This window comes from Antechinus flavipes, chromosome 4 (assembly GCF_016432865.1).
Source record: "Antechinus flavipes isolate AdamAnt ecotype Samford, QLD, Australia chromosome 4, AdamAnt_v2, whole genome shotgun sequence".
In the NCBI taxonomy this organism is placed as follows: Eukaryota; Metazoa; Chordata; class Mammalia; order Dasyuromorphia; family Dasyuridae; genus Antechinus; species Antechinus flavipes.
This window is the reverse complement of record NC_067401.1, coordinates 484,356,089-484,500,267: the sequence shown is the minus strand read 5'-3', so window position 1 is coordinate 484,500,267 and position 144,179 is coordinate 484,356,089. Positions and strand designations below refer to the sequence as shown.

The 144,179-nt window shown below is 36.3% G+C and overlaps 1 long non-coding RNA gene across 5 annotated transcripts; it reads right to left on the bottom strand.

The window, feature by feature from the left end:
* Positions 1-56,530: 56,530 nt before the first annotated feature.
* LOC127563497 (uncharacterized) lies at positions 56,531-141,632 on the bottom strand. 5 transcript variants are annotated; one of them, XR_007953977.1, is made up of 6 exons: positions 141,408-141,632; positions 137,560-137,662; positions 135,869-136,363; positions 133,957-134,075; positions 76,147-76,546; positions 75,305-75,494 (listed from the first exon to the last, which is right to left on the bottom strand). It is a non-coding gene; the product is annotated as an uncharacterized LOC127563497 (long non-coding RNA). The 5 variants fall into 5 exon arrangements; XR_007953976.1 differs by lacking the exon at positions 137,560-137,662; XR_007953980.1 differs by lacking the exons at positions 75,305-75,494; positions 76,147-76,546; positions 137,560-137,662 and adding an exon at positions 56,531-56,660.
* Positions 141,633-144,179: the final 2,547 nt, after the last annotated feature.

The following is a 144,179-nucleotide window of genomic DNA, read 5'->3' as shown; positions in this document are numbered from 1 at the left end:
CAAGTTTCAAAAGCTAGATTTCAACACGAATCTTTTGGAAATCAGGTTTAAAACTTTATTCCCTGGCCTACACTATTCTACTATGTCTCTGGGTATGGCCCAATGTATCCAATCCATCCTGAAGCACTCAGAGTGCCTCACACTTTATAGCAATCCATAAGAAGAACCTATCATATGTATATCTGGATTGCAATATCATTGATGAAAGCTGGATTAAGTCTAAACAGGGGATTTGGCGTCTGAGTTTGTCCCAAGGTCAAGAGAAGAACCTATTGAATTGGATATGTGTGGCAGAGTCATATGAAGCAGATGGTTCAATCTGTACCATCGACATCCATTCTTGTTCTCTGGGAAAAGGGGATCTAGGGTGGAACATTCCACTGCAAGGCACATAAAGGATTGTGTGATAATTGCTATCACAAATACTTGCAGTGGAGTGTGTATAACCTTCACTTTTTCAGTGTGGTACTGTAGAAAGATTTGGAATCAGGAGAAATCTGGTTTTACTACCTCAAATACTTACTAGCTAGATGATCTCTAGTGGTTTCAAAGGAAGGTGAAAAGGTAGAATAGAATGGAAGAAAAAACCTATGATTCTATGTCCTTAGAAATACAGTTTTACAGATGAGAAAACTGAAACACAGATAAATGTCTTAGTTTCATGAGAGCTGGACCTTAGAAACCATTTAATACAAGCTCCATTTTACAGATGAGGAAACTGAGGTCTCATCTCACTATAGGTACAAGGAATATCAAGCACCTCTCTCTTATGTTCAAGGCATTTTCATCAAGAAAAACTAAGGCACCTGATGGCTTATTCTTACTTTTTTTTTTTTTTGCAGGTATGGGATGTGAATATTCATAGTGATTATTACAAGTGACAATGTTTGCCTCAGTTCATAAAATTAGGAGAGTCCTGGAAAAGACAGGATTCAAGGTAAAGGAGAAGACTATTCTGGGAAATATTGATTGAAAGCTAGAAGGGTCCTCAGAGCCTATTATATAATCCCCTCATTTTACAGATGAGAAAACTGAGGCCATGAGAAGGTACTCAAGTAATACAGAGAGTGACTCCCAAAGTCACCAGGGTAAATACAGAGATTTGACCCCAGGTTCTCTTATTTCAGCATTGTTTATATTCTTCCATGCTGCAGTTTTGAAAGAAACTCTCCAGGTAATCTAGTCCAGCCATATCATTTTATTGATAGGCAAATGTAGTTTCAGAGATAATAAATGATTTGCTCATGATGTCATAGCTATAATTACAAATGATGTCCCAGGGACTTGAACTCAGGTTTCACGGTTTCTTATTTAAGGCGCTAGGCTATTTAAATTCAATGAATAGCATTACTTTGATTTGGCCTACTTGAAGGTGAAGCTTCTTGTTCCTTTGCCAGAAAAAAATATTAACTCTGAGCATTAGCCCATGCTACTGATGCTGCTGTTGCTTCTCCTCCTTCCTCCTCCTTCTCCTCCTTCTCTTTCTCTTCTTCTTCTTCCTCTTCCTCCTCCTCCTCTTCCTGCTTCCTCCCCTTCCACCCCTTCTTCCTGCTTCCTCCCCCTCCTTTTCCTCCTCCTTTTCCTTTTCCTCCTCCTCTTTCTTATCTTCTTCTTCCTTTTTTCTTTTTTCATTGCTTTTTATTTTCCTTTTAATTTCTTCTTTCTTTCTTTCTCTGTCTCTTTCTTTTTCTGTCTCTGTCTGGATCTCTCTGTCACTGTTTCTTTCTCCATCACATGTAAGTTAAGCTTTAAAACTAATTTTTCCTGTGCTTCAAATGTTTTTTTCTATACAATATCCCCAAAGAGTCAGATGCATGTCTTTGAAAGGAATAACCTACTCATTTTTTCCCCTTTTCATTACCATCAAGGGTGAATTCCTAAAACTACCTACTTATAGTAGGCAAATTAGAATGCCTTTAAAATAAATCTGTGGAGTAAAGGGAAATCATGTTTTTTTTTCAAGGGAGAGGATAGCCAAATTCCTTACAGAAGCTGAGAATTATAAGGGACCTCAGTGGCCACTGAGTCCAGCACAAACATGAAACAAATCCTCAGTACAACATATTCAATAAGTGGTCGTTCAACCTCTGCTTGGGATGGAATTCATGCCCTCCCTAGGCAATCCTTTTTACTTCAGGGCAGCTCCTGCTTCCCAGCATCTTAAGCCATGATGGACCCTCTTTATCTCATTTTTTCCTATCTATAGAAAATATGAAGATAATAAAACTCATATTTTCTTTTCCAAACATGAGATAATAATATAACAGGTGTGAGCAGGGAATTTGCCAGCTGGGTGTGTTCACTATGACAAATCTTTGTGTCTATCTCAACAATATCCCTTGCATTCAATTACTATATACTACAGAGAAGTATAGTGAGGTTTAGAGAAATTAAAAGTCTTGTTCAAGGTTGCATAACTAGTAAGAAGAGAAACTGGGACTCAGACTCTCTTATTTCCAATTATGTGTTTTTCCTACTTTGTCCCCATCATTGTCCCCATCATCATGTATGTGAGTCAAAAAGTGATAGCATTAGAACTTTAGAAGGAACTTTAGAGATCATTATTCATTTCCTTCACTTCATAGGTGAAAAAAGTAGTGCTCAAGGAGGGAGAAAGACAGAGAACTAGTTGGGAAATAGGATAATAAATAAGGAAATAAGTAATAACAATAAATAAAAACATAATACGTAGTATTTCTATAGTGCTTACTATGTGCCTGGCTCTATAGAAATGTTACTTATTATTCCTTTATTTATTATTATTACTTATTTCAACCTTACTATGAAGCACCTAGGTGGTCCTGGAGTTAAGACCTGAGTCCAAATTCAACTTCAGATACTTCCTAGCTGTGTGATCCTGGGTGAGCCATTTTTTTTATTATAGCTTTTTATTTACAAGTTATATGCATGGGTAATTTTACAGCATTGACAATTGCCAAACCTTTTGTTCCAATTTTTCCCCTCCTTCCCCCCATCCCCTCTCCCAGATGGCAGGTTGACCAATACATGTTAAATATGTTAAAGTACAAATTAAATACAATATTAGTATACACGTCCAAACAGTTATTTTGCTGTATAAAAAGAGTTGGACTTTGAAATAGTGTACCATTAGTCTGTGAAGGAAATAAAAAATGCAGGCGGACAAAAATAGAGGAATCGGGAATTCTGTGTAGTGGTTCATAGTCATTTCCCAGAGTTCCTTCGCTGGATGTGGCTGGTTCGGTTCATTACTGCTCTATTGGAATTGATTTGGTTCATCTCATTGCTGAAGAAAGCCACATCCATCAGAATTGATCATCATATAGTATTGTTGTTGAAGTATATAATGATCTCCTGGTCCTGAGCATTTCACTCAGCATCAGTTCATGTAAGTCTCTCCAGGCCTTTCCAAAATCATCTTGCTGGTTATTTCTTACAGAACAATAATATTCCATAATATTCATATTTATTCAGTCATTCTACAATTGATGGGCATCTATTCAATTTCCAGTTTCCGGCCACTACAAAGAGGGCTGCCACAAACATTTTTGTACATACAGGTCTTTTTCCCTTCTTTAAAATCTCTTTGGAATATAAGCCCAATAGTAACACTGCTGGATCAAAGGGTATGCACAGTTTGATAACTTTTTGAGCATAGTTCCAAATTGCTCTCTGGGTGAGCCATTTAACCCCTTAATGCACTGGAGCAGGAAATGGCAGACCACTCCATCATATTTGCCAAGAAAATCCTGTGGAGAGTATTGGTGTGCCATAGTCCATGGGGACATAGTCAGACACGACTGAATGACTGAACAAGAATGTACGTCAGGCACTGTAATAAGTACTTTTGATATAGAGCAAGTCTTTTCTTCTTTCTGAAGTATAAGCTCCATGTGAGAAAGAATCACCCTGTATTTAAATTTTTGATCTTCCTCAGCATCTTATTTAATTGAAATGAAAAGTTGTACTGGAACCCAAGTCTCTTGACAAACAAGCCAATTCTTTTTTTTTTTTCCTTTGCCCCCACTTATGGAGACATAGTGATGCTAATGCTTAAAAAATAAATACTGTGTGGTTGACTGATTAACCGCCGTGATGTCTTGAATTCATTTCCCCCTAGGAAGCCAAGAAGAAAATGGCAGAAGAGAGTCAACACTCTCAAGCCTCTAACATTTATATGTTTCAGTGAAATTGATTGGAGTTAGGCTACAATGAAGCCTGCTTCTTGTTCTTGTTTCTGGGCCCTCCAAAAGGTTGACATGAATAAACATGGCATCCTGGGATCCTGCAGTTGAATGGGACCACAGAGGTCAGCCAATCTGTCTCTTACCAAGCCATAAATCCCCTTATCAGCATCCCTGACCAGTTGCCACCCAATCTCCTTGAACACTCTCAGAGAAGGGATGGGACTCACTATGTCAGGATAGAGTCCAGAAAACACTGGTAAAGACAGTGTGGTTGAAGGAAGGTCATTTAAAGGTATCAATTCAGAGTAGCCTTAAACTACAAAGGCAGTCCCATAGTCTTACTTTTTTCCTTTTTTTGTGTGTTTTTGGTTTTGTTTTCAAATAAACAATTTTTATTTGAAAAGGATATGATTTAATTTTAAAACTCTAAACATTCAACAAAATAATTAAATGAAATCATTAAATGAATCAGTAAAGTTGCAAGATATAAAATAAACCCACAGAAATTATTAGCATTATTTGTAAATTGCTAAAATAATCCAAAAGGAAAGATAAAAAAATTTCAGTCAAAATAACTTTAACATGCATAAAATATTCATGTATTAAACCATTTTGACACACATGGACATATAAATAGAATTACAAAAATGCCTCTACAGAAATAAAAGACAAATAATTAAAGACACATTCCTTGTTGATGGTTGGACTATACTAATGTAATAAAAATGAAGATACTACCTAAATGAATCTATCAATATAATGCTATAACAAACTGTTACCAAGTGACTTTATAAACTAGTAAGATTGTAACAAAATTCATTTAAAGGAACAAAGATCAAGAATCTCAAGAGGAAACAATGAAAGTTAAATGTAGGAATGAAGGTGGCCAGCAATAATGATTCTATATTTTTTATTAAAGTTTTTTATTTACAAAGTATATGCATGGGTAATTTTTCAACATTGCCCCTTGCATAACTTTTTGTTCCAAAATTTCCCCTCCTTCCCTACAACCTCTCCCCTAGCTAGCAGGTAGCACAATACATGTTAAATATGTTAAAATACATGTTAGATCCAATGTATGTATACATATTTATACAGTTATCTTGTTGCACAAGAAAATTCATATCAAGAAAAAAGAAAAAGAAAAACTGAGAAAGAAAACAAAATGCAAACAAATAACAACAGAAAGAGTGAGAATGCTATGTTGTATTCCACACTCTGTTCCCATGGTTCTCTCTCTAGGTGTAGATGGCTCTCTTCATCACTGCACAAGTGAAATTCCATTTAAAATAACTGTTGATAATATAAAATACGTGGGAATTTATCAGCCAAGGGAAAGTCAGGAACTATATAAGTAAAACTGCAAAACACTTTCCACACAAATAAAGTCAGATCTAAGCAATTGGAAAAATATCAAGTACTCATGGATATGTCGAGCAAATATAATAAAGATGACAATATTCCCTAAAGTAATCTATTTATTTAGTGCTATGCCAATCAAACTCCCAAGAAACTTTTACTGAACTAGAAAAAATAACAACAAATTTCATATGGAAGAACAAAAGGTCAAGAATTTCAAAAGAATTACGAGAAAATCAAATGAAGGTGGCCTAGCTATACCAAATCTAAAACTATATTATAAAGCAGTGGTCATCAAAACCATTGGTACTGGTTAAGAAATAGACTAGTTGATCAGTGGAATAGGTTAAGCTCATAGAACAAAATAGCCAATGACTATAACAATCTAGTATTTGACAAACCCAAAGGCCCCACTTTTTGGGATAAGAATTCACTATTTGACAAAAACTGCTGGGAAAATTTGAAATTAGTATGAAAGAAATTAGGTATTGACCCACACCTGATACCACATACCAAGATAAGGTCAAAATGGGTTCATGATCTAGATATAAAGAATGATACTATAAACATATTAGAAAAAATATAGGATAGTTTACATCTCAGATTTGTGGAGGAGAAAGGAATTTGTGACCAAAGAAGAACTAGAGAGCATTATTGATCATAAAATAGATAATTTTGATTATATTAAGTTAAAAAGTTTTTGTACAAACAAAAGTAATGTGGGCAAAATTAGAAGGGAAGCAATAAACTGGGAAAACATTTTTACATCCAAAGGATCTGATAAAGGCCTCGTTTCTAAAATATATAGAGAATTGACTCTAATTTACAATAGTTCAAGTCATTCTCCAATTGATAAGTGGTCACAAGATATGAACAGACAATTTTCAGATAAAGAAATTGAAGCTACTTGTAGCCACATTAAAAGGTGCACCAAATCACTATTGATCAGAGAAATGCAAATTAAGACAACTCTGGGATACCACTACACACCTGTCAGATTGGCTATGACAGAAAAAGATAATGATGAATGTTGGAGGGAATATGGGAAAACTGGGACACTGATGCATTGTTGGTAGAACTGTGAATGGATCCAACCCTTCTGGGAGAACAGTTTGGAACTATGCTCAAAAAGTTATCAAACTGTGCATACTCTTTGATCCAGCAGTGTGGGTGAGATTATATCCTAAAGAGATCTTAAAGGAGGGAAAGAGACCCACATGTGCAAAAATGTTTGTGGCAGCCCTCTTTGTAGTGGCAAGAAACTGGAAACTGAATGAATGCCCATCAGTTGGAGAATGGCTAAATAAATTATGGTATATGAATGCTATGGAATACTATTGTTCTGTAAGAACTGACCAGCAGGATGATTTCAGAAAGGCCTGGAGAGACTTACAGGAACTGGTGCTAAATGAAATGAGCAGAACCAGGAGATCATTGTACATGGCAACAACAAGATTATATGACAATCAATTCTGATACATGGCTCTCTTCAACTTTGAGATGATTCAAACCAGTTCTACTTTTTCCCATTTTGGCATAGGGATGCTTTCTTTAGGTTTTTTCAGGGGCTTAGAAAAAAACTAGCAAAATTATGGACCAGATGGGAAGGGGGCTTCAGGTTTATTGAATTATTGAAAATACTTCCATGGTGAAATGAAAGAGACCAGAGAAAGAAGAGACCAGAGTGATAGAAATTTCTAGAAAAAAATAATCACATTACTTTTTATTTTGTGATGGCAGCTAAGTGGCATAGTGAATAGAGTACCAGCCCTGGAGTCAGGAAAATTCATCTTCCCAAGTTCCAATATAGCCTCAGACACTTATTAGCTATGTGACTCTGGGCAAGTCACTTAACCTTGTGGCAAACCACTCCAGTGTCTTTAATGAGAAAACCCAAATGGGATTATGAAGAGTCTGAAATGAAATAACAATAACAATCCATTTTGTGTCTACAATTTATACATGTGCTTATTTATTCATACTGACCTCCATTCCATTATCTTCCATTCAATTTGGAAACATTTGTTTTTGTAGATATTAAGCAAAACCCTTTACTGGGTGTGGAGAATCAGGGAAAATGCTACAAAGATGATTTAAAAATGCTTTCTTTCCTGAAGGACCTTACAATCTAGTAAGAAAAATAAGATACTCAGAACTAAAAAATAAAGCATAATATAGTGACTTTCTTTAATCAATCAATAAGTATTTATGCTATTATGTGCTGGGCAATAGATGAGGCACTAGGGATACAAAAGCAAAAAAAGGAAATAGTCTCTGTTCTCAAAAAACTGACACTTTATCAAGGGAAACAAATATTCCCTAAGATAGAGCCAATATATATAAAATAAGTACAAACAATTTTAAATTGATTTTACTTGAGTCTCAGCCAGCAGGTTACAACACAATTTATGTTTGCTTATATTGATAGGTGACACAGTGAGTCAGGAAGACCTTAGCTAAAATCTGGCTTAGACACTTCCTGGCTGTGTGATCTTGGGCAATTCACTCAACCTAGGTTACCTCAGTTTCTTTTTCTGTAAAATGAGCTGGAGAATCAAATGGCAAATTACTCCAGCATTTTTGCCAAGAAAACCTCAATTAGCGTCATGAAAAGTAGGGAAGGATTGAAACACTTGAACAACAACAATTTGTTGCTAATTTCATCCAATGGGAGCCTAGGTTGACCATGGATAACTATAGCCTTCTAGGATCCTACTGTTGTAAGAGAAGTTGTGGTATAGCCAGTCTGCCTTTTGACTCAAAAGTAGTTCTTTCTTCAACATATCTAATAAGAATAAGTTTAGAACTATTTAACAATCAGCTCTCTATGGCCAATATACTTTTAGATTTTATTCAAGTTGTTAATATTTTCTCTATAACTTTACCAAATCTGGATAATCAACAAAACAGTAAACCAAGTGCTAATTTGTACAATTTGCTAATGTTTGAGGTATAAATGCTCACAGATTGTTGTTTGCCCTTCGTTATGAAAGAGGGCCAATGCAAATGTTCACACTGAAAATTTAACAATGGGTTTAAGATTGCTCCAGCACACTTTTGTTTAAGTGAACACTCAATCTACTTGAACTCATCCAATGAATGGGAGAACAGAGAAGCCTTTGAAGGGCCTTGATAATTACCCATGAATACTTCCAGAACTACCATTGGAAGAAGTTTGAAGGTACTTCTACTTGGCCCCCAAAGGGTGACAGTGATACTAAGAACAGAAGTTGCAAAGAGGTAAACTTAATCATGAAATTGGGAAAAACTTGCTAACAATTATTGCAAACCCAAAGTGGAATCGACTATCTATTACTAGTTGTGGATCCTTCCTGCTTGAAAGCCTTTACACAGACATTAGAGAAGCATTTGTTTGGTGTTTCTATAGTGATCATTTCTCCTTTACAATTCATCTATTGAGGTTGTACCATCCTGTGATTCTTATAGGTCAGGAGCAATTGGGGGAGGTTTAGGTAAAGATCTCATCTGGGAAATTATACTTGAACTGAGCTTTGAAGAAAGCCAGAGTTTCTGAGAGAGAAAGCTAAGGAAAAAGGGAGAAAAATGAGCATATTTCAGGAATGGGAGACAGTCTATGCAAAAACTCATTTGGAAGTAAGAAATGGAATGTCATGTATCAGGACCATTTTGGTTGGAACATAGGATGCAGGAAGCTGTTATTTCAATCATGTCCTACTCTTTGGATTCTATCTGGGGTTTTCTTTGCAGAGATACTGGAGTGGTTTGCCATTTCTTTCTCCAGTTCAGATGAAGATCACAGTCATACAGTGGGTTACTGAGGCTGTATTTGAACTCATCAAGATGAATCTTCTTTTTTTTTAATTTTTAAATTTTAATTTATTTAAAAATTTAAGTAACAGTGTTTTATTTTTCAAAATACATGCAAAGATATTTTTCAACATTTACCCTTGCAAAACCCTGTGTTCCAACTTTTTCTCCCTCTCTTCCCATTTCCCTAATCTCCTAGGACAGCAAGTAATCCAATATAGGTTAAACATATTCAGCCTTTCTAAACCTATTTCTACACTAATCATTTTGCACAAGAAATCAGATCAAAAAAGAAAAAAATGAAAGAAAAAACCAAATAAGCAAAACACAATAACAACAAAAAAGCTAAAATACTTTTTTATTATCCACATTCAATCTTCATAATCCTTTTTCTGGATGCAGATCTCCATCACAAGTCTATTGGAATTGGCCCAAATCACCTCACTGTTGAAAAGAGTCAAGTCCATCAGAATTGATCGTCATATAATCTTCTTGTTGCTGTGTACAATGTTCTCTTGGTTCATCTTTACTTAGCATCAGTTTGTGTGAGTCTCAGTCCTTTCAGTAATCATCCTGCTGATCATTTCTAATAAAACAATGATATTTCATAACATTCATATACCATTCTTATTCACCATTCATATACCAACTCATTCAGCTCTTCCCCAACTGATGGGGGCATCCACTCAGTTTCCAGTTCCTTGCCACTACAAAAAGGGATGCTACAAATATTTTCCCCCTTTTTATGATCTCTTTGGGATAGAGATCTAGTAGAGAGACCACTGGATCAAAGGATATCTATAGTTTTATAGTCCTTTGGACATAGTTCCAAATCGTTCTCCAGAATAGTTGGATCAGTTCACAACTCAACCAACAGTGTATTAATGTCTCAGTTTTCCCACATCCCTTCCAATATTTATCAATGTCATCTTAGCTAATCTGACAGGTATGGTACCTCTGAGTTGTCTTAATTTGCATTCTACTAAGTGCTTTACAAATATCTCATGTGATTCTCAAAACAACCCTGGAAAGAAGATGCTATTATTAGTTCCATTTTACAGATGGGGAAACTGAGGCAGACTTAAGTAAAGTGATTTGCCCAGGGTCATTCAGTGTCTGAAGATGGATTTGACTCCAGGCCCAGAACTCTATCCCCTGTGCCATCTAGCTGCCTACTCCAAGACAGTGGCATACTTTTGTTTGCTGAATGTCACAGACACATTCTTTGAACACATCGCTGAGCTCCCTCTCAATTGTTAAGGACTTCACAAATTTCACTCATCATTGACCACCTCTCAGACAATAATTGTTAACTGATAAACAGAAGAAATGTCAGGTGTGGAATCCATGGTGAGAGAAAGATATTTTCTTGTTGCAGTTATGAAAGATCGCTGATGAGACCTCTGATCCCATTAAGGATATAAACTCTTCAGATGGAGCTGATGACAAGCGTGCTAGTCTGGATAAGCAAATCCCCCCCACCAGCTTTTCTGTCTTCCAGCTCATGTTCAGGCAGAGGAAGTTGAAATAAATTCAAGAATCTCATGGCCTCCAAGAAAATTACTGTTGGGAGATGACCTAGTTCTTTGATTAGTGTCACCAGGAGACAGGTCTCTTTGAGAAAAGAACATAATGACATCCACTGGCTGCTTAAAGCCTCCCCATTATACACAATGGTTTTTGAACAGCTTTATCGGTTTTATATAAATAGTATTCCCAGCTATCATCTAAGAATCAGGGTCTTAGCATTATCTTAGGTAGGAGTCAAACATGGTACATTCCCTCATAGCTCAAAGGCATTACCTAGCATAGGCCATTTCCCTGGTGAGGCAGAAAAAGTCATGCTCATTCCAAACAAGTTCTCATCATGTTTGGAATCTTTCCTTCCCCGATTGCATTCTGGTTTACCTTGACCCTAACCATTGGTAGAACTTGAGACTCTAGGTGCTCAAGCTAAAGTTGACAACAGGTTCTTGTTAGCTCCCCATCCTCTGAGGAACCCTCCATGAAATGAGTCTCCAGACACTTCTGAGGATGCTTGGCCAGTAGTCATGTCTATGCCTAATGGGTCCAGCTATGGTAAAGATATCAAACCAGTTTGGTTTTTGTCTCCATTTTTCTAAAGGGCTAATGAGCTAAGAAACAACACTGGCCATAGGGTCAGAAGACCCGGCTTCAGATTCTGTCTCTGCTGTTGACTATCTTGAGCAAGTGATCCAACTTACTGGACAGATCTCCATAAAATGAGGGAATGGCACTCCCTGACTCTTTCACCCAATTGCAGATCTATGGCCATTTAACCAAAGGAGGAGATAAACCCAGAAAAAACCTTAAGTATCATTGCATCTAATCCTCCAACTGCCTCATTGTGTCCATGAGAAAACTGCTTAATAGGGCAGACAGGTGGCACTGTGGATAGAGCATCAAACAGGAGGTGCTCTCAGGAGGACCTGAGTTCAAATCTGTTCTCAGACTCTTAACACTTCCTAACTGGATGCTGTGTGATCCTGGGCAAGTTACTTAACCCCAATTGCCTCAGCTAAAAAAAAAAGAAAAGAAAAGAAAAGAAAAATGTTTAATAAATTCTAGTCTACTGACTTGACTGAGGCTGCAGGGATGGGAAGGAGGAGTGACTTGTAAATGGCAGAGCTAGGATTCCACCCCCATCCTCAAGCACCAATCATATAATCAGTAAATCAATGGACATTTATTAAATACCTGTTATGTCAGCCCCTCTGCTTGTATCTGTACATATAGTATCTAGATATGCACGTACATGTTCATGTGTATCTATGAGTATACACACATATGTACATACATATATGTATATATTTATAAACACATAAACATTACATGTTAAATTTACTCATATGTGGGGCAGCTAAGTGACGCAGTGGACAGAGCACCAACCCTGAAGTCAAGAGGATCTAAGTTCAAATCTGGCCTCAGACACTTAACACTTACTAGCTATGTGACCCTAGGCAAATCATTTAACCCCAATTGCTTTAGCAAAAAAAAAAAAAAAATATATATATATATATATTCGTATGTGTAAATACTGTTTTCCATGATAGAATGTAAGTTTCTTGAGGTCAGAGACTATTTCATGTTTATATTATCCGATGCAAGGTCTGGCACATAGTAAATACTTAATAAAATGCCTGTTGATTTGTTGATCATATAATTGATGCTTGAGGATGTGGATGAAATCCTGGCTCTATTACTTATGAATCATTCCCTACTCCCTATCCTTCATCCTTTGACAATACATCCACATACATCCACATATACAGTGTGTATATTGTATATGTACACACATATACATGTGGTTATATCTATATGTATATAGAGATATACACACATGCATACAAACACACACATCAACTATCAAATCTGTTTAATGACTTTACTGGAAGGAGCCATTGCACATAGAAGTAGCTGTTTTCTGGACATCCTCAGAACTTTCTGGAGAGCCATATGTATAAGTATACATATATATGGGTAGATGCATATACATTATTGTAGACATGCATGGAGGGCAATTGATGAGTCTCAAATCCATCACCCATTGATGAGTTAGGCGAATGTTTACCCCAAGGAGATAAAGCCTTCCCCTTGTAAAATAGGACTGGGCAGATGAAAAGGATTTGTTCTAATGGTCATGAAGATAGATGAAATAGACTTGGTGGAGCACTTAAGTCTTGGTCAGATGGCAAAGATACCAAGGTCATCCATTGCATCCTGAACAGTAGACAGTTGTCCTGAATTTTGTCTTGTTCTGGACTTAATGACTGTGAAAGAGAGGGTGAGATTGATGACCTTGTGAAACTCTGCCTTACTTAAATCCACCTCACATTCAAGTGGATGTATCACACCATGATGCCATTGGTCCTCTCTGGAAATGAAGGACAAAAAACAACATATACATATATACAAGCAACCCCAGAGATATTGTGGGTTTGGTTCCAGACCACTAAAATAAAGGGAGTCATAGTAATATTTCATTTTCCTATGCATATAAAAGTTATGTTTCCATTTATACTGTAGTCCATTAAGTATCCAATAATATTATATATTTAAAAAAGACAATGTAGGTACCTTAATTTAAAAATAATTTATTGCTAAAAAGTGCTAACCATAATCTTAGCCTTCAGCAAGTTATAATCTTTTTGCTGGAGAAAGGTCTTGCCTCAGTGTTGAGGGCAGCTGACTGATAAGGGTGGTGGTTGCTGAAAGTTGAAGGTTGTTGTGGCAATTTTTAAAAATAAAAAAGCCATGAAGAATTAGATGCTGTTATATCTTCACTGTATGGTTGAGAAAACTGAGGCAAGCTAAAGTTAAGTAACATGTTCAGAGTCACACAGCTAGTAATCATTTGAATCTGAATAAGAACTTGAGCTTCTGACTTCAAGCCCAGGACTGTATCCATATAGAGTATCATGCCCTTACCTGTGGATGTTCTGGGCAAAGAAATGTAATTTATTTATTTTTTGATCTTTGAAACCTCCCCAGATATCTTGGGGTTTACCTGATAGATTTCTTTCTTAAGGACAATGTCTTAAACCCAAATTACTGTGGCTCTTATTGATTAGCCAACAATAGGTTCCAGGCCAAGCCTCTGTTGGCCCCTGGAAGCTGATTGACTCAGAGTGACTATCTAGAGCAATTGTTTCTCTTTTGGCCAGAAACCCTGAGAGTTTTCCCATCCCAGATTGACTTTTTTTTTTTTTTTGATTAGGTAAAAGATGCCATTCTTTGTCTTAATTCTTAATCTAGTCTTAATCACTGAATGGATGTATCCTCCATTAAACTGGGACCTATTAAGGAGGCCAAGGTCTCCCATTACACCCTGTGCCATCTCCAGTTGTTCTGATCTATATCTTGCTACTAGACTCAGATGACTCTGAAGGGGAAAGTGAGGCAGGTGACACAGCCCTCCCTCACTTAAATCTAATTCATTTATTTTTAATGACATCATCTTTCCCATGTCACGATTTTCTTTGGAAGGGCAAACAGCAATCACAACAAATGGAAAAATTTAAATTGGGGAGTATTAGAAGAGGGAGAAAGTGTACTCTATGTCCTTAGTAAGGCAGACTAAGCCAAGAAGGAGCTTTTCTTTCTTGCTAGGTGGAACCTCCCCTTAGGGAAATAGAAGGCCTGGGGCCATTCTTTTTGGGGATGTAGGCCTGGAGCAAAGCAGACTGCAAAGCTCTCCTCCAGCCTCTAACCTTTTAATCTAGTTGAAACCAGGTTAAAGCAAACATCAAGAGTCTCCTTGAAGGAGAAAAAAAACTATGGAAAACAACAGACAGCCTGAGGGGTGAGTCTAAGGGTTGAATGTATATATGTGTCCATTTATATAGATCTGCATGGATACACATGACATTTGACTGTGCTTATGATTTAGTGTTAAGAAATTCCCTCCACAAATATAGAATGATTCTTACTCTATAATTTCTCCTCTTGAGTGCTAACTTGGGGCATCAAATGGTTAACTGATTTACCCAGGATTCCACTTTCAGTATATATCAGAAAAAGTCTTAAATTCAGTGCTTTCTGAATCTGAGACCAGTTTTTTGTTTGTTTATCCATTCAGTAGTATGTCTTTCATATGTGTGTGTCTGTGTGTGTGCACACACACATATGTAGATAACTATAATGAGTCTGTAATAGGATTTGAGATCTTTCTTTTAACACCATTTAATGGAACTTCCTCCTTTCCCTCTCCAATCATTTCACCTTAGATCTTCCTGGTTACTGGAACAGGAGTGAGTGGGACAGAAGAGAAAGATGGGTCCCTGGTGTTGTGGAGAGAGGCTTTGAATCTCCATAAATCTGTACCTCCTCCTCTTTCTCTACTCATCAATTATCTCTCTACTTTGGACTACAGAATTTGGCTGAAAGATAATTTTCTTGTTACTTGCTAATTAATTTTCTAAGATGCCATCGGTTGCCATGTGGCTAGTGATCTGCATGGGTGGAGGGAGATTCTTTCAAAGGAAAATAATATATATATATAGTGTTGTATGAACCTTAAAACACAACATAAATTCTAGGAATTATCATCATCCCCATTATAATTTTATTGTTTATAAATCTCATTGTAACTGTGATCCCTGAGGATTTCCTTCTCTTTGCTTGCCTTCTCCTGGGATTCTGAGGCATCCTCTCCTGGGAATAGGTGGTCCCCTGGCCAACTAGCAGAACATACCAGATTCTGACCAGCAAGCTCACATGTGTACTGCATACATTGGATGGAAGCCCAACCTGCCTCATAAAGCCTCCCCAATCATCACAAGGGCAGCTCTCTCAAAAACGTACTGGCCTGGACTGAAAGCTTAACTCTGATGGATGGGAGGTTTGGGACTCTATCCAGGTAAGAATCCATGCGGCAAAAAGCCCAGATAAGGAAGTGACCCAGAGCAAGGCCAAACTGTTTACCGGCAGATATGTTTTTGAAAATCTTCCCTAACTGGTCACGGCAGCGGAAAATACCCTGCTGTTAAACGTATCTGCAATCCACTATTCTCCCAATCCACCTACAAAAGTTTTGACCTTTAAAGAAATGATGGAGAAACTGGTGGTTTTTTTTTTCCTTGTGGCTGTTTTTAGTTCCAAGGAAATTGTGATCCTCTTTGTTTCTCCCATTCCTCAGCTCTTTGAAATCTCATTGTGGCCACTCTGAAATCACCGGCACTTCTCTCTGGGCAATCACCTGAGTTCAGATCCATGATTTGTGATTTGCAGATAACATGCATGTTTTGTGGCTGCTGATGCCCTGTGAAGATGTTTTCAGACCTACAAGAGTCCATTGTGGATGGGAGAGATGGCAGATGCCCTACAATGCCCCATTGCACAGACTTAACAATTTTCTTTCTGTACTGATTTATCCCCAGAAGATAGCAGAGGGCCTGGTATAGGGTAAGATTACGGTAAATGCTTATTGAATCGACATAATAATAACACCAGCAACAACAACCTTATTTTTTATTTAATAGCACCTTATTTAAAATGGCACCTAAAATTTTGCAAAGCACTTTACATATCTTATCTAACTTTATCTTCATTGTCCCAGTGAGGTGGATGCTATTTTAATTCTATTTTACAGATGAGAAAACTAAGAATGAGAGAGTTTAAGAAAGACCCATCCAAAGTCACATAACTAATGAGAATCTGTCATGTCTTCTTGATTCCAAGTGCAGCCATCTGTAGCAACACTGTCCCATATGGCTAAAAAAGAACATAGCTCTATATACTTAAAACTCTGAATGACCACATTCATCTTTTCAATGACCAATTAATTAATTTCTATTACTTACATTTACTAGTAGGTACAAGTAGTGAAAGAGAGGATAATATAGTATGGTGGAAAGAATACACTGGCTTTAGGATCAAGGGGTTGTTGTTATTGAGTTGTTTCAGTCATGGTCGACTCTTTGTGATCTCATTTGAGGTTTCCTTGGCAAAGATCCTGGAATGGTTTGACATTTTCTTCTCTAATTCATTTTACAGGTGAGGAAATTGAGGCAAACAGGATTAAATGACTTGCCCAGAATTAAATGTGAGGTTGAATTTGAATTCAGTTCTTCCTGATTCTTTCTTTATCCATTGTTCTACCCAACTGGGTGGATAGAGACTTGGCTTTAAATCTTTCCTCCACCTTTTATTAACTATGTGACTTTAGTCATGTTTTTAACTATCTTAAACTTCAGTTTCCTCATCTTTAAATAAATGAGTTGGAATCTATGGTCCTGAGACCCCTGGAATCTAAGATTCTTTGATCCTGCCCCTGACTTAATGAGATCATGAGCAAGTTAGCAATTGCCTCAGACAATTCTCTAAGGCTACAGCTACTAAGAAGCTGCTGTGCCAAATCAATAGAATTTCCACACTGGAAATTCTACCAATGATATCATAATTTTATACTATCTTACCTCCTTTCCCCCCAAAAAAGTAAATGCTATGCTATAGCATTTAGGAGTAGGAGTAGGAGTAAGGATAGGAGTAGCAATAGCAGCAGCATTGTTAGTAGTAGGAGTAGTAGAAGTAGGGCTAGCTCTATCTAATCAAAGGATTTTTAAGATAGGGTCTTTGGATTTGGATGGGGAGAAAGCTCTCTTTTTCAATGTAAATTGTTTCCTTTGTGATCCTAGGTATTTTATTTCATCCATTTAGAAATATTAGACTTCACTACATTTCTAGAGAAATCCATGATAGAAAAGGAGCTTAAGGATCCCTCATCAAATCTATCCCAACTTCTTCACTTTCTCCTACCAATTCTACTATCCCTTAAATAACAGTTTAAGATCTGTTTAGTATAAAATAGTTGATCACAAACAGTAATAAACAGTAGCTTCACTCCCTGTCATGTTCTAGTGGAGAGAGAGATTGATTTAGTGTCAAAAAGCCCTTGTTCCAATCTGGCCTCAGACAACTATTAGTCTGTCACCAAAATGCAAGTTACTTTGTCTTATAACAATACTTCATATTCCTTCCTTGTATGGAGCCTGGTGAGTCTCATATAAGATAATGGATATAAAGTGCAGCTCAAACAAATGAAGTAATATAGAAATGTCAGTGTTTTTCATCTGGATTTGTGATTTCACTGGGAGTAGGGCTTTCTAGTGTGGAAAGAATCTCAACTGATAGAGATTGATAATTAACCAATTTGGCTTGAAGAGCTGTATGGGACATTAAAAGTTAAGTGATTTCCCCATAGTTCCACAGCTAGTACAGTTATTCCTCCCACATCACAGGATTAGGGGCATGGAGCCCCACAAGCTGGAAAATCCATGTAAAATTTTTTGGTTCTCCCTTTATATCAGAGAAGATGTATGAATTATTATGGTATTAAAAGATAAAATATGTAGATATTTTAAAATAATAATTATATATATGTAATTTTTGCTGGCCTTTTTGTGTTGTCTGTGATTTCCAAAAACTCTCACCAAATTCCCATTTAATTTTTTATACCAACCCACCTTAGATTGAAACCACAATGGGGAAAGTCATGATGTGGAACAGATAAATGTAGGCAAGTCTTGAACTAGGTCTCCTTAATCTCAAAGCTGGATCTTTATCCTCTAGGCAATACTGTGTCTCTAAAGCAAATCATTATTATGTAATTATATTATGTTAATATTATACTCTTTATAACAATTCCTATATTAGTAAACTTAAATAATATATATGATATATCACATCAATTGTATTATCAATAATAATAATGTTAACAATGCAATGATCATTAATTCCTAGTCCTCTTTTGTAAAATTATCTTTTAAAAATACATCAAATATCATATATTTGAGGAAAGGCAGTTGTCTGTGTCATTGCTTAGACTATTATTCATTTTAAAAGATATGAGCCAAGAAGATAGCAATGCTGATTTTGTTTTCTTAGGAGATAGCAGATGTGTACAAATGCAATATAATCATAGGGCTGGCTTCCTAAGACGGCTAGTAAAATGATTCCTGAGATTCCATTTCTAGACACCAAGAATCATCAAATAGGTACATCAAGGACCCATTCTTGTCATTAAAAGCAAATTTATTGAAGCATCTCATATCCTAACATCTACATATGGGGCTAGATTCCTAATCCTGTTATTCGGCAGGGCTGGAGATTAAGGGAATGTATAATAAATGCCTCTGTCATTACCTATAAATAGGAAGCTGCTAACTCAAGTGTATCCCTCTGTAATAGGAAAAAACCTTAACCTACCCATCACCACTCAACTGAAGCACATTTGCATTGTACACTGTTCTACTCCTGAAGGAAAAGATTAAAAAAAAAAAGGCAATTGATTATAATTGTCCTCCATTGCTCTGATTAAAAAACACAGATACATATTTATTCAGAAGCCACTGGATACATGCCTTATTAATAAATTAGTTGATATTTGTAGATTGCTGGAAATTTGATTTAAAAAGATGAATATGAAACAATTTAAAGTTTGCCAAAACTTTGTGTATATTGTCATCTTTGAATTTCACAGTAAATCTGAGAAGTAGATTCTATTATTATTTTCACTGTACAAGTGAGGAAACTGAGGCCCAATGAGATTGACTTGCTCTAGGAAGAGTGAGAAGTAGGCTCTACTCCCAGATCTGTCCCTTTTCCTAATCCAGAATGCTTTGTACTACAACTTACTGCCTCTAATTTTAATTATCACTGATTACTTTTAATTATCAATAATTAAATTAGATCAATGGGAGTTGCACTGCTGATGAGCAGCATGTTGTTGAGTAGTATGAGAAAACTGGATTTGGAATCCCAAGACCTGGCCTGAGTCCTGGCTTTGCCAATTGCTAGGATATGATACTTGTTTTTGTGCTGTCTTCCCCAATTCGATTGTGATCTTGAGGGCAGGGACTATCATTAGCCTTTCTTTGTATTCCCCAACACTTACCACTTCATTACTTTGTTTTTGTTTGTTTGTTTGTTTGTTTTGGAGGCAATTAAGTGACTGATATAAGATCACTTCGCTAGTACATGTCTGAGGCCAGATTTGAACTCAGTTCTCTTGACTTCATGACTTGTACTCTACTGGCTGCCTCACCTAGCTTCTCCTTCCCTTTTGGGGCCTCAGTTTTCTCATCTGTACTGAAGACTCTGGATTGTCAAAAAGTTCTTAATCTAGAATGCATGAACATGCTTTTTGCATGACCATGCAAATATTTTGCAGACCAATATTAGTGCTTTTCTTGTAATACAAAGGTTTTTTTTTTTTAATGTATTTAAAAGCACAGTTCTGAAAAGGGAACCATGGTTTTCCTCAGACTACCTAAGAAGCAAAACATATAAGTTAAGAACCCAGTGGATTTGATGTTGTTTAAAAGACTGCAAAATCCAAGTTATTGGAGTGACCATGCCCTGTTGAGTCTTTTCCTTTCACTGATATATACCTTCAATTTTTATCACCACTGATAAAGATGGATGTCTCCAAACTAGAAGAAATCAGGATGTTGAAGGTAATGTAATATAGCCATGATTTTGAGGTCTCCTGATCTTAGGGAAGCTTCTGTTCTAACAATAAGTCAGTAATCCTAAATCTTCTGGTTCTATAGTCTGCCTCAGGGACACTCCCAATATAAAAACCACTATCTGTCGGATTATGAATAGACCACTCCTCAGTAGTCCTTTGTGCAACCAAATTTTGGAGACTACTCCCTGGCCCAATCTCTGGGCTACAGAATTAGCAGGTCAATGATAGAAAACTGGATAAAGGTATCTTCTCTCTTATAGCACTTTTCTAGTTTCTTTTGGAACTTGTTACAATTACAATAAAACTTTGCCCCTTGACCAGGAAATGGATTCAAGCCTCCAAATTCTTTTGAGAAACCTGGCAACACTGGTTTATGACTCCAAACTTTGGGGTCCCTTTCCCAACATCAACAAAGGGACTCAAATCCATGAGTCCCTTGTGATCTTACCATGTGATATTAGTATTTTAAAATAATCATGGTGATATTTAGTCTAAATAAGAGAAGACTAAGGCTAAGTAGGGTAGAATGAAGAATAGTAAGATAGCCATATTCAAATATTTTGAAGAGTGATCATATGGAAAAAACAGTAAATTTCTTTTAATTGGCCCCAAATGGTTGGACTAGAAACAATGCAAGATTGATGATTAGCTCAGTCTAAAAATGACTTCTAATAATCAGAGTTAGGCAAGAGGTAATGGGCTTTCCATTACTTGAGGTGTTCAAGGAAAGACAATATGATAACTTTTATGAAATGTCATAGAAGGGCTTCATGATTTACTATTATATTGGATAATCTGTAAGACCTTTCATAATTTTGTGATTTTACAGTTCTATGAAATATCAATAGAGCTGAGATTAGCAATTTTTTCAGCTGGGGCAAGTGGCAGAGACCTGAGGGAGAATGATTTGTGCTTGCTCTGGGATATGAGGGAGTTTTGAAGCAGCTGAATGGAAGGAAATGTATTTAAATGGATCTGGTGGTATTGCCAAAGACAAAGTTGGTTAGGGAAGGAAGTATCATGGGATGGTACTGTCAATGCCTTATAAATTTTTTGTACTATGGGAAGATGCCAGGAAGGAAGGAAGAAAGGAAGGGAGAGAGGGAGGGAAGAAGGGAGCAAAGGGAGGGAAGGAAGGAAAGGAGGAAGAAAATAAAGAAAGAAAAGAAGGAAAGAAAGAAAGAAATATATAAGAAGGAAAAGAGAAAGAGAGAAAAAAGAAAGGATGAAAGGGAGAAAAGAAGAAAGGAAAGAAGGAAGGAATGAAAAAAGGAGAAAAAAAGGAACCAGGCACCATGTTAAGGGTTGGGGTTACAAAGAAAGGCAAATGATGACACCTACCTTCAAGGAGCTCATAATCTAATGGGGAAAGAGAGTACAAAAACAAACTAAAATATCTGTTTTTTAAGGGGCAATGTGAGTTTACATGGCAGGTATTTTTAACATTAGGAAATTTGGAAAAATGCAGCTGGGGAGATGGGGAAGATGATGAGATGGCTGCCCTTGGTTCAACATCAGAAACTGATGTGATTTTTATCAGTGGAAATGATACTAAAGAAGATACTTTACTATCTGCTTTGCTATTGCACCCTAAGGACCAAGAACCATTTTCAACATCTGACTTGAAACTGTCACCCATTAGAATGTAAGCTCCCTGAGAACAGGAACCATCCTACTTTTCTATTTATATTCCTGGACCTTGAACTAGTGCTTTGCATTTAAAGGCTTAATAAATACTTTATCATTCCTTCATTCAAATTTTTCTTCATTTACAGTATGTAGATAATAAAACCTGGAATGGCTACCTCATAGATTGGTTACGGGTTTAAAGGAATTGGAACAGAAACAGGTATTCTCTGCCTGGTTTCATTTCTTTGAGCATGCAGAAATGTTCAAAAATGCTGTTTTGCTCCAAGGAGTAACCCCCATTGGCCTGATGCCCATTACATATGTAAAGCATTTCACAAATTTAAAGTGCTACATAAATATCTCATGTTATAATTGTGCTGGTGATTATCCCAACTCTTCATCCAAACTGTGGGAAACTGTCCATTAAGATTTAATAGCATGCATAGAATAGAGTGTGAAACCTATGTATGTTTCTTTTCTTAAACTATTTTTAATTAATATTTATTTTCTCTCCCTTTTATCTCCCCCAAGAACAATTAAAAAGGGAAATGTAACTCTCATAACATGCATAAAGCAAAATAGACTCCCGTATTGGCAATTTCTAATTATGTCTCATTCTTTAGTTTGTCTCCAGCTCTCTAGCAGGAGATGGGTAACATGCTTTAAATTCTGTCACATAACCAAAGTTACTACCTTCACCTATCTACTTTAATCCCTTCCTCTGTTACCCGGACTGATAATACCTTGTTATTCCTTTTCTTGAATTTCTAAGCTCGTAACTAACAAGTGTTGGCTTGGAGAAGGCTGAGTTAAGAAATAAGGGTCAGGGGAGTCAGAAGAGCAGAAATATCTTGGGAGCAGGAATACCTAGTCCTGACCCTGAATTTCCTGAACTTAGCTAGCTGTTGAGCTAGATTCTCCCTTTCTAGGAACCCAACAACAACAGCATTAACTAGATTCCAAGACAGTTAAATGCAGCATCCAGGGGGTGTCCAAACTACTTTAGTAGAGTAACTGGGGCTTTGGGGAATTGAAGAAGAAAATTCTCTTTTGCTGTGTTCTGATGTGTATATCACTTGCTGTAAAAGTCAGAGATCAAGAAGGTCAGTCTTGCAAGAATTATTGCAAATGTCCTCCCATATTCCTCCATTTCCCATCTCATGCCCCAAGAGGGACAGAGAGAAATGCAGAGAAATAAACTGACTTACTCTTGAGAAGATAGGACTAGTGAGAGGCAGCATATACCAAGGGAATCCTCTGGTTCCCTGAGCTGGGCTGGCTGGGCTGATAGACATCAAGGATATGGCTGGTTTCCAGAAAAGGGTCCCCTATTGTAAATACTGCCTCGTCTCTTGCTTTGTAAACTTGTGCTTCCTTAGTTTTCTTATTGTAACTTTTCTTTTAAAACTTTTGAAATATTTTATTTATTTTTATTATTAAAGCTTTTTAACTTTCAAAACATTAACCCTTGCAAAACCTTGTGTTTCAATTTTTCCCCACTTCCCCTCCATCCACTCCCCCAGATGGCAAGGAATCTAATATATGTTAAATATGGTAAAAACATATGTTAAATCCAATATAAGCATACATATTTATACAATTATCTTGTTGCACAAAGGAAATCAAATCAAAAAGGAAAATAATGAGAAAAAATAAAATGCAAGCAAACATCAACAAAAAGAGTTAAAATGCTATGTTGTGATCCACACTCAGTTCTCACAGTTCTCTCTGTGGATGTAGATGACTCTTTTCATCAAAAGATCATGGGAATTGGCCTGGATCATCTCGTTGTGGAAAAGAGCCATGTCTATCAGAATTGATCATTGTATAATCTTGTTGTTGCTGTATACAATGATCTCCTGGTTCTGCTCACTTTCCTCAGCATCAGTTCATGTAAGTCTCTCCAGGCCTCTCTGAAATCCTCCTGCCGGTCGTTTCTTACAGAACAATAATATTCCATACATTCATATACCATGACTTATTTAGCTATTCTCCAATTGATGGGCATGCATTCACTCTCCAGTTTCTGGCCAACAAAAAGGGCTGCCACAAACATTTTTTCACATGTGGGTTCCTTTGTCTCCTTCAAGATCTGTTTGGGATATAGGCCCAGAAGAAACACTGCTGGATCAAAAATGTACCCCTTCCTTTTGTAAATCTCAGGGAACAAAGAGAAGGGGGAAAAGTCTAATTAATTCCTGACATCAAAAAAGACTTTGGAAAGGGAGGCAGAACTAAAACCTGATTTTATTTGGGAGCTACCTATTTGATTTTCTTTGGGCCTCAATTATATATAATTATACATGCTCATTTTCATACTGGTTTAATTGATCTGTCCAAATTCAATAAGGAATTATACATCTAAGGAGCAATCAGATTGCAAGTTCTCCTGCCTCAAATCTTCAGATATCCCCTTTCTGAAAATAAAAAAGAACATCAAAGAGTTCACATATAGAGGCATGTAAGGGGTGCAATGAGTAGTGTGTAAGTTTGGATTCAGGAAAACATGAATTCCAATTCCAATTCAGAACTTGTTAGTTGTGTAACCCTAGATAAGTCATTTGATCTCCATCAGTTTGAGATTCCTCACCTATAAGATGATAATATCATCTACCTTCCAAGGACATTGTGAGGATAAATTGGGAGAATACTTTAAAGTGCTTTGAAAACCTTAAAGTTCCACATAAATGTCAGTTATTCTTTTATGGTAGTATCAGGTTGAATGTACGGCATTGAATTCACTCAAGTCACACATAATGTAAGGACATGGAAGTGACAACCGCATCATCTATTTCCATGTAATGATCTGAAATTATTTTGATGGTAAATATTCAGGGTGGCTATGTGCTGCTATGAATAGAATGCTGGGCCTGGAATGAGCAAGACTCATCTTCCTGAATTCAAATGTGGCCCCAGTCACTTAGCCCTGTTTGCCTCATTTCCCTCATCTGTAAAATGAGCTGGAGAAGGGAAAGACAAACTATTTTAGTATCTTTGCCAAGCAATCTCAAATGTAGTCATAAAGAGTCAGGCATACTGAAAAACAACTGAATAACAACAACAAAATAGGTTTTCCCTTTGGTGAGCTTGATTCCTTATCTTTGAGGAGTGACATTTGTCTTGAAAGGGATGAGATTAAATCTCATTTGTTTACCTAAAACATTTTCATTAAAAATTAAGGACACACGCTTCAGGGAAAATGAGGCAGTTGAGTACTCTGGATATAGTATGTCATGTATTACCTGGGCTCAGAGTAACTGTAGGCTATAGGAAAATGAATTTATTTCAGTTGTGGAAAATCCTAGTGAGCCAAGTCCTAAGGAGCAGTGTCAGGAGAGCATGTACTGCTTGTGAAAAAGGCAAAAATTTTTGTTCTTCACTAGTGTGCTCATCAGATTTCTGAGGGAGTTACTCAACTTTAGTTTCTTTCAAATCTTAAAATGTAGACATGAGAACAGTCAGTCAAATGAATTGATCGAAGCAATAGAAAGGTAATGTGATAACCACACACTCAGACTTCCTTCATGAGCCACATTTTGGATTAGAAAGTATTTTGAAGGGATCCAAGGTATACTTTTAAATCCATGGTTTTATTTTTATTATAAAACAAATACAAAATTTTGTTAATCTTACAATAAATACTGATAATGGTTGTTATTGGAGACAGAATGTAGATAGTATATGGGACTTGAAGTTGGGAAGATTTGTTTGTCTTGGTGCTAGGGATCAAGTGAGGTCAAATAAAGATGCAATTTCTCTCTTAGAAATAGAAAAAATATCCTAGTAGTTTGCACTATTCTAAAATGGAATGGGCAGCTTTGACAGGTAGAGAATTCCCTGTCATTGGGAGTATTCTAGCAAAGGATGGAGGGTGACTTCTTGGATTGTTTGTGAAAGGCAATCTTTCACAATTTCACCAAAAAAATTGTTAAAATTATGGGCTGATCTAGATGGTTTCTTAGGTTCCTTTCAATGCAGAGATTCTGTAACACTGAAATCCCATTGCTGACGCTGACTAGCTGCATGGCTATAAATAATGTTAACTTCTCTGTGATTCAGTCAACTCTCTCAGACTAATTATTAACTTGTAGATGAGTAGCCATCTGCATTGGTGGAGTGAATTCCCACACTGAAGAAATCACACATCCTTTAGTGCAAATACTATTCAAGGAGGATTTTTCATTTAATTAAGTGACAGGTTTCTTAAAGGACTAAAATGGTAAACTGGGATTCCTTATAACTTTCTATTAGTTTTTCACCCCACTTCCCATTCTTAAAAAAAATTATTTATGAAAAAAATGAGATTTTCAATAATGGACATTGCTATAGAACAGGGACTCCGAACCTTTTTTTGAATTGTGGGCTTTTGGGACAACAGTCTGTGAAGCTTATGGCCCATTTGTCAGAATCATTTTTAAATGAATAAAATTAATAATAGGATTACAAAGAAAATCAATGACACTGAAACAGTTATTAAATATTAAAAGAAAAGAAATTCATAGATACCAAGTCAAGAACTCCTATTTTGGGTAGCCTGAGGAGGTGGCTTCACCTCCCACACAATTTAATATTCCTGTTACTTTAGACTTTTCCACCTTGCCAGCCACATGGACAAAGTACTTTGCAAACCTTAGAGCTCTACAGATCAAGGTATATAGCTACCTCCCTCCCCCATTCCCTTCTAGATTTTTAGCTCCCTTTTACGTGTTGTTTTCTCTCTTCAGAATGTAAGCTCTTTGAAGGCAGGGACTGTCTTTTTCAAGCTATTTATATTTTCAGAGCTTAGCACATAGTAATCACTTAGAAAATGCATGTTCTCTCTCTCTCTCTCTCTCTCTCTCTCTCTCTCTCTCTCTCTCTCTCTCTCTCTCTCTCCCTCCCTCCCTCTCTCTTTCCGTGTCTCTCTCTGTCTCTGTCTCTCTGTTTCTGCATCACTTTGTAACAAAATATGAATTTGGAATTTAGAACCTCCTAGGATATTGACTTAATTTAATACTAAGGAGTAAATAATTAATGCCATATTCTTTAAAATCTATTTTTCATGAGAGGAAGGTGGGAACAGAACAAAGAGAGAACTGCATATCTCACCCAGGGTGAGAATAGGTATGAATAGGGGAAGTTGGGGGCTCTGACTCTTCTTTGCCTGGGACTGGCTCCATTTCTCTCCTAAACAGCCCTTGTCCCAGGCACAATCCTTTCCTCTAATTTCTGAGAATATCAGAAAAATGGCTTTCTTTGCTATTTAGAAGTTAACTTTCCACACTCCAGAGACCCGGCTTCTTTTTGCCTCTTCCAATGCTGGTCTATTTAATCTCCTGTAGTGTGGGAAATTGCGTTCCAAATCTCTGTGATCCTCTGTCCATGGTAAGTTATGCATGTAGTGACAAGTACATGCCATAAGGTCTTGAGATTATATCTTCAATGTGTGGCAGCAGGCTGTTGATCAAGATAGGCTGGAAGAAAAACATTATTTTCAGGTGTGAAAAACCGTCACCTTTATCAAATAATTTTTCTTGCATTTTTCCCAAGACGTTGTAGCCTATTTAAACTTGGGAGGTTAAGTTTGTAGCATTCATTACGACTGAAAATTTAGTTCACACAATCATGATGCTCTCTTTATTCAGTGTGACTGTTAAACAACATTAAAATAAACACAACTGACTGGCCTTTTGTGAGCGTGGTGCCATGTTGATTTCTTTGGTTGAGTTCTTAATTGCATAGATTTGTATTTCTGGATCTGAAGGTGCAACCGACCCTCCCTGCTTTGTGGGTTACCTGTCATGGATTGTGAATATGTGTATATTTCTGGCTTATATTTTTTTCATCATTGACATGTATGCTTGGTGTTCAAGCATGCAATGGGGCATGGTGTTTTTCAAGTGGTTTAGAACTAAGCTGTGACTTGAATTCTTGTCTGGAGCTTGCCCCAGATCTCTGTGGGAATGGAGGCTATAGGATGGAAAAGGTGTTTGTTAGGAAATTTCAGAAAGAGAAAATCCAATGCAATTCAGTTCAACCAAACGTTTGTTATTACATTGTGCAGGGTAGAAAGGCAGTGTGGGATAGTAGATAGAAAACTGGTTTTGATGATCAGAAAGAGCTCTGTTCAGGTCCTGACTCTGATAAATCTCTTCTGTGGGACCATGGCAAATCATTGTCTTTTGGTGCCTTTAGACAATGCTCTAAGATGATAAATTACAAATCACTTGTCAACCCATGCCAGTGAAAGAAGTTCATCCAGCAGGCTTGTTCGACACTGATGAAATTACAGATCTGCCCCACTTTTTCTGATCCTCACAATGTGCAGGACATTGTGCTTGGTGTTGGAGCTACAAGCAAGGCAGTCTCAATCCCTGAGAAGCTTATGTTCTACTTGGGGAAAGGAAAGAATTAGTTTTATGGAGTAGAGGTGAAGGATGGTTATATCAAATCTAAGTAATATTCTGCTGACGGGATTTTTTTTTTTTGATCTCTTTAGCGGATTCAGGAACTCCTGCTTCTCAGAATTATGTTTTTAACTGCATAAAATAAAATACAGAGAATTACAAAGGAAACTAACTAAATTGAAATATAATTACAAATTAAAAAAAAATTGAAGGACCATGGTTAAGAACCCACGGTCTAAAGAACAGACATTCTATCTCCCTACTTTGTACATATTCCTAGGCTGTTCTCATGCCTAGAATGCTTTCTCTCCTCATCTCTGTTTCATGGCATCCTTCAGCTCCCAGCTACAATCCCCAAATCTACAGGATGTCTTTTCCAACAATTCCCTCAATTTTAGCACCTTCCCTACATCGCTTATTTCCAATCTATCCCGTATATACTTGTTTGTACACAATTGTTTATATGTTGTTTCCTCCATTAGACTGTGAATTTCTCAAGACCAGGGACTGTTTTTTGCCTTTCTTTGTAGCCTCAGCTTTTAGAACAGAGCTTGGCACATAGTAAATGCTCAATAAATGTTTATGGACTGATTGACTCAGTCAGTCCAGTGAGAAAAACTCCAGTGACTCTATGAAGAGTCAGCTCATTTTCCTTTTGGATAGCTCTAATTGTAGGACACAACGTAGGGAATACACAAACTAATATTTGAGGAGGGGGAGATCTATGATTCACTATAAATATGAACATCTCTATGGGAAATGGAAATGACAGTCATGGCTTATCTTATGATATACAAGAGGTTAGAAAGATCGGGCTGGAATTGGCCAAACTGTTCTCTGGAAATCTTAAGCGATATGAGAAGGGGATCCTGGCATTTCTGAGACCCAAACCAAATTTGCTTTCTTTCTTAGGTCTACGACTTGATCAATATCCTGAGCATCCCTGTTTGAGCTTAGGGAAACATGTTGTTCTGCAGTGTCTCATTTTGCCACTTTTTTTGAGAGTAGCCCCCTGGGGCATGTTCTGGGCAGGGACAGAGCACACAGGTGTGACTTTAGGCCTCTGCTCTGCTGGCAGGCCCAGTCCTGTCAGTGTCAGGGAAGAACATGGGTAGCCGGAGACCTAACGGTGAATGGAAATTGAATTATCTTTACTTCCAGGACTTGTCTATTGAGAAACAGCAGTTCCAGCAACCATTTACTACCAACAAGAGGCAGTTCCAAGAAAAGAATATAAAACATGTTCGGCTCACCCCCACGAAACACAGAGTGTCTCACGATGGCCAATTTATTATTTTTACCCTGTCCAGTGACATGGAAAGATGCATCAGGGAGCTGCTAGCCTCTGCACTGAATAACTTAAGTCAGGCTTCAACATGGGGCATAATTCAGCTGACCAGGATTTACAGTAGGAGCTGGGTTTGCTGCTTTCTTTTGGGTTCACAAGCCACAGTACTCCAAAGTATTACAGGAGTCCTGTGATGGAGTTACATATCCATTTCTCTTCCTTATTTTTATTTTTATTTTTTGGTATTTTCATATTATTTTATTGCCTAGTTCAGATGTCTTTCTAAGCAGGATCCAGTCTTCCTCAGGGACCTTGTCTCTTCTGATTTAGAAAATTAGAGCCACAGATGGATCATTCTCTTAAAAGACTTTTTTTACTTCTGTTTTTCCAGTGATTCCCACATGGTTTTTGACTGGTGTTGTCTTGGACAGTACAGAACTTGCGGGATAGCAGTTTCTTTTGCTCTGTTATTTATGTGCCCATTATGGAGATGAGCTGAGCTTGTCAAAATAAGAGGAGAGGCAATGGAACTTTGCCATCCATTTGGGACCTTCTCATTTCCTGACTAACCCACAGAACAGTAGGTTAGATAGTAGAAGGGCTTCTGATTTCAATTCAGTTACATTTATTCCCTTTATCCAATTCAGTTGCATTCAATTTAACAGATATTTACTGAGTGCCTTTTTTTTAACCAGGCATTGTGGTAGGTATTGGACAAATAAGACAAAAATGAAAGAGCCCTCCCCTCAAGGAGCTTCCATTCAACTGGGGGTAAAGGAATGATACTTACTTAAATAAATAAAACTTGGCCTTGGCCCAGTTCATTTCTTCCAGAAATCCATTCAAAGTCAAAATTAGGAGAATGAAAATGACAGGAACTCTGAATAGTCTACTTGGCTCGCTGTGAATAATTCTCTCCTACTTTCCCATAGCTATGTCTCTGAAGTTGGGACAAGGCTGGGTTACCCAAGTGAGGAGAAAGTATAGTGAATGCAAGTAGGTGGTATAGTGGAAGGCAAGGGAAAAGAGGCTTATGCCCTTGACTTCTGCTGTTTTATTACATTCTGTTAAAATATATTTGCTAGATTTAAGATCATTTTCTCTAAACATCTGTGGTTGACCCTGATGATGAAGACATAAAGGAATTCATAGGATAGAGAAGGATCTTTTCTAGAACCAAGTTGGGAGTTCAAACTCCAGACCATTGTTAGAATTATGTTCTTCAACTGGAGTATAAACACAAACTATTTTACAACAACCACAATTATGATAAACGTGGGACCATAATTTATTAATTTGCCTTACACCTCCTCTGAAGGGATCTGTGGTGAGCATCCTTACTCTTTTTTTTTCCTGAGGCAATTGGAGTTAAGTGACTTGCCCAGTGTCACACAGCTAGGAAGAATTAAGTATCTGAGGTAAGAGTTGAACTCAGGTCCTCCTGACTTCAGGGCTGGTGCTCTATCCACTGTACCATAAAGCTGTCCCCGAGTAACCTTACTCTTAAGGCAACATTCAGATTCCATCCCATAACATGAACAACAATTTAAGTCTTGGTATTTTGGTAGGATCTAAGGAATAATAAATTGTCATTAACTAAGGCAATGGAATATTGCCTTTAGATTCACATACTGTAGATCTTATAGATCTTAGAGATGAAGGACCATCACAAGACAATCTGGTCCCACTGTCTTTAGGTAGATAAAGTTATTTATATCTATTTTTGAGAGTAGATGATAACAGGGATTCTCATTCAGGAATGGGCTGAATCAGATATTCAGGAAGTTCCTACCATTTTTAGATTCTATGATTCAACTGAGGCCCAGGGAATTCAAGTGATTTGTTTTGTACCCTTCAAGTAGCCCAGTTAAATTTAGATTACAGAGAATCACAAAACCCAGAATTGAAAGATACCTCAGAATCTATTTTTAGTTCTGAATTCTCTCCATCTCTGCCCCACCAATTAAAAAAGGCAAGAAAAACAAAACCCATTGGAAATTTGTAAAATCATGAAAAACAAAATCTCATATTAGCAATGTTCAAAGAAAGATTGAAAGAAAAAAATGTTTTACTCTATCCATAAGTTCTCTTTCTGGATGTAGATGGCAGGTATCACCAAGAGTCTTTTGGATTTGTGATGGGCTATTAGATTCATCAGAGTACATAGTCAACAGAGTTGCAATTGATTATCTTTAGCAATTCCAATAGACTTGTGATAGAAAGAGTCATCTACATCCAGGGATCAAAGCACAATATTTTCACCTTTTTTGTTGTTGTTGTTGTTTGTTTGCTTTTTTTCTTTGTCGTGTTTTTTTCCCTTTTGATCTGATTTTTCTTGCACAGCATAATGAATATGGAAATACGTTAGAAGAATTGCACATGTTTAACCTATATTAGATTGCTTGCTGTTTTCGGGAAGGGGAAGAGAGGAAGAAAATTTTGGAATGCAAGGTTTTGCAAGAGTAAATGTTGAAAATTATCTTTACATATATTTGGAAAATAAAAATTATTTAAAAATAAATTGATTAAGTTTATAATATGCTGTTACATAATAATAATAATATTGCTGTTACTGTGAAGATTGTTCTCCTGGTTCTGCTTACTGGTTTCTCTGAAACTGTCCCCTTTATAATTTCTTATAACACAACAGTATTCTATTGTATTTCTATACCATACTTGTTCAGATATTATCTAACTGAGGGACTTCTTCTTAGTTTCCAATCCACTACCACAAAGAGTGCAGTGAATATTTTTGTATATAGGAGTTTTTTTTCCTCTTTCTCTGATCTCTTCAGGGTATACAATTTTTTTTAATGATGATAGCATTTTGGTATAGTTTGTGATCTGGTTTTGTTGAGCCCCTTTCTTCCCACTTTTTTCATCAATTCATTTAATATTTCAAACTTCTATTCCTTCAAATAATTTTGGTTTTAGTTTTAGTTCTACAGAGTCATTCTTTGATAATTTTATTGACATGGCCCTGAATAAGTAAATTAATTTATTATCATTTTTATTATATTGGCTTGGTCTGCCCATGAGCAATTAATATTTCTATAATTATTTAGATTCATCTTTAATTGTATGAAGAATGCTTTGTAATTGTTTTAATTTAGTTCCCTGAAAAAAACTTGTGTCTTGGCAGAGAGACTCCCAAGTATTTTCTTTTGTCTATAGTTAACTTGTTCTCTTTCTATCTCTTCCTGGTGGTTTTTATTGGTAATAGAAAGAAATGGTAATTATTTGTGTGGGTTTATTTCATATCCTGCAACTCTGCAAAAATTAATTGTTTCCATTGGTTTTTACCTGCATCTCAGGTTTTTGAACCCCCAGAGTCTACTGATTCCTAGTGATATGCCATTTATGATAAGTTTTCAGTAGGATTTGCTCAAAGAGCTCAAGAAAGGAAGACAGGAAACATGTGCTTCCTATGTGATAATTGGTTGTTGTCCTTCATTCTTGAAGAAAATGAATATGACATTGTTATGGGCCAGAACTTGAAAAAGGTGATAACTCAATGCAATTGATGGAAGCAATGCTTGTGTGCTTGGATTTGCACCTTTGAGAATTCACACATTAGCTCACACATATTAGTTCACAAGTTTGGAAGATTCACAAGTGTTCACAAGTATGGGAGATACACAAAGTTAACTTTGTAACTTTGTCAATTCACCCCTCCCATAATCCCACTCTCGAGGAGGAGTCAACCTTTTACACCGAGCATAAAAAGAGCTTCAGTGAGTCAGTCAGAGTCAGTTCAGAAGAAGCCATGAGTCGGAGTTGAGCTAGAGCCAGAAGTCACTTCAGAAGATTGACAGAGTGAGAGTTCAGTTTGGGAGATTGAGAAGCTAATCTGCTGTCGGGCAGAACCAAGATTCAAAGAGAGGCTGAAGCTAGCAAAAAGAGCTCTCGGACAGAAAGAAAGCTAACTGGGCTATTTTGGAAAAAACAATAAAGAACTACTTTAACATCTGGCTGCATTTGAAGTAATTATTGATCTGAACTGAAACTAAGGCTGCTTCCTGAAAACCTCCCCAAGAAACCTTCTTCCACAGAGAACCATTATATATTATAAAAAAGAAGAGAACACCACATGACATCATTATGTTAGCAACACGTTATAATGTGTCTGACTGTGGCTGATCAGGTCGATATGAGTTCATAATGTTCTATCACAAGTTGGGCGCCAATAATCCATATGAACATTTGGGTTGGATTCTCTTTGGCATCTCATGTTTCTTTTGAGCTGTTTCAATTCTGCTTTGCTCCTGAAGCACAGCATCTTCTCTGATGAGGGCATGCTATGTCAGGTGATCCCATGCCAGAGTGTTACATGTCATGTAATCAGTTCCAAAGTTCTTCAGAGAAACCTTGAAAATGTGCTTATATTGGATTTTTTAAGCTTGTCCTGGGTGAGTTTGCCATAAAACAGTCTTTTGGGCAAGTGCACGTTTGATATTTGAACAATATGGCCAGCCCAACAGAGTTGTACTCCCTGCAGCAGAGTTTGAATTCTTGGTAGTTTAGTTCGAGAAATTAGAGATACTCAGGGTCTGGTATCTTATCCTTTTAGGTGATCTTCAGACTCTTCCTAAGACAATTCACATAGAAATGACTCAGTTTCCTAGCATAATGCTGGCAAACTGTCCAGGTTTCATAGGTGTACAACAATGAGATCAGCATAATGATTCTGTAGACCTTAAGGTTGGCAGTCAGTCTAATACCTTTCTCTTCCACAATTTCCTTCCACACCTCCCAAACACTGACTTATCACAGGCAATGTGTGTGTGTTAATTTCATTGTCAATGTGGACCCTGGGAAGTATGTTGCCAAGGTAAGTGAACTTATCCACAGCATTCAAAACTTCTCTATTTGCTATAACTGATGGTACCACATATGGACAACATGGTGCTAGCTGATGCTGGAGATATAAATAAAAGCAATTAAAGATGGTAGCTGTCACCCTCAGGAGCTTATATTCTAATAGTAGAAGACAACGCCTAAAAAGGAATTGCAAAAGAGTGTGGAGGTGAATTCTGAAAGCCATATAATAGTGCCATGAAAGAAATAAGGGCCAGCTTGGGCCCCTTAAAATGAAGCTCCCAGTTAGAACTCATCAGTGGGAGAAGGAAGTGAATCTTACACAGGGATATTCCTGGTTGAAAAGGTTGCAAGGATAGTTAGATATCCCAGGACAAAAAGGCCCCCAGCACTGAGGAAAATTTCAGTAGGGAGACAGTGAGAGACATGGTATAGAGGCATGGTTCTAAAGAATGGTGCTGGGAGATGAAATAAAAGAGCAGCCTACCCAGGCAGCTCAGTCCATTTTTGTGCAGCTCAACTTGTTAGAAAGTTGTTGTTTTTCCCCACTTGGCTTTGAGTTTGCACTGGGAAGGCAGAGGAATATAGTAAAAAGAATTCTGAAGCTCTAATTAGCAGCTGCCATTACTGTTTTGTGATGTCCAAGTGTTTGTGACTCCATTTAGGGTTTTCTTGGCAAAGATACTAGACTGTTTTGCCATTTTCTTCTCCAGCTCATAGATGAGGAAACTGAGGCAAACAAGGTTAAGTGACCTGCCTAAGGTCACAGAACTAGTAAGCATCTAAGACTAGATTTTACCCAATGAATCTTCCTAACTACAGGCCTGGCACTCTTATTCAATATGGTGCCACCCAGCTACCATTTCTAACCAGAGGACCTGGATTCAATTTCAGCTTTGTCACTTCCTACCCATATGACCTTGGATAAATTATTTAACCTCTGGACTTCAATTTTCTCATCCACAAAGTAGGTGAGAAGAGGACAGGATGGCCTCTAAGCTCTGTTTCAGCTGCAAGTCTTTAATCCTCTCTATGAACTGAAATCTTTTTGGTTATATATTCTGGTGTCTCTGTATCCAAAAGCTCTTCTTGTGGTCCTGTAGATTTGAATTCTAATCATATGCTTTAGGGAACCCCCCCAAAAAAATTAGAAGTAAATAAAAAAGAATTTGGAGAGTAATCCTGACTTCTCTGTGGCCAACTGCCTTGATGACTTGCTGCCATATCTGTATCACTCAGAGAAGCTCCAGGGGACACCAGGCAGGCTACACTGCCCAACTGCAGGTTAAATATTTTAATATTCACTGATGGAGGAAAATACCATAAGCAAATCTAATCCAAGATCTTTGAATGCTGAGGGCATTAGTGGCTTGGTAAAATGTAAATGCATTCTTAATTATCTCAAGTCACTGCATGCCCAAGTGGCTCTTTTAAAAGAAAAACTTGGCTCACTGCTAATGAGCACGAAAATTGCTAAGGGACTGGGTGGGGTTAAAATCTTGAGACTCTTGGGTTCCCTGGCTTTCTTTCCCTGAACTGGGATATGGCTTTGCTAAAGCTTGGGACCATTCTCAAATTCTCCAGGTCACCTTCAAGCACCTAGAAGATGGATTCAAAGGACCTGGATTCAAATCTCAGTTCTGCCATCTATTTTTTTAAGCTGTATGGCTTAGAGCAAGCCACTAAATTTTTATAAGTCTCAGTTTCTTTTAAAATAAAAAAATAACTTCTAATGTCTTTTTCAATTCCAAAACATCACTTTATAGCATTAGAGTTTTTATTTATTTATTTTAGATCTGTTTATTCATTTAGTTTTCTAAATTTTGTGCTTAATTAACACCTTTAGTGAATCACTGGAGGGAGAGCAGTACATAAGGTGGAATCATTCAGTTGTTGCTGTTCAGTTGTTTAAGTCATATCCAACTCTTCATCATCCCATTTGGGGTTTTCTTGACAAAGGTATTAGAAATTTCCTTCTTCAGCTCACTTGACAGATGAGGAAACTGAGGCAAACAGGGTTCAGTGATTTTCCCACAGTCACACAGCTGGTGAGTATCTAAGTCCAGATTTGAACTCAGGAAGAGGAATCTTCCTGACTTCACGTGGACATTTGATCCACTCACTGTACTGCCTAGTGTACCTGGGCTCATTCAGCCTCGATTTAAAATCAGGGAATCCCAGAGTCTGACTGTGGCTATCCATTATCCTCATTTTGTAGGTGGGAAAGAAAGCGTAGGGACAAAAAATGAAATCATTTTTCAAACTCCAGCCACCTTGGCAGAGTGGAGACTCAACACCATCTCACACTTTGCTGCTCACATAGGCAGACTGTCTCTGGAATAATTGCCCCCAATGACAGAGTGTTACTGAATAACCTTTTCAGGCCTAAGTGACACCAGGTGATCCAGGCACATCTAAGGGGAGGAAATGACTAAAAAAGGAGAAGAGTTAGAAACTCATTTCATTCGGTAACTCACCTAAGCTCATGTAGGTAATAATAATAGCTACTATTTGTATTAAAGGATCTTAGATGTAAGGATAAAAGAAATTTAGACATCATTCTCATATAAAGATGATGAAACTGAGGTCTAGAAATCTTTAAATGACTTGATGATGGCCACACAGCTAGAAAATAGCAAAGGTAGAATCTGAATTGTGGTCTTTCCTAACTTCCTGTCTAGTACTCTATGCTGCCATACCATCTCTGCAGGGATGATAGTAGGAGACTGGGAATGGCTCCGTGCCAAATGCTCAGCTTATTGAATGAGTCCAAAAGAGGAGTATTCTCTTCAGATGATCTATAACCTGGTTACTGGAGCACCCAATCTCCAGAAACTGCTCATTCTGCACGATGAAATCAACTCTGAACTTGCACATCCTCAGAACTTCCTGTCCCTGGAGTTTCTCTTCCACTTTGAAGAGTACTAAGGGTGAACCTTGGAGAGCTCCTTGCAGGAGCCTTTACTCTCAGCCTGTTTCTTTTTTTTTTTTTTTTTTTATAATAAATTTTATTTTATTTAATAATAACTTCGCATTGACAGAATCCATGCCAGGATAATTTCTACACGACATTATCCCTTGCAATCACTTATGTTTCGTTTTTTCCCCTCCCTCCCTCCTCCCCCCCCCCAGGATGGCAAGCAGTCCTATATATGCTAAACATGTTGCAGTATATCCTAGATACAATACATATTTGCAGAACCAAACAGTTCTCTTGTTGCACAGGGAGAATTGGATTCAGAAGGTAAAAATAACTCGGGAAGAAAATCAAAAATGCAAATAGTTTACATTCATTTCCCAGTATTCCTTCTTTGGGTGTAGCTGTTTCTGTCCATCATTTCTCCAATGAAACTCAGTTAAGTCTCTTTGTCAGAGAAATCCACTTCCATCAGAATACATCCTCATACAATATCGTTGTCGAAGTGTATAATGATCTCCTGGTTCTGCTCATCTCACTCAGCATCAGTCCATGTAGGTCTCTCCAAGCCTCTCTGTATTCATCCTGCTGGTCATTCCTTACAGAGCAATAATATTCCATAACATTCATATACCACAATCTACCCAGCCATTCTCCAATTGATGGGCATCCACTCATTTTCCAGTTTCTAGCCACTACGAACAGGGCTGCTACAAACATTTTGGCACATACAGGTCCCCTTCCCTTCTTTAGTATCTCTTTGGGGTATAAGCCCAATAGAAACACTGTTGGATCAAAGGGTATGCACAGTTTGATAACTTTTTGGGCATAATTCCAGATCGCTCTCCAGAATGTCAGCCTGTTTCTTGGACTTCACAATCTCCAGAAACTCATCTTTCTATAAGATGAAATCAGCTCTGAAATTCTCACATCCTCAGATCATTTCCCACCAGACTGCACTCCTCTCAACTTCATCATGCCCCTGCTCTGGGTTACCCTCTTTTCAACTTCCTTTTATATGTTGTCTTCCTCAACTTCCTCCTCGATTGGGAGCCCTTTGAAAGCAGGGATGTTTTTATGCCTTTCTCTGTATCCCAGTACTTAGCACAGAAATTGGTGTTTAGTAGGTGCTTAATAAATGCATATTGATTCTGATTCTCTAAATACTGGATTTCCTGGAATCTTACCTGACTGGAGCAAGTTCTCTGGATTACTGAAGCTTCTGAGCAGTCTTATGTCACTTCTGGAACTTAGGCATGGCTCCCACCTCCAATAATGGTTCTGACCATATCCATCCCATTTCAATGCAGTCAGCTCCAGTAGCTCCCTATTACCTCCAGTTCAAATATAAATCCCCCTCTCTGGTATTTCAATCCCTTCAAAATCTTTTTTTCTTAATTTTCTGGCCTTTTTACATCTTACTCCCTCCATATACTCTGTCAATATGTTGTCTTCTATGAATTGAATTAAATTCTAGGAGAGTCCTGGAGTGGAATCTGGCTAGAAGTTTTCTCAGTATAGAAAATAGTTCCACCAAAAAAGCCTTGAGATCTGTTCTGTGCTGAACCATGAACTAGTTCTATTTAACATGCTTCTCAAAACTACATGGCTGTACTCTGGGGATGAAATAGACACTTGCAAAGAAGGGATTATGGCCTTTTCTTGAAACTCTATCCCTCACATTAATTTTATAATAGGATTATTCTTTTTTTTCAGTGATTTCTTCTTCCTCTGAATATTGCTATATTGTAACAAAGCTCATTAGGAAGCCAGCCAGCCATGCAAGCTCAGAGCCCTTGCCTCCCTCTGTTAAGTCAAAAATCAGGGCACATACTGTGGGTTCTGCACCTCCAGCAATCCTCTATAGAAGTCCTTTACCTTGCCATTCAGCATGTATGTCAAGAAAGGTAGACAGTCTTAGTTTCCAGTCACACAAGGAAACTGTAATTTTCTCCAGGCAAGGTTTTACCCAGGATATCAGGAAATGGGTGAGTCAAGTTGTTCCTAAAATACCAAGAATACCTCAGTGCACCCTGAATTTTAAATTTAAAAAGGCATTAAAGGATAGAAAGCCAGTATCTTCAGGACAAGTAACAGGTTGCCCTGTACTTCAACAACACCTGGTAATTAAAGGCCTCTGTAGCCAATATTAAGATCATAGATTTAGACCTGGAAGGAAGAGCATCTAGTTCTATCCCAATTGTGATCACAAAATCACAGAATCTCTGAGTTACAAGGGACTTCAGAAGCCATCTAGTCCAATTTGTACCTTAAAAAATGACTCGTCTCTATGTATCATATGTGCTCACTTGAAGAGCCCCCAGTGAAGGGCAAAGGGCATTATTTCCATAGCAAACCCTTCTACTTTTGAATAGCTCTTACTGTTGGGACATTCCCCCTTACATAAAGTATATATTTGTATCTCTGGGTCTTTAATTCATTTTTGTCATTGTTCATTTGTTTCAGTCATGTCCAACTCTTTGTGACCCTGTTTGTGATTTTCTTGGCAAAAGATATTAGAATGACTTGGCATTTGCTTCTCCAGCTGATTTTATAGATAAGGAAACTGAGAAAAACAGGGTTAAATGACTTTTCCAGGGTCACACAGCTAAAAAGTATTTGAGGCCGGATTTGAACTCAGTTCTTCCTGACCACAGATCAAGTGTTTTATCCCCCTTACCCACCTGGCTATCCCATTACCCCCATCCATTGCTCCTAATAAATCTACTCCCTTTCAATATTTGAAGACAGCTTCAATATAATTTCTCTGCCTCAGTATTCCTTCTCCAAGTTAAAATACTAAATTCCATCAAATGTTTTTCATGTGACATAAGACTATGGGCCTTTCATCATATTGATCACCTTCCTCCAGACAACTTTTACTAAGTCTTTAATTGATAAGTCTTTAACTTATCAATTAGTCAGCAAGCTTTTATGAAGCATCTATTATGTCAATTAGTTAGTCCACAAACATTTGGAACTAAGTTATTACTATGTGTCAGGCACTGCACTAAGCACTAGGGACACCGGGTTTTAAAAAAGTAAGAACAGCTTCTGACCTCAAGAAGTTTACATTCTAATTGGGGAAAGAGTATGAAAACCACTAGATAACTATAAGCTATATTCACAGTAGATATGAGACAAGCACTGTAGTTGGTGATGAGTATTAAAATATAAAAGTTAACCAGTCCTTGCTCTCAAAGGGGAGAAATACAATACTTCATAGATAAGTTGGTGGCACAGTGGAGAGAATGCAAGGCTTAGAGTCAGGAAGACTCATTTTTGTGAGTTAAATCCAGCCCTGGACACTTACTAGTTGTGTGACCCTGAGCAAGTCACTTAGCCCAGTTTGTCTCAGTTCTTCATCCGTAAAATGAGCTGGAGAAGGAAATGGCAAACCACCCCAATATTTTTGCTAAGAAACCCCCAAATGGGATCACAAAGAGTTGGATGATACTGACTGAACAACAACAACAACAATAACAATAACAAAATAAAGCACAGCGACGGGCATATGGAAGGTGCTTAAAACTGTTTATTGGTTGATTGACATACATAAAATATAACATACAGTAATCTGGCCTATGAAATGGATAACCAGGAGAAGCAAGAGAAGGTCTCTTGAAAAAGACAGTGTTTGAGCCTGGACTTAAAAGGAGTCAAGGGTTCCAACTGGCATAAGGGAAGATCTTTCAGACATGTTAAACAGCCTGTGGAAAAGTGCAGAGGTAAGAGACAGAGTGTCATGTACACAGAACAATAAAAAAGTCATTTTGGCTGGATCATTGAATGAGACCGATTCTTGGTCCTGTGCTTTTAACACATTCTACCAATGATGTGGATGAAAGTACAAATGGCACACTTACCAAGTTTATAGATGACATAAAGTCAGGTATAGGGTAGCAAAAATTTTGATTCCATGGTCCAAGTATTCCAAAAGATCTTCACAGGCTAGCACATTGGGCTGAATCAAGGGAAATTAAATTCAACAGACATAAATGTAAAATCTGACTCTTGGGTTTACTGACTTCCATTCCTTTCCATTTGTGGATACAAAATGGCTGAAGCATAATCAAATAGCTGTTTAAGAAAAGAATTGTCATTTTTGGAAGACTGTTTCTCCCATGGAAAACTATGTGAACTGATCATTAATGTAAAGGTTGGAATCTATCATGTGATCAACCAATACGCAATTATGAAGTATCTATTATGTGTTAAATATTGTGCTAGTTGCTGAGGATAAAATGATGGAAAAGAGAGGATCTCTACTCTTTATAAGATTATTATTTTAGGGGTAAAATGATGGAAAAGATAGGCTCTCTGCTCTTTATGAGATTATGATTTTTGGGGAGAGAGAACATACATAGATATAGAAATATAGTACAAATTATCTGAAAAAAAATCTGATTGATCTGTTGGATTGGAATATGTCCTGTGGAATGGGGACATGAGTCCTGGACCTTTACTTAGGTTCATGAATATTATCACTTTGCTTAGAGGACACAGGGATCTTCTATTTGGTCTTTAGTGATTGGGTTGCCTCCTGATGATTGACTATTGAAGTTAAACAGAATGAATAATTATTGAGAAGAGTTATCCTTTCTCTTTTCTAATAGAGAAAAAGAGAAATGGTTCCCCATCTTTAAATTTAGTACACCTCTCCTTATTCACATGCTTTCTTTATCTTGGAATTTTGTGACAACATAGAGGAAAGTAATTTTTCTCTTTTCCTCACAATGGTCATGGCAAATTACTGCAGAAGAACATGGCAATGGAAGCCATATGATTGCACAAGAAAGCCTGACACTAGAGTCCATAAGCAGAAAATCCAGTTGCTTTCTTTCTCATTTTTGTTTCCTTTCTTGTGCAGAGGACAGTGCTCAGTGATTCTGAGAAATGTACTTTTCCACTTTCAGTGGGTTATCTCACGAATAATTCAGAGTTTGAGAGTTCCTAAATTTCAGAATCAAATCCAGAGTACTGTAAGGAAAAAGGTTTCCTTGATAATTTATCTTTCAGAGAAAACAGTCAAGGAGGATCATAATGTTCCAGAAAGTCTAAAGGTATCTCATGAAGGGCATCTCTACCTTTTCAATTCGACATGAAATATTGCTGTATGTGGTTTGGACTGTGCAGGCCCAAGATGTATGTAGTCTCACAAAGAATTTACCTTCTGGAGTAGAGTAGTGTGTGAAGTTAAATTCACTTCAATAGATTATTTTTCTATATTTTTTCATGCCTGTTTCTGAGTCCTTTGTTTTTTATGTCTTTTGTATAGTAAAGGAAATAAAAAAGATGTCCCATTTCTGATACTCATACACTGAGTACATTTATTTTTGTTATTATTAAAGCTGTTTATTTTTCAAAACATATGCACAGATAATTCTGCAATATTAGCACTTGCAAAACCCCTCATTGAGTACATTTAGATAGGACATCCTGTTACACAAAATTGAGAGACCTTAGACATGAGTCATACTTAAGTATTGTTTTTCATTTTATTCTGGGATAGAGTTCTTAACAAGTCAGAGAAAATTTGAGTTTATCCTTGGAGTTAAACCTCCAGGTTAGTGTTAGGCCCATGTGAGTTTCTAGGGATTCCTGAACCATGGGGCACCAAGTCTATAAAATTATACAAAACTCATTGTGGGAGAGATGTTAACAATTAGGGAAACAAGGAGAGGCCTTAGGAAGGGGTAATATTTGAACTGAGCTTTGAAGGAAATGAGGAATTCTAAGAGAATATGAAGAATCCAGAAGAATTTGGAATTTGAAGACATTATACTGAGACAGAAAATGAAAGTAAGGATGTTTGTTTCAGAGGAAGGAAAAGGTTTTGGGGGCCTGGTAAAAACAAAAAGTTAAAGATGTACCTGAGACATAAAAAAGAATGCAGATAAAATAGAAATCAAATGTTATACAATAATACTATAACATGTAGCATTTTTATTTCTTAATACAATTTTCATCTATTATTTCACTGGCTTTTGGTAGCTCTTATCATTATTTCACATATGGGGAAATTGAGTCATAAACAACCACGTGACCCTATAATTTGGTCATACAAGTTTATGATGGGAGTCAAGATAAAAGCCTCGGTTTTCTAGCCTCCAGTTTCAGATTTCTCTACTAGACCACAATGATCTCTTTTTGAGTCCATTAATTGGAGTGTGTTGAAAGCTGTATTCTCAAGGCACAGAAGGTGGTTCACCAGAGGTGTTTCTTCACCATTTCTGGTCCTTAAGTATCACTCGACACCAATGACTTCATTAAGGGAAACATGGAACATGGATTTGACTTGTCTGTTGACAACATCCTGCTATGCATCAAAAAACCACCCATGCTGATTCCTTCTCTGATGGATGTCCTGGGGAGCTCTTGGGTGTTGTCAGCATGGTTTCAAATGAAAGACAAAACCCCACCATGCAGCGATGCATGACTGTGCCATGAAATATAAGTAATCTACATTGACATGTTGGAATTGTGCATAGAATTAGGAGGGATACTTATAAATGTCGATGACTGTGAATCTAGAGAAAGTCAGGAAGAAATTCAGTCCTCCGGGGACCAGTGCCATCGCCATCTACACTGGGTTAGTAACACACTGAAGCAACCAAAGTGCTGACCCCAAAGTAGCTGAGATTTCTGCTGGAAGGAAAGCTACAATCACCTGTCTGATGCTTGACCTTCTTCCAAAGGACCTTCTTCTATATTACGTGATACAAGTTGCTTAGTCTATAGGGGATACAGAACAAGGCAGGATCAAAATTTACTGTACTCCCAATCCTTACTCCAGGTTTAAACATAAACTGCTTTTCTTTATTTTTTGAGATTCTCAAATGTCTAGGTCTGCTCTTTCCATCTGGTGAAAACTAGCTTTAAGAACATGAAGAGACGATTATCATCTCATAAATCCTTGAGTTGAAGTTTCCCTTTTTCTCCCCGTCTCCATATTGGACAGTTTGTTGTTAGTAGTACCTATTACCTTGTATGCTTTTGGGGAGTGTCTGACATGTGTATTCCTGTCTTTTCTCCTCTCTCCTAATGAGACCTACCTTCTGAGGCTTCTTCTCTCCCAAATTAGTGGGGCACAATGTGGCAAAGGAAAACACCTTTGAAAGAACTCTGTTCAGTACAATAACCAATCATGAGTACAGAAAATCTATGATGCCAACCTTTTGTCAGAAAGGATGACACTGACAGTAAAATTAATGTGTAATTTGGTTTACTTTACTCTACTTGTTATGAGTACTTGTGTATGTGTATATGTGTGTGTGTGTGTGTGTGTGTGTGTGTGTGTGTGTGTGTGTGTGTAGGTATAGTGGGGGTGAGTGGATAGTGATAGTGACACACAAAATGGGAAAAAATGGGTCCCAATGAAATATTAAGAATTTACAAAAAAGAGCAAAAGGAAGTTTACTCAAGTAGAAGTGTTGGTGGTTTTGCATTAAATTTGATATGCATTTAAAACAGTTTTATGTAATAGAGATTTAGGATTTCATAGAATGAAGAGAGGGACAGAGAGATATAGGAAGAAAGGAAGGAAGAAAAGAAAATAGAAGGGAATGAGGGAGAAAGTGAGAGAAGAAGGGAAGGAAAGAAGAAATTAAAAAGGAAAGAGAAAGAAGAAAAATAAAAAGGAAAGAAAGAGAAGAGGGGAAGAAGGAAGAATAGAAGGACAGAGGGAGGGAAGAGGGAATTAAGGAAAAGAAAAAGAAGAAAGCAGAGAAGGGAATGAAAGTAGAAGGAGAAAGAAAGGGAAGAAGGAAGGGAAGGTAGCAAAGAAAAGAAGAAAAGAAGAGAAAATTTGAGCTCAAGTTGCATTGATTTTGAGAAATTATACAATTTTCAAAAGTCCAAAGTGCTTTTCAGGGCAAAGACACAGAGTTTTAACCTCAGTGTTCTGATGAAAGGTTGTAGATCTTGGGATGCCACTTTTTTGAATTATAAGAATTGTAAGTCATCCAAACAAGTAAGTTGTAGCCATATTTCCAGTAATGGACCACATTCCACAAGTGGTTTAAGAGATATCATTGAGGAAATGTAGTCTTAGAAAATAATGACATAATAGTCCTTTTGTGCTCTTCCTGGGTCAGAGTACATCTAGAGGATTGTGTTCAGTTGTAGGCACTATATTTTAGATGAGAAATTAATAAACTGGACAATGTCCATAGGAGGCAACTAGGCTGATGAAAGGCTTCAAGTCATGACAAATATGGATAAATTGAAGAAATGTTGGATGTTTGGCCTGAAGAAGAGAAAACTGAGGAGTGGGGAACAGAAGCTGATAGTTGTTTTCTGATATTTTAGGTGCTGCCAGGTGGAAGAGAGATTAGATTTCCTCAACTTGGAACCACATGGCATAGACATGGGTAGAAACTGGAGATAAGAGGATGATATAGAAAATGATGTAGAATCATAACCAAGAATAAAGTCACAATTTTTTAAAAATTCACATATAAATATTTATTTAATGATTCTCTTATAAAAATGTAAACTCCTTGAGAGCAGAATTTGTTTTATATTTGTATTCCCAGTGCCTGATGCAATATCACAAGTAGTACATGCTTATTAAATATTTGTTGATTGATTGTAGTGTTAACTACTTTAAAATATATTTTATTTTTTAAATATTGAAATCTATTTTTTCTTTCTCCCACTGCCTCTCGTTGGGGGAAAAAAATTGAGAACCCTTGTAACAAATATGCATAGCCAGGAAAAACAAATTTCTGCATTGATTATGTCCAAATTTGTACTTCTCATTCTTCACCCTAAGACCATCAGAAATGGATAGCATGTTTCCTTAATGGTCCTCAAGAAGTGCATTGATCAGAGTTCTTAAATCATTCAAAGTTGTTTCTCTTTACAATGTTGCCATTATTGTCTAAATTGGTTTCTTGGTTCTGTTTCCTTCACTCTACATCAATTCATGAAGTCATATTTGAAAATGTGGATAATTAAGAGAATTGAGGTACCTTGGACAGAGACAAAGAAAGTAATGAGATAAGTAGATTTGAAGAAAGGGATGAGCTCAGTTTTAGACAAATTGAACTGACAGCAACAAATATTAGTGGACATTCTAATAGGTAGTTAAAGATCTGAGTCTTAGATTTGGCATGGTGGATTGGGTTAGAATATAGCTGTTAAACATGCCGGCATAGTGTTTGAAGATTACTTGATAAAAGTGATAAAAGTGATTAAGAGAAAACATGGAACATAAAGTATTTCTAGGGGGAATGGATTGAGTATTTATTAAACACCTACTATATGTGCCAAGCATTGTGCTAAAAACTTTATAAATTTTATATCATTTAATCTTCATGGGCAGTGAAATGGTACAATGGACAGAGTATCAGTCCTAAAGATAGGAATACTAATCTTCCTGAGTTCAAATGTGGCTTTACTATATAATGATTTAATATCTGGGTGATACTGGGCTAAACACTTAATCCTGTTTCCTTCAATTTGCTCATGTCTAAGATGAACTGGAGAAAGAAATGGCAAACCATTCCAGTATCTTTTCCAGGAAAACTTCAAATGGGGTCACAAAGAATATGACATAGACTGAGAATGACCAAATGATAACAAAATGCTCATAGCAACCCTGGGGTAGGTGTTGTTATGATCCCCATTTTGTAAATGAGGAAACTAACACAGACAGAGGTTGTGACTTGCCCAGATTATACATCAGATAAGTGTCTAAGACAGAATTTGAACTTGTGTTTTCTAGATTCCAGGAACAGAATACCATCAACTGTACTACCAAGTGCTTTTAGGGCAGGGTAAGACATCTGAAGAGTTCCAAAATGAATTATTCACATATTCAAAGAGATGACCTGATGATAAGTTTCTTCTTTCTTCTTTTCTCTTCTTTTCCTCCTTCTCTTCTAATTTTTCTCCCGTCTCTATGACATTTTCATGAAATAAACAAATGAGGGCTAACACATTCATTTCTCCCTGTGTCTAGTACAAGGAGCATAAACTAGTTGGAAGCCTCAGAAAAGCATATAACAATTCTCCAAATATCTTTATAAATTGAGCTACTCACAACATAGTTTCCAGGGCAAATTGGAACATGAAAATGCCCATGACCACATTGAATTTTTCTTACAGGCAAATTCAATGAGCTGATTTTGTTTTGTGGCAGATTCTTTATAGTCTATATGTTATTTACACTCCACTGATGATGAAAAGCTTTTATCATGGTTTCTCTAGAAGAAAGCATTTTTGATTAGTAAGATGAATAATACTTTACAGCTATTTGCAATTACTGCTTTGATTCTATCAGAAGTCTCAACTATTGGACCCTCTACTGATATATGAATTATTATACAGTCAAAAGAGTTTTTGGAGGAAAAAAATGAATTTACCAGATGTATTCATGATATGATGAATCAAAAGTGAAACAACATATAGTTTTGTATCCTTTCCCTTGTCACATTCAGGGACTTAAATAATATAGGATTTCATACCTAGATACACCGGACAACTTTTATTAAAACATATTTCTAACTCTGAAATTGTCCTGTCTTCAAGGAATAAAGAGAAACAGAAAACTGCAGTGGAAAGAGCACCAGATTTGGAGTTAGTGAATCTGGATTCAAATCCCAGCTCTGTGATTTACTCCCTTGTAACTTTAGAGAAGTAATGGTTTCTCATAACATCAGTTTCCATATCTCTAAAATAGAATTGCATTAGAGGACCTTTTTAGCTCCAAATCTATTATCTTATGATTATGTGTAATGGGCTGAGCCTTGAGTTGATGCACTGAGGTCCCAAGCACATGAGGCTAAATAGTAATTGGACCATACTCTATTAATATATAAGCTTGGAGAAAGAATGGCCCCCGCCTACTCTTTGTGCAAGTCCTGATGTGTTGTATAGGAAATGACGATTCTGGTGGGTGGAGGCAGGGGAGTGAAAAAGGAAGGGGAGGAGAGCTCAGACCTTTCTCTCTGCTAGCTGTTTGTGCCAAAAGGCCATTATTCTGTGACTTTTTTATTTCAGTGATGAAAAATCAATTAATTAAAATCAGAAACGTCAAATGCCTGATTTTACTAGGAATATATGGAAGTCATTGCTGTCTGTTTCCCACAAACGAAAATGATCAGGTCTGCAGCTCTTCTAAGTAATAGGTGGTATAGACTATCATTGTAAATAAAAACAAAAAAAATTGCCAACCCATTCGTGTTTTCTACAAATTCACATTTCACTAATCCATTGTGGCAGAATACAATGATTGAAATGTTGTTGTTTTTTCCCCTTTCCCTATTAAGTGTAAATCTGGAAACCACATTAAATGTTTCTGAAACCCTAGGAAATTGGTGGCCTCTCACATGAATGAAAATGACTAGTGAATAAATAGAATTTCAATTAGAATGAGAAACTATGAGTTAAAGTCGTTACCTAAATTCTAATCTAAATGCTAATATGATAGGTGTGGAAAGGATCATCTTGGGTTTTAGGATCCAGGGAACACGTTCTTCCCTATGGTCATTCTCGATATTCTTCTTGCCTTCACCTCTAGTTTACTTGGAGTTCCATAAATTTTTGGCTCTCCTGAGTAAAAAAGTATGACTTAGCACTGTATTGGACTAAGAAGTCTGTGTCTGTAGAAAACTCTGCTTTCACATGTGAGGCTGCCATGAAAAAACTGGAGTGTAGGGATAAATGCAAAAGACAAATATGTGTATTAGGAGGCAATGTGGTATACATTTCCTAGAAAGCTATTTTGGGGGTCAGAAAGACCTGGATTCGGATTCCACTTCTGGTATCCAATTAATCTCTTATTAAAGTTTATTTATTAATTAAAGCATTAATCAATTAATCAACCCTCTTATTAAAGCTGTGGTGATGGTGCTGATGGTGCATGAAGTACCTATCTCACTGGCTTTTTGTGAAGCTCTCATGAGATAATATGTATAAAGGACTTTGCAAATTTTAGAGTGATATATAAAACTATCATTATTACTTTTTCCATGAACAATTTCTAAATAGTTTTTGTTTTTGACATTACCTTCCTTTTTGCATATAGCTTTTCCCATGTCCACCTACCTAACAGGCCATTTATTGTAACAAAGGCAAAAAAGACAGAGGGGAAAAAAACAGTTTAGCAAAATTCATCCATCATACTTCACAGAATATGGAATATTGTGCATTTATAGTGCCTCCACCTTTCCAAACAAGAAAGGGAGATGCCTTTCAGCTATAATTTAAAACTATAAAATTGATCCAAACCTAGGCATTGTGAATTGCATGACATGGTCATTATTATCAAAGATGGGAGAATCCAAACAGATCTTATAACACTCCATGTTTCTTCAAATTTGAGTTTATTGTTATTCTCCCTCCTAGGCTTGAAATGCTATGTTAATCTGATAGACCTGAACATGAATCCTCTCCATAATATCCCCAATTAGTGAATATTCAATTTCCACTTAAAAACACCCTGTGGTGGGAAGCCCCTTCACCTTGGCGAGACAGCTCATTGCACTTTTGAACAGTTTCATTTATCCTCATATCAAGCTCCAAATCTACCTCTCTATTTATTGCACCCTCTGTTTCTACCTACTTTTGCCTTATGGATTTAATAAGAATGAATCTAATATGAAAATCAAAACAAAACCATATAACAGTCTTAAATATCTGGGCCTCAGTTTCCTCAACTATAAAGTCGATGTCAACTGATAGATCTCTAAGCGTTTTTCCAACTCTAAACTATGCCTTTATGACTTGAATATAGTTATCATGAAAGGTAGTGTGATACCATAGGAAGTGCAATAGATTTGGAGTTAAGTCTATGTCCACCACTTCTGGGCAAGTCACTTAGCTCTGATTGCTTTGCTACCCACCCAAATTATTAACAAGAGTGTAAAACATTTTATAAACAACAAGCAGATTCATAAATACAGAAGATGGGGAATGAAGATGGGTCGGCTACAAAGAAAGCATAAGAGAGAAATGAACTATAGTCTATATATTCTCTTGATAACTTTGTGGTATCAAAAAAAAAAAACAAAAAACAAAAATTGAGGCAGGCCCTGAGTGAAATAGATGGACCCTCCAAGGTAAGTTTATTGGATTATCCAGACTGGAATCAGAAAATAGGCAAACATACATTGGTTGGGATGTACACCATTGGAAGGAGCATACAAATCTATGAAATCAGAGATCCAGCAGAATATTAAAATATAAAAGAAATCTAACCAAAAAAAAATTCTAACCAAAAAGTATCCTAAACTCTGTTTTGGAAGGCCTCATGTTTTCCAGTTCTTCTAAATTTTTATAAAGAGAAATAAAAAAATCTTGGGTGAGAAAGGAAACAAAAGAAATTTCCCTTTTCCTCAATGGCATTGCAAATGAATAATACATATACATATGCATGTATGTATGTATATATATATAGAGTTGGATAATATATATATACATATACATTATACATATATAATGTGAAATCTTAGGAATATACATACACACACATATATGTATATATACATAATGCATACATACATATACATATAAATATACACACAGTTATATAGATTACTAAATTATATAGATCACTAAGTATTTAGAAAAATAAAGTAACCATAGGATAAAACAATAAGAGAGCAACTAGAGGGCACCATAGCGCATAGAGTATCAGGCATGTTGTTCAAGAGGACTCATCTTCTTGAGTTCACATCTGACTAAATTTATACACTTACTTAGTCATCATCATCATCATTTGCCTCAGTTTCCTCATTGGTAAAATATTCTGGAGAAGGAAATAATAAATCATTCCAGTATCTCTACCAAGAAAGCCCCAAATAAGGTTATTAAGAGTTGAACACAACTGAGCACATCACAACAACAAAGCAATCAGAATTCAATTTCATCTTGCCCATATATTATATAGATCAAGGAATTTAAGAAAATGATAATAATAACTGCATTCATAGGACACTCTAAAGTTTGTAGATATTATATACATTATCTCATTTAAGTCCTATAATAATATTGTGATGAAAATACTATGGGTATTTTTATCCTCATTTTACAGGTGAGGAAACTGAGTCAAGTGTTACCTATAGTTAAATAGACATTAACAGTATGAAGTGGGATTTGAACTTTGGCCTTTTTTGCTCCAGGGTCAGGATCTATCTACTATATTGGGGCTTTTTTTTTCAATATACCATTTGCCTAAGCACTAATTGTTCTTGCTTGTTCCAGCCATGACCAAAAATAATTCCTGCCCCCTTCCCCCAATTCTATTGCTCTATAGAATCTTTAAATATTTCACGAGTGAAGGCACACAGAACAACACAATTCATAATCTTCCAGTGGGGGCAATTTAAAGAATTGCATACACAGTTATAACAAGCAGGATAACAAGCCAGCAGGAATCTCTGAAAGGACATCTGATTCTGTCTCTCTGGGGACGGGGGCTAGTTTCTCCTCACTGAGGTCAAGACTGCTGCCAAGCCTAAATACCAGGATGCTTTCCCCTCCCAAGCCTGCAGCACCTCGTAGGAAACCATGAGAGGCTTGTTTCAGCTCAGCTCATTGGGCATGTCCATGCAAGTTTAGAAGGAAAAAACATAATTCACTTTTGCCAGGGACAGAAATTTTAACACTTACTTGAAATAGCTGATAATCTGACACAGGAGAGTTAAAGGATTACTGTATTTCATTTGGCTAATAAGAAAAGCTGTTTAAAAGCAATATTAGAAAAAGATTTAGTATATAGTGACTGCTACTTGCTCTAATGTATTCTGTGTCATCAACGATTAGAATACTTTCTCCTTCTTATTGTGTTAGTATTGGACTTCTCACGCCTGTCCCTTCCCCCCATTCTCTAGAAAAGAATAATAGCAAGGCACTTTTCCATTCACAAAATTTTCCCCAAACAATATTTGCTAGAAGATTGGCATATTTGGGGAAGAGCTGAATGGTAGTGATAAGGGCACAAAGGACAGGAGGAGGAAAATAGAAGGGTTGGGTTGTAGAGGTTGCGGTATTTACAAGCTGTCGGGAGGACAAAAGGCAAAGGAAATGTCAGCCCTATTTCCTCCCACTAGATTTAGGGGGATGCTAGTTATGCATTCACTTGATTTGGGGATAAAAGCAAGAAGATCTTTTTGCTGAACTTCCATCTCCCCCACCCCCAACCATGTATCTCTTCTGTTTTCTTTTACACTGTGCCTGTGGATCAGTCTTTAATGTCAAATTCAGGTTGTCATAACCATGGAATAAAATAAAACAAAAGATCTGGCAGTGGTTTGCTTTGGTTTTGATTATCTTAAAAGGATAATAGAAAGGAGAAGGAAATGATGCACTAGGAAAGGAAAGAGAAAGAAGAGTGGAGGACCTTACATAATTGGGCCTTGAAAATAGAAATCTATACAATTGAAGAAGGACAAGGAATCAAGTGTTACTTGAATCACAACCTCACTTTCATAGGAAATGGTCAAAGGAGAGCATTTCATATAGACACATGTGCACACACATACATTTGTTTGGAAATGCATTCAAATCAATAGATGGAGACAGGGAAGAATGGAAAGGAGGAACAAGGAGGGTAGATTCAGGAAAGGATTGGCCATAACCAAAAAATCCCTGCATTCTGAGGGGGCAGGAGTTTAAAGAGAGAAAAAGAGAGGCAGACAGACAGACACAGAGACAGAAAGAGACAGAGGAGAAGAAGAAGAAGAAGAAGAAGAAGAAGAGAAGAAGAAGAAGAAGAAGAAGAAGAAGAAGAAGAAGAAGAAGAAGAAGAAGACAACGACGAGGAGGAGGAGGAGGAGGAGGAGGAGGAAGAGGAGGAGAAAAGAGAAGGAAGAAGAAGAAAAAGAAGAAGAAGAAGAAGAGGAGGAGGAGGAAGAGGAGGAGGAGGAGGAGAAAGAAAAGGAGGAAGAGGAGAAGGAGGAAGAGGAGCAAGAGGAGGAGGAGGAGGAGGAGGAGAAGGAGGAGGAGGAGGAGGAGAAAAGAAAGAAAGAACAGCAAGAATCAATATTTAGGAAATTATGGGGAGCAAAGAAAGGAGAAAGCAATATAAAGCTTGTCAGAAAAGACACAATAACTGATAATAATCGTTAATGTGAATGTGACAAACTCACATCATAAAATGAAGAAATCATAGAATATATTAGAAAATAGAATCCAACAAAATGTTGTTTACAACAAACACATTTGAAACCTAATGACTCAAAGTTAAAATAAGGGATTGGAAAAATTTATTATGCTTTAGTTAAATTTAAAAAAGCAAGTTGTCAATCATGATCACAGTCAAGGCTATAGCAAAAAATGCTTATTTAAGTAGATAATTTTGGAAACTACATTTTGCTGAAAACTACCACAGATGATGAATTAATCTAAAAACTTAAATATTCATGGAAAGGTGTAGCATCTAAATACTTAAAGGAAAAGTTAAACAATTTTTAGGGATAAATCGACAGCAAAATTAAAATAGTGGAAGACTTCAATATATCCTTTTCAAAGCTAGTCAAAGCTAGTCAAAAATAGTGAAGAACAATGTTAAGGCCCTGAATAGTATTTTAGAAAAGTGATATATGTTATACATCTATAGTTATTGAATAGAAATAAAGATACTAGCATAAATCATCTCATAAATAAATGTAAAAAAGCAGTAATATTAAACACATTTTTAACTGACCACAATGTAATAAAATTGTATTCAATAAAACACTGTCAAATCAAGAATTAAAATTAATAGTACATAAACAACTTAATCTTAAAGAATTGGTCAATCAAGCCAGATATGGTGGAACATGCTTGCTATTGTAGTCTCTGAAGCTAATAGATCAATTGAATTGGGAAATTCTGAGTTTCAGGGGACTAGGTCAACCAGATGTCTGCACTAATTCTGAGGCAAACATGGCAAGCACTCAAGAGTGGAAATGGATGACACTAAACTACCTAAGAATAAAAACAGAGCAATTCAAAATTCCATGCAGCTGAAGCAGTACAATTTGGCTCATTATTGATTTCTATACTTCCATCCTGAACAAGATAGGGAGAGAAAGATAAGGATCAGAAAGAAAAAGAGAAAGAAAAAGAGAGAGAGAGAGAGAGAGAGAGAGAGAGAGAGAGAGAGAGAGAGAGAGAAAATGAAGGGAGGAATAAGGAAGCAAAGGAAAAAAGAAGGGAAAAAGAGAGGGAAAGAATTAATGAATCAAATAAGAAACAATAAGTGAAAGATAATTTCACTCAATCTAACAACAACAATTAAATATTGAGATAATGAGACATTGACAACTGAGATATTTGGGTGCTATGAGAAAATAAGCAGATTGAAGTTTCTGGGTTGGTGTTTCCCAAGCCTCTGTTTTGGACTTTCTTTTCTTCTTTCTCCTTTTATTATTTTGCTCAGTGATTCCATCAACTCTCAAGTATTCAATGATCATTTCTATGCAATTGATTCTCAGATCTATTTATCCAGTCCTAACCTCTCTCTTGACATCCAGGCTTTAATCTCCAACTGTCTATTGGACATCTCAAACTAAATATCTTGTAGACCTTCTAAACTCAACATATCCAAAAATAAACTCATCATCTTTCCTTCCAAACCCTTCCCACTTCCTTATTTCCCATCACTCTCAAGGGCTCTAACATCCTCCCACTCCTCAGGCTCACAACCTAGATGTTATTCTCAACTTCTCATTTTTTCTTACCCTGCCCTCCCCCATATCCAATATTTACCAAGTACTGTTAATTCTACCTCATAAATTCTTTCCCCTTTTGCCTCTAGATCTTTTCACAGGCAATCCCCCATGCCTAGAATTTTTTTCTTTCCTTACTTTTGCTTCCTTTTCCCATGGCATCCTTTAAAACTCAGTCTTTTGCAAGAAGCCTTTCTAGGCTCTCTAAGTGTTAGAGCCTTCCTCATGAGATGATTGTCAACTTGTCATATACATACCTATGCATCTATCTTGTTTGTGCTTAGCTATTTGTGTTTTGTTACTCTCATTGCATTGTAAGCTCCTTCTAGGCAGGAACAGTTTTTGCCCTCCTTTGTATCTCTGACAGTTTAATTCATGGCTCATAGTATATGCTTGATATCTATTGGCTGACTGATACACTATTGATGTATCTGTGCATTAGAACATCTTGGAACTATGTCAAAAAGTTTCCTAATTTATGCATGCCCTTTGACCCAGTGATATTATAGGATACATGTTATTATTATTCCCATTTTCCAAATGAGGAGACTGAAGAGAGAAGAAGGTTAACTTTCTTGCCCAGGATCACATAGTTAGTAATTGTTCTGAGATCAGAATTCAAGTCTAGTTCTATAACTGCTGCATGATTTAGTTGCTTCTAAATATTTCCAGTTCTTCTAACTGGTCTCCATATGATATGAACTCGACATCTTTTTGTTGTCCCTAGCTTCTCTTGCTAACCTCAGCTCATTTTAAACTTTATCAATACTGGCTAAACACATACATACACACACAGTACAGTATTGCACCTTGCTCTTAAATTTTAATATTCATCTTCTGTTACCTGGACTTATTTGCATCTTCTGCCCATTGGCTTGAAAAATCTAAGTTAATTGATGAGTTTCCAAAAATTCACATTGTTCTTTTCAAATAATCTCTTTTTGTTTCTCATTGGACTTATTTATGTTCCTTTATATCTTCAGAATTTCATTATTGAGCATCTGCTATCTCTTAAGACCTGACTTCCCCTAATGTATTTTACCCAGTAAGATCCTACCTATCCTACTCTGAACTACATTCTGAAATCTGAACTCTGAAATCTACATCTTAAATCCTAGAACTCTCTTCTATCCCAAAACCTAGCACAGTGGTCACTTTCTCCAAAATTCTCATTATCTACATTCCAGAAAACTTTTAATTAGTGAAAATAAAACATAATATAGAGTTCCATTTATTGGTTCCTTCAACTTATGAAAGATAAACGTATAGCTAATGCAAATCATGAAGTTATTAACTTTTCTGCCATTGATAAAAGCAGAGGTCTTTGACTATACTTCCATTAGAGTTAGTAGATCCTGCTACCAATGAGTTTCAGAAGATATGACTTCAAGTATCCACTACTCCATTGTAGATGCTAACCACTAAATACCCAAATACCCATTTCATTAATGTATCAGGAGCCAGATACAAATGAGCAATATACCTTTCTATCTGTTATTGCTGTTGATGGAGGAGACTTGCCTTGCTTACTGTTGCTGCTATCCATGGGCACTGGATTTCCGAGTTATTTCAAAGGTCTTTGTCCAGGGTGCTGAAATGTAGAAGGGTGCTGACATGTTTCAGACCTTCAGTAGCAAAGAAATCACTGAGTTGAGCACCTGGAGGCAATGATAATTAGCCAAAATTGTAGGCTACTAGATAGTATCACCACACACACATACACATACACACACACACACACACACACACACACTCAGGGTGGCATCTCAAGTATATTTCAAAGACTGATAACTAGTTCCCCATTAAACTCAGGGAAGATCCTTAATTTTTCTGTAACTTATTTTGACCTTTCATAGGATAGTATCAACAAGTATTTAGTTAAGTTATGTGCCAGGTCTGGTGTTAATCCCTAAGGATTCCAAAAAAAGGGAAAAAATAGTCCTAGACTTCAAGAGTTTGCACAATATCAGGGGAGACAACATATATACAACTAGAACACATAGAAGAAGATATTAAGATATATTCACAGTAAATCCCTATTATACTAAACTTCAGAATGAGTCTCCTCTATATTGTCCCTGAGAATTGACCATCTATCTTCTGCTTAAATATATCCAGAGGTGGGAAATTCACTATTTCTGGAGGAATCCCATTCAACATTTAGTACAAGTGGATTTGCCAGTCTGTCTCTGAAATGGTAACTTCAGAATATAATAAATTTATATCAAGATCAAATTTCCTTTTTGGAACTTTTACTAATTTCTTCTAGTTTTGCAATCTGAGTCAAACAGGACTTGTCTCTTTCTCATTGTATGTGGTGGCCCTTCAAATATTTGGAAAGAACTTTCATTTCCCTCTAGTCCTTTTCTTCTCTAAGTAAAACATTGCCATTTCCTTCAACCAGTTCTTATATGAAACAGTCTCAAGGTTTTTTCTCTGCTCAGAGTGCTCTCTAGCTTATCTATGTCTTTTCTTAAGTCCCTGAAGACATTTCATCTTAGTTCAATTTATATAACAAAGAGTTTTCCTTCAACAACCTTGTAGATAAATAATGCACATGTTAATATCTCCATTTATAAATGAGGAAACTGAGCCTCAGAGGAGTTAAGTGAGTTGTTTAAGGTCACACAGTTATATGTGGAAAAATGAGGACTCTAAGTACCAGGACTTTTGGCTTCTGTAGTATATATACTCCGCCATGCCTTCTGCTAGCTGGTAAAATATTCATTTACTTGGGATATTTATTCTTTCTAGATGTCCCAAATTTCAATCCACTATAGGATAAATGATTATAAATTCCAAGTTACTGGGTTCTGAATTAATGAGACTTTATTCTATTTCTCTTCTTTGTGCATTCCTCTTCTCCAGCCATTATAGGTTTTTGCTTTTGGAGTCACGTTGCCAGGTGCAGAAGCAAGAAGATCTCTTCCCAGGCAGTGGATTTTTAGATAATTACCCATCTGGGTATTGAACAGACAGACTGAAAACTTTGTTGGGGGGGGAGAGTGTCTGGCAGGTGGTTCATGTTGGATTAGTTATATGCATTTGGGGGTGGGTTACATGTTGTAAAGTAAATTTCAACTCTGATCTGTCTCTCGACAGATTGAGTTCGGTATGTGTTTTTCCCATGGTTACTATAGCATGCCTTGTAAGTAGGACAAAATAGGAGGTTTGATTAAAACTGAACACTTCACCAATTGTTAGCTTTTGCTATATAAATATTAAATAGTTTGTTTTGTCTTTAAAAAGAAAAAGACACAAACCAGTATCGAGTGCTTAAAATGTGAGGCTGTATTTTTAAGTCATGAAGTAACCCACTTTACCAGAAATTGTGTCTTTTGCACTCTTCCCAGCGTTAATTACGGAACTTTCCTAGCTGGCAGATCAATAATTATTCATGATGGGGACCCATCACCAGATAGTAAGTGCTTTGTGCAATTTTCAGGTCACTTTTGTAGTTCAAGATTTTCCATTCTGTCATACGGCAATCCTTTTCTGCTGGAACATAAGTGAACACTTCTCAGCTGTGCACCACAGGGGAGAGACAATTCCAAGAAGGGCAGAGGGAGACAGGAAAGTGGAGTTTCAACCTTTATGGATGAGACTGAGTATTTATTTTTTCAAAAAAATATTTACAAAGAAGAAAAGTGTCTACGGCGGCGAACAATAGATCAAGGCAGCTAAAGGTGATGCAGTGACCGTGGAGAGATGCCATCACCCCCAACATTTCCATTGCCTTAAGGGGCAAAGGGGGTGGAAAATGCCAGCAAACCCTTTTCACTTTTCTGACATGTGCACTCTCAAAAAGTCAAAGCTCTGCATTCTAATAAAATTAACGTGACTTTGGGAAATAAGGGGAAAAGACCAAAGAAAGAAGAAATCCTTACAATTTCTATAAGCATGTTATATTTCTGACAGATAAAAAGCATTTGGCAGTCACTGTCCCTTTTTGTCTACCATGTTAGTATTCTTGACTCTTCCGATCTTTGTATTCAAGTCCTTAGTTGCCAGAAATTTTCTAGTTGCCTTAATTAAGCTAATCAAATCTAAAGTAGGTTGTTATGTGAAATTAAGTAGTGAGTTCCACATGTCTGTTTTAATCACTTGATATCCTTGTGTTCTCCTTACTGTGAGTACTCTCTCAAGATACATCCTTTATGCTTCTTCTTTTACACTTTTTTTTCACTGATAAAGTGCTCATGGTCTTTGTGCTGATTACATGTAACCTGAAAGGCATTATGGCATAGAAAGTGGTATCAAAACTCAAGAAGATCTGGGTTCAAATACTGTCTCAGAAACATCTTAGCTACATGATCCTGAGGAAGTCATTTAACCTCCCAATTATGTAGATAATTGTCAAAGATTATAAATTGCAGAGACATTGCTAAGTGGGAGTTTCCTCACTATGGCTTTCCCTACACCAATTAAATTACAAGAATAGCTCCCATTTCCTATCTATATGTGAGACAGTAGGCATGTTTGTTGACTGACTGCATTAGGACAAAGTTTGTACTAATTTATCTCCCAGGTCCCTAGGAACAAACTCCTATGAGTCTATCATTTCATTTGTTACATTGAGTATGATATGCAAACTTTTAGTGACTAATGGCTAAATTACTGCTTTGAAGTCCAGTTGTTCTGATAGCATCAACATGTAGACATAAAAAAAGACATAGACACTGCTTTGGATTTTCTCCTAAAAGACACAAAGTGGTAAGTTACACACATATACATACACATACACACATATCACACATGCACACGTGTGCATGTGTGTGCATGTGTGTAACTTGTTAATTTACATTCTCTGTCCACCAATTTTCATCCACAAAGAAGAATTCTGACAATGAAGTTTTAAAAATTAACCCTATTAACTGTAGGCATAAATCTACATGCTATACAGTTCCACCTTCTTTACTCAAGTCAATCTGTCAAGTTATTGGGGTGAATGATTCCTTCAAAGGATGGATTGCAATCCATTCTTGCCTACATATTTCTGATGCTTGTCTGTTTCCTCCCTTCAAATATCCAAAGGAGGTCCACTGAATATATGGGTCTTTCTCAATTTCTTTTCATATCATGAAGATATTAGTTGATTCTATGGACTATTCATCAACCATTCCTTACCCTCATCACATGGTGAGCTTATTATTTTTGCATCTCCATAGGGTATCCCAAAAGCTTTAGTATACTCCTATGGGAAGATTTTTAGGAGAGCCTGTATTTCTCTGATGTTTCTTTTTCTCTGGCTCATCTCCAGAATTATTTGTTCCTCACTTGATGAAGATTGCTCATACCCAATAGTAACCTTTTCCTCTCAATTTTTCAGAGAACACTGATCTACCACACCATATCATCATTGTTACACTATACTGTGTTAATATTATCGTTATTTTATTTTATTATAACACATCTTTGTTATTGTTATTGTAATACCTTATTATTTTATTTATTATTTATTTTGGTTTGTATTTTTAATTATTGTTATTATACTTTGTTAGTAGTAAAGGTATTAGATAGAGTTCTGGGATTGGGATCAGGAAGGCTGGGGTTCAAATATCATCCATGATACATAATAGCTGCATCATTCTAGGCAATCACTCAACATTGTCAATTAATTCCCTAGTCTTTCCCTCTAAATCATAAGTCAATTGTAATCTATGGGTTTGGAGATAATGGGAGTTTTTGATATTGATAAAATCATTTTGTTCATTAACATGTCCTCAGGTTATTAGTAATAAGAAATAAAATGAAAAACGAAGAGGAAATGATGGGAAAAGAGAAGGGAGAAAAAGATGAAGACAAAGAAAGAAACAATAAGAATCAGCATGTAGATAGTGCTACAAGACTTACAAAACACCATGCAATTATTATCTATCTCACTATATCTTCAAAAATGTATTATCTTCTTTTTATAGCTGAGAAAACTGATAAATGATTCTAGGTTCAGTACTCTAACCTCTGGGAAACTTAGTTGCTTAGGAGGAAAAGTATCGCTATTAGTAAAAGTAAATGCGGTGAGGAATGGTGCAAGTGAGGGTGACATGTGAATTAAGGGAGAATAGAATCAAACAGGTAGCTAGGTGGCTCATTGAATAGGGTGCCAGCTCTGGAATCAAGAAAACCTGAGTTCAAATCTAGATTCAATCACTTATTAGCTGTGTAATCTTGAAAGAATCCCTATCTTTGTTTGCCTTAATCTACTGGAGAAGGAAATGGTAAACCACTCCAGTATTTTTATCTAAAAACCCCATGGAGAGTATGGTCCACAGGGTCATAAAGAGCTGGACCCAACTGAACAAGAGTAGTTTAATATGAAGGTTTATGCCTTAGGTATAAGTAAAATATTTACAAGAAACGTCATCAAAACAATGTAAACACAAAACAGAATATCAAACTGAATTGCTGAGAAGATTTGAGGGGGGAGCAAAAGAAAAGCTGTGTTGAATGTCCTATATTGGTCACTCGTTCGATCAATTAATTTACTTTTCACAGCCAAAACATGGCCATTAAATAGGTTTACTCAGATGCTTTGCTCTGTCTTTATTGATTCCTTTTCAGTGAAAATATTGATAAGTTTGTATAGATTTGAACCTTCAAGTTACTTAATTATTGATTGGAAGGCAGTTGCTCAGGCCTGAGCAGGTGGGGTTTTTTTCTTTTTTTTTTTTCCTTTTGCCATGTTTAACGAGAAGAAGAAATACTCAGGGCTTTTGCAGGGATAGAATTGGTGTGGAAGACCTGGGATGTTTAGTCTACCTCTTATGTGCTTTAAGCCTCAGCTTTGCAAAATGCATTTTTCACATCCCCAGATGATTGTCTCCATTCTTAGTGTTTACCAGCAATGGAAAATAAATGAGGGAAGTCAGTGCCACCTGAGATAATTAAAAAGGGTACAGTAGGCTTGGTTTAAATAAATACAGATTTGACTTTATTGTTTTGGAATACTCTGGTCTCTGCTTCCCTTCATCAGTACAGATAATTGAACCAACTCTAATCCCAATACAACAAATTCTGAAAAACTGAAGAAGATTTCTATATCCTGCCAATCACCCAATTATTTTGAGAAATATTTGTTACATAATTTCAGTGCAAAAAAAATAAATGTGGATGCCTTCTTGAAATTTACTGCAATGTAATTTTCCCTGAATTAATTCACATTCTATGTAGTTAAATAGTAAGATCTGTCAAAGGAAGTTTTTAATAAGGGACTTGATATTTGAGGAAGAGGATAGTTAAAGTAACAATGAACCTGAAATAAGGAAAACTGGGCTCTGAATTGCACTGTGCCTTCTGCTATCTTAGTGACCCTGATGTTGGCCATCAAGCTTTTTGCATCTCACTTTCTTCATGTGTAAAATGGGAACAATAACTCCACTTGTCTCATAGTGGGGTTGTTGAGTAAGTTAATGTGTGTGAACTACTTGACAACCTCAAATACCTTATAAATGACAGTGATTTTATATTGATGATCATTAATAATAATTACTGACATTTATATAGTGGTTACTTTAATTTCTAGAGAACTTATTATATATACAAGTGCCAGGCATTGTGCTAGACAGTAAACAATTATTATCTGCTTTGAAGCTCACAGGAACTTTGGAAGGTAGATTGTTAGGATAATCTCCATTTTACAAATAAGGAAACTGAGGTTAAGGGATTTGTGCAGGGTCACACAACCAGTAACTGTCTGAATCTGGATTTGAATTCAGGTCTTTCTGATTCCTTCCCGGTTCCTCTATCCACTGTACCATCTATAGAAATTGTTGCATGGGATAGGAGGCTAGATTTTTAGGAATCAGAAAACCTGAGTTCTAATCCCACCCTGTCTCCAACCAAGCATGAGAATTTTGTTAAGTTGCTTAGCTTTCTTTGGGTTCAGTTTCCCAGTTCCCAGAAAATAAAATGCCTAGAATTCCAGATTTTAAAATGGTTTGATTTTCTGGATTTTCTTTCATTTACCAAAATTCACATTAGAATATAGTTTAATTATCATCTGCCAGTGAAATCTTCCTCTTTCTACTTCAAACTATATTCTCATCCTTTTTCCAGGTCAGCCATCTACCTTTTATTGTATTCTTCCTCCAAAATCATATATTTGGTCCTATTCTCTTTTTTCCCCTATATTTTCTTTCTCATTGATCTCACTTGCTTTGATTCCCACCTTTATGGAGATGTCTTCCCATTCTTTATAACCAAAGCTGACTTTCTCCTAAGTTCCAGTCCTTCACTTCTTGAACTAAGATCTGCCCCTGGACATCCTTCTAGCAATTCAAGTATAAGTTCAGAGCGATACTCATTTATACTTTCAGAATTTCCCTCCTCTTCCTAATGTTTTCTAGTTCACGATCTCAGAATTATCTTTGATCCTTACCTCTTTCTCACCTCTTTACCTTTATGACGATTTGCTACTTCTGATGTTTTTCTACATCCTTCACCTTTATCTCTCCTTTCCTCTCCTTCTATATTCCTAATTAAATTTTTCATTGCCTCATACTTGGATATAACTGCTTTAAACTCCTCACTGATGTGCTTTTCTCACATCTTTCTTGGACAACCTGCCATTTAGGCTGCTGTCAAAGAGGTCTTCCATCTTGGAAACAGCTGATCACATCACCCCTCCTTTTTAAACCTTCAATAGCTCCCCATCATCAATTGGATAAAATTCATACTGGCATTCAGAACCTTTCCTATCTTGATTCTATCGTACTCTACAAGCTTGATTTCATACTATTCCTTTCATCTGCTCCTACATTCCAGTAAAATCGGACTACTAACTAGTCTTCCACTTTGCTCTTATCTCTTGTGCTTTCAAGCAAGGTACCCTATGAGTTTGAAAGTATTTTCTTCATCTCTCTGTCTATTGAAGTCCTTTCTCTTCATCACTAGCCTAAAGGCCACCTTCTCACATCTTGGTGTTGCGAGAAAGAGTAATGGATTCAGAGGCAGAGAACTGAGGTTCAACCTGGTACTCTGTTCTTCACAACTTGTGTGACTTTGGACAAGTTAGTTTACCAATCCAGGTTTTGATTTCCTCAAGGATTGGACAAGATGACCTCGGTGGTCCATTACATCTGTAACTATGATCCCATCCTCTATGAAGGCTGATTCTTCTCAGCCATCAGTGTCTACTCCTTCCTTCAATCTTCCATCCTTCTTTATTAAACCTCTTCCAAACATTTAAATATTATAACTTAAAGCTATTCACCAACTAGATTATACACTCTTTCACAGTTAGGCCCTAAATAAGTATTTTGTAGACTTGATTTAAACTAAAAAAAGAAGACAATTGAAACACATTGGATATGTAAGGTATGAAGTTTAAAGAATGGAGTATATGGACAAAGCAACAACATAAAGGGGGCTAGCTTCTCTTCATGGGAACCAAGCCACCAGAACCTTCCAGGATCCTTAAAGTAGCTGATTCTATCTTCATTGCTCTCAAAAGATGGTACTCACAAGAAACAGCTACAGAAATATCCAAGAGCATAATGCTTAGACAATAGAAATGTGGGTTGAGCAAAGACTGTCTATTGAAGATGGGGAGATGAGCAGGCTGGAAAGAGCACAAACAGAAATCAGCTTTGATAGGCACTGACAAGCATAAAAACAATATCTTAGTCCTTCATCCCAATTTATTTTTATTTGTATAGTAAGCAGAGATTCAGAGCCACTGGAGACCTTTGAGGATCAAATAATTCTCTTTGTGTTCCTCAGGTGGTCCAGTTTCCCAGGTGATCAATTTCATATTCAATATTACCACAGATTAGATTCTCTGGCCTGTAGTTTCTGAAAATAGACTGTCCAAGATTATTCACTAGTAACCCCAACCCCCAAAATGGGGTCCCTTTAAATCTTTGGAAAGTATGAATGATTATACTCCCTTTATTCTAATTCTTTGTTTCTGATCCCTCATTATTCTTTGTTCTTGGCAAGAATTACTGAACGCATATCTCACACACACACACACACACACACACACACACACACACACACACCTGACACCACCACTCTCTATCTCTTAAAGGAGTAGTAGTGTGCTATAGAGAAACAATGTCTCTAGGGTGAGCAACACCTCCCTATGTCAACAGCAATCATGAGAAAGGCTGTTTTTGTTCAATTGGAGTAACTAACTGGACAAGTCTCATTGACGGGTGTTGCCCTTTTTGTAACATAGAGGTGCTCTCTGCAACCTCATTGCCTTTTTCAGTGATCTATTTCTCCTACCTAAGCTGACATTTTTCCATCCTTCAGGGAGAGGAGTTCATAGAAAAGTTGGAGAGTTATATATTAAGAGGAGAGAGAAACAAGAAGGTGAAAGGGCAGATGGAAGAGGAAAAAGAGGAAAGGGAAGAGGTATAAAGTAGGATATGAGGAGAGTGAATGAGCAGATCTAGAAGCCTGCCATCAGTTTGGATATCTCAAGGAGCCATGAGGAAGCATTTTAGTAGGTATGTTGGACTTCAAGGATGTGAGGTTAGTATCTTCCTTTAGTCACTTTCTAGATGAGTGAAATTAGCTTCTCTAGACCTCAGTTTTACAGAATGAGAAGATTAGAAGACTTCAAAGACTCCTCCAAATCTATAAATGTTAACTAGTAGCTCAAAATCTTTATGTTCTTTATTGAGAGTAATCATGCTTGATCTAATTCAAAAGGTTTTATTTATTTGTTTCAGGTGAGTTTTTTTCAAGCAAAAAGTTTGTGACTTTATCATAGATATGGTTCAAATGATCAAATGAGATGCTATCTTTTTAAAAGTGTTAAGTATAGTGCTGGCAAATTGTAGGTGTTTAATAAGTGTTTGTTTCCCTCTCTTGTATTCTATCCCTCCCTTTTTAAAAATTGTTTTCAAGAAATGGCTGTGGACATACACTGGAATGTGGAATTATGAAGGGAAAGATCAAATTGTATTAGTGAAGAATTTGGATGGCAATTTTACAGGACCACATAGACAAGTATCAAATATGAGAAGACATGAAGGGACTGTGATTTGTCCCACTGGAGGGTCTTGGGAGGAAGATCTCAGACACATTTATTGTAGGAGCATTAAGATATAGTAACTTTCCCTGATAGAAATATTCCAGGTAGAGGTCCTGCCTCACCTACTTTAATACATAAAGAACACTTACTTGTAATTAGCACATTTATAATTTGTAAATAAATGGTTGGTGTTAAAGGCCTCAAATTTGCTTTCTTAATTACTTTGCCAGTTACCCTATAATTACCTTGCAGTATTAAATAGCTTAGTAATCCCTTGTTCATAGGAAACTCAAAGATAAATTTTAGGCCATCCTAATTTGGACTATCTCCAATTTGGGATTAGAGGAGATAGAAATAATGATGTTTTGCTGTGTGCACAGGGATCTTTTTTTAGGGAATAAATTGTTAGTTTAAAAACGTTACCAGTTAGCCATCTATAAACATAGGAAGTCTAACTGTTCTTTCTCCAGTATTTTATTCAGATATAATAATGTAAAATCATTAGGAAGTAAATACAATGAAAGATATTTATACTGAATATTTTTTGTGTGTAAGGGGGAGAAGGAAAAGTTAACTTAGATAATAATATCATTCTACTTAAGTGACAGGATAGTAGCTCCTAACATATTTATTAGATATGAATACAAATCCATTTTTCAGCAGGTACAACAGAAAGCTAATTTGGATTTTTCTGGGAGACTTACACCTCTAGAACTGGTATAAAACTCCTGAGCTAGATGGAATTAAAGATTAGAATAGATTCCAATGTTTTGTGGCAATTAGGTAGGATAGCTACTTTGGAGAAAAATCAGTTTGTAAGGGAGGGGAAGAGAGCACTTTGGCTTTAGCTTAGGTTCCTCCCCACTCCTTTTAGTTGGACCTTGAAAGTTTGGGACTTTTCATTTTTTTTTTGTTTTTGTCTGAGGCAATTGGGGTTAAGTGACTTCCCTAGAGTTACACAGCTAGGAAATGTTAAATGTCTGAGATAAGATTTGAACTCAGGTCCTCCTGATTCCAGGGCTGCTATTCTACCCACTGTGCCATCTATCTGTCCTTGGGACTTTTCATTTTCATACTGTAGCTCTTCAAATTGGAGTAGTATATGCTGAAAAGTGACAACAGTGTCTGTATCAGGAACCAAGGACAGACTGGACAAAATTCAACTCTATCTATCTATCTATCTATTTAGCAGAAAAGCTATGTATCTTGAAGACTCCAACAAAAGGACTCCAGGGGCTATGAGTTACTTGTACTTTCTAAGCTTGAGCCCACTTTCCTTTGGACTTTATGTATACATGTTTCTATTTTCCCCCTTATAATTACCCCTTTCTAAAAGCTAATTAAGACTGGCTGACCAGCAGCTATCACTCGATACTGATAATTATCCATTCAACCTCCTGAAGTTCTTCTCTTTTTCTCTTTCTATGGCATGATTATCAATGGACTACATGGATTGTCCAGTAGTAATCCCTTACTCTGACTTTTTGACTGGTTCAAATTTTGACTAGATCAAATTTCTTTTTTCTCATCATCCATTCCTAATGACATCCTTTGTACCTCTTCTTTTCTCTACTTCTTATTTGTAACAAGCTGTGTGCTTGCTCCCAGGCTTTTTGGCATGATGTTTTCAGCCATGTTTTCAAATGCCTTCAATGAAGACAAACATGGAATCAAACTCAGCTACCACACTGATGGTAAATTCTTCACCTTGAAAAGGCTACAAGCCAAAACCAAAGTGGAGGGAGTCTTAGTGCTTGACTTTTTGTTTGCAGATAATTGTGCACTCCATGCAGCTTCTAAAGCTGAGATGCAACATTGTAAAGATCAGTTCTCTGCTGCTTGTGCTAATTTTGGTCTAACAATTAACACCAAGAAAATGCAGGTCATCCATCAGCCAGCACTACACCATCCATATGTGGAAGCATCAGTTACAGCAAATGGTGAAGTTTTGAACGCTGTGGAAAATTTCTCTGACCTTGGTAGTATACTTTCCAGGGATGTCCACATTGATAATGAGATTGACATAAGCATTGCCAGAGCTAGCTCAGTGTTTGGGAGGCTCCAAAGGAAAATGTGGGAGACAAGAGGTATTAGACCAACTACGAAACTGAAGGTCTAGAGAGCCATTGTGCTGATCTCATTGTTATATGTCTGTGGAACCTGAATGGTCAATACCATCCTAGGAAGCTGAAGCGCTTCCATTTGAATTATCTTAGGAAGACTCTGGGATCACTGGCAGGAGAAGATGCCAGACACTGAGGTCCTTTCTTGAACTAAACTGCCAAGCATTCCAACTCTAATGCAGAAAGCACAACTCCATTGAGGTGACCATATGGTCCTAATGCCAAATGCACATTTGCCAAAAACATTTACTTTCTGGAGAACTCATCCAGGGCAAGTGTTCACAAGGTGGTCAGAAGAAGCGATATAAGGACGCTCTCAAGGTCTTTCTTAAGAACTTTGGAATTAATTGTATGACATAGGAGACACTGGTCCAGAAGTACCCATCATGGTATGCCCTCATCAGAGAAGGTGCTGTGCTCTGTGAGCAAAGCAGAATTGAATTAGCCCCAAAGAAACACAAGATGTGCAAAATTAGAGAAACCAGTCTGTATGTTCATAGGTACTATTGTGTCCAACCCATGCCAGAGCACTTTGGACTTGTATTGGTCTGATCAGTATACAATTGGACACACTGTAACTGATGCCATTTTGGTCCTCTTCAAGAACAGAAGACAATAATTAATAAACTATTTATAACATCTTACAGCCCAGAGGTGGAATCAGTATAGGGTATTTGGGAGGGAGATACTTGTTAGAATATAAAGATTTTAGAATAGGAGTTGTTTTATTCTTTACCCTTGTAGGCCCAGTTCTTAGCACAGTGTCTGCCACAAAATAAGAACTTAATAAATCCTTGTTGACTTATTGGTATCTACTTCCTGAGGGCTGTATTTTCAGCTCCACCTTACCCTCTCCTAGGGCCAGTTGTCTTGATATCCCTTTCTCTTACTGGTCTCTTAGCCACAACTCCCCATCCATGTTGCCTTGGCTAGTATGCCCTTTTCTCATGCCTTAATCTCCTGGACAGATGATGTTCCTCTATTTCTAAATGAGTCATCTGCCCCAAGCACCTATGACACAGAAGATCCCCAGGATCAGAAAGGGAATAAATGGAGATATTTATGGGGAAGGATGCTGACCTCCATTATTACCCTTTCTCTCTCCCTCCTTTATCACTATATCATGGTCACCTTTCTGTTACCAAACCATTTGATAACATCCCTTTGTGAAAGTCTTGAGTTCTAATTTACTACCTGTTATCTGGCTGTTATCTGTTATCTGCCATTTACTATCTGAGTGATTCTGGATGATGTTTATCTGAGCAGTAGGTTTCTTCATCCATAAAACAGATTGGAATAGATGGCCCTCAAGGCCCTTTCCAGTTTTCATTTGACAATCCTAGATTTGTTCCTTTCATATTCTTCTCACTTCTGGAAATCCCTAAAACCTAGATTTCTCCTAAAGATATCTTGGTACCCAATGCGGGGCTGACTGCTTTTTCTCCTCCAACCTCTCACATGTAGAACCAGGAAAAAACTGGAAAATCCTTGATCTGCATTTTCAAACACTCCTGCCACCATTACTCAGCAGCCTTCTTTTTTCCTTTAAATTTCATTCCATTGTTCCAAAATGCTCATTAATATCATACGTGGACCTTTATCTTACTCTCCTTCCTTTCTATAAATTTAATACTTCACTCATAGTTTTTTTTTTCCTCCATTCTTTTCTACTACCCTAGTTTGCCAATTGCTCAGCTCCTCAATTCCCATTTAGGGGCTCAACCTTTTTGGTGTGTTTCATGGATCCCTTTGGGCCCCTTCCTCAAAAAATATACTTAAATGTACAAAATGAAATACACGGGATTACAAAAGAATCAATTATTTAAAAGTAAATATGTAATTTTTCTCCACCCAAGTTCATGGTCCCCTTATGGGTCTGTGGACCCCAGTTTAAGAACTTCTGCCTCAGATCCTCTTTTATTCCCTCTCTTATCCTCTCCAATACCCAGCCCAGATTAGGTGAATCCCTAGGTGCTAGAATTCCAATTTATGGTTCTACTCTCATCCACCATGGGTATTTTTATTGACCTTTGCATGATCCTGAACTTCAGTTTTTCAGAGACTATAGTGTCCTATGATCCCTAGCCAGATAACAAAAACCAGAGAACATTGTTGTTTAAAAAATGGTCCTTTGTAAAACTGGGTCACAGGTGTAAATCCAATCCCAGGAGAAACCCTTACTCTCTTCCAGGTGCCTCTATGAGGCAAACTCTAATAATAAAACTGAATCTCTCTTAAGTAACTATTGGCTCTTTTTATGTGCAGAAATAGTTTGTTTCTTCACTGAGGCTCAGGCAGCCTTTAATTGATCATTAGATCACTCGATACACATACCCTTTAGGTATTGCCTAAGGAAAGATTAATTTTCAGCCTCAGGAAAGACTTAAAATTGGCAATCCTGGTTCTCCTACATATGGCTGAGGCAATTGCATTATTCTATTGCAAAGTGAAATTCTGGCTATTGCAAAACCAGAATTACACCTGGGACTCTTCTTGGCAAAAAACAAAAAACACAAATCGTAAATAGTAGGTATAGAAAGAAATGGAAAATCCATATATATCCTGCAAATCAGAGATATATCAGTAATAAGCTAATAAAGAAATATAAATTAAATAAGGTGGCCAGTTGGGGCATGTAGAGCCTTGAGAAGGAACAGAGAATTCAGGATACAGAGATGACTTATTTTGGTCTGCTGGATTTGATTGAGATGGGGAGAAAAAGCACAGGAGGATTAAAATACAAAAGTGATGAGATTCTTGAGCAAAACATAGGCCTCCAATAGGCCCCAAAGTGGCCTGGAATTCAAAGGCAAGGAGGGTATTATTCACCTTCCCAACTGTATTGTCAAAAGAGAGGAAAACTTGCAACAGAGGGGCTTGGAAATTCAAAAGGTAATATTGCTCGCAAGTATTTTCTTTAGTCAAAATCCCAAGCAACACCAGAATCTGAGAGCAAATAATTTTCTTTCTTTGACCCTGACAAGTGCCAGAGCCAGGCATGAAGAATAAAGTTGGAGGCATGTTCTATTGGTTTGGGACTCAGAAACCACGGTCTGCCATTTATTGGATTCATGAACTTGAGCAAGTCATTTCAACTTGGACTCACTTTTCCTATTTCCTTCAGGGGCAAGAACATCTCTCCTAGACACCATATGGAAGAAAATTAAAGTCCTGTATGTTAGAACTAAAAGGGACTTTTGAGATTGTCTGCTTCTAATCTTTTTTCAAGTCATTTCCCTTTAGGAGCAAGAAGTACAATAGCCAGCATATTAGCTCATTGTTAAAAATGATGTCACTGCTTATCACCCATTCTCATTTATCCCTGTTTTCTCAACTCTCATGTTCCAATTTGCATTCACAGAATCAAAGGATCATAATACTTATGAGTTTAAAGGTACAAAAGTAGATATTTTGTCCCATTCAGGTAATATATAATCTATTCAATGTGTCCAATAACTGGTCAGTCTAGCATTTGCTTGATAATCTCTAATAAGGAAGGGAGGACCTCATTCTAAGCTTTCTGAGGACATTTGCTTTTTTAAAATTTGTATCCCTCTAGTTTAGCACAGTGCTTGAATTTAAAATTGAATTTAATATTAATATCAATTTATTTTACTTTTAATTTAATTAATTTAATATTAAATATTTGTCAAATAGATGAATGAATCCATAACCTCCAGAAGCAATCACTTTCATTTTGGAGCAGCTCTAATTTTTTAGATATTTTTCCCGAAATCCTCTCATTTGGACTCTGCAAATTTTATCTGCCAAGCTTCTTCATCTGAAGGACCAAAGTGAATAAATCAGATCCTTCTTCCTCCTCCTCCTCCTCCTCCTCCTCCTCCTTCTCTTCCTCCTCCTCCTCCTCCTCCTCCCCCTCTTTCTCATTGTTATCATTGTCATTGTCATTGTTATTATCTTATCATGGTAAAGTTTGTGAGGCACTTTGGATATGTTATCTAAGTTGATCTTCACAATAACCTTGGGATATATTTTTATTTTACAGATGAAGAAACTGAGACTGAATGAGATTAAGTGATTTTCCTGAGGTCACAGAGCTAATAAATGTCTGGGGTTAGAATTTGAATCTAGGTTTTCCTAACTCTCTATTCACCACTCTAATCTACTGTGGTTATTATTTCACATGAGTCTTTTCTTCTACTCCCAGGGCTTCAGCAACTACTGTTATTAGCATCAAGACATGAACTTCTTTTATGTCATTTCATTAAAGTTTATTCCTGATTTATTTTTTGACTTGTGTCACTTTTGGTTGTCTAAAGTGCTCTTTGACCCAATTCTAGCATTACAAAAACAGAAGTACTGCTTAAAAATGAAAGTGACTAATTTTGAAATTAATGTGTTCATCCAGCCATTTGACAAGTATTTATTAAGAATCTATTAAGATGATAACAATGATGGCGATGAGGAGGAGGATGATGATGATGAAGGGGAATCAGATTTATTCTCTTTGGTCCCTAGGATGAAGAAACTGAGGCATAAAAGTTCCAAAGAGTTGAAGAAATGCCAGAAAAAATATAGAGCTGTACCAAAATGGAAGTGACTATCTCTGGAGGTGATCCATTTGTGCTAAGATGAAGAATACAAATTAAAAAGAAAAACAGCTCCTGTCCTCAAAAATGATGGCTCCTTTGTCATGGTGTCACTATACTGTTGAATTTCTGGCTCTTATTTTAATTTTGAGTATAATAATTTTCCCTGTTAATTGTGGTTCCAGGCCATATGACAACAGTACTAGCATATTAGAAAAATAACTAACCACATGTCAATTACAACTCTCTTAAAGACAGTTTGATCAATAAATTAGCATCAGCAAATAATTACTCCCTATATCCTTAGTCCATAAAATGATCAATAAAGTCAAATGTCTAGTTGGATATTTTACATCCAATGATTGCACAATAAACAGACAGCAGAAAATATGTTGGGGGAGATTAATGGAAAGATTTAATTCAATATTACTTCTGTTTTTCCTTTTAATTAGCAAAAAAATGTCAAATTTGAAATACCCTCAACTTTTTTTCTCACTTAAGTATTATTATGGTATAGTTGAAGATAGGATGAATGGTTTGTTTATTGATCCATAATATCTCCAATGCTATAGCATGTGGTCCCATTTCTTAACAAATGCAAGGAGGATGTCAATTCTTTCTTAAGTTTATTGATAGGACAGGGATTCCTACCAAGACAAAATTAAGAAATAATATAATTAATAATATGAATAATATAATATATAGTATAATAACTAATATTTACTAGAACGTTAGGTTGTGTCGATTGCTTTACACATGTTATCTCATTTGATCCTCACAATGACCCTGGGAGGTAAGTACTATTAAAATTCTGATTTTTATAAACAAGGAAACTGAGTCAAAGAGAGATTAAGTAACTTTTAACACAGTTAATAAATGTTTGATGCAAGATTTGACCCATCTTATGTATGTCAAATCCAATCCTACCTATTCTGAAGAAGTAGTTCTCATTACAGCCTCTGACAAGTCTCCATGAAAAGAGATGATTGCTCTTGCTTCTTTTCTATAAACAATGTTTCAGTCAGAATTCACCCCAAATCAATCTTCTCCTTTTCTACTATTTTATTGTTCACTAAGGAGACATTCAAGCATAGTTCAGCAACATTCCTTCTTCTAGTGTTTATGTTGACACTGTTTCTTGGGTTAAGAAAAATATGAAGGACATGAAAAGACTACAACTTCTGGCCATCAGTTAGTCAGTCAGCTGGTACTAGAGTACTGCCACTATAACAAGTAGCCAACTTTTTCTTTGCTTTCTGAATTACTCACCTACTGGTAATAAAATAAGAGGGAGGCTAGATCACAGCTTTGTAAGAACAAAGCATTTTAGGCTGGGATAGAAGAGAATTGAATACTAACTCACAAGCACTCTTCATTTCATTTAAAGCAGCTGTCTTGCTGTTCTTCACACACAAAACTCCATCTCTGTGCTTTTTTACTGAGGGTCCTTCCATTTCTGAAATGTCCTTCCTTATCTCTACTTCTTTTAATCTATATTGTCCTTCAAAATTCAGCTCAACTTCCATCACCTTCTATATAAAGCCTTTAAGGATCACCCCTTTCCCCAACACACATACACACACACACACACAAGTTGTATAGACATATATACATTTTTCAGAATGCCAACTTATTGAACTGAAGTGCTTGTGATTTAGCATTTAATCCTTCTTTATCTAGGCCTAAAATGCTTTATTTTTATTAAGTTAAAATGTGGTCTTCCTCTTATTTTATCACTATTGGATGAATAACTAGGACTGTTTCAATTTTGTTCTTCATATTCCTAGAACCAGAAAATATTGCCAGAAAATAAACAATTAATGAATGCTTTTTATTGTTTTATTGATTGATCTTGGGGAGTGCCTAACCAAGCTTTATTGGGATGCTATTATGAATCTAGACAGAAGAAAATAAAAAAGCATTGGGATGTAGAACCACACAGATATGTAGACTTTCTTGTCACCTGGAATTGAATTAGTCTTGCAGCAGAACATTCAATGGTCTACAAATTTATCATAGACCATTGGCTCTGATGACTTTTCTGATTTGTTGAAAAAGATATAACCCTCAAAAGACTTGCTTACCCATCTTATTACCTTGTTCTCTATTGTTAACTCTTAGAAAGTGAGGAGGAAAGAGAGAAATGTGGTTTTGACTGTCTTATTCCCTGTGTCTTAAAAACAATACACACATATGTATGTATAAATACATATGTAACTAAACTAAACAATTCAGTTTCAATAGTTTGATCTTGAAAATCCTTATAACTACATATATAAAACCATATAGAGAATGTATAGCTACAAATGCATGCCATGTATGTGTGTGTGTGTGTGTGTGTGTGTGTGTGTGTGTGTGTAAAACTATATATATTAGATACTTGCCCTTTGACACTTTCTAGTTATGTGATCTTGGACCATTGATTTAACATCTCTGTGCCTTATTTTCTCCATCTGTAAAATGAGGCATTGGCCTTGATAGCTCTGAGGTTCTTCCCAGATTTAAATCTCTGATCCAATACATCTCTTCCTATTAGTATCTCCACTGTCTTATCTCACTAATCAATAATGGAAGAGCAGAGTATGGGACAGTAAGGAGGGGGTCTTTGGGACAATTACATAATTGTTTTTATTTATTACCTGATATTATCTCCTGGAACCCAGAGGCCTTATTTTATTTTCTGAAGGGAGAAATAGTGTGATACCACTGCGCCCCAGATGCATTTTGCTTCAAAAGATGGAGTTTGTGTCTTGCTAAGTAAGAGAAGTAAATCAGGCATTAATGGGGCCAATATTTTGCAGTGAGTTAGAGCCACAGGCACAGGGAAGGCAGATCCTGCAAGGAGAGAGGAAAGGTGAGCATGTGGGTTACTTGTAATGTGGAAAATAACCTTTTAAACTTTTATGCCCCTCTCTAGGGCAGGAATGCTATTCTTTGAAAGGTTAGGCTGCTACAAAAAATTGCTGCTTCATTTTTCATTTTAGAATCAATTTTTCTATTAAAAATAAATTGCACTTTAAGTAACCTGTGATATGTTCAGTAAGAGCTAGTGGCTAAATGAAAATTTTATTTCTGTAGTCCTGGTGATATGGTAAGATTGTCAAATGATGAAAAAGAAAAATGTAAATGTGCCTCATCTTCAGAGGGACCCACCTAAAGCTGAATAGAGATTTTGTTTACAGACACCTCCCTTCCCTCCAGTGGATACTCTGAGCCCAGTGTAATGTCATTATTAGGGGAAACTATTCCTTTCTTATTTTGACCTGCTTTTGGCCAGAGGGTCCCTACCCTTTCTGAGTTTATAATTCGGTAGGGAAATGAGGACAAATCTACATTAAAAAATAGAAAGTAAATATAAGTAAAGACATAGAAACTTAAATTCAGGATAAAGAGGGATGTCACAGGGAATCTAGATTCTAAACCCATTTTTTAAACTTGGCTAAAAATCACAGAGCTCATTATCAGCAAAAGTGAGATTTAAACTCACCTCCTCTATTTATAGTGTCCATGTGTTATACTTTCTCCCAAAGGTCAAGAACTCAAGTCTTTCTGACTCCAAATCCAGCTGAATCCCCTACATCCCAAACAGGCTACCTTTCCATTAAGTACCTTCATTGTGCAAGACACTGATGATTCAAAGTAAAAAAAAATGAGTCACAGTTCCTGATTTCATAGAGCTTCCAAGAGAGCAAATTCTATCTTTATTATATCTTGAAGTCAAGGTAGAATACTTCTCAAATGACTGTACCCTTGCATGGTTGTAGGTCTTTGCTTCCTAATTTCTGATATCTCTCTGGGTTTTGTTTGTTCTTGCTTTTGATTGTTGTTAGTAGGTTTGTTTGTTTTCTTTTATAGTCATATGCAGGCTAGTGTTTAACATCCAGGCTCTAGAGGGGGAAATGCATGCACACACCTTTTAAGTTTAATCTGTATTCTTAACACTTTCTTAAGTCTAAACAACCAACAAAACAATAAATCAAGCCCTACTTCTAGCAATGGAGGATTTCTGAGGTGTAAATCTCACACTGAAAATTTAACAATCAACTCTCACAAGCTGGTTTTAGCTGGCTCCAACACAACCCTGTCTATAGGGATTTCCTTGTGAGAATTTCCTTTCTTACTTGTATTTTAGTTGTTGTTCTTTTGATGTACTTGGCACATTTCTAGTTGTTTTGAGGTGATAAAGAAAAGTTAGGATAAATAGTATATATATTCACTATCACTTAACCATGTTTCTGGAAGTACTCCAAATCCCATTTGCAGAAGCCATCTTTTTAATCTGCTACTTTCTAAATATATCTTTCCCTTAGCTAACAGCTGTGACGAAAACCTTTTTTATTCTATCCCTATGGTCTTTGATTTCCGGTTGAGGATTTTGTAATGCACAGTAATACTTTCTAGGTTTCTTCTGATGGTATCACTATTTCCTCTAACTTACTAATCATTTAATAATTATATACTAAGTACCTGTCCCAGTCATTGTATCATAGCCTGGGAATGCAGAGACAAAAATGGACTACCTTCAAGGAGCATACATAGGGAAGACAGTGGTCATCAAGCTAGACAAGTGTCATGAGGCTCTCTATCACACCCCAGATAAAAAGCCAAATAATATCCTACTACTGATGTCAAGTTGACATACAATTACCTTGTATCTATTGGGAAGTTGTCGGTCACAATTATTGGTGATTTTTTCCCCATTTCTGATTAGTCCAAAATGGCTTTTTTTCTGGGTAATGTTTCTGAATTCATCATTAATTAGAATATGAGAAGTTGCTTCTTTCTCAGAAAGTATGGTAGTCTCCTAGAGCAAGAAGCTCACATGTATTATATAGCTTCAAAGTTGTTATTATATTTATTTCTTACTACTCCCTACCTTCCATCCATTTTTTATTCCTTTCTTCATCCCTTCCTCTCTTCTTTCCTTCCTTTCTCATACTTTTCTCTTTTCATTCAATCCATTCTTCCTTTCTCATTTCTGTCCTCCTCTCCTCCTCTCCCTTTTTTCCTCTTTCCCTCCCTCTGTTCCTCTATTCCTTACTCCTTTTTGTTTCTCTCCCTCTCTCCTTCCTTCCTTCTTCCTCCCTCCCTTCCTTCCTTCCTTCCTTTCTTCCTTCCTTCCTTCCTTCTTTCCTTCCTTCCTTCTGTTCTTCCTTCTTTTCTTCTTTCCTTTCTTCCTCCCTTCCTTTCTTCTTTCCTTCCTTCCTCCCTCTCTTCTTTTCTTCTTTTCCACCTGCCTGCCTGCCTTTTATGCTTCATATCTTTCCCTAGAAAACTTCCTGACCCAGATGAAGATTGTTCTTAGCCTCTTCAGCTTATTGTTCTTTGTTTTCCTTTACTTTGCCCTTCATCCATGCTTTGAAATGTGTGCATAACTAATGAACCTTACAACTTTATCTTTTCCTTCTATTTATTCTTTTTATTAATTAGTTTTTAATATTAGGATTTCATCTGCTCTTGTCATTTACTCTTCCCTGAGAGCTCTAATCTCCTGATCACAGGATTATCACCATCTCCAGGAGCAACTAGTTGTGATGTTAGTAACAAAGATTTATTTCAAACAAAGACTTCTCACAGGGACAAAATTAACTGCAAATGTCCCAATTAATAAGAAGACAAGATAGAAAAAGAGGGCATACAACACAGGCTGAATTCCCATTAAACCAAGTAGTTTGGGAACAATGCACAGTGTAGCATGGACTTTTCAAACACAGAGATGTTTCTTGAATTTTTCTCTTTTTTTTCTCCCATTCAGATCTTTGATTTCATTAGCATGAGAGGCTACTATTGCAGAAATTTTCTCTACTAATTTGTTTCAGCAAGTTGTTCTATAATTTAAAGTCTGAGCAGATTGACCAAGGCACAGAGACATTGTTATTGCCCAGAGTAAAACAAGGTGAGATTTGAACCAGTCTTCCTGATGCTGAAGCTACGTCTCTAATTATGCTATACTGCTTCATTTGACTTTTTCAAGTCATTTGATTTAAATTAAAATTGTATTTATAGGTTCACATAAAATTACCAAATCAGTTGGACTCATAAGGTTATATAAGGACCCAGACCAACTTGGTTTTTTGTTTGTTTGCTTATTTGTTTTTGTTTTTGATTCTCTGATCTGAGATTTCTATGATTTTAGACTAGTTGACCTCTAATATTTGTTTTAAATCTAAGTTTCCATCGAAGATAGGATATTCTGCAATGTCTCTGAGAAGTGATCAGTCAGACTTTGATTGGACATTTGTGGTAATGGAGAAGTCACTAATTCACTGAGGAGCACATTCTATCATCAATTTGGCTGATTAGAAAGTTTTTTCATAAAGTGAGTCAAAGTTTGTCTTCATATAACTTCCCTTATAACAAGTGTTCCTAGCCTTTTCTTGTTTGTCATTGACTTTTGGGATGCCTGTTGAAGACTATGGGATGTTTCAAAAGTCTTAGGGTTTAGTGTGAATTTGCACTATGACTTATGGGACATCCTTCTTAACCTCTTCTTAAAATAGTGTTTTAAAATAATTGAAGGAACTGCTAAATTTTAGCTAGAAATTAAAGAAAGAATAGCAATACCATTTTCCCCATAAACTTTCCCATCCTTAAATCTAACTATTGTGAAGAACTTCTGCTTTAATATGGAACTATGCCCAAAGGACTGTAAAACTGTGCATACTCTTTGACCCAGTAGTACCATTACTGAATCTGTATCTCAAGAAAATCAAAAAGGAGGGAAAAGGACCCACATGTGCAAACATGTTTGTAGCAGCTCTTTTTGTGGTGGCAAAGAATTGGAAAATGAGTAGAAGCCTTTCAATTGGAGAAGGCTGAATAAGCTATGATTTATGAAAGTAATAAATATTATTGTTCTATAAAAATGATGAACAAGCTGATTTTAGAAAGACCAGGAATGATTTATATGAATTGATGCTGAGCAAAACAAGCAGAACCAGGAATGTGTTGTGCACAATAACAGCAAGAATGTGTGATGATCAACCATGAAAGACTTGGTTCTTCTCAGTGGTTCAGAGATCCAAAACAATCCCAATCAATTTTGGACAGAAACTGCCCTCTTCATTCAGAAAAAAAAAAAAAAAAAACTATGGAGATTGAATGTAAATCAAGACATGCTATGTTCACTTCTTTTTTTCTATTTTTTTCCCTCTCCCATGGTTTTTCCCTTTTATTCTGATTTTTTTTTCTCCCAACAAACTAAGAAGAGGATGTAAAATATAAAAATAACCATAAACAAAGTTTCAAAGAAAAAATGCAAATTTGACACAAACCCAACAAAGAATTTTTGGAAGAATTAAAGAAAAAGAGAAGAATGGTAAAGAAAAATGGGAAAAGAAAGGAGAATAATACAAGAAAATTATTAAAAGAGAATTAACAACTTGGTAAAAGAGGCACAAAAAATGCTGGAAAAAATACCTTAAAAACAGAATTGAAGATACAAAAATTCATTGAAGAAAAGAACTTCTTAAAAAGCAGAACTTATTAAATGAAGGGATATATAAAAATTTGTGGAAGAAAATAATTTCTTAAAAATTAGAATTGGGCAAGTGAAAGTTATCAGCTCCATGAGACACTAATAAATATTAACACAAAATTAAAAAAAATAGAAAAACATGAAATATTTAATTGGGAAAACAAATGACATGAAAATAGATCAAGAAGTGATTATTTAATTTAAGAATTATTGGACTGCTTGAAAGCCATAATTTTTTAAAAAGAGCTTAGCCAACATTTTTAAATGCTATATAAAAGAAAAACTACCCTGACATTTTAGAACCAGAGGATAAAATAGGAATTAAATGAATCAATGAATTACTTCTGAAAGAGATTCCAAACTGAAAACCTTCCAGAGTACAATAATCAAATTCCAGATCTCTCAGGTTAATGAGAAAATATCATAGGCAGTCAGAAAGAAACAATTTGAATATCATGGAGCTACAAGAATAACACAAGATTAAGCTGTTTCTACATTAAAAGATAAGAGGGCTTGGAATATGATATTCTGAAAGGCAAAGGACCTAGGATTACAACCAAGAATTACCTAACCACCAAAATTGAGTATATAATACTTCAGGGGGAAAATGGGCATTTAATAAGAGGACTTTCAAGCATTCCTGATGAAGACACTAGATAGAACTAAATATAAAATTTGATATTCAAATAAGACTCCAGAGAAGCATTAAAAAAAGCATAAAAGCATGGGCAAAGTTGAAAGAGAAATCATATGGGATTCAATAAAGTTAAACTATTTATATAGGAAGATAATACATATAACTCCCCAAAACTTTCTCATTTTAGGGCAATTTAGGGCAATTCTAAGGAATCTACATAAAAGGCACTAGTGTGAGCCAACTGGGATGGGATGATCTCAAAAAAAATGACATCTTAAGAAAGAGGGATATTGTATGCAAAGAGAAAAGGGTAAGGAAGAATTGGGAAAAAAAATTATCACATAAAAATGCCCACAAGGAAGAGATTTGTAGTAGAAGGGAAAATGTGTGACTGATGGCAGGCAATGCTTGAACCTCATTCTCATCTGAATTAGTTTGAAAAAGGAAGACATACACATACATACACATACATTTTTGTATAGATGTCTAACTTACTTAACAGAAAAGTAGGAGGAGGAAAGAAATAAAATAAAAAGGAAGGCAACTTATAGGAAACAGTAGTTCAAAGCAAAGTAGATTTTTGAGGAGGGAAAGGGGAAAGGGGAGAGAAGGATAAACAAAAGAAAATGAAATGGAGAGAAATACACAGTAATCATAATTGTAAATATGAATGAGATGACCTCACCCATATAATGGAAACAGGGAACAGAATGGATTAGAAACCAGATTCTAATACTATATTGTTTATAAAAGACACACTTAAAATAAAAAGTCACACACAGAGTCAAAATAAGAGTCTGGAGCAGAATTTATTATGCTTCAGCTGAAGTAAAAAAGTTAAGGATTAAGAACTATTATCTCAGATGAAACAAAAACAAAACGATCTAATTAAAAGAGATAATCAGAGAAATTACACCTTGATAAAAAGTACCATGAGCAAAAAAATTTACAAAAAGATTCTTGGATAAAATCCTGTTTCAAACATACAGGGAACTGAGCCAAATTCATAAAATTAAAAGCTATTCCCTAATTGATAAATGATCAAAAATATGAATAGGTAGTTTTCAGAAGAAGAATTAAAATCATCTACATTCATAGGAAAAATGCTCTAAATCACTACTCATTAGAAAAATGCAAATTTAAAAAACTCTAAGAAATCACCTCACACATCTTAGAAATACAAATGCTGGAGGGAATGAGAAAAAATAGGTATGCTAATAAACTGTTGGAGTTGTGAACTGGTGAGCTACAGGAATTGTAAATACCTTTTGACTCAGCAATATCACTGCTAGATTTGTAGTCCAAAGAGATCAAAGTAAAAAGGAAAAAAAATTATATGTATAAAAATATTTATAGCATTTTTTTTTGTGGGGGCAAAGAATTGGAAATTAAAGGAATGCTTATCAATTGGAGAATGACTGAAACAGTCATGATATGTGATTGTGACGGAATATTATTATGTTATAAGAAATAATGGTTTCAGAAAAAACCTGAGAAAACCTACATTAAGTGATGCAAAATGAAATGACTAGAACAAGAAGATCATTGCATATGTTTTTAGCAATATTGTAATTATCAACTATGAAAGACTTGCCTTTTCTGATCAATATGATAATCCAAGACAAGTACAAAAGATTCATGATAAAAGAAACATCTTTCCACCTTCACAGAGAGATCTGATGAAGTCTACATGTACAGTGAAGTATTCTTTTTTTTTTTTTCACTTTGTTTTTCTTGCTTTTTTGATGTCATGGATAATATGGAAGTATATTTTGCATAATTTTACATTATAATTGCTATTATATTGCTTTGCCTTTTCAGGAGGTGGAAAGTTGCTGGAGTGAGGGAGACAATTTGAAACTCATATTTTAAAAATTGTTTTTAAAATTATTTCTAAAAAGAGATTATGAATTTTTTCATAACATCTATCAAAAAACATTGTTATTGACATGAACTGACCTCACCTATAGAGATAACAGTGGGACCATTGTTCCAATTGTTATTATAGACCTATACTTCCTTCAAGTGAATCTATAATTTTAACTCTTTCAGGCAATTATTGACTGTGTGACCTGAAGTAAATCATTTAACATCAGAATGTCTCATTTTTCTCATTTGGTAAATGGAAATAACAACAGTATCTACCCCCCATAGAATTATTTTGAGGACCTAAAGAGATATTTTATATGTAAAGAGCTTGATTATCCTTAAAATGCTAGCTATGATTAGAGCTACAAATGTACAAAATATGTAGAATGACCTTTGAATCAATTATATTAAAATACAGTTATCAAAATCTTTTGAAACAAGTTCACAAACCCCAGGTTAAAAACCTTTGTTTAGACTTAGGCTCTATCCACACAAGACTATGAGAGTTAATTTTTTAGTTTCTTTTGAAGGGAAAAGAAGATATCCAAGTTCAAATATAGCAGGAGTTCAAGAAAATTAGAAGATCTCACAAAATAAACATATCTGGCCTAAAAATAGGGAGGTGCAAACTATTCCGAAGATACCCCATTTCTGTTCTGTCATTTTCACAGGGAGAACACACAGCTATCTTCACTCTTTTCATGGTCCCAAATGAGACTGGTAGTTATTCTTCAGAACAAATTCAAGCCCAGATCTCAATTTGACTAAGCTTATTGGTCTGTTTTGTTTAGTTGCAGACTGCTTCCAATCACTTGGAAATTCTTATGGATAACATGGCAGTCTAGTGATATATAACTTATAACTTAGATGTCTAGATAGCTACTTCCATCGTCCCTTATCAAGGAATAGTCAAGGAAATTACCCAATGGTAATAATAGTTCTCATTAACCTCTACAGCAGGATCCATTGATACTTCCAAAATTCACAGCTCCTTTCTTGACTCTGGAAACATAGAGTCCCATTTGCTGTCTTAGTTCATTAATCAGTAGTAGATGTTTGTATCCCAAAGTGAAAATTCCTGTTCTATCCTCCTCCTTATCAGGAGACTATAGATTAAGAGCTCAAAGTAACTTTTGATATCATCTTTTCTAACCTTCCCCCCATTTCACAAGTTAAAAAAATTAGAATTAGACAGGATATAGACCCACTTTCCCAATATCTTCAAGACAGCAACTAGAAGAGCTGAGATCTGAACCCATGAGATATTGTTTGAAATCCATCAGTCCTTGATTTTCTGCTTTGGAGAAAAAAAAGTGAAATTTACAGTTGTCATTTGACTTGATTTCACTAAATATTGAAAGACTAGAAGATGAAAAATAATTGAGAGATCTAGAATTCCCCTCTCCCTCTTCTATTATTGCTTATATTCTTCATATTCTAATTGAGACACCATTGACCAAAATATTAAAATTGTGTTCATTATTTGGGTGCTTTGTTGGGTATCGGGAGAAGTGTTCTCTAATCCTAGCTTTGCAATTTTCTGTAACCTTGGGCAAGTTATTTAAGCCCTTTGAGCCAGTTTCCTCATCTATAAAATAAGAAGATTGTATTAGATGATCTCTAAGATTCCCTTATAGCTTTAGGAGTCTATTATTTTAGTTCTGACTTTGTAAACATTGATTTATTTTTTTTTTCCTCTAAGGTGTTTGAGTATACAGTAGAATGAAACAGAAATCCTTGCTCAAAGACACTCTAGCTTTACAGGGTCAGAGATTTAAAGGGTACAAGAAATATTAGTGATCATAAAATTGGTACAACCTCTTTTTATAGTAAATGTCAAAGTCAAGATTAGAACTCAGGTCTTCTGACTCCAAACCCAGTGCTTTCTACTAGAGCACATTCGTTGTCTTTAGGGGAAATCTTTTGACCCATAAATTACATTTTCACTTTAAAATATGAAGATCCTCCCTTCTCAGTATTTTTTCTATTGCCTAAGCTTGTAAATCAATGTGCTGATGCTATCTGAGACTGAAATGGTGCCAGAGACAAAAGGTGTGAGCTGTCTCATCCTCTTAATGGAGTGTTAACTTCAAAACCGAAGTGTGACTATTTAAATGGTAACACTTTTAAGACAGTTTGCCTGTAACAGAAACACCCAGTTTGAGGCATATCTCCCCCACCTTACTTTTAAAAACATTTTACATCATTAATTTCTATTTTGTGAATTCTGATTTTTAAATATCATGTTCTTATCATGATATCCTTATTGTATCATTTCCTATGGCTACTGGAAGCCAGTGGTGGGTCCTTCTTGGGTTCCTAGAGTGGGCTCCTTGGCAATGACTTGCCCATCCCACCCTACACAAATACTATCTAATTAAATGCAATGTTGGTGAGCTGATCTAAACTTGTTAAAGACCAACATCAGAGAGCTTCCAGGGAAAACTCAAATAAAAGTCTTCCATGAGATATATTAAAATAATATAGCCTCACAGGAAAAGGTTCATCACTGATTTAAATGAGATTTACTTGTGATCTGCCTACACATTAGTTATCCATTTAAAGCAACCAACTTATCTAGAAATAGTGGTTAGAAAATTAGAATTGTAGTCAGGAAGATATATTAGTTGTGTGACATGGACATGGCCAAGTCTCAACTTCTCTGAACTTCTTTTTTCTCTTGTCTAAAATGAGCCCAGTACTGCAGTAGCCCCTACTGCAGAGATGTTGTGAGGTTCAAATATGTACGCATCACCTTGTAAGCCTTGTAGAAGATGTAGAAATATTGATGCTTCTTATTATATATCTTCAAGCAGTCTTCTGAAGGCTGTATGATCAAGTGTAAAGTGAAATTTAATAAGGTTTCATGATCATATATGGCTCAGACACTATAACCAGAGAGATCCTTTGCAATTCTGAAGTTCTGAGATTAATTCAAGGAGGCAAGTGGGACCCAATAGGTTTTTGGACATTTGGTTGCACGGGACTCAGGAAAAAACAGCAACAACAATATGATGAGGGAAATGGAACACTACTGTTCAAAAGGAATAGAATGTTTGAAGTGGGTAATGGAGTTATCTTTGAATATCAAAGACATTTATGCAGATAAGGAAATACATAGATTAGATAGTGGGACTCTTTGGGATGATCTCAATGGAAGGAGAAACCAAAGTAATATTGTGAGAGAATTATAATTCGACTATACTACTAATTCAATTATAATTCTAACAAAGTACATGAAATTAGGTTGAAAAAAAGAAATGAAAAAAAGTCATAGAAACATAACAAACCCTATTCAAATACATATAAAATACAAAGAAGGGACTTCAGTTTATGGAAATCTGCCAAATCTCTCTCTCTCTCTCTCTCTCTCTCTCTCTCTCTCTCTCTCTCTCATCTGCAAGTTTGTGTGTGTCTTTTTCTGTCTCTGTCTCTATGTCTGTGTGTGTATCTCTCTAACCCCCTCTTCACTTACTTTCTATCCTTTCTCTATCTCTCTGTTTGTCTCTCTTTCTGCTTGTTCTCTGTCTCTTGATTTGTATCTCTCTTTTTTGGTCTCTGTCTCAATTTATCTCTTTCTCAATCTCTCTGTGTCTTTCTTTTTGTGTCTTTTTTTTGTTTCCATCTCTCTGTTTTTGTCTGTCACTTCTCACTCATAAAAAGCAAAGTATTGTTGAATTTTTAGTTATCTTTGAAGATGATTTCATTCTTCAGAATGTGGATTAAGTGACTAAGGAAGGGATATTCTATACTTGTTTCTGAACAAAGTGGAAGAATTGATGAAAATAGAATTTACAGAATCTTGGGAGAAAGATGTTTCTTTTCTTAAGGAAGCTAGTCTACTAGCTGGTCTTATAAAACATTCCATCTGCTAACTGTATGCCTTTTGCAGGTTGTTCCTCATATGTAGAAAACAGAATTCCTAGCATTTGGCCTATTGTATTTTTTTAAGGAATTGTTTTCTTAAGCCAATTTTTATCTTTTCTTTTCTAAGCTGTTAACTCTCTTTCATACCTCTCATTTCTTTTCCTGGTTTTTCTTCTACCTCTCTTATTTGCCTTTAAAAATCTCTTATAAGTCTAAAAAGCTTCCTTGGTCTTGAGACCAATTCATGAAATCACTTTTTGAGATTTCCCATGTGGGCATTTTGTCCTTTTCTGAGTTGATATTTTGATCTTTCCTATTCTTTCTTCCTCCCTTCTTCTCTTTCTTCCTTCTTCTTTCTCTCCCTCCCTTTATTCCTCCCTCCCCTCCTCCCTCCTTCTCTTCCTCCCTCTTTCCCTTCCCCCTCCCTTCCTCCTTCCCTCTCTTCCTCCCTCTCTTCCTCTTTCCTTCCTTTCTTTCCTTCCTCCCTCCTTCCTTCCTTCCTTCCTTCCTTCCTTCCTTCCTTCCTTCCTTCCTTCCTTCCTTCCTTCTTTCCTTCCTTCCTTCCTTCCTTCCTTCCTTCCTTCCTTCCTTCCTATTTTTGACTTTTTAAAGTCGAGTTCTGCTCCTGGCTTTCAGGAGGTGCTGTCCCAAGCTTCTCATGCCACTCTGACTCTTGACTTTGAGCACAGGGCTCCTTGTGTTTGGTGTCTTGCTCACAGCAGAGGATAACTCTACTTGTTCTCTCCAGGCAACAGTCTAGTATCCCAAGTTGGCAATTTGCCTTCTGCACTGGAACTGGAGGCTGCCTTACTGGTTTGCTATGCTACTGAGCCAGGACTGAGGGTCTCACTTGCTGATCTGCTATGATTAAGACCCTCTCACTGGCTTTCCCAGACATTGTCTGAACACTCCTTTCACCCCAGTGAGAATGACCTTTCTTTAAGTTCTTCCAGTCTATCTAGAGCTGGAGAATGGTTTTATGCCATCCAACTCTGTTCAGTGGATTCATTTCATGTAATTTTTGAGGGAAAATGAGAAAATTTGGAGCAACTTCCCAGCTTCACTTCATCGTCTTGGCTCCCCCCTTACCTCCCTCAGGTCTAGTTTGATCCTTTTGGTAGTTGGTGATCTCTCTCCCACTGGATATTATTTTTAATATTTCCCTTTTGCATCCATAATGTATTTCCCTTTTGCATTCATGTTGTATCCTCCAATAAAATATAAACTTCTTGAGAACAGAGATTATATTGTTTTTGTCTTTTTATTCTCAGAACATAGCATAGTAACTGGAATATAATATATGTCTAATAAATGTATTTTGAATTGAATTGAATGCTTCAGTAAACACCTTCATAGCCATTACAGTACATTTTGGGTTAATCTTAATCTTAACCAGGGTCTCAACCTAGTCAGATATTTTCTTTTGGATGACTAAAGTTCAAAAACCTGAAAAAATGCTAAACAAAGATTGCTTTTTATTGATATTAAGACAGTGCAGTTAACGTTGTGTTTACTGACTCATGTCAAAGAGTCTTGAAGATTCAATTAATAGTGCCCAAACTAACAAACTGCAATAAAAAGGCTCCCCTGTTATTAAATTCCTCTCTGAAATGGTCAATAGTTTTGGGGAAAAAAAGGATAATGATTTTTCATCAGTGCTTGAATGAACCATAAAACTGCCTTTTGAAATATTGACTTTTCCATGGTTTTTCACAGAAGAATGTTTTCTCTACTTTATGCAAGGTAGTCAGCTGTTGTTTTGAAATTTCAGTCTTTGGTACATTCAAGTGAATTTTATGGCATGTATTTAAAAGAATGAAGTTATATATAGCTGCTATAGAGTTCCAAGAAAGATAATCATCTTCATATTTTTTATCCTATTTTGGTACTCCTTTCTTTCTTTCTGTCTGCATGTGTGCATGCACATGCATGAGTCCCAGTGCTTGTGGTTAGTCATGAGCTATAGATTCAGTCACCAGTTTGGGGGTATTTCTGCTTCTGAGAGGCTTGCCTGAGTTACTAGATTATTCTTTTCATAGTTCTCCACCTATTCCATGATACTATTTTCATCTAAAATTTAAAAGGGATCAAGATAACATAATTCAACACTATAAAATTTATTTTGCAAATATGGAAGTCACTGATACTTTGGAGGCTGGGGCATTGGGATTTGAGAGAGTAGAGCCAAAGAAAGCTTTGATTTCATCAGTATGGGAAATTCCCGGTATGGAAACTTCTTCTACCCATGCAGACCAGCAAATAATCTGAAAGTATAGTCATCAAGATCTCCATAGACACAAACAATATACTTTTTTTTTTAAATTGGAATTAAGTGTGGTGAGGGGACAGAAATGTCTTTTGCTCCAGTGTGGTGTTCTTCTTTTCTCTAAAATATCTTGGTTCTCTGTGGGAGCAGGTTTCTTAGGGAGGTTTTCTGGAGGCAGCCTTAGTATCAGTTCCGAGTAATAATCAAATGCAGCCAGGGATTAAAGTACAGTCTTTTATTATCTTTTCCAAAATAGCCCAGTTAGTTTTCTTAGAGGCCTATTTCCTTCCTTGGTTCCAAGAGCTCTTGCAGCTTGTCTGCCAGCTTCAGCCTCCAGCTCTCTCTGAATCTTGATTCTACTCCTGTGAATCCTTTGTTTTGCCCACCTGCAGTCTCTAGCTTGTCAATCTCCTGAGCTGTCTGACTTCTGGCTTTCAATCTTTTTCACCTGACTTCTCCTGATTGAGCTCAGCTCTCTTTATGCTCTTTTAGAGGTGTAAACTCAAAGATTGACTCCTCCTCCGAGAATGGGATTATGGAAGGTGTGAATTCTTAGATAACATCAGCACATTGATTTACAAGCTTAGGCAATAGAAAAAATACTGAGAAGGGAGTTAACTTTGTGTATTTCAGGTACTTGTGAACTCCAATGTGTGAACTCTAATGTGTAAACCCTCTTAAAGGTGTGAGCTCTAATGTGTAAACTCTTAAAAGTGTAACACAAGCATTGTTTCTATCAATTCCAAAGAGTTAACACTAGGATTCGAACACTCCAGGAAAGAGCTACAGTATTTCTTCAGTTATAGAAGTTGCCTTTGTAATGAGCACAGTTTAGTAGAACCTGAACCATCAACACTTTGGTGTTGAGCTTTAGCCCAATCCCTATGATATGGAAGATAGGTCTGAGTCTTTTTTTTCTTCTTTATCATAATAATAGCTTTTTATTTTTCAAAATACATGCAAAGATAGTTTTCAACATTCACCCTTCCAAAACTTTGTGCTACAAATTTTTCTTCCTCCCTCCCCACTTCCCCTTCCCCTGGACAACAAGTGGTTCAATATGGGTTAAACATGTGTAATTCTTTTAAATATAGTTTCGTATCCATCATGGTGCATAAGAAAAATCAGATCAAAAAAGAAAAAAAATGAGGAAAAAAACAAGCAGGCAAACAACAATCACAAAGGTGAAACTACTATGTTGTCCTCCACATTCAATTCCCATAGTCTTCTCTCTGAATGCAGATGGCTCTCTCCATCATGTCTATTGCAATTGGCCTGAATCACATCCATCAGAACTGATCATCACATAATCTTGTAGTTGTTGTATACAATGTTCTCTTGGTTCTACTCACTTCACTTAGCATCAGTTCATGTAAGTCTGTCCAGGCCTTTCTGAAATCATCCTGATGATTGTTTCTTATAGAACAATAATATTCCATAACATTCATCTATATTTTATTTTTAAAGTATTTACAGAGTATATATATATATATATATATATATATATATATATATATATATATATATATATATATTTACAGAGTGTGTGTGTGTGTGTGTGTGTGTGTGTGTGTGTGTGTGTAAGATTTGTACAAGGTTTCCCAAAAGTACAGATTTCAACTGCATTAGGATTTTTTGAAAATTTTTAAACTGCTTTGAATCCATTGTGACATTTGAACCTCAATATGCCATTATTATCCTCATTTTACACACAGGGAAATTGAGGCTTACCTCTTTTGACATTATTTATCTGTAAAAAGCACTATGCCTAGGGACAAAAAGAAATGCAAAAACACTATTCTCATCCTTAAGGAGCTTAGATTCTAATACAGGAGACTACATAGGAACAACTAGGAAGATATAAGAGTAGATGCAAAGAATTTTATTTTATTTTATTTATTTTTGCTGAGGCAATTGGGTTTAAGTGACTTGCTTAGGATCATACAGCTAGAAAGTATTGAGTGTTTGAGGCCAGATTTGAGCTCAGGTCCTCTTGACTTCAGGGCCAATGCTCTATTTACTGTGCCATCTATATGCCCCAAGAATTTTACTTTTAAATGAAAATCTGGCTTCCTTAATCTCTCTCTGACAATTCCCCTTGATAAAGTAAGGAAAAACAAAAGTCTTCTTAGAATGTAGATAGTCAAGCAAAATAAATTTCCACATTGCCCAGGTCAAAAAAAAGTCTCATTTTTCATTCTGAGTTCATTATCTCTCTGCTAAAATTCTATTCCTATCCTTGACTTAATTTTTAATTATTTTTTGTTGGGTAAATTGAGGCCTCAAAATATGATGATTTGCTGTCTGTTTTTCTTTGTAACTCATTTAACTTTTCCTTTATTTTGTTGCTATGTCATTTGATTCATGTGTGTTTAACTTTGATATTAATCCATTATGTATTATATTTCCTGGAAAAATTTAATTCATCTGTTTACCTTCTCAATTAAGTGCATTTTGCTATTGTTTTGTCTAGGATCATGTTTGTTACCCTTGACTTTAAAAAAAATCAGCTAAAGCTTTTCCTTCAGTGCCTTATTTTTGCTCTATATGCATCTTTTTGTTACAATTATATTTCTTATAAACTATATACTGTTAGATTCTGGTTTCTAATCCATTCCAGTAGCCTCTTCTATTTTATGGGTAAGTCCATCCCATTCACATTCATAATTATAATTGTTCATTTTTATTTCCCCCAGTCTATTCTATTTTTATTTTCTTCTTTTCTCATTTTACAGAAGAGAGTAATGAAAGAGGAATGAGCTTTTTACCAGAACTCAAGGCTTTCTTCTTCTCCTTGTCTAATTCTCTTTTCCTCACCCAGGACCCAATAACTTGTTCTCATTCTTTTTTTCTTTTGAGTCTTTCTTTGGAAGTCACTCTGCTTAGATTATATTTTGCTTAAACTTAATTCTTCCCTTAATGTATCCCTACCTCTCACTTCATGATTTCTCTATTATTATTTCCTTCGTATTTCCATTTGATTAAAATGTACTTTTATATCCAACTCTGTCTGCATTTTTCCTCCTTTGACCAATTCAAATGAGTGAGGATCATGTGTTTTTGTCTTGCCCCATTCCTTTCTCCTAGTTTTTATAGTGTTCCATACCCCAACTAAGTGAGAGATAGTTGTCCTTATCTTTCTTCTCCTCCCTACCCCAAATGTAGTCTTTCCTTTTTTATTCTTTTAAGGTAACCAAAATATAACTGAGCTACTCTAAGACTTTCTGTGTTATTAGATATCCTTTATAACCTCAGATGATAATAAGGTTCTAAAGGGATATGCTTCCCTTTCTCCTAAATTAGAATATAAACAGCTTATTCATATTTGGGGTTTTATGATTATTAAGTCATATTTTGTGTGTCTCACTTAATTCCCATGTTTAGATTTCAAAGCCTCTATGCAGCTTTGACCTTTTAATCAGAAAAGTATAGAGGTTTTATATTTCATTAAAAGTCTATTTTTCCTGCCTATAGGTTATAATTAGGTTTATTAAATAATTCCTGTATATAAGTATACATCTTTTGTCTTTCAAAATAATGTATTCCAGGCTTTCCTTTGCATTATAATGATGGCTGTTAGAGCTTATGTGATACTGACTGTAGTTCTTCAGTATTTAAATTCTTTCTGTTTGACTACATTCATGTTTTTTTCTTTGTTCTGAAAATACTGTTTTGGTGATAATGTTCCTGGCAGTTTTTGTTTTGGGTTTTCTTCCAAAAGGGGTTTGGTAGGTTCATTTTATTTCCACTTTGGTCTCTGGTTCCGACAAGTGAGCAGTTTTTTTTTTTTTTTTATGATTTCTTGAAATATGATGTCAAGGTTCTTTTTTGTTCATCACTTTTATGAAGTCCAGTTACCTCTCCTCAAACAGTTTTCCAGGTTAACTAGTTGTGCTATGAGATACCTACCTTTTTGTATTTTTTCCCAGTATCTTGACTTTGTTTTAATATTTTTTGTTCTCCCATGGAATGGTTAGATTCAATTTAATCCATTGTAATGTTGAGGGGATTTGTTTTTTTTAGGTAGTGCATTGCACCTTTTCCTTCAAAGTTGTAAAACTCTTTTCCCACTTAAAATATTGTGTTTTTATACATTGAAGGAACATAATCATATAATCTAAATACATATATATATATATTTTCCTTGATTTGCTTCAAGGAAGAACCTTAATGTCATGTTAGCTGACATATACACTTAAAATTTACTAAGCATTTTGCATTCATATTTCATCCCCACAGCACTTTATTAAGAAGGTATCCTTTGTATTGGTATCATGAAGAAATTGAGGGTGGAGAGATTTAATGACTTGCCCAAGATCACATAGTGGCAGAGATAGAATTTAAACCCAATTGTGTTCTGCCTTTGTTGGGATTTTTTCTTTTAAAAAAGAGCTAAATGGAACCATAGATAAACTACTGGACTAGCAATCATGAAGATGTGAGTACAAATCCTATCTCTAACATGTATTAAATATGTGATGCTAGACAAATCATTTAACCAATGTGTGCCTCTGTTTCCTCATAAAATTAAAGTGTAGATGCAATAGCCTCTAAGATTTCTTTGAATTTTAAACCTATGACTTTATGTTGTTGCTCAATTAGAAAATGGTAGATAAGAAGATCAGGATAGAACCATGTAGCAGATAGAGCTCAAACATCTGCTATAAATCAATTGTAAATGTAGACAAATTACCTTCTTTGGTATCTATTTTCTGGAAATTAGGATGCTGTTGTTTATTCTGCATGCTTCATGAAATGTTTGTGGTTATTGAATGAAATAATGGAGGCTAGTTACATAGCAAGAGTAAGAGACAACTACTTACTCCACTTATTTATATCCATGCATATGAAGAGAAGGAAAAGAAAGTTCCCAGTATCCACTGAGTGAAACTTTTCAGGGAAATTTATGGGACAACTTGGTATGATTGCATGGGATTGGCAAATGTAAATGAGCTATTAAATCTCATCATTGGCATGAAAGGGATATGCTCACATCACTGAGATCACAGGTTCATTCAGGATATTGGAAAGGAAGTACATTGCAACTCTGTGGTGCTTTAGAGACATCCTCTTTTTGTTTATAGTCTTGTTGTCACCTTTAGTGAATTTCCAACATCTAATCAGTAATACTCGAGATAACATATTGTCTGTCTTTGTAAAGGGGTTAAAAGATCTTTCTCCCTATGAACTCTGAAGATGAATAAAGATGGACCATAGGATAATACATGGAGATTTTCAGAGGACAGACCATGTAATACTAGTGCGTTATTTTCTATTTTTAATATGAAACAACATGAGCCATTTTATCCTAGTTGGGGCTTCTACACTAAAAACTGAACCCCTACATTTTTCAATTCCCTAAGTGACAAGCTATTTATGGAAGTTATCATTTTCCTTCTCCAGGGAGACAACTGGCACCTGTTGTGTTTTTTAAGAAGGACTATTTTTCTGTGTTGGAAAGAGTGAAAGGGAACTTCACCAAAAGAAAGAACAGAAGTCTGTCCTTTCCCCTTTTCTTTTCCTTTTCCCCTCTTCTCTTTCCCTTTTTTTATCCTCCTTTCTCCCATTTTTACTTTTCTCCTTTTCCTTTCCCTTTTCTATTTCCTTTCCCTTCTCTCTTGGCAGTCATAGACTTCAGGTTTTTGCGAGAGTGATTTGAACTCTTATACTCCCTTAAGATAAAGATGTCTGTGCCAGCTAAAATTCTAGGATTCTAAAATCTTTACTGGCCAGGCGTTACTGGACAAGTACACACCATGGTATTTTTCTACCTTTGCCTCTCATAGAGAGAGCATGGATGATCCACTGGCTTCACCTAATTACAAACACTAGTCACATCCTAAGGACTCTGATTAGTTGACTTCTTCCCCCCTCCCCTTGTTTCCCTCCACCTCATTGAAAGATTACAATGCTGAGTTGGAGGTTAAAGGATTACATCTGAACCCTGAGAGTACTGACACTTCTCCCTTCTGTCTGTCATTTCCTGGAGTAGTTACTTCTCTGTCAATAATTCTTCCTTTTTCTCCTCCTTCCCCTCCCCCCCTGGCCCCAGTCCCAGTCCTACTTGATCTTGTCCATTTGGCACAACTGGTAAAGGCATAACAAGTGCCTTCCCATCATGCAGCATTCTGGGATACATCATGACAGAGAAATCTCAAAGCCCAGGTCAATTATAACAGAAGATGTGCACCACCTCTGCCCTAGCAATGTCTTCTGGGGATCTCTCTAGTTGCTTAATACTAAGTCACCTGAAAAATGCAAGGCAATGTGTCTCCTGCTTGCCTACCTTTCTGATTGTTTAGTAGGATACAAATAGCAAAAGATGAATGCTCCATATTTGGAGAGGGAGGGGAAGAGGAAGAGCCTGTGTGGGAAGAGGGAATAAAGTTGGCAGCTCCCTCCTTGTGCCGTAATTACTTTTTAATTAGAATTCATTGAATACAGATGGATTCTCCCTGTACTTCCTCCCTTAGATGCTTTTTAATATTCCCATGTCAGATATTATGAGGCAGTAGCTGGCAGTGAATTACATACAATAGCCCTGTAGCTTGTAGTGACTTACATAAAGTAACCAACTTAGCCATTTGTCTTAGATGAAAAATGTTCTTGCTCCTTTGTGTGTGTGTGTGTGTGTGTGTGTGTGTGTGTGTGTGTGTGTGTTGTATGACTGGTTTGTTGATATAGTACTTGTTTACTCTCATTCCTGCAGGAGAAAGTATTATAGTTCATGTATCAAATTACTGTAACTGACTAGAGCCTTTTTATTTCAAATAATGCACCATCGTATTTTTTTTTCCTACAGTGATGCTGATCAATTTACGAGACTTCTCATTGTTCCCTCCCTCACCCTCACCAATAAATGACTTGAACCCAAACGTGGGAAGAATGAACAATTTCCATGTTGTTACAAAAAAATCATGGCTTACCACATTATAATTGTCACTAAGTCTGAACCTGAGTGGCTATTTACAGTATTTTGATAGAAATGAGAAAGAATTTCCATTTTGTCGCTCCGGGGTCTCTCTACATGAATTGACATCTGATGCATTTTTGAAGTCACAGTTAATAATTCTCTTTATGTTAACAGCAACCGCACCCTTGTTGAATATGGCATCTAAAATTAGACTTAGAGAGTCCGATGCAATAAACCTTAAGAAAGTGATTTATTCTAATACAATAATGACATAGATTTACAAAGCTCGACTCCTCCATTGCTCCTCGTTATGGTTGTAAAATATTTGTTGCCGCTGTGGGATTTTCTAGATCATTATTTAAAAAAAGGAAAAACCCATTTTGACAGATGAACTGGGGCCATTCTGAGCAAATCACAGATACTTCATATAACAAGGCCTCCAAAGAGGGGAGCATAGACTTATTACTATGGCAACCCAGATCAAAACACGGTTTTAGTGGAGAGTTTCCAGTTTTACAATGCAATGATGATTGTTTATAGGACCATTGAAACCAGATTCAGCAAAGGTTTAAGAAATGAGCTGACAGGAGGAAAATCATTATAGATAAACTGGGGATACCTGGATGGGGTAGACAGGAATCTGCCATTATTTGATCAAATACTGAAATTGATTGCTTGAGACAAGAGAAATAATAGAAAGCAATCCAAGATGACGAACAACAGTTGGATTTTCTTTTTGTGGCATCGATTTTGGACAAAGATCACTGCCATCTCCTTATGCTTAAACTTTAGGAGCAAAGAATGGGACAGTACAAAGTATCCTCTTGTTCTGCTGTTTTGTTTTGCTATTTGAGAAATGTCTCTTCCTTTTTTAAAAGTTTGGGAGCTGACACTTCATTTCTCCAATTATTCCATTTGACAATGGGTGACATGAGTGAACTCAAGAGCAATGTCAATTGCTTCATGTTTTATGCTTTCGTGTGACCATGTAAATGAATAAGTATTTGACACTCTCAGCTCTTTTTTACATAATCAAAAAAGAATTTTTTACAGAAAGAGAAATTATTACATGATTGGCTGAATGTTCTCAAAGATGAGCCTAAAATATTGACTGAGGTGACTGCACAGGTGGACCACTTAACTCTGGTGATGACTCAGGATGCAGTGGATGATCTTGGTATCTTCAATGTCTGATCAAGTTCTGAGTGCACAGCACCAATTTCAGCCACCTTCCTGGCCCGTTGAACAAATTGTTCTCATCTGCCAATTCCCCAGGAGGAAATCTTCACGTGTTTTCTATAGAAATTCCCCTAACTCATGGATGGGTTTGAAGCCAGTTGGTTACTCTCTAGCTGATTAGCCCAACTGCCAACATGAATTTACTGGGGTATGGCTGCCACTCATGCTAGAGTTTCTTGGAGTCATAAGTTAGAGTTGACTAAGAAATGGATCAGGTAAATGGAAAGCCCTGAAAAGGATTTGCTCAGGGTTAAGGTTAGGTTTAGGTAAAACCTCATCCCAAAGGTCCTCTCTAAATACTCCATACAACCTATAAATTGTATACACATATATACATACATACATATGCCTATATACATGTACAGGTATATATACATATGAACAGAGAATAAACATAAAGAGAATATATACAAAGTAGTCACATAGAAGATAGCTTGAGAGTAAGAACAATACCCAGTGAACGGATCAGGAAAGTTTCTAGAAAAAAAAGTAATGTTTGAGCTGTATCTTGAAGATAAGGTAGTTGGGAAATAAGATATTCTAGTTACCAGGAGTGGCCAATGCAAATGCACCAAGGTGGGAAACAGAGTATCACATAACAGCAACAATAATAGCCAGAATTTATTTGGTGTTTTATTATTTGCACGTTCATATATGAACATGATCTCCTTTAATCGCCACAATTAGCCTGGGAAGTAGTGCTATCAAGGAGCTGAGGCAGACACACAGGTTACAGTCGCAGTAAATGACTTATTCAGAGTCACAGAGGTAGAAAGTGGCTGATGCAGAATTTGAACTCAGATCTTCACAACTCCCAGTCCAGTGCTTTATCTACTCTGCCACCTAATTTTCTTTGTGTGTTGAGTGTTAACAAAGAGAAGGGCAATTAAGCTGGACCCCGAATGTGAGAGAAGGAGAAATATCTAATGAGATATTACATAATCTTATCTTTCGAGTTTTCTGATACTTTACTGGCTGTATATAATCTGTGAACCAATGACACATCTCCTCGTTCCTTACCCATGATTCTCAATCTCATACCTCTGGCCCTTTCCACTGGCCAGAATGCTCTCCTTCATCATGTCTGCTCCTGATTTTCCTCAAGTCTCAACTAAAGTCCCACTTTCAGCAAAAAGTTGTGATACCTTATTCTTATAATTTCCCTCTGAGATTGCACCAATATATCCTGTATATAGTTTATTAATAGTTTTTTTACATAATGTTTTCTCCATCAGGCAGAAAGCTTCTTGTGAAAAGGGAATTCTCTTTTATATCCCTATCACTTGGAACCATGTCTGGCACACAGTAAGTGCTTGATAAATGTTAATTGACCAGTTGATTGGTTATTGCGAGCTAGATGAAATAATTTATAGGAAGTTTTTTTTTAACTTTAAGTCACTATATGGTAGTTTGTTGGTTGGTTGGTGTCCTCCATTCTTGAAAATATAAAAATGATATCACTATGACAGAATCAAGTAAGTGTGTCTAACTGTGGCTGATCAGACCAGTATGAGCTCAGAATGCTCTGCCATAGGCTAGACACAAAAAGTCCCTATGAACACTTGGGGTGAACTTTCTAACTTTACTCATTTCATGTTTCTTTTGAAATAATTAAATTATGCTTTGTGCATGGAGCATAGCACCTTTTCTGAGAAGGACACATCAGGCTGGGTGGTGCTGTGCCAGCATCTCCCATGTGGTATAATCAATTCCAAAGTTCTTAAAAGACCCCTTGAGAGTCTCCTTGTATTGTTTTCTTTGACAATGATGGTAATGAGGATGAACAGATTGTCATGGCCAGGGTTCCATCCAACAAATAAATATCGTATTGGTCAAACAGAAATTGCATTTATAATTAACTGACACAAATAAAATGTAACTTTCAAGTCATTCTGATGATTTCTGGTTTGTAGAATTTTAGAGCTGAGAAGGGCTTCCAATACCAGCTAAACTCAACCCATTGTTGTTCAACCATTCAGCTGTGTCCTACTCTCCGTGATACTGTGGGCCACAACACGCCAATAGTGTCCATGGTCTTTTCTTGGAAAATTTACTGGAGTGGTTTGTCACTTCCTTCTTTGATGGAATAAGGCAAACAGAGTTTAGGGACTTGCTAATGTCAGGTCAAATTTGAATTCAGATCTTCTTGATTCTAGGCCTAGTGTTCTATATTTTTAGTCACCTAGCTGCCTCCAGCTTAACCCAGACCTCATCAAAATCCCCTCTACAACATTCCTAATGAGTAATCTGGCCCCAATTTGAAGGCTTTACTGAAGAGTGAAGGAGAATTCATTGCTTCTTGGCAAAGCCCAGTCTACTCTGAAAGTGCTTTCCTTGTTAAGTAGCTGTTCTTATTTATATTAGACAAAATTCTTTTGCCAAGCATTTTCTTATCTGAGCTTCACAAGAACCTTCTGACACAGGTAAGAATTACATAGACAACCAATTGATTCTACAGTTATGCCCTACGATAAGAAATCTCAGGGAAGTGATTGCCTATAGGTCATGAGGCTTATAAGTAATCAGAAATGAGATTTGTACCCAGATCTTCCTAATTTCCAGTCCAGCTAGAGTACCATGCTGTCAACAGAACACATCCAATCTCTATCCAATTCAGCAGCCTTTTAGATACTAGCAGATAAGTTAGGATGCGCTTCCTACCCCTTCTCCCAAGTTTTGGGACTAACAATTCTCACGTCTTTCAACTAGTTCTTTCAATCTGTCCTCATCTTCATCTTTATTCTCTTCATTTAGGTTCCCTATAATTTGTTAATGTCTCTATTTAAACACTGTCCCCAAATCTGAACATGATATTCCAGATATGGTTTGACTAGGGCAGAGTTCATCTATTTTCTGAAAGGGACATTTTCAGAGAATCAAGGTTGAAAGGGATGTCAAAGGTCACCTAACTCTGTGCCTACTAGAGGCACAGATCTATTCTATGACGGTCCCAACAAGTGGTCCCCAGACTCCGCTTTAATGCCTCCAGGCAACAACAAATATTTACCAAGTGCCTGCTGCATGCAAGTACCCGATCTAGAAGCTGGGAGCGAGACAAAAGACAAATAAGATTTGGATCGCTTGGCAAACAGATTGCAAAATTACACTTTGGTTCAGAGCAGGAAATTATGGTAAGAAGCTAATTTTCCATATCCCAGGCAACACAGAAAACCCTAAGTAGCAGCTCATTGTGTGAATAAATGCTCTGGCCAGACTTTGCATTCAGCTCTGATGACATTTTTTCTGTTCTACACAGTGTCAGGATACTTAGAGGTTAATTTGGGCCTTCAAACAGAGACTTTCCTAGACAAAAGTAGATAGGCTGGCTCTATAGCAAAGCTATTTCAATCAATAATTGCTTTGAGGACTATTTGAGCTTGGAGCCATGCTTTTTCCCAAAGAGAAATGTGAACTGAAAGCAACTGTGAAGTAGGTTTAAATGTTTAGAAGAGGCAGCAGGACCTTAAATAAAGATGAAAGGCACCTGGCTTAAAAATAGGCTCTACCTCTGACCTTTGCAAGTCTTCTAAGTGCCCCATATCTCTATTTAACCTTCTATAAAATGGAGCGATCAGTCCTAATCTGTGTTGAGGGGGTATACCAAGGGGTTGTACCAAGGATCTCTATATCTGTCTTGATGTTGGAAGAACAGAAGAGGACCTTGGTGTTAGATGTGGGAGATAATAAATTCCCTAGTTGTTTCACGCCATGTGGTGATACAGAATGGAAAAGACTTGTAATTTTGGGGAGACTTGGCAAACACTAGGTGCCCCTCAATCATCCCTGCCATGCTGATGTCTGGGTTAGGGGGTGGGGATGTCAGGTCAGTTAAAAAGGGGATAGAGCTTCTGGCTTGTTTGCTTCTTTATATAGTTCCCTCTGCTGCTAAATTCTCTTTAAGGAGTGAGGGATGATGGAGGGGCAGTGCTCATGCCACCCCATATGAGGCTTGTATTTGCACTTTTGGTTATCTTTTATCACTTTATGTTTCCTTTCCTGAGCATGTGGCCAAACACTGTCCTAAAGAAAAATGTGTCCTGGCTTCGGGGTAATCTCATTAAATTTGGAGAGATCTGAAAGTCATGAGTCTAATAAATAGAGCTGACTGGTATGATGAATTAAGTTTTTAATTCATCCAAATTGTGAAGGATCCAAAGCCCATGATTTTGTCAGAGTGAAGAACTTCTATCTAATGAGCACAATTTGTCTGTAACTTAGTAAGTCAGTCCCAGGTGAACCCAAATCTTCTGGACTTCAAGCCCAGCACTCTATCAACTATTCCATGTTGCTTTTGCACGTAAAGTGGGGATAATAATAGCTGCATTGGACAAGATCCAGGAACATAATATATGTTAGAACACTTTGTGAATTATAAAACACTGTGCAAAAGTGAGATATATTTGTTGCCTAGAATCTGTTTTTAAATATAGTTGGAAAATCAACTATAATGATAGGGTTGCATATATAACCAATTGATTCTACTTGGCACTATAATGTTTATCCCAATGTTCCAATCTAATCCAGTTATTAAGTACATAGTCTGGCATATGGTTAGTGCTTATTAAAAGTCATTGAATTATATTGAAACATTTTTGAAGTGCCCACCATGCTCTATGTGTTTGGGATGCAAAGACAAAATGGAAAACAGTATCTGTTCTTAAGGAGATTGTATTCTACTGTAGAGGCTATATCTACTGTATTGTACTGTTAGAGCATCTCCATTCCTCCACTGCCCCTTTTCCTTCTTTCCTCACCTTTGCCCTTTCCTCTGATAGAAGCTACCCAGAACCCACACAGGCTGCTTCACTGCTCACATTGCTTATCTGAAATGAGTCACCAACGCTATTCCTTTTTCTGACATAGCAAAGCACACATCAGGTCTCTTTTGCTAAGAAATTCTGTCCGTGCACTGTATCTACTCTCTTGATGTACCTTAGCTGTACTGTAAGGGGTGTAATCTACCATGCCAGCACTTTAGGAAACTTATCATAGTAGAGATCTCTTGTCTTTGATGCTTTGGGAAGAATAAAGGGGAGCTTACTCTTAGGTGTGCAAGAAGGACAGATTCAGAAGTGAACTTGAGACTAATGGCTGATGATGAACACTAGTCTTAGATCACTTTGAATAACTTAGTACCAAAGAGGATGGTTTTCCCATAGTTCCATAGGCTGCCAAAGTTGGAAAGGATTTAAGAGATCATCTAAACCAATGATTCTCCAAGTCTTTTGTTCAATAAACCCCTTTCAGAATCAAGAAATGTGTTATTTGTAATGTTCTTTAGCATGTATTTGTTAAGTGCTTATAATAATTGTCCAAGAAAATTTCAAATTATAATTTGCAACCTATTATTATAATTATAAAATGGAACACTTAATTCTACCTATAATTATGAAAACATAATGCTTCAAACATGTGTGAGGCAATTATTTATTGCCATTCAAGAATTTTTGGAACAAACTCCTTGTACTATCATCACAAACCCTCAAAAACAACTAAACAAAAACCACTTATTTAGACCAAAACTCTTCAATGTATATATGGGGAAACTAAAGGCTTGTGAAGTGCTTTGCCCAGGATCACCTTGTTAGAAACCAAATTTTTGGTTGTTTTTTGCTTGGTTATTTTTAGTCATATTTGATTCTTTGTGAGGCAAGAAAATTAGAATTTTCTTGGCAGAGACACTAGCGTGGTTTACCTTTTCCTTCTCCAGCTCATTTTATGAGGAAACCGAAGCAAATGGGGTAAAATGATTGGCTCAGGGTCACACAATGAGTAAATGTCTGAATTTGAATTCAGGAAGAGCAGTCTTCATAGAAATTATTGCTAAAAACTTCGAACAAAACAGGAGTAAGGATAGAGTCCATTGTATTTTATTAGAGAACTTTCTACTGGTTGACATGAGATTGTTAATTCTCTCTCTCTCTCTGAAAGTCATTTGATTCATTCAACATCCATCATACTGTTCATGTTTCTCCATGTTGTCTACAGAGATATTATGAGGGAGTAAAGGAACAAGCATTTATGAAGCACCTACTACATTTAAGGTACTGTGCTAAAATAAAAGTCTTACAAATATAATATCACTAATAGCATCTATCTCACAATAAGTCTGTGAGATAGATGCTGTTAATACTGAGGGACTGCCCTAATGAAATCCAGTCTTCTTTTCCAGTCCCTATTGCTGTAGGCAAAAAATGGGGCAGAAATGGAATGGAATTGACTGATATGGTGTATTTAGTGAATCCATGATAAATAATAATAATAATAGCTAACATTTAGATGATGGTTTAAGATTTACAAAGCATTTTACAAATATTATCTCATTTTGTCCTCACAATATCTCTGCGAGGCATGTGCTATTATTATCTTTATTTTACAGAGAGCAAGTGACTTGCATAAGGTCAACTAGTAAATTCTGAGGCTTTTTTTGGGTTCAGAGCTTTCTGACTTCAGAACCAGGGATCTATCCATTACACCACCTGACTCATAGATCATAAGGATCACAGCTTCCTTTTAAAGTGCACCAAAAAACATCCATTTAACAATCCATTCCAAAATGTTGGCAAGGACTGACATCAAGCCTACTGGTCTATAATTCGTGGATTTTATCTTCTTTTCCTTTTGAAAACTGGGACAACATTTGTCCCTCGACAGACTTCTGGCATCTCTCCCATTCTTCATAGTTCCTCAAAGGCTGCTGGCGACGGTTCAGTGATTAAATTCACTCAATACCCTGCAGTCTAATTCATCTGGGTCAAACAACAAACTCATTTTGAGCAACTGAATGGTATGGAGAAAGAACTCTGAATGTGGAGTCACAAGAGGCTGCCAGGTGGAATAGTATAATGCTGGACCTGGAGTAGAGAAGAACTGAGCCCAAATGGAGCTTCAGGTACTTTTACCACCTCTCTTTGCCTTAATTTCCTTAAAGTGAATAATAGCACCAATCTCCCAGCATTATTTTGAGGAGAGAATAAGATAATATTTGAACCCTTATCACAGTATCTGGCCCATAGAAGGTAATATATAAATGCTAGCTATTATTATTAGATGAATACTATTAAAAGACTTTTGTTTCTGACACTTAACATTTTCATGGACTTTGGGAAATCATCTTCTATTCGGAGAAGTTGATCTGTAAAATGGGTACCCTTTGGGTTGTTTTGAGGATCAAATGAGATAATGATTATCAGTAGCAACATTTGGCAAATTTCTTCTGAGATTATAATTACCTCCTATTGTTGTTTGTCCTTCATTCTCAAAGAAGACCATGGCATCAGGGAGATGATGCCATAACATGCAAAAGAATTGGTCTCACAAACTGGAATTGATCATTTGGGATTACTTCCTGAATAAATCATTAGAAGTAGATACTGTAGGGTTTGAGAAGGTTTGGTAGACTTTCCATAGTTATGATGATATACATCCCAAGACTAAATCTTCTCTTCTCCCTCAATACTATTTTGCTTGATGGTTTCATCAAGTACTATAGATTCAATTATCATCTATGTGAAATTTTCAGATCTATTTATCTAGCACTAACCTCTTTCCTGAACTCTCTTCTAAAATTCCAACTACTATACATATTGAACTGGATATTCTGTAGAATTCTTAAATTCAGCATGTCCAAAACTGAACACATTATCTTCCCCCCAAAATCTTCTCCTCTTCCTAATTTCCCTCTTACTGTTGAGGGTAATTCCATCTTTCAAAGCAATCCAGGCTTGAAACTTAAAGGTCATTCTTGACTCCCATCTCTCACTTTACCCTATCTGCCAATCTGCCAAATTTGAGAGGAGTTATGGAGATAGAATTGACATGACTGACAAGTAAGTAAAAAAAGAATGAGGCAGCCAGGTTAACTTCATATCTGTGGACTTAACTGACTAGAAGGCTGGTGGTGGTTTGACAGAGGAAGTGGATTAAGGGAAAGATGTTGAGCATCTGATATGTTGAATGAATGAATAGAAAACCTTTATTAAGTATTTAATATGTGCTAAGCACTGGTTTTAGAAGCAGAAAACATACACTCTCTGTTCTTGAGTACCTCATAAACTAATTGGAGGAGAAAATATAATTTTTTAAATGTTAGCTGAGGTATGTGACCAGAAGTCTTTGTAAAATTGTGGGGTCTATGGAGCCTTAAATTATGAGGGCCAGTTAATAGTGCCAGAGGACTAAAGAGAATAGGTCCAGGGCACATGATAATTCCTGGGGATCCTAGGTGTAAAGGTCTGAAACTCTTGAGTTGATGCAATAAGGTTGGACAACCAAGCACTTAAGGCTAACTACTGATTGGACAATACTCTATTAGCATATGCTTGAAAAAATGGCCCTTCCCACTATTCTGTGCTGGTTCAGTCTTTTGGTGTATACAGAGAATTATGGGAAGGATTAAGGGGTGGAGTAAGACAAGCCAGAGTCACTTGGGCAGTGGAGGTGAAAAAGGAAGGTCGTGGAGATCCTGTGTCCATTCCCCTTACTTCTGCCCCTAAAGACCAAGAATAAAGACCAAGGAGTTTTGCTTATCTTGACTCAGGCTGATTTTAAGGTATCCAGGGTGCTAACTCGGTCTTCACATTAGGAGGTATTGCAGATCAGGTGATAAGGGCTGGTGGCCCTAATTGTGCTCCAGAAGGAACGGAATTATTGATTTCTTTGATTGTAAGCAATCAAATGGCAAGGAGTGAGGGCACCCTCATTAGTGCTAGTATTTTCTTTGTCCAGCAGTTTTGATAGGTTCTGCTAGGGGAGGAAATAGACGTATACTTTCTCTGGTGGCAAGTTGTCCCCTGACACAGCTGAACCATAACTGACATAGCCTAGGTTTGTGGAAGAGGGTATTGGTGTAAGAAAATGAAAAAAAAATCCTTGATGAGATCTTCATTTTCAATACATAGTCACAATAAATCTCCATCCTGAATTTTATCTGGTATAGAAACCAAGGTCAATGATGAAGTTGAAATGCCTATAGACCATCCAGCTGAAATGTACAATAGTGTTGGTAATATGGAACTGTAATTCAGGAAAGAGAGAATATCTTTATCTCTTAAATGTTTATATACTCATGTCTATGTTAAAATTGCCTGTTTAGAGCTGATAGTTCAAAGAGAATGATAGAGCCAAACTAGAGCCAAACTTCTGTTCCAATTCAATCAGCAAAACATTTTCACACATCATAAAGAGACACAGGGAATAAACAAATCATTTTGGTTGGTTTAATAACTCATTAACATATTGATATCTCATTACCTCTGTTATTTGCCCTCTGTTTTCTAAGAGTAGAGGTTGGAAATTGATTGGACAAATACCAGCTATCCTCTCTATCCAGATAGATATTTAAAAATTCTGTTTCCCTTTCCTTTGCCAACTTCAGCTTATTCTGGGCTTTAGTGCTTCACAGTCTTGGATGAAGCTTTGGAGTTCATGCTCTATTACCTGCTATTGTTTTAGTCCTTTTGCTTTTAAAACTTGAAATTGATGAAAATTGATAATATGCACCTACCATCGTCATCTTGGATAATCCCCCCACTTCCATCTCAGTGGAAAGAGGAACAATTGTGATGTATAGGAAAAGGGGGAAACGTCTAAGGAAACATGTGCTCATATACAGGGAACTCTTTAACCACATTTGATTTTTAAAAGATATGTACAGAAGATGGAAACAAGTGCATAAAACAGAAGAAATGCATAAAGATGACACAGTTTCCTAAGAGCAAACACTTTCCCATTGTCCTATGTCAAGGGTTATTAAACCAAATCAGACATTGTCTGGGAAAACTAATTAAAAGGTCTTAATCACAACAGATCAGAGACAAAGACCCTCAGTGCTGAAGCAGTAGCATAGCAGATCAGCAAGGCAGCCTTGCTCCAGTGCAGAAGGCAAATTGCCACCTTGGGAAACCAGATTGCTGCCTGGAGAGAGCAAGTAGAACTACCCTCTCTGTGAGAAAGACATCAAACACAAGGAGCCCTATGCTCAAAGTCAAGGCTCAAGGTGGCCTAAGAAGCTTGGGACAGCATCCTCTGAACCCCAGGAGTAGAACATGACCTTAAAAAGTCACAAAATAAGAAGGAAGGAAAGAAGGAAGGAAGGAGGAGGGCGGGGGGAGGAAGGAAGTAAGGAAAAGAGGAAGAAAGAAGGGAAGAAGGGAGAGAAGGACTATTTTGTCTAACTGTAAATCAATAAATATGATCATCTAAGTGAAATGGATGGATACTTACAAAAACATAGGTTTCCCAGATTAACAGAGGAGAAACAAATTACTTAAATAATACTATTTTAGAAAAAAATTGAAGGAGTTATTAATCAATTCCCTAAGAAAAAATCTCCAGGGCCAGATGGTTTTACAAATTAATTCTACCAAACAAATAAGGAACAATTAATTCTAATACTATGCAAACTATTTGAAAAAATAGGGAAAGAATAAGTCCTGCCAAATTCCTTTTATGATATAGATATGGTGCTGATACTTAAACCAAGCAGGTTCAAAACAGAGAAAGAAAATTATAGACCAATTTCCCTAACAAATATTGATGCAAAAATCCTTAAATAAAATATTAGCAAAGATTACAGCAAATTATCACAAGAATAATATACTGTGACCAAGTAAGATTTATACCAGGAATGCAGGGCTGGTTCAGTATTAGGAAAACTATTAGCATAATTGACTATATCAGTAACCAAACTAACAGAAATATATGATTATCTCAATGGATGCAGAAAAAGTATTTAACAAAATCCAACACCTATTCCTATTAAAAAAAAACTCTAAAGCATAGGAATAAAAATCATCAGTAGCATCTATTTAAAACCTCAACTAGCATCCTATATAATGGGGATAAACTAGAATTATTACCAGTAAGATCAAGGGTGAAACAAGGTTTCCAACTATCATCATTACTATTCAACATTCCATTAGAAATGTTGGCTTTAGCAATAAGAGAAGAAAACAATTAATTAGATTAGGTAATGGGGAAACAAAATTATCACTCCTTGCAAGATAATATAATGATATACTTAGAAAATCCTAAAGAATCAACTAAAAACTACTAGAAATAATAATTTTAGCAAAGTTTCAGAATACAAAACAAATCCACATTTCTTTGTGCTACCAACAAAGTTCAGCAGCAAGAGGTACAAACAGAAAATCTATTTAAATAATTTTAGATAATGTAAAATATTTGGGATTCTCCTGGCAAGACATAGCCAGGAATTACATGAACACAATTACAAAATACTTCCCACACAAATAAAGTCAAGTCTAAACAATTGGAAGAATATGAAGTACTCTTGGATAGGTTGAGCTAATATAATTAAAAATGACAATTCTACCTAAATCAATCTACTTATTCAGTGTATACCAAACTACCAAGAAAGTACTTTATAGAACTAGAAAAAATAATGAAGTTCATCTGGAAGAACAAAAGGTCAAGCATTCAAGGGAATTGATGAAAAAAGGCAAATGAAGGTGGCCTAGGTGTACCAGATCTAAAACTATGTTATAAAGAAAGCCATAGTCATCAAAACCATTTGGTATTGGCTAAGAAATAGAGTAGTCTATTATTGGAAAAGGTTAGTCTCACAGGACAAAATAGTCAGTGATTATAGTAATCTAGTGTTTAATAAACCCAAAGACCCCAGCTTCTGGAATAGAACTCACTATTTGACAAAAATTGCTGGGAAAATTAGAAAATAGTATGGCAGATACTAGGTATTGACCAACACCTAATACCCTCTACCAAGATAAGGTTACAATGAGTTTATGATTTAGACATAAAAAGTGATATTATAAGCAAATTAGAAGAACATAGGATACTCTACCTCTCAGATCTGTGGAGAAGGAGAGTAGTTGTGGCCAAAAAACAAATAGAATACATTATGAAATGTAAAATGGATAATTTTGATTATATTAAATTTAAAAGGTTTCCTACAAACAAAACCAATGTATACAAGATTAGAAAGGAAGCAGAAAGCTGGGGAAATTTTTTACATCCAAGGGTTCTGATAATAGCCTTATTTCTAAAATATATAGAGAATTGACTCAAATTTATAAGATTATAAACCATTCTCCAATTGATAAATGGTCAAAGAATATGAACAGACAATTTTCAGATAAAGAAATTAAAGTCATTTCTAGTCATATGAAAAAATGCTCTAAATCACTATTGATCAAAGAAATGCAAAGTAAGACAACTCTGAGATACTACTACACACCTCTCAGTTTGGCTTAAATAACAGGAAAGATAATGATAGATGTTGGAGAGGATATGGGAAAATTGGGGCATTGCTGGTGAAATTGTGAACTGATCCAACCATTCTGGAGAGCATGCCCGGAATGTCCAAAAGGCTACCAAACTGTGCATCCTCCTTGATCCAGCAGTATCTCTACTGGGCCTGTATCTCAAAGGGATCTTAAAAGAGGGAAAGGGACCCACATGTGAAAAAATGTTTGTGGCAGCCCTTTTCCACAAGGAACTGGAAACTGAGTGGATACCCATCAGCTGGAGAATGGCTGAATAAGTTATGGTATATGAATGTCATGGAATATTATTGTTCTGTAAGAAATGATCAACAGGATGACTTCAGAAAGGCCTGGAGAGACTTACATGAACTGATGCTAAGGGAAGTGAGCAGAACCAGGAGATCAGTATACACAGCAATAACAAGATTATGTGATATTCAAATTTGATGGGCGTAGCTCTTTTCAACAATTATATGATTCAAGCCAATTCCAATAGACTTGTGATGGAGAGAGCTATCTGCATCCAAAAAGAGGACTGTTGGGACTGAATGGGTATCACAATATAGTATTTTTACTTTTTTGTTGTTTGCTTGCTTTTTGTTTCTTTCTCATTTTTTCCCTTTTTGATCTGATTTTTTTCTTGTACAGTATGATAATTGTGGAAATATATAGCGAAGAATTGCATGTTTAACATATGTTGGATTACTTTCTATCTAAGGAAGGAAATGAGGGAAGGAAGGGAGAAAAAAAAATTGGAACATAAGGTTTTGCAAGGGAGAATGCTGAAAATTTGAAAACTGCATATATTTTGAAAATAAACAGCGAAAAACAAACTTTGTTTATCTTTCTATTAAAGTTTCACTGATGTTTCACTGATTCCCACTATTATTTTTTTCTAAAAAGATTAATATTTTCTTTTGAACGCGAAGGTTCTGACTGCAGAGTGCTAAATTTTCTGTGATAGTAGCAGCTAGAAGCACTAGGAGAAGGACACTAATCATTGGGCCTGGATTACTTTAAGAGGAGCCACTGTCCACTCAGTGTCAGTGGCCCAAGATAGAGGCATCATGTTGAGGAGGAGCTAACTAGCCTCTAGAGGGCAGGTCTTGCACATTTAACTCTATTAAGTGACAGCAAATGTCACAGTTGCCATACCATTGATTCCTTGGCCATATTTAATGAAAAATGCATGGCCCTGACTCACTCCTGCTGGATTTTGAATTGCCAGAAGCAACTTGGTTGTGAGAAATATTGAACTCTGAAGGGATGATGGGGACTGTGAACTCTTCTAATTATAGCTCCCAAAGTACTGATCTAATGCTCCATTAGGATAAGATATTAAGTCTTATTCTCTTCCTCCCTTTTTTTTTCTAGAGCTCTTGCTTTGAAGCAAAAATGTTTCGTGTGTGATTATAGATCCAAGGTCATCTTTGAGGATAAAAATTTGAAGGAAAGCCATTTATTTATGAGTTATTGAAACTAAAATGTAATCCATAAATCCTTTGTGCTAAAATGGCTCTAGGCAAGGGACAGCAGCATCTGAAAGGATGGTATGTCCAGCTCTCACTGAGCTTCAATAATTCAAAGATCTATGATTTCCTAAGTCTGGGCACTCCTTCCACTGGCACAGATGGGAAGCCTTGCAAACCTATTAGATAGTCTTTGAGATTTGGTATAGTCCCAAAATCCATCAGCCTAGAGCCAGTTTGGAGATGATCTTCTCAGTCATGTAGGTTGGTCTTTGGTCAAGAGAAATACCATCCATTACCAGGCTTTGGACGATACTCTTCCATCTTGGTAGTATTGATCAGAGCTATGGTCAAGACTTTGAGCACCCAAGATCACCTTCATACAACAATATCTTAGTAGAAAAGGATTCTGATGATGTTAATAACATTATTATTAGTATTAGTAGTAACATATCAAAGCCTTGCCATTAATGCCATCTGGAGATAGGAATAGGGGAAAAGCAAAGTGAAGGAAATGCCAGCCAAGGTGATATACAGCTGTGTTTTTGTGTGTATTACTTCCACTATAGTCCCTGTAAAACCCTGATCAGAGCCCCAAAATACTAATAAATTAATTTTTTACATTATCTCTGTTTGGGTTAATACCTTTGTCAGTGTGATGTAACTGCTCCTAAGAGATGACATGGGGCAGTGTAGAATTATCAAAACCACCATGATGATCATGCTGACATGGAACACAGAAGAGGGAATAATATTCCTTCCATCTTTGGTGCCAAAAAAGCACAAGATATACAGGAACAAATCAGAAATGCCAATTTTTCACTTGGTAGAAATATTCATTCAGTACAGATGGCCACTAAAGTAAACAAATCATGAGTATACATGAAATACACTAAAGACATGAATGCTTTTATGATATAGCAGTACTGTCATAGTACTGTATAGTACTACATAAACCATAGTTTATGTCATAGTAGAACTGGAAACACATTCTACCAGGTATAAGCAAGGGCTTCATGGTACTTTGTGTCAGATACACACAGCTGCCAGTCATACGGTAATGTATTAGGTCCTAAGCATAGTGATCATGAAAAAATTAATACTTAAACTCTCTTTAGGGAGCTTAAAAAGAGGATAGCTTCATAGGGTTTACCTTTTTGATTGGATGGGGGATGGAGAGATAATTTGGAATTCAATTTCTTAAAATATATTTTTAAAAATTATTTTTTAAAAAATTGTGGATCATCAAAGTGGGGAAAGTTGAAGAACTTGAGGATGCTGACGAAATATTTAATGCAAACTTCAGAAATTCCAACCAATAACAAAATGGATGCAAAAAACTATGCCAATGTCTGAAATTATTTGAAGTGAAAATGAGTAAACTTAAACTGATAATTTGAAGAGTCTCTTTGGAGTTAAATGGGACAAATGCAACTTGCACACTAGTTATACCAAAACTGAGAAATTCTCCAAAACTGGCATTGGCTACAACTCTCATAAACTAATTCATTATCTCACAATATTTGACAAACAGCATAAAACATATCAGGACCTGCAAGTAATAGCATATATAGTGACTGTGGCCACTGTAAGAAGCAAAGGTGCACAGGTAGAACTATTGGAGTATTGTGGCACACAATTGTATATCCAGCGGCCAAACTTGTTGAGACTGGTGCATCTTGGGAGTTTGGGAGTTGCAAGCTATAGTGATCTGTTGGTGGTTTGGTGCACTCACTTGGTGTTAATATAGTGAGCATTATACAGTGAACCTATCAGTGTAGTGGGAATGAGGAAGGGCATGAATGTACATAAAGAAAGATAAACCAATTCAGATTGGAAACAGGGCAGTTAAAAAAAAATCCTACACTGATTATGACTTGGATTGAACCCATGAATAATATCCCTATACTTTTAAACTATGTGAATTGGAGAGAACTGATCTTTTTTTTTTTTTAATGGAGTTATTAAGGAATACTTCCAAGGACTGATATCAGACTTTATCATATCAAAAGCAACTTGTGAAGACTATTGAAGAGATACAGAAAGGCATTAAAAGTTATTAATATATAGCTGCTACACAAAGAAAAAATATGAATGTCATGTTACCTAACAAAGGTAACAACAACAACAAAAACATACAGAAAGGAATCTGGAAAACAAAAATAAATGAAAAATCCTAGTATCCTTTAATTAGATATTGAAAGTAAAAATCAAAAGGCTAAGGTGAAACAAGGAGTCTAAATAGCAAGGACAAAATAAATAATCAAATATCAGTTAAAATGTTATTACAAAGACTTGAAAAAGAAAGAAATTAGAATCCTCAAAGAAGGATGTAGAAATTCTTTAGTCTTTATGATCACAATGTGTCCAACACCAAATACTAAACACTATTTTTATCAAACAAGACCCAAAAAGCTTATACACAGTCAACAAATGAAGGACAAAATAGCTACATAAAGAGAGATCACTAAAATTCTAACTTTTCTGCAAAACTGGAAAGAGGGAGGGCTGAAAATGACCTCTAATTACTGGTTCAAATATTTCGCTGTGATGGACAAATTATTAGCAAGCATTTTATCATCTTTGTCTAAGACACACACATCATCTCACACATATATTGACTAAGACAAAAAATAGCTAACAAGTGTTATAAAGATTTGTTCTACAAATGGTAGAGTTTCTAATGGCAATTCAGAACCTGAATGTTGCCATTAATTAACAATTGGGTTATATAATGAATGTGTGAATGAATAAAAATAAGTATTTATTACATATTGCCATGCACTGTGATAACATTTGTGGATGCAAATATGTGGAGAAATATAAATTACCCTTGCTTTCAAGAAGCTTATATATTATTTTTTATTAATTATTAATAAATCACAGATTTATTGACTAATGGATGTTAATCAAGAAACTGCAACATGTTCAGGCTATAAAAATTTAGCATCTATTGAATATCTAGTGGCTACAATTGACACTGAATTACAGATAACAAATCCTCACACAACAAATACAAACCTTAAAATATTCAACAAATAAATTGCATTGGACCCATTGTCTTAGACAAATAAAAACCAAAAATGTCTTGCTTAAAAATCTCCCAGGCATAACACCAATCCACAAAAAACTTTTATAATGGTTTTAAATAGATCTCATCATAACAAAGGCAGCTACGTGGCACAGTAGATAAAATACTAGAGTCAAGAAGACTCATCTTCCTGAGTTCAAATCTGGTCTCAGACACTTACTAGCTTGTGACTCTGGGCAAGTCACTTAATTCTGTTTCCCCTAGTTTTCTCATCTGTAAAATAAGCTGGAAAAAAGAAATGTCAAGAAAACCCCATATGAGGTCATGAAGAGTTGGACATCAACATTGGGAGCTAGGAGCTATTGTTATCCCCACTTCCCAATTAAAGGTATTCCAACATGCAGAGAGATTAAGTTTTGATCACACAGTGATTCTGTATCTGAGGCTAGATTTGAACTCAAAGCTTTTCTGATTCCAGGATCCCCAAACCACCTAATTAAAACTAACCAGTCATTTTGAAGATAAAACATGAAGTAGTTAGGTAGCACATTATTACAAGAAGAGAAAAGATACCTTATATCATTTTTTTCTCTTTAGAAAGCTTAGCAGCTACAAATGGAACCTGATACAAAAAGGAACAGAGAAAAGTTGAATGTAAAGATCCTTGAGGTAATCCACTTTCAATCATATTGTCATATTTGGGGAAATCTATAAAGAAAAATAAGAGAATTATGTACCTTTGTGTGTCCAAAAGTTACAATGGAAATGTAAAGATTTCATAAATACCATGAGATATTTTATTGTGAAGAGATATGCATGTTGTACTACATGCTCTTTGCAAGTACTCAGATCATATTCCAATTAAAATCTAACTTGCTATTCATTCAAAAAATAGAGTTGGACATGACTGAACATTGTATCAAGTATTCATAATCTCTGAGCTAATGGGATAAAGAAAATTCAAAACTTAGCTCTTTAAGAGGAAAAAAAAAATCCTATGGTATGAGAATGAGGTAGAAATTATCTTTGTTGCTTATCTGCTACTAAAATTGTCCTGATTATACTCCTAGTGAAATTACAACAGACAAACTTACAATACTTTTATTTAATTATAAAAAGTTGTTACTTAACCTACCCGTGCTGTAATCTAAACAGTGTAAAAATAAGAGCAGGATGACAGTATAAAGATAAGAGCAGGATGACAGTGTGTTGGAGAACCATGTTTATCTGAATCCTGTTCAAAAATACACAACAATTGAAATGCCTCCTCCTTCCTAACTGCATTGACCTCCAGGAGAGGCTCAAAGGGTAAAGCAAAGACTGATTCCTTCTCAACAGTTGGATTCTTCCTCTGGGTGGCTCTCTTCTGTGCTGCCAGAAGTCACTTTCCTTAAAGTTGTTTTCTGACTCAATCCTTTAGAATTCAAAAGCTAGCTTTTAAAAGCTCATCTAGTGTATTACTGGGCTTCATCCAGCTAAATACAACCTACCCTCTAATTCGTCAAGAAAAAAATCCACATCTCATAATTAGGTAGAAAGTAAAAACTCTTCTTTGTACACTTCATTTAGACATTAATGCATTGTTGTACCAATTATTTTCTACTTGCTTTCCCAATTGGTTTGGGAGGATGGGATGAAGAAAATGAATTGTTCAGGGATGATCTTATCGATCATTCTTCACCAAAATAATTGAGTGACAATAAGACACTTAACCACTCTAAACCTCACTTTTCTAATCTGCAAAATGAGTAATACCTACACATCATCCTGAGTGTCAAAAGAGATAACATGCATAAAATGCTTTATAACTTGGGAATGTTGTATAAGTCTTAATACTTATTTACTTTCCTAATGAATCATTGTTTTTTCTGTTTTTTTTCCTTGATGGTATCTGGATTTCTTTTCTGGGTCTTCTCAATTGTTTGCTTGTTACCTTTCTTTAATTTTTTTCTAAATTTGAAATCAGAAGGTCTGGTATCAATCCCCTTGCTTCTCTTGATGTCAGTTTCATCATTTGTTTAAAAGGGGGGAGAAGAATGTCAGCTCTTGAATTATCCACTTTAAAATCATGCTATTTGCAGATGGTATTGTGCTTGGTAGCAGTTTGCAATTGTTTTCTCTTTTGTTTTATGCTTATCTTCCTCCCTTCTTTCACTCACTATTGATTTGCCTTTTCATATTTCTAAACCTTTTACTTTGGAGGTCTCCTCTTCCCCGAACTCTTAGCTTCCATATACCCTGGCTGTTTGATTACTTCTGGAACTATCACAAGAACAGTTTCTGTGAGAACAAATATTTTCACAAGATCTTTGGTAACGGTCAGCTCAAGGTACGAATTCTTCAGAAGGCTGGTGCCATTTTTATTATGCTTAGCAGGGCATGAGAAGAGATAACATAACTTCTAATGCAAACTCCATCAACACTATCTCCATTTATTCTTAATGAAGCTGACAGAAATGACGTTGATCAGAAAAGTATTTGCATGGGTAGAATGGATTACAGAAGGCAGAGGTCACCTCTTCCTTCCAATCCAGAAAGATAGAAGTGGACCATGAAGTTTAAAAGATAATCAAAGCCTAAAAATACACTCAGACCTATATCTCTAAAGGTTTCAAGGAATGTAGCGGAGAGTAGTGAGAACACATCAAGTTTTAAGATTGTGGACTCCTCATTCTTGTGTCAATTCTCATTGACTATCCATGTGACATAAGGTAAAAGGAACACTCCAGGCTTCTGTAGGTTTAACTAATAAATGAGAAAAAAATGTCCTGCCAACTTTCTAGGATTATTATGAAAGGTTTTTGAAAAAGAGAACGCTTTAGACAAATGGATAGAACATTTATTAAATGCTTACTATGTGCTGACATGGTACTAGGGAAACAAATACAAGTAAAAATGTGCTTATATTCTCATTTTTAACATTTCAATTTTTCCCAATTATCTATAAAATATTTACCATTTATTTTTAAAATTAATTTTCAAATTTCTCACTCCCCTATTCACCCTCCTCATCAAGAATGTAAACAATTTAATGCAAAAAAGATAGACCAAAATAAAAATCTAAGAAAAATAAAGTTTAAAAAAGCATGCCTTAATCTTTATTCATTCTTCATTAGTTCTTTCTCCATGGATCGCATATTTCATCATTAATCCTTCAGAGTAGTCTTGGATCATTGTATTGTTTAGAATAGCTAATTCAATCACAGTTGGTCTAATCTTACAATATTAATGTTACTATGTGTTATATTCTCTTGTTTCTATTCATTTCACTTTGCATCAGTCTTTCCCAATTTTTCTGAGGACATCTAGGTCATCATTTCTTATAGCATAATAGTATTCCTTCACAATCATATGCTAACAATTTGCTCAACCATTCTTCAATTAATGGACATTCTCTCAGATTTCAATTCTTTGTCATCAGAAAAGAGCTACTTTAAATATATTTGTAAATAAAGATCCTTTCCTTTTTGTTGTTTTATATCTTTAGGAATATAGATTAAGTATTGCTGGGTGAAAGAGCATACATGGCTTTATGAGCCTTTGGGCATAGTTCCAAATTATTCCACATCAGTTCACAATTGAACTCAACTGTTTATTAATGTCTAATTTTGCTCACATTCTCTTCAACATTTTTCAGTTTTTTTTCTATCCTGAGAGTCAATCTAATAGATATGAGTTGCTTCAGAATTGCTTTAATTTGCATTTCTTCAGTCAATAGTGATTTAAAGCAATTTTTCTTCATATGGCTAGAGATAGTTTTGATTACTTCATCTGAAAACTGATTGTTTATATATTTTGATCATTTATCAGTTGGGGAATGGCTTTTATTATTATTATTATTTTTTTTTTACAAATTTGAGTTATTTATTTTTATATTTGAGAGATGACACCTTGTTTCTAAATATTTTTCATGGTTATGATCACTAACTATATATCTCTATCCAATTTCCCCATTTATTCTGTTCTCTCTCTTTTTTTTAACTCTGTCCCTTCTCAAAAGTGTTTTGCTTCTGACTCCCATCTACCTATCTTTTATGAGTAGCCCCTTCTCTTATCCTATTTATCTTCTTTCCTATAAAGTAAGATAGATTTCTAGGCCTAATTGAATGTGTATTATTCCCTTTTTGAGTCAATTCTAATGAGAGTAAGGTTCCATATATCTACCACTTCCTTTATCTTTGCTTTCACTGTAAAAGCTCTTTCTTGTCTCTTTTATGTCAGTTAATTTACCCCATTCTCCCTTTTCCTTTCTCTTTCTCTCAGAGCATCACTCTTTCTTACTCCTTAATTTTATTTTTTAGATAGCGTCCCAGCATGTTCAACTCATGTCAACTCACACTGATGTCTTCTGTGTATATATCCTCCTTCTAACTGCTCTAAATACAAGAAAGTTCTTATGAATTACTAACATTTTCTATGTAGAAAGATAAACAATATAACCATATTAAGTCCTTTATGATTTCTCTTTCCTATTTACTTTTTAGGTTTCTCTTGAGTCTTGTGTTTGGAAGTCAAGTATTTTATTCAGTTCTGATTTTTTCAACAGAAATGCTTGAATGTTTTCTATTTCATTGACTATCCACTTCCCCCCTGAAAGATTATAACTCAGTTTTCCTGGGTAAATGATTCTTGTGCGTGATCCTAACTCCTTTGCCCTCCAAAATATCATATTCCAAGTCCTCTAATCCTTTAATTTAGAAGCTGATAAATCTTGTATATCCTGTGACTCCATGATATTTGAATTATTTCTTTCTGACTGCTTGCAGTATAGTCTCCTTGATCTGGGATCTCTTGATATACTTCCTGAGAGTTTTTATTTCTCTTTAAGGTCTTTCAAATGTCTTTCAGAATTTGATCAGTGAATTCTTTTAATTTTTGTTTTACTTTCTGATTCTAGAATATCTCGACAATGTTCCTTGATTTCTTGAAAAATGAGATGTCTAGGCTTTTTTTTTATCATGACTTTCAGTAAGTCCAATAATTTTAAACTTATCTCTTCTGGTTTATCTTTTAGTCAGTTGTTTTTCCATTAAGACATCTCCTAATTTCTTCTATTTTTTCATTCTTTTAGTTTTGTATTTAATGACTCTTGATGTCTCATAAAATCATTACCTTCTACTTTCTCAATTCTAATTTTTAAGGTATTATTTTTTAAGTGAGCTTTTATATCTTTTCCATTTGATCAATTCTGGTTTATTAAGGAGTTCTCTTCAGTATTTAGAAGGGTTTGGGGGGAGAATCTGCCCTTTCTCTGCTATCTTGTCCAATAAATTTATATTTTAATGGGGCAGGTAATATATAAAATAGATGGAAAAGGAAGGAAATGAGAACTAATTGAGTACTCACAGACACTATGTGAAGTACTTTACAGGTATTATTTCATTTGATTCTCAAAACAACTGTGGAATGTAAATACTATAATTAATCAAATTTTATAGTTGAGGAAATTGAGGAAAATAGAGATGAAGTGATTTGCTCAGAATCACATAGTAATAAGTGTCTGTGGCTAAATATGAGCTTGGACTTTCCTGACTTTTGGGTTCACCCTTTATCCACTGAACATAGCTGCTTATATAAAGTCAATATAATGAAAGGAAGTAGAAAGGAAAGAAAAAAGAGTCTCCTGGGAAGATAATGGAAGAATCTAAAAACTTAGAAATGGAGTTGAGAGCAAAGTGAGCATGGCTTAGGTATATCATGAAATAATGTTGCAGTCCAGAGCAACAGTCAGAGGGCTGAAAGATAGAAGCACTTCAGAAAGAGAAGGCTACAAGAGAAATTAAAAAGTCAGGAGAATAAAGATTAGATTAAATAATGTATAAAACTTACTTAATGTTCATATTTGAGTACACATGTCTCTGTATGGGAATACATTTTTCCAGTTGTCTTCTTTTGAGGACCCGAATACAGAGACACAGTGTCAGAAAAATTCAGCTAGAGTTGAAAGAGCTACTAGAGGTCAACTAATTCAAGGGTTTTTAACCTGGAACCTATAAACTTGATGTAAATATTTTTAATAATTTATTTCAACATAATTAATTTCCTTTTAATACTGTCTGTTTTATTTTGAGTACTTAAACCATTATTTACAGAAGAAGTTCATGGGCTTTGCCAGACTACCAAAGGGGTTCATTACACAAAAAATTAAGAATTCCTGACCCAAAGAGGAGCCAAAATAGCATAGTAAAAGCAAAGATCTGTCTGAGCTCTTCCAAATTATGTACAAAACAACATTAGATAGCATGTCAATGTGAATTCTGAAGGAGCAGAATCAACAAAATAATGGCTTGAGACACTTTTCCAATTCTGGAAAGACCTAACTCACTAGAATTAGAGTAAAGTGCAGTACAGTGTATTGGCAAGTGGAGGCATTGAGGGTAACTGAATAAATGGATGATGGGCAGATTCTGAATAGTATTTTATTTTCCTAAATATATGTAAAGATAATTTTCAACTTTCATTTTTATAAGACTTTGTGTTCTGAAAATTTCCCCCTCCAAGTCAGAAAACCATTTGATGTAGCTTAAACATGTATAATCCTTTTAAATATATTTGTCTTGTTGTGCAAGAAAAATCAGATCAAAAGGGAAAAACATGAGATAGAAAAAGCAAACAAGCAAACAAAAATGCTGAAAATACTATGTCTCAGTCTACATCCATTCTCCATAGTTCTCTGAATGTAGATGGCATTTTCCCTCCCAAATCTAAACTGATAGGTAGCTTTTGGAGCTCTCAGTCCAAAGATGGTAAGGTACTAGGATAAACAATCATAGGCAAGGCGAGCAGGGACCTCACTTCTCCTTAGATCATACTATTTTGTAAAAACTGAAAATATATAGATCCCCAGAATTAACTTTTAAAATAACAGCTTGAAAAACCTGAAATTTGGAACAGTATCACCACCACTCTAGGAGTAGTGCCCAACTTTAGCATAAAGTTATAGGTCAAAAAAAAATAGTCTGGAAAAATGAGCAAACAACAAAAAGAACCTGACCACAGAAAGTTATTATAGTGACAGAAAAGATCAACACAAACTCAGGAAAAGATTAGAATGTACAAAAACTACATAAAAAAAAACTCAAAGAAAAATGTAAATTGCTCTAAGGCTAAAAAAAAAAAAGACTTCCCAGAGGAGATAAAAAATGTTTGTTTAAATCAAATAAGTGAGGCAGAAGAAAAATTGAGAAAATAAATTACAGTGATACAAGAAAATAATGAAAAAAGAATTAGTAACTTGGTAAAGAAGGCACATAAGGGGTGATATTAAAAGCAAATCATCAAGGTATGGAATAATTTATCTGTTGGATCTATAAAGAAGGAAAGGACTGATCACCCAGCAAGAGACAAGGAGCATTACAAGATGTAAAATGGATCATTTTTATTATATTAAATTAAAAAGTGTTTGCACAAACAAAACCAATGCAGCCAAGATTAGAAGAAAAACAGAAAACTAATAAATAGCTCAAGTATTACTGTCTATATGAAGCCTCTCCTGATATCCCCTTCCAAAACTTGTAGTCCACTACATCCCCAAACTAACCTGTTTTCTTTTTCCTTTTTATTTTTCTTTCTTTTTTTTTTCCCCTGAGGCAACTGGGGTTAAGTGACTTGCTCAGGGTCACACAGCTAGGAAGCCTTAAGTGTCTGAGGACAGATTTGAACTCAAATCCTCCTGACTTCAGGGCTCTATTCACTGCACTATCTAGCTGCTCCCACTTGTATTTATTTTATATCAATCCTATGCATACATATTTATTAATTGTCTCCCCAGTGAAAATAAATTCTTTGAAATCAGGGACTATTCCATTTTGTCTTTATATTCCCAGAACCTACCATCAGACCTTAGGCATAGGTGCTTGACAAATGTTTGTTGATTGAAAGACTAATTACTTCATATAGGAGGTGACTGTTCCAAGGTAATCCTAATTAGAAATATATTTGTTCTCAGGAAATGTTATCCAATTTGTTGGTCCAGATTTTTTTAGGACTAGATGGAAAGAAAAAATAGTAAGAAGAATTGAGGATCATAACTGTAAAGCATGTAGGATGCAGAATCAGAGGATTTGGGTTTGAATTTTGTTCTATCTCTATTTATGGGACCTGGGATAAGTTATATTACCTGTCAGGGCTTCATCTGTAAACAAAGAGGCTACATGAGATGACCTTTATGGCTCTTACAGATGTCTTTGTTCCTATATCTCTGTTCAAATTGAGGATAATGTCCTTAACAGTATTTGAGATATTTTCTGGGAAAGATTTCCCATAACTACAGGTGCTGGAGGAAACATAGACTATTGAGTTCGATTTCTAATTTTGCAGATGAAGAAACTGAGACTCAGAGAAGGCTTCTGTCCAAGATCAGACAATTACTTAATGGCTGAGTTATGTCTATAAGCCAGCTCTCCTGACTTCTAGTTCTAGTCCATAGCTGACAGGAAAAAAACAGTGTTTAGAAAGTTAAAGGCAAGAGACTCAGAACATAAAAGATAGATTCTTGGAAGAGAGTGTTGGACAATTCTAAGGAGTGAGACATTTTCACAAAGCTCTAGATCCTGTCAGCCATGTATTTTTTTTTAAATCATCATTTACAGTTCTCTCTCTCTCTCTCTCTCTCTCTCTCTCTCTCTTTCTCTCAGATTTACTTAAAGAGATTTATTTTATAAATTAGATCCCTGAGAATGGGGAGAGAAGGTAAAGTGTCTCACCCAAGGTCACACCCCTAATCAATAATAGATCTGGGATTCAAATTCATGATTTCTGGCTCCAGATCAAGTATACTTTCAATGGCACCTCAAACAGACAGAATAGCAGCCAATGGGAACAATGTTTATCTAGAAAATATCATGGATGAGGATGGTGGAAGATTAGAAGTTGTAACTTAATCTCACAAAATAAAACAAAAAAAGTGATGGGAAAAGAATCTACAGAAAGGTTTTCTGGACAATCAACTAAGGCAGATGATCTCATATGCTTTTATAGACAAAACTGGAAGGCAGGAGATATAAGCGTGAAACAGACCCGCCAGGGTTTCTATGGTGATATATTCTCACCATGGCTGTCAGAGGAATGACCATATTTGAAGTCTAATACCAATGTGCTACATGAGGGAGGGAAATGGTACTTAAGAAGAAGAAGCTGAGAAGAGTGACTGAAATTGACCAAATGCCCTAGAACCAGGCGAATTTTATGCTTGAGACTAATGCAAGTTTTAAGGTTCTAAGGCATTGGGTTTTAAAAAGTTCAAAAACAGGAAGATACTAAAAGAATAGGACAATCACAAATGGTCAAGTTTATGAAGTATGGTTAAATGGGCTTTCTGAGAGGTACTACTGCATCAACACATAGATCATGAGTGGTACTGGAGGTGAACAATCAGGTGTGTCTAGAATTGAATAGAATGAAGATTGCCTTAGGCTACATTTGGAACATTTTTGAAAAATGCTTAATGATCTCAAACTTTTCCTTGCTACAGTTACTAATAATTTTAAAAAAATACTAAATATTCACCAGGTGAAGTGGTGTGATTATGAGTCATTTCAAAACAATCCCCAAATAATCCATATTAGGAACGGCAAAGTTCCACAGTGAACATAAATAGGATACAGCACATTAGCAAGAATTTGCATACAAAAAGCCATAAAAATTCTATTGTGACATAAGAAATGATGGTAGAGATGGTTTCGAGAAACTTGGGAAAACATATATGATCAGATGCAAAATAAATTGAGAAGGACTAGAAGAACAATTTATGTGATTGCAACAACATTAAAAGGACAAATAACCGGAAGATTTAAGATTTTTGAGCAATGCAATGACTAGTTATGATTCTAGAGGATGCATATTACCATTGCTTATGGCAAGAAACGTGATGAATTTGAGATGTATAATGAAATAGATATTTTTGCATGACTTAGCAACAAAGGAATTTATACTGCATGATGATGCATATTTGTTCCTAAGAATTGCTTGCTTGTTTTTCAGTAGAGCAAGGCAAAGGAGGGAAAGAGAGAAAATAAATGCTTGTTAATTGAAAAAAATTTAAAATGAGTATCATGAAAGAGATTGTTGAGGAAAGATATGATCAGGAAAAGAGGTGGGGTTTGTTGAATGCAATAAATGTGAAGAGTAACAGGTGGACAATCCCTACACTGTATTTGTGAAACCATGAGAGAACTAAGGAAGGTCTTAAGCACATTATATCTATTTTTACCTGTTTTATCTGTGTCTAGTTTTTAGAAGCTTTTGAACCAAATGGAATTAGAAAGCATAATAGAATTGTACTCATGGAAAGATATACACATTTGTGGGATTATATTTGTGGGATATAAACCTATCAATAACATTAGGCAGCTACTCAGTACCAGGCAATACGCTGGGCAGGAGGAATTCAAACACAAGTAAAATAGTCTCTGACCTCAGAGAGCTTATAGTTCAGTTTAAAGAGATTATATATACAGAAATAATAGTCCCAGTTTGAATAGTCTTTTCTCACAAAGCTTGGAATATTGTTATTGTATCTTTCGGGTAAATAGAGGTGGCTAAGAAGCATAGTGAATAAAGATCTGGAAATGAGTCAGGAAGAGTTAAAATTCAGAGTTATATACTTGCTAGCCTAAGAAGTCACCCAACCTCTGTCTGCCTTCATTTTCTCAACTGTAAAATGGGAATAATAGCTACTGCACAGGATTGGTGTGAAAATAGAATGAGATTATATTTAATAAGCACTAAGTTCCACTGCCTGGAACATAATAGGCTAATAATAAATGTTTGTTCTCTTGGTGTAGAGGAAACAGATATCTGGGATGAGACAATTTAACTGTCCTATTAGGAGTTAACTGTTATCTGGAGAGAAAATTTGAAAGAACTGAGCTTTACTATTATTCTGTGGAGCAGGCCTCCTGAGGAGAATTCTTCAGACACCTTGACTTGTTGACACACTGAGAGAGCTGAATATTTGGGTTATGTATAGTTCTAATATCTGTAGAAGAGATAGTAGTTTCAATAGATGGTGATTCCAGCTGTGATCTTTCTCAGAAGTAACACTTTGAATTCTAAGTAAGAGAGATGAAGAGGTTGGCAAATTCTATGAAGAACTTAACCAAATCCACTGAAACAAGTCAACCTATGCTCTAATACATGGTGACTTCAATGAGAAGGTGACAACAGGGAACAACAGTGAAAAAGAGAGTAGGAAACATGGTGCAGGTTTGATAAAAATAAAAGGCCAAAGGTTTGTAAACTATTCAGAAACCTCATACATGTACATCATGAAAGAAATTCAAAGCTCGCTGGACCATCTAATGAATCGTTGGAATGTATCTCTGTGAAACTGAAAGTATTTTCCATGTTATTTCTATACCCATATCTAAATATGGCATCTTATAGATAGTAATAAATATTTCTGAATTGAGTTTGTATTATTAGTGTTAATAATTCAAATCCAACCTATTGTCAGTGTCATGGGGAAAGGAGAGAATATCAGCTAAGGGGTTAAATAACAGGACTTTTCTGTGCTTTAAGACAGTTATGGAAGCCGTTTAGGTTAGCAGCAAGCTTGAAACACTGGATGGATTGTTTCTGACCAGGCCACCGAAATGGCTTTGAACCTGGTTAGTGTGATACAACTGAGAGTCAAAGAAGTGGGTGGGTTGGCAAAAGGTTACAGGCTGGCCCTGGAGATTGTTGAAATAGAAGACAGAAATGGTGGACCTTTAGATTCTGATATCATACAAAGGCAAGATACAGTAGAATAAATTAGAAATACCCAACCTGCTGGAAATGCTGTAGTGCAAATGGCACTGACTCCCAAAGAAAGGAAACCATGAATACACAGGAAAAGGAGTGAAGAGATGATTGAAGAATATTGTTATTATTATTATTGTTATTAATAACAACAAAAGTTCAACCTATTGTCAATGCCATCAATTGATGGGTAGAGAAGACTATTCAACCAACTACTTATTCTCTTATCTCAGATCTTCCACAAACTGGTTCCAACCACTATACATGAGCATTATATCATAACAAAGTCATAACCATTAATTACTAACTAAAGGCAGAGGTCCATATAGTTTTTTGTCAGTTGTATCCTTAACTTCAAGTTATACAAGTTGTCAAGCATTATAAAATAATCATAAGCAATTATTTCATCCTTGATTACTTCAAGTAATCCTTCAATTACTTTAATCTTTGATTAGATGAAATAAGAGATGGAATTGAGGAATTATTAGCATCGGAGGAAAAAATATTGATATCCTTGAATTTAACTGATAACAAAATGCAAGCCCAAAATATTACAGGTGTCTAAAAATGATTTTGGAAAGGATATGAGCATACTTAGAGTGGAATTTTTTTAAAGCACTTTATAAAATTGCATGGCATGAATCCAACTCACAGATCAATTATTTTTTTTTTTATTAAGTTTTTTTATTTAATAATTACATTATATTGACACTCATTTCTGTTCCGATTTTTTCCCCTCCCTCCCTCCACCCCCTCCCCTAGATGGCAAGCAGTCCTTTATATGTTGGATATGTTGCAGTATATCCTAGATACAATATATGTTTGCAGAACCGAACAGTTCTCTTGTTGCGTAGGGAGAATTGGATTCAGAAGGTATAAATAATCCGGGAAGAAAAACAAAAATGCAGATAGTTCACATTCGTTTCCCAGTGTTCTTTCTTTGGGTGTAGCTGCTTTTGTCCGTCATTTATCAATTGAAACTCAGGTCTCTTTGTCAAAGAAATCCACTTCCATCAAAATATGTCCTCATACAATATCGTTGTCGAAGTGTATAATGATCTCCTGGTTCTGCTCATTTCACTTAGCATCATTTCATGAAGGTCTCTCCAAGCCTCTCTGTATTCATCCTGCTGGTCATTTCTTACAGAACAATAATATTCCATAACATTCATATACCACAATTTACCCAGCCATTCTCCAATTGATGGGCATCCATTCATTTTCCAGTTTCTAGCCACTACAAACAGGGCTGCTACAAACATTTTGGCACATACAGGTCCCTTTCCCTTCTTTAGTATTTCTTTGGGATATAAGCCCAATAGAAACACTGCTGGATCAAAGGATATGCACATTTTGATAATTTTTTGGGCATAATTCCAGATTGCTCTCCAGAATGGTTGGATTCGTTCACAACTCCACCAACAATGCATTAGTGTCCCAGTTTTCCCGCATCCCCTCCAACATTCATCATTATTTTTTCCTGTCATCTTAGCCAATCTGACAGGTGTGTAGTGGTATCTCAGAGTTGTCTTAATTTGCATTTCTCTGATCAATAATGATTTGGAACACTCTTTCATATGAGTGGTAATAGTTTCAATCTCATCCTCTGAAAATTGTCTGTTCATATCCTTTGACCATTTATCAATTGGAGAATGGCTTGATTTCTTATAAATTTGAGTCAGTTCTCTATATATTTTGGAAATGAGGCCTTTATCAGAACCTTTAACTGTGAAAATGTTTTCCCAGTTTGTTGCTTCCCTTCTAATCTTGTTTGCATTAGTTTTATTTGTACAAAGGCTTTTTAATTTGATGTAATCGAAATTTTCTATTCTGTGATCAGTAATGGTCTCTAGTTCATCTTTGGTCACAAATTTCTTTCTCCTCCACAAGTCTGAGAGATAAACTATTCTATGTTCCTCTAATTTATTTATAGTCTCGTTCTTTATGCCTAGGTCATAGACCCATTTTGATCTTATCTTGGTATATGGTGTTAAGTGTGGGTCCATGCCTAATTTCTGCCATACTAATTTCCAATTATCCCAGCAGTTTTTATCAAATATTGAATTCTTTTCCCAGAAGTTAGGGGCTTTGGGTTTGTCAAACACTAGATTGCTATAATTGACTATTCTGTCTTGTGAGCCTAGCCTTTTCCACTGATCCACTAATCTATTTCTTAGCCAATACCAAATGGTTTTGGTGACTGCTGCTTTATAATATAATTTTAGATCAGGTACAGCTAGGCCACCTTCATTTGATTTTTTTTTCATTAGTTCCCTTGAGATTCTCGACTTTTTATTGTTCCATATGAATTTTGTTGTTATTTTTTCTAGATCAATAAAATATTTTCTTGGAAGTCTGATTGGTATAGCACTAAATAAATAGATTAGTTTAGGGAGTATTGTCATCTTTATTATGTTCGCTCGGCCAATCCAAGAGCACTTAATATTTTTCCAATTATTTAAGTCTGACTTTATTTGTGTGGAGACTTTTTTATAATTTTGCTCATATAATTCCTGACTTTCCTTTGGTAGATAGATTCCCAAATATTTTATGGTATCAACAGTTATTCTGAATGGAATTTCTCTTTGTATCTCTTGCTGTTGGGTTTTGTTGGTGATGTATAAAAATGCTGAGGATTTATGGGGATTTATTTTGTAGCCAGCTACTTTGCTAAAATTATGAATTATTTCCAATAGCTTTTTGGTAGAATCTCTGGGGTTCTCTAGGTATACCATCATATCATCTGCAAAGAGTGATAGTTTGGTTTCCTCATTGCCTACTCTAATTCCTTTTATATCTTTCTCGACTCTTATTGCCGAGGCTAGTGTTTCTAATACGATATTAAATAATAATGGTGATAGTGGGCAACCTTGCTTCACTCCAGATCTTACTGGGAAAGGTTCCAGTTTTTCCCCATTGCATATGATGCTTACTGATGGTTTTAAATATATGCTCCTGACTATTTTAAGGAAAAGTCCATTTATTCCTATGCTCTCAAGTGTTTTTATTAGGAATGGATGTTGGATTTTATCAAATGCTTTTTCTGCATCTATTGAGATGATCATGTGGTTTTTGTTTGTTTGGTTATTGATATAGTCAATTATGCTAATAGTTTTCCTAATATTGAACCAGCCCTGCATTCCTGGTATAAATCCTACTTGGTCATAGTGTATTATCCTGGTGACAATTTTCTGTAATCTTTTTGCTAATATTTTATTTAAGATTTTAGCATCAATATTCATTAGGGAGATTGGTCTATAATTTTCTTTCTCTGTTTTCAGCCTACCTGGTTTAGGTATCAGTACCATATCTGTGTCATAAAAGGAGTTTGGTAGGACTCCTTCAATCCCTATTTTTTCAAATAGTTTATATAACATTGGAGTTAATTGTTCTTTAAATGTTTGGTAGAATTCACATGTGAATCCATCTGGTCCTGGGGATTTTTTCTTAGGGAGTTGATTGATAGTTTGTTCTATTTCTTTTTCTGAGATGGGACTGTTTAGGATATTTACTTCTTCCTCTGTTAGTTTGGGCAAGCTGTATTTTTGGAGGTATTTTTCTATTTCATTTAAGTTGTCGAATTTATTGGCATAAAGTTGGGCAAAGTAACTCCTAATTATTGCTCTAATTTCCTCTTCGTTAGTGGTGAGTTCTCCCTTTTCATTTTTAAGACTAACAATTTGATTTTCCTCTTTCCTTTTTTTAATCAGATTTACTAAGGGTTTGTCTATTTTGTTGGTTTTTTCATAGAACCAACTCTTAGTTTTATTAATCAATTCAATAGTTTTTTTACTTTCAATTTTATTGATCTCACCTTTTACTTTTAGAATTTCAAGTTTAGTGTTTGACTGGGGGTTTTTAATTTGTTCCTTTTCTAGCATTTTTAATTGCAAACCCAATTCATTGACCTTCTCTTTCTCTATTTTATACAAATAGGCCTCTAGAGATATGAAATTTCCCCTTATTACCGCTTTGGCTGCATCCCATACATTTTGGTATGATGTCTCATTATTATCGTTTTCTTGGGTGAAGTTATTAATTATGTCTATGATTTGCTGTTTTACCCAATCATTCTTTAGTATGAGATTATTTAGTTTCCAATTATTTTTTGGTCTACTTCCCCCTGCTTTTTTGTTGAATGTAATTTTCATTGCATCGTGGTCTGAAAAGGATGCATTTACTATTTCTGCCTTACTACATTTGAGTTTGAGGTTTTTATGTCCTAATATATGGTCAATTTTTGTATAGGTTCCATGAACTGCTGAAAAGAAAGTGTATTCCTTTCTGTCTCCATTACATTTTCTCCAGAGATCTATCATATCTAGCTTTTCTAGTATTCTGTTTACCTCTTTAACTTCTTTCTTATTTATTTTCTGGTTTGATTTATCTAATTCTGAGAGTGCAAGGTTAAGATCTCCCACTATTATAGTTTTACTGTCTATTTCTTCTTGCAGCTCTCTTAGTTTCTCTTTTAAGAATTTAGATGCTACCCCACTTGGTGCATATATGTTTAATATAGATAGTGCTTCATTATCCATGCTACCCTTTAGCAAGATATAGTGTCCTTCCTTATCTCTTTTAATTAGGTCAATTTTTGCTTTAGCTTGATCTGAGATCAGGATGGCTACCCCTGCTTTTTTGACTTCACCTGAAGCATAGTAGATTTTGCTCCAACCTTTTACCTTAACCTGCATGTATCTCCCCGCTTCAGGTGTGTTTCCTGTAAACAACATATTGTAGGATTCTGGCTTTTAATCCATTCTGCTAACCGCTTCCTCTTTATGGGGGAGTTTACCCCGTTCACATTTATGGTTAGAATGACCAATTCTGTATTACTTGCCATCTTGTTAACCCCGTTTATGCTTTCCTCCCTTCTTTCCCCTTTCCCCCCTTCCAAGTATTAAGCTTGTGAGCACCCCTTGCTTCTCACAGCCCTCCCTTTTTAGTGTCCCTCCCCCCGCCTTAGAGTTCCTCCCCCTATCTTACCCCTTTCCCTCCCAGTTCCCGTATTCCCTTCCGCTTAGCTTATTCCTTCCCTTTCCACTTTTCCCTTCTCACTTTTCAATGAGATGGGAGAAGTTTCACCATAGATTGAATATGTCTTAAGATTTTTCACTTAAAGCCAATTCTGAAGGCAGTAAGATACCCACTATATTCATCCCCCTCCATTCTTTCTCTCAGATATAATAGGTTTCCTATGCCTCTTCATGAGATGTACTACCCCCACTTTACCCTTTTTCTGGTACAATGTCCTTTCCACATCAATTTCTAGAACAAGGTATACATGTATTCTTTATGCATCTATATAGTCAAAATATAGTTCCCAAGATTAATCTTTACCTTTTTAGATTTCTCTTGAGTTCTATATTTGTAGATCAAACTTTTTGTTAAGTTCTGGTTTTTTCATCAGAAATAGATGAAATTCGCTTACTTCATTGAATGTCCATCTTCTTCCCTGGAAAAAGATGCTCATTCTCGCTGGGTAAGTTATTTTTGGTTGCATACCAAGTTCCTTAGCCTTTCGGAATATCATATTCCAGGCCCTTCGATCTTTTAATGTGGATGCTGCCAGATCCTGGGTGATCCTTATTGTGGCTCCTTGATACTTGAATTGGGTTTTTCTAGCCGCTTGCAATATTTTTTCTTTCATCTGAGGGTTCTGGCATTTGGCCACTATATTCCTTGGTGTTTTGATTTTAGGATCCCTTTCAGTGGGTGATCGATGAATCCTTTCAATGTTTATTTTTTCCTCTGTTCCTATGACTTCTGGGCAGTTCTCTTTGATAATTTCCTGGAAGACAGTGTCCAGGCTCTTTTTTTCATCATGTTTTTCTGGGAGTCCAATGATTCTCAGATTGTCTCTCCTGGATCTGTTTTCCAGGTCTGTTGTCTTCCCCAGAAGGTATTTCACATTTTTCTCCATTGTTTGATTTTTTTGGATTTGCTTGACTGATTCTTCTTGTCTCCTCGAGTCATTCAATTCCACTTGTTCAATTCTGATTTTCAGTGAAGTATTCTCTTCACTCACTTTTTTAAAATCTTTCTCTAATTGTCCAATTGAGTTCTTTTGTTCTGTGGAATTTTTTTCCATTTCGCCAATTTTGTTTTCCAGTTCACTAATCCTATTTTTCAAGGATTTTACTTCTTTATCCACTCTCTCTTTAACTGACTTCTCCAGGCTCTTTTGCCAAGCCTCCCTCTCCTTTTCCCAAGCTTCCTTCTCCTTTTGCCAAGCCTCACTCTGCTTTCCCCATTTTTCTTCTAGCTCCCTTGTGAGAGCCTTTTTAATCACTTCTATGAGGTTCATCTGTGCTGAGGAACAGACGATCTCCTCCTTTGGGGAATCACCTGGGGACTGCCTGTTTTTAGTCTCCTCAGGATTTAGAGTCTGCTCTCTATCTGTGTAGAAGCTGTCTAGGGTTAAAGTCCTCTTCAGCTTCTTGCTCATTCTGTCTATTAATCAGAGACAAACTACCAAAGAAAAACAGAAAAAACTGGAGTCTTTCTTTGGGGGGGGGCTGGGTGTGTTATCGAGCTTCCTCTACAGACTGCAGGTGGCAGCAGTGAGGCACTAGCAGGACTGTGCTGCGCCTGCGCTCTGAGATCCCAAAGCGTGCTGAGTCACTGAGGGGGGGGAAGGGGGGGGCGGCCAGGTCCTGAGAGACTCCAGCTGTTTGCGGTTGTGTTCTTCAGCCCCGGTGTTTTTAGCTTCTCTGCTGGGCTGTTGACTTGCTGCAGGTTCCAAACCTGTAGCGAAGCTCTCCCCGCAGAGACAGCTGCGATCACTCCCCACCCCCTCTCCAGTCTGCTCCCGTGCTCTCACTGCCGCTGCCCGCCGCCTGCGCCCGATCTAAAACCACCCCAGCCCTCCAGTAAAGACAGACCTTTCTTGGCGGATCTCAAGGATGGCTTCTCTTGGTAACTATTTGTGGGTTTTTTTCAGTCAAGCATTGATTCAGAGGCTTGTAATGAAGTGGATAGTGAGAGAAAGCGCGGAGCTTATGCAACTGTGAGCCTCCTCTCCGCCATCTTAACCGGAAGTCCCACAGATCAATTATAACAGAATAAAGTAATACCAAAAAGCTGGCATTTGTTACAACTATCATATACAAGTTAATTCTCTCAAAACATCTGATAAACTAAAAATCTTTCCGAACCAAAATACAGTAGCAGAGATGGTAGCTATCGCCACAGTAAGAAGAAAAATTGGAAAGACGATGCTATCAAGGGCTACTTCTAATGAGAGACATCAAACACCATCTTGTCAGATATCTATTGAGAGAATTACTTAAGTAGTTAAGAACAGTAATTGAAGTTATTTTAGTTTTTAAGAACAGTAATGGAAAGTTACATCTATGTCTAACTGATTTGCACAAAAGTAAACTTGAACGCCCTATAAGCAACAACAGCCACAACAAAGAAGCCTGAAGAACAGAATCAGAAAACAGAAGTATATTAAATATGTATAGATTTCCCTCATTTGGCAATGAAAAGCAAAAAGTCAAAGTTAAACCCATTCAAGGAGTCAAAGCAGTACAAAGAACAATATAAATAATTCAACAACAAACAAAAATCTCTACTAAAGAAAGCAAAGAAATAAAGGAATGAGAAAACCACCAAAGGAAATTTTCTGGTTGTCTATGTAATAATCATCATAATAAATCAAGAAACATTTGTTAAGTACCTAATATACCAGGCAGTGTGCTAAGCACTATGGATACAAATTGGGAAAAAAGGCAGTCCTTGCCCTCAAAAAGCATACAATCTAAATGGGAAAGACAACACAGAAAAAGAAAGTGAAAAGTAAAAGAGGAAGGGAAAGGGTATCCAGTGAAGGGGCAAAGAAAAGTCCCAAAAAGTACAAACAGGAGTGAAATGAAGAGAGGGCTGACCCAGTCTGTCTCCTTAAGTGGAAGTTTTGGAGTTTATGACTCTACCTTTTAAATCAAAAGAGTAGAGGGTACTGATGAGATGTGTGAGGTGTGAGGATCAACCTTGATTGGATTTTGCTAGGGACATGGAGAAGTCCAAAGAAATACAGACGAGCACAAAGAGGGTATATATTAAAATAGATATAATAATAACCAGCATTTATATATCACCTTAAGATTTGCAAAGTGCCTTACATATCTCAGTTGATCTTCTCTGGTCACAAGAAGTCTAATACAAAGACAACATAAGTGGGATCAAAGGAGAAACAAAGTTTGCATACTCAATTATAATAAGAAATCATGATAATTAATAATGAATGACAAAATCATTATGCCAGATTCTCTGCAAAACTGGAAAGTGTTTTAGGTGACTTGTCCGAGATCAAAAAACTAGAGCTGAAGGGAATTCTGGGGCCATGCATTTTAACCCCTTCATTTTACAGAGGAGAACACTAAGGCCTGAGGGGCTGTGAATAAAATTACTTACCTAAGGTTACCCAGTGCATAAGTGCATTTTAACCTAAGCCCTTTGTCTATAGAACAAATTGATATTTCATTTTGTTTTATTTCCCACTGAAGCAAGTGACTATACTCTCTCATTTTACTCATACCTCTCTCATTTTCATTCTTTCCAACTTCATTGCTCACTTCTCTCATGAAGGTTATAGAGAAAACATTTTGCAATTCTAGGATATATCTGCCATCGGTCACCCTTCACAAAACTGGGAACCTAGTAAAAAAAACAAAACAAAGGATGTCATTCTTCCTTAGGTTCATAGAATTTTAATATATAGAAGAGAGCTATTTTAACCCTTTCTTTTTATATATGAGAGGATTAGGAAGTGACTTTGCACCAAGGTAATACATTAACAGAGCCCAGTATCTAAACCCAGGTCTCCTAACGTAAGATTATTATTTCAAAACATTAAACATTTCCTGTCTTCTTGCTAGCCAATTTTGCCTTTGCCAGCTTCTTCAGAAAACAAACAAACAAAAAGAAACAATGATGATATTTACCTCTTAAACAGCAAAAAAACAAGAGGGAAAAGGTGCCAAACTAGTTTATGAGGCTTCTGGAAGGAACATGAGGTCATGTAGGCTAATTGCCTTCTTTTAACAGATGAGGAAATTGAGACTCAGTGATATGCCCCAAATCATACAAGCTATATGCATTAGTAATGGGATTTGAACACAAGCCCTCTTCACTGTAAGGCCGGTATGCTTTCCACTGTATCATTCCCTTTCCAACAAGCAGACATCAAAAGGCATAGTTTGAAACCATGGAGAATCCTGTTTTCCTTTCCCATATCTGCAGCTGTATTTCTCTTTTAGGAATAAAATATAATGTTTTTGACCACTCTAACCTGAAAAGAAAATAATTCTTTATCTGGAAAGGCTGCAATGAGAGGGAGAGAGAAAATTGAGCAAAAAGACACAAATACAAAGGTTGGAAGGAAAGAAATAATAAGGGGAGGAAAGAAGACAAGAAGAACAAAAGGAAGGAAGAAACGAAGAATGGAGGGAAGGAAGGAAGGAAGGAAGCAAGAAGGAAGGAAGGAAGGAAGAAAAGAAGGAAAGAAGGAAGGAATGAAGAATGGAGGGAAGGAAGGAAGGAAGGAAGGGAGAATGGAGGGAAGGAAGAAGGAAGGATGGAGGGAAGGAAGGAAGACAAAGATAGGCAAAGAGACAGGCAGAGACAAAGAGGAGAGAGAAAGAGAGAGATAGAGAGAAGAAAAAGAGAGACAGAGAAAAACAAACAGAGAGAGAGAGAGACAGGCAGAGAGAAACAGAGAAAGAAAAACAGAGACAGAGAGAAACAGAAACAGAGAGAGACAGAGAAACAAAGAAAGAGATAGACAGAGACAGAGACAGAGAGAGAGAAGGAGAGAAAGAGGGAAGGAGAGAGAAGAAGAAAATGGGAGAGAGAAGGAGAGAGAATGATAATGAGATGTTATTGAGGTTGGGGAAGAGAGAAATATGATTGTGAGAGAAAGAGAGCCCCCAATAAAATGAAGACATTCTTTTTAATAAGTGCAGGGAGAAGACAGAAGGGAACAAGAGCCGCTCTTGTTTCATTCTCCCCAGTCTGGGTTTGCACATAATGAAAGGGGGAGGTGATTGCATGGGCCTAGCAGCAGCTACTGTTCAAAGGAAGAACCTGTGACCTCCGTAACAGCAGGGGACCCTCCACTGCTCTGATGACACAAATATGGAAATGACTTGGACGAGGAAGGAGATTCTCATGGAAAGTGGTGGAGCCCTTCGGCTCTCTCTAAACTACAACATTCTCTCATCCATCACCTCTTGCCCTCCTCTCCGCCGGCACCCTCCTCCCCATCACAAAGCTGCTGAAGTTGCCAGGACACAAAGGTGAAGGGTTGGGAGAGTGTCTAGTCCATCTTGTAGGGGGATGGCACCGATTCATCATCTGGATGACAAAACACTGTTAATGGCACCAATAAAGAAGTGTGAATGTAATTTTCTCCTCCGTGTTATTGTCTGGGTAGCTGGCATATTACTTACCAGATCAACTGGCCAGTCAAGAGCTCTCTGGAAAGTCCTGTCTGTCTCTGTGCAGATGGGCTCTTATGATTCGGGGCAGACATTGCAGGGTGGATGTCAAGACTGGCACCTGTGCTCATCTGTGATCTCCTCTGCAGAGTGGGAGAAGTAGCTTTGGGGATCTGCTGCCCCTGGGAAATCCTGGATAAGTAATCGATTGATTACTGGCATTATTCTGTTTTTTGTTCATTTTTAATGATAGCTGGAGAATGGGGGCAGAGATGCCTTCAGACTGGGTGAGTGTTGGTGACTGGGAGACGGAAGTGGCTCTAAAGAAAATTGCCCTATCCGAATTCCCAACACTAAATTTAATGTCAGGGGCAATACTTTGTAGTCGGTGGGTGGGATATTAGTCTTCAGCAATCAGGAAGATGGAGCAAAGTCCCACCTCCAACTTTTGTAGGCTTGAGTGACCATCTGTGATGCACTTTGCCTTCATTAGTTCAGTTCTTTGAGCTGTAAAATAAAAATTATAAGACATATAGTGCTCACCACCTATAATTCTTGGGAAGACTACATATCATTGTGTCTTTAAAGTAATTTGTAAGCTTTAAAATACCATAAAATCATAATCATAATACTTCTTATAATAATGTTATATATATATATATGTATATATAATATAGCCTCTATGTCCTGCTTCAAGGTTTACAAAGCACTTTACATATGTTCTCTGATTTTATCCTCATAATTATGCTGGTAGATAGGTGCTATTATTATCATTCTCATCATATAGTAAAATGATAAAAAGAAGTTTTAAAAACTTGCCCAGGTCATACAGCTATTTTTCATTCTTATCCAACTCTATGTGATCCCCATTTGGAGTTTTTTTTGGAAGAGATACTGGAGTGGTTTGCCATTTCATTTTATAGATGAGGAAACTGAGGCAAACAGGGTAAGTGACTTATCAGGGTCACACAGTTAGTAAGTGTCTGAGGCCAGATTTGAACTCAGGAAAATAAGTTTTCCTGACTCCAGGTTTGGCACTTTATCTACTGTGCCACCTAGTAAATGTCTAAAGGTGAGGTTGGTTTTACTCAGGTCTTCCTAATCCCATCACCAGTCCCTAAACTAAATATATATTTCACCTTCTGAAAAGAGGTTCTCCAAGGCTCAGTCCTCAATCCTTCAGTTTTCCTGTTCTCTCCTCCCTTTCCTTCTCCTTTTTTCTTTTTTCTCTTTTTATTCTTCCCTTCCTTTCCTTCTCTCTCCCTTTCATTTCTCTTTTGACATCTCATCTCCTTCCATGTGTAGTATTATAAGAAATGGTCTGTATCCAGAGTTAAGAAGATCCAAGTTCAAAACATATCTCAGATACTGACCAGATGGGGGAAATTTAGCAGATCATTAATCTCTTTAGGACTCAGTTTCTTCATCTGTAAAATGAAGTTGGACTCTAAATTTACAATTCATTCTAGCTCTAAATTTTGTCTTTTAATTTCATCTCTATATAGATAATTCCCTGATATATAGATATAGACATAGAGATAGATAGATAGATAGATAGGTAGATAGATACTGAACCTCAGTCTCTCTCCTGATCTCTGTTCTAATGATCAAATTCATGACCCACTGGCCCAATTCAGTCCACAACACTCCTGAACACAGCCTGAAGCTGATTAAAAGATGATCAGGAAATATTAAAAACTTACCTTTTTTGAAATTAGGATTATTGCGATGAGTCTTTTATGACAAATCCCTCAAATGAACTTTTTTCCCCCTAGAGATGCCAGCCAATGTGGCTTGTTTGTTTTCCTTCAGATAAATAAAGCATTTTTATTATTAATTTAAGATTAGAATTGGGGTGAAATTTAGGATGATGGTTATGGTTAGGATATGTTACATTTTATGGAGTTTTTTTTGTCTTGTTTGTTTGCTTTGGGAGGCTATATACACACACACACACACACACACACACACACACACACACACACACATATATATGTTTTCTCATCTATAAAATGAGAGGTTGAACCATAAGACCTCTAAATTTCCTTTCAAGTCTCATTGTGTGATCTTCTGAACCAAACTGAACTCAGAATGCCCTCAAAACTTATCCCTCTTCCCAGATTTCCCATTACATATATATATATATATATATGTAAATGCCTGAGGCCAGATTTGGATTAAGTGATTTGCCGAGAGTCACACAGCTGGTTAAATGTTAAATGATTGAGGCTGGATTTGAATTCAGGTCCTCCTGATTTCAGGGCCAGTAATCTATCTACTATACCATCCAACTGCCCATAAAATATTTTCAATTTAAAAAATAATCAATATGCAGTTTGTAGTTATCCTTATGCATAGTTTAATGGCATCCATTTTTATTTGAGGTTGACACATCTGTTCTAGATTTCCAAATATCAGATTTAACTTTACCTCCTCTAGCACTTCCAGATTAATGATACAGTAAAGGATAGTGGGGCAGCTGGGAGGCTCAATGGATGTAGTGCTGGGGTTAGACAGGAAGACCTGAGTTCGAATTTGGCCTTTAGACATTTACTAGCTGTGTGATCCTGGACAAGTCACTTAACCCCAATTGCCCAATTGCCCAAAGGCCTGGTTGCCTCAGTTTCCTCTGCTGTAAAATAAGCTGGAGAAGGAAATGGAAAACCACTTTAATATCTTTGCCAAGAAAACCCAAAATAGTATTACAAAGAGTTAGACATGACCAGTCAGCAACAAAGGGTAGTGTACTGGTTTTAGAATACAAAAATCTTGGTTCAAATCTTATCTTACTTCCCAAGTGATGCTTCTGTCGGTCTCAGTTTTCTCATCTATAAAATGAGAGGTTGAACCATAAGACCTCTAAATTTCCTTTCAAGTCTCATTGTGTGCTCTTCTGAACCAAACTGAACTCAGAATGCCCTCAAAACCTATCCCTCTTCCCAGATTTCCCATTTCCTTCTCTGGCTCCAGAAGTTTTCCAATCACTCAATCTAAAAACCTTGGGATCATCTTCGCTTCCTTTCCCCTCACTTTCTACAACCATTCAGTTACCAGTTCTTCTCAATACTACTTCCTAACATTCATTCTTTTCTCACATTGCAATTACTCCAGATTACTGAGGTCATCAGAGCTTTCCTAGACTTTTGAATTAGACACATATAGTTCATGCCTTCTCTCTTCCCTCTCTACATTCTAATTTCCATCTAAACTAGACCAGTTCTTCTACACAAAAGCATGCAGTGGCTCACTATTACCAATAAGGATAGGGACAAGAACCAATAGCATAGAATAAACCTTTCTCAAATTGCCATTTCGGGACCTGAATAATCCGGACCCAGTTTACTTCTCAAGTGCTCTCATAATATTCCCCTCTACATACATACTCTGAGTTCTAGCTAAATTAAATCAGTTGCCATTTCTTGATTTCTCCCTGTCTTCTCTGACCTCCATGTATTCATGAAGGCCATCTTCCATGTCTCCAGGCTAATCATTCCTTCTTCATCTGCTTTTTAGAAACCTTTTCTTCCTTTGAAGGCTCATCTCAAACTCCACTTGCTCTGTTATTTTTCCTTATTCCCTAGATGAAAGTGAACTCTGTCTTAACATATTTATTATTTTTGTCTATAAGATTATTGATTTAAAGCTAAGAGGGACTTTAGAGTCTCTTTCCTCTGATTTCTTCATTTTATAGAGGCAGTTTCCTAACTGAGGCAGAGAGGTTTAGACAGGTCACATAGGTTTTACTGATAATGATGGCATTTAACCCAGGTCCTCAGACAGTATCCCATGCTCCCTCCCCTGTAGCATTCTATCTTCTTTGCTCTTATTCTATTTTGTACTACACTTATTTCTACACACATTTCCCACCCCCACATCCCATTAGATTGTAATCACCTTTATGGCAGAGGTTATTTTGTCTCTTACTTGTTTTTAAGGCTCAGCACTGTGCTAGCTTATACTTAGAAAGCTTTTAATTAATTTTTGCTGAATTGAGCTTCAAATTATTGTTGTATTTGTTCTCATGGATTCCACAGATCAAATTCACTACGTGAAAACTTATTAAGGTAAAATGAATGAAATACATTTTTCTCATAGAAGTCCACAAACAACATAGCCCCAAGAATGATTTATTTTAGAGAATTGTCAAATTTTCTCTTTTCTACACCTTCTTCTTATGTTTAAAATGGGTTTTCCCAAGTTAATTGCCTAGGTGAAGACTCAAGCAATTAACTAGGTAATTGAACAATTTACCTTAAAGGCTGACTCCTAAACTGTGGGGAATGTTCTCAAAAGACTGAGCATATTTCAGAGAGAATCCCCCCTCAAGGTTTTATTTGTCTATGAGAGCTCCTGCTATGAAGCTAGTTGGTAAAATAGGTGAATTTAGCCAGATTGGAGAGCAGATCTATCTTGTGCGAATAACTTCCTTGCTAGGCTGCAGTTGTCCTAGGCCAACTTTCTGGTTCAATGCCCTTATTAACAGCTAATTGATGCAGCTGGAACACTAGCAAAACTCTTTTCATGGTTCCAGGTAGAAAGCCAGCTACTTGGAGCATCCTGATGCTATAGGAAAGATCTGAATGTCCAGGATCTGGAATCAAATCCCATTTCTGCTACTAATTAGCTGTGTGATGTTGGGCAAGTCATTTGTCTGGGAATTGATTTCCTATTATAAAATGAGGTAATAGAGTAGAGGATGTCTTCCAGCTCTAAAAATCCATGTGCTTACTTAGTGAGGACATTTTCAGATATGTCAGTTGACGTGGCCCCTATTATTAAGCAAACATACCACTTTTTCTTTCCCAGAAACCATGATGAAGCCAGAGGTGGATTTAGTCTCCAAGACAGCCCACAAAAAAGCAAAAATCTTAAGTGGAAAGCATGGCCAGGGAGCAGGAGTCAAGAGCAGCACCATTGTTAGCTAATAACCAGCGTTCAAATGTGATGCACTGAATTGCAAAGAGATTTCTATTGTGCATTACACATTCATGGGGATGAAAAGGAGGTGAGGTTTTGGGTATCCAGAGGTCAGAGAGAAAGGCCAAGAGCCAGAAGGGTCTGGGCTCAGTGCTTTATGACCTCATATAAATGACTTGACTTTCTTGTCCCTTTCCATGACCTTGAACAGATTCCTCAACTGCTTTATTCATCCAGGCAGGCAAATGTGCAGGGTGGGGGAGAAACAAGATGTCACGAAACAGCAAATGTTGTGTCTGAAACGAGCTCCTCCAGGGAAATAAATTACAGTCCTCTCACCCCCACCAAAAATGTTTTTTTTCACAGTGTGGCTAAAGGTGCCATTTTTTAATAACATCATTGGAATATCAGCTCCTTGCAAAATACAGTGGGACAAACGGCTACATGCCTTTTCGTGACATAATAAAACAAGATAATCGTGTGCAAAGCTCCAAGCCAACATTTCTCATAAAAAAGGACCCCCCCTCCTTTTTTTTCCTTTCATGGGCATGTAAGCAAAATATAGGTATGCTCACTGGAGAGCAGAAGCCATCGGGGTGACATTCAGTGGGGGAAGGGAAGGGAACAGAAATACCTGCTTTTGGATCATTTTACAGACTGAATCTCCTTTCCTTTCTATACCTAGAGGTGAGCCGTTCCTCTTTCTCTTTGAATTATACCAGTGGCCATCATGGTGGTGTGAGTCTGCTGGAACTGGTCCCACTGCCTTCATGGCTTAAAGCCATGCCAGTCTAATTTGAGGAGAGAGCTGAAAGGGTGGCAGGCATCCCAACATGGAGGACAAGTAGGGCTTTGTTTACTGTCCTCTTCCTCCTTCCCTTCGGGCAGCAGCCGGCATCTGTCATCTGGGTTGCTAGGTGTATATTGTTACCTAGCCAATTATGTATTGTTACATCCCGTATCCCCAGTTCCTTGCATATGAGTACCAAAGGCCTGGCACCAAAGAGAAATAGAGGGGATGATTTGGAGGAATGGAAGGAGAGGTCGCCAAGTAAGGTCTCTGGGTTTTCCCACACTTCCCTCTACCCCCAAACCCCAATACCCTGAAGTGATTTTTGTAGGGAGCTGGTGAAGAAGGTTATGGTCCTAAAATTGGGAACCTGGCTTCAAACCCTGACTCTGCTATTGATTTACCTGAGTGACCTTGAAAACATGCCTTTTCTCTGTTCCTCAGTTCCCTGACTTATAAAATAAGAGGGGTGATCTTAAGATCTCTTAAATATAAATCCATGATCTATGCAACTTCTCTTTTTCCCAGATTTTTCCCCATTCTCCTTTCTCATAAAAGCAACACACCCTGAGGGGGCCTAAGTCTTCCTCCATATATTCTTAATGTGTAGAAGGAAGTAGAGGAAGCTAGCAAGAAAAGAAGAAATATGGGGATCATTTAAAATCATACTCAGCTCGAGAGCCCACAAGCCCTTTTTGGACCCTTGCTGCTTATTGATATCCTGGGGGATATAAACGAAATATTTCCTGAATCTTCCATTTTTCTGCCTTCTAAAACCTGTAATAAGTTTAACATAAACATATTAACTCATCTTTGTATCTATCATGTCATGAATGCATAGTGTTTGAGTGAATACTTAGTTTTCATTGAATGAACAGATGAATGAGTGAATATTAACTAAACAAGTGAATGAATAAATGCTTTAAAATGGGGGAGAGGGGGCGCAATAGGAGAAGACAATAATTGTTCTGAGACACAAAATATCTAGCTATCTTGAGAAAATAGGTATGTCCAAAAGTAAAATCATTATTTTTTTGCAGAATTCCATTAAGGAAATAACAGAATATCAGAGTTGAGAGATGTCATCTAGGCCAACTTAAAAACAGAAAAGAATTCTTTCTATAACATACCCCAAAAGTGATCATCTAGCCTCAAAAAACTGAACTTAAAGAGGGACTCTACCTTCCCAAAATAACACATTCCATTTTTGAGGGTCTTAATTTTTAGGAAGTTTTCCTTTATATCAATATTAAGTTTATCTCTCTTCAACTTCCACTAGCTCTGTTCTCTGGGAGCAAGATGAAAAAAAATCTAATCTCTTTTTCACATGACAACCTTTTAAATACTTAAAATGTGCTAGGTTGCTTACTCCATCTTATCCCCATATAAATATCCCTAATTTCTCCATTTGATCTCCATATACTATAAACTCAAGGATCTGTGGCACATTCATTGTCTTCCTTTAGATGCTCTTCAGTTTATTAAGGTTACTCCTAAAATGTGGTCAGTCTTTTATTTTAGATGGGGTACATCCAGGGGAGAGTATCAAAGGACTATCAACTCTTGGTTCCTCTTGATATAAGCCATTATCATTATTAACTTTTTGGCTCCAGATTTCAGAAGCAACATGGAGTAGTAGATAAAGTCAGGAAGACCTGGATGCAAATTCTTCATTTGATACAACCTAACTATGTGCCCATGGACAAATCATAATGTCCCAGTGCCTCAGTCAACTCTCGAAGACTAATTTATATCTGAAAGTCACTTGGCTCTGTAGAGGAAGCAAGCCTATAGGAAATACCCTGCACTGATAAATTTTTATGAAATCATAGTTCTGAACCAAAATATACAAGAACATCATTAATTTACATTGTGCTCACAGTTAACCACAGTGAATCAAAATATCCATATCTTTTTTTCCAGAAAGGCTGCTGCTTTTGCTCAAGAAAATGTATGTTATATATACTAACATTTTATATCATTTTGTTATTATTTTTCTTTTTGACCCATCCAAGAGAATTGAATTCATTTTGGGGGCCATGGTGGGGGAGAAAGAGCATTGTAAGATCATAGCATCACCGATTTAAAACTGGAAGAGACCTGGAAGATCTTCCAGTTCAACCATCTCATTTAACATAGAAGAAAACTGGGGCCAAGAGAAGTAAAGTCAATTGCCCCAAGATCACGTAAATAAGTAGATCCTAGTTCAAACTGAGTTCAAATTCAGCCTCTCTGTTTCCAAATCCAGTGGATTTTTTGTTGGTTTGTTCATTAGTTTTGGTGGGAGTGATGGGGGGACGTACCAGAATATGGCTTAGATCAGATTTTCATTCCTTAACATTATTCAGATTAGATTGCTTTATTCAGTCAAAAATAAGACTGCTGATTGGACAGAAATACTTCATTTCATCTGCAGAGACAGAGACAGGCAGAGATAGAGAAACAGAGTACTTTGGTCAAGAAATGAGAGTAGTAATTAAGACCAGGAGAAGTTCCTATCCCTATTATAAAGCAGTCGAGGGATTTCACCTTCCCAGTCAGCTAGGTAATATCAACTGAGTGTAGTATACTGGAATTGGAATCAAGAAGATCAGAGTTCGAATTCTGCCTCACAAA